Here is a 144,179-nt window from a genome sequence, read left to right as displayed (position 1 = left end):
CAGGCTCTAAGTGGTAGGACCCTTCTTCCCAGTGTTGCCCCCGCCCTGTCGGGGTTACAGTCCAAGCCTGGTCTGCAAAGCCTCTTGGCTGAGGCGTCTCCCTGTGCTGGGCCCGCTGCCCAGGGTCCCCCTCGGTCTCCTGAGCTGCTCCAGCCCCAGCTCCACCACTCTGTCTCAGCACTGCTGCTGCTGTGCCTCCAGCTCCCTGGGCTGCTTCTTTGGCCCCTCTGGCTCTGGTTGCTACAGCTCTGCTCCCAGAACAGGTCTGCTCTGCAGGCTGCTTCTGTGACCCTGCTCCCAGCACTGACCTGATTCCTCAGCTGCTTTTCTGGCCCCTCTGGCTCTGGTTGCTGCAGCTCTCCTCCCAGGCCAAGTCTGCTCTCTTTGGGCTGTGCCTCTGGCTTTGGGGCTGCAGCTCTGCTCCCAGGACAGGGTCTGGTCCGGTCCCTCTGGATCTGGCACAGCTCTGCTCCCCAGCTTAGCTTGGGCCCCTGCTTTCTCCTTAGCTCAGCCCCACTCTGTCTGACCCAGGCAAATCCAGCTCACACGGAGGACGGGACCGCCCTGGCCTCCTGACTCCCTGATTAGCCTGCCCACCCTGTCATTCAGGCTGACCTGGAGCACTGGCCTCTCCCCATTGTTCCTGGGGGGCTGTCAGTCTCAGGGTCCTGATTCTCCATCGACCCTTCCCCCTTTTTAGTACTGGGAGCTAGCAACTAAAACACCCCCACTGAATGTTAGTAAGGGGGCAACAGGCCCCTCACATATATAATCAGGGCCCCATATATGCTGAGGCACAACGGAACCAAATTCCTTAAATTCTGCTGCAACAATCACTAAATTCTGCTGCAAAACCTCCTAAATTTTGTTGCAATATTAATTTATGCCCCGTGAAATACCCTTCATTCCCATGCTCCACACCACCCTTCCCTACAAAATTACACACAACTATAGCTATTATAATCTGCAAATATATATTAAAGTGAAGGAGGAGAGTTTGGAGCATAATTCTGTGGAGAGGGGCAAATTCCATACAAATACTGTGGCTGCAGGATCACGGAATATATAGGGCCTTCTGTACAGTGATTTGAAACTTATATGACTGATATAATGGAACCAAAATCCTTTGTCTGAAGTAGCCTGAAATTGTTGACTGTAAAGGTACTTTGCAAAGACCATCGTCTATCTGTGAGGGCCTCTAAGGGAAACCTGAAGGCAGCATATATCTTGCTGCTTTAAATTACTGGTTGGTTACATTAACTTCATTTATTTTGGCTGTTGTGCTGCTGAATAGTTATTTTTCTGTGGAGTGCAAATCTAACTAATTTTTGGGGCAACAAGGGGGTGGATTGACATCTTTTTCTATTTAATTCTCACTGAGCCATTTTTTAGAAGATGGGAGATGTCCAGGCAGGGATCTCAGATGTATAATAACTTTTTAAGTGATAAGTATCAAGCATTGCCATATTTGCCTGTCCCTCTGTAAGTGAAGTAACTATACCTTTTGGGCTCAATCATGCAACTTCCTGAACTGGAGTAATCTTTATTAGAGCTGGTTGACATTTTTCAGATGAAACTTTTTCAGTCATTGAACCATATTTACACAGCTCTAGTCCTTATTCATATGACTTGTCTCATTGACTTCCCTGGCAATGGTCCCAAACCCTGCAAATGCAGGATCTAGGTCATGATTTTGTCCACAGTTATGTGACTGAGGGCTTGTGTACCTGGTGTGTTAGTTTGTACCAATGTAGTGAAATTCTAGTCCACACCCGTATATCACACACTAACTGGCCTATGTGGACCTTGCTGGTGTGCAGTAATGGTTCCCCAGCACACATTAACGTAGTCCCATTTCAAACAGTACTATGTTAACATGCCCTGGGGACCTTTTAGTGCATGATATGCTAGTATCGACTAGAATTTACACCCCACTGGTGCAGAGTAACACACCATGTAGGCAAGCCCTGACAGGTTAAATTTATTTGTGAGACCTAACAGAAATGGAAACAGACCATTATAGACCCGTACGACTGGATTCTTAAACTAAATATCTTAAGGGCGGTCATCCCAAATTCTATTGGTTTCTCTGATTATGTTTCAACAGAATGTAGCATAAAGATATTATTTATATATATTAACATTTGTACATGGGGTGATAGGTGTGTATGGTGTTTTATAGAGGGAATCAGGACATGGTCCCTGTCCTGAGGAGCTTACAGTTTAGGTTGGATACAACCTGATATGACACAAAAACAGATGACATCAGGCAAGGGGGAGGAAGGAGACCTTCCACAAATTAAGGCTATTCAGTTACTTGTTTTTGCAGGTATTCGCTCCTATTTCTAGGCCATATTCTGATGCCTTTTCTGACATTAAGTGGTACAGTTCTTCAGGAGTAGTCTCATTGACTTCAATAGGACTACTCATAGTGCAAGGTACTGCTCAGGTATGGGTATCAGAAATATAGCTTTTAGTTTGTATTAGGCTAGCTTGAGAGTTTGGTCATTGTTAGAAAGACTATGGAAAGAACTGGGTTTTGAGGAGTGATATGCAGGAGGAGAGGGAGATTGTATGTTACGCAGGATAAATGAAAGCTTTTTAGGCAGAGGGGACATAATGGAAGAAGGCACAAAAGGTGCTTGCAAGAAAAAGATAAAATGAGATATGAAGGGAAGCGGAATTAGCAGAATGGTAGGGTGGGGGGAGATATGAGAAGAGGTGTAAGCAGAAGTGTGTGCAGAACCTCTTAGATGAGGACAAGATGACATTCCAAGTTAGCCTTAGAGCAGCAGTTTTCAAATTTTTTACATAGTGTAGAGAGATTCATAGAGAGATTGTCTCATGTACCCCTTCCCTCCCATTCATGAATACATAAGCCACCTTCTCTCTCCTCCATGACTAAGTAGACCACCTCACCTCTGATTCGCAGTCACATAACATCCCTGTGGTAACTACAGTAATGGCCTATTTGGAGAATCACCATTAGGAAATTATTTGATGTCTTTTTAGCTTCTATTAATGTGATTTAGCTATTAGAAACAAGGACGAGCAGCCAACACCATGTGACCAGCCAGCTCCCTACATACTGCCAGCAAGTGCTCTTTAGACCAGCAGTAGTCTGTGGCCACAGTTTATGAACTGCTGCCTTGGATGATGTGAGCAATAACATATTAACAATAAAATTCCACCTGGGACAGAAATGTTTACGTGAGTCATGACCTCAAAATCAGACTGAGACAATATAATTAGAAAAAGTTGATGAGATCTTCCAGTAACAAATTATGGACTATGGCAAGTAAAATTCAGGTCACACTTCTCCTTTGAAGTTTTAATGGCCACGCCAATTTTCTGATAGTCACTCACTTATGTTTGAAGTAAGTGTGCAAAGCCTTAGCTGTCTCCATTTGTCTCTAACTACTTCAGAAGGCACTGAGCTCATAAAGCTGCAAGCTTCAAAGGGCTTATTCAGACATTCCATTCTGCCGCTGCCATTTATCGCAGGGGCTCTTTTAAATATATTTCTTTATAATAAAAAGTATTTTAAAAAACACAAACCTAACAATGGGCCTGTTGGGCTGGATACAAAACTGGTAATGGTTTCAGTGGGAGCAAAACTGGGCTCTATAGTTTAGTATTTTTATACAGTTTGCAAACAGTGTCTTAAAATATTCATATTTACCCACTTTGCATTTTTGCATTTCCCTCTGTATTTTATGATCAGTCCTTTCTTGTCCTGCAGAAAGGGATTGTCTTTTTTTTTGGCAACAGGTTCTCAGTGCTGCTGCCATTGGGTCAGAACAAACCTGCAGGGCAGGTGGAATTTTAAGTCTGCTGGATTGTTACTAACATATAGGTATAACCCACCTAGGCCTCCAATACAGGGAAAGAACACCTTTATTATTAAGGGACAGGACTGGAGTTCAGTAATTAGAATTCTTTCTCCTCCTGGCTCTTTCATAGACTTACTAGGTGACCTTGGGTGAGTCACATGACCAGTCAGTCACACTGCCTCATTTCCTCCCTCTGCCTAAGGAGGATAATAATACTTACTTATCTCACAGGGTGTTGTGATGCTCTAGGGCCTGATCTTATTCTCATTGGTGCCAATGAGAGTCTTTCCATTTACTCTAATGTATGCTGGTTCAGCCCTTTAATTTACAATCCTTAATTTTGTACAGCAGAGTCATGCTTTCAGGTAGAAGGTGGTATTGGAGGTATTAGAAATACGTATATTAATTAATAATGTGACATATGTATATTTGTGTTTAGTAGGGTTTTTTCCCTCCAACAGTTCAGGTGGTGGTGTTGTTTTGTTTGCTCCTGTAGTAGTCATCATAACATCACAATCTGTTTCCATGGGAAACACTGTGATGTGCAAATTCAACTTTATGCCTTCAGAGTAAGATCAGACAGAAAGCAGAGGTGGACTATAGGGAGAAGACCTTGTTTAAGGATAAAGTACCAACTTCAGTGCCAGATTCAGGCCTCAAACCTGGAGTAACTTCACTGACTTGAGTGGAGTCACTCACAAAACACAAACCTTTGCCATTATGCTCATAATCTACTATTGTGTGTTAGTTTTGCTAGTTAGATTGTAAACTGTTTGGGGGTAGAATTTCCCTTTATATCTGTTTGAACAGCACCTAACATAATGCCTGATTTAGTCCTCTGGATGTTACCATAATATAGTAAAAGTAAATAAAGGTTCTTAATTTGCTCCTTCACTGTGATATTGCAGACGCAGCAAATGGCCTTTGAATATCTTAGAACATCCATACTTGGGGGATTTTTGCTGGCACTGTATAATACTTTCTGTGTTTTGTGCTTTTTCTGTGCTCTGGTGGACCCAGCAACGTACTTGTCTTTAAGCAAGCTGTGTCCCAATCCTTCAATCTGAGATCCTGTGTCTTGGACATGTTCTGTTGATTCATGGCTTGTCTACACAGGGAAATTAACCAGCATACCTATTCCAGAATAAGTGTTCTCCTGTAGCTATTCTGGAATAATTCCCCATATGGACACTGTATTCCAAAATAAAAGTGACTATATTCTGGAATAATTACTCTGTTTTGGAAGTAGAGTACTTATTCCATCATAAAATAATTTTTATTCTGGATGTGTAGATAAATCAATTCCTTGGAGATTATCTTAATTGATATAAACCAGATTTAAGGCTTGGTCTATGCAAAAGTTGCATCAGTTTCGTTTCACTAAGGGTATTTCTTCACTGCAGAGTTAACTAAAATTATCTACACTTCAGTTAACTCCTCTTGAGTTAACCTAGCTCCAGTGATCACAGCCACACTTTTAACATTTGAGCTAAAAAGATTGTGTGTTAGCAGCTAATGAGTTTTCCTAACTGGAGCTGGAGCCTATACTCCCTGATGGGCCAGCCAGTTCAGTTTAAAAGCATCATTGTATTTGAGCCTAAGAGGTCTTCTGTGTGGACAGGACTTGAGTTAAAGGGAACATTTGAGTTAGCTCTGCAATGAAAACAAGTTAAAAGTTTGCCGTTAAACCTATGGGACTTGGGTATATCTACACTAGACATTTTTTACCTCAAGTTAATTGACTGGCAATTAACTTGAGGTGCTTAACGGAGGAGGCTCATGGAGATATTCATGTCAGGTCTTCCACTGTATAAAGGTTTGTCCTTTTCACTGACCTGATTCCTAGGGTAGAAAACAAAGATTTGTAGCCTTGATTAAATGTGTGGGGAGAGTCCACATTAGCCTTTACAAATGCATTAAGTACCTCGAGTTGCCAAAAGTGGTAATGTTTAGTAAAGACAAGCCCTTAATCATGGAAATGTTTATTTCAGTTTAAACCTGATTTATATCAGTTATTTATAAAGAATCTGTAAATTCTAGGTCAGGCTAAACTGCTATAAGTCAAGTTTAAATAAATGTAAGGGTATGTCTATTGGTGTGCTCACTGTGTGGAAAAAGGTAAGGACACATGGTATGGGTTTTAACCAGGCTGCCACTTCATTAGCCATATTACATCCAAGGTTCCTACTGGGGAACAGCCTAGTGCAGTCACTTGCACCATATGGAGAGCCTGTCATCATACCAGAAGAGTCTCTGGGTGCCTCCACTCACCCGCTAGCATCCCTCCCTCTTTCAGGGGTTGAAACAAGAGGAGACCTCGATCCCCAACCATCACCACTGTCAAGTGCATTGGGGGGTGATCTCCCTGGGGTAGTGCTCTGGTCCCTGGTTTGCATTTGCTCCCCAGGGGTTAGACAGGATGCCCCCATCTTGGAAGGAGATGCTCACTATGTTATCTTTTTGGATGTGGAGCCTAAGTCAGCAAGTGCCTATACCAGGCACTTGCCACAAGGAGGCACCAGCATCAACTTGGCTGCCTCCCCCCTCCTCCCCGCCACACACACTGCATGGGCTACCTAGAAGTTTGGCCAACCCAATACCAAGATCATTCAGGAACAAGTCAGCACCTATAGCAGAGAGATGCACTCCATCCTCTTAATAAAACTCAGTCACACTCTGGCCTGATAACCGAGCCACCTCGGGACTCCAGCCATGTCAATGCTTTCCACTGGGCTTGCTCCACCTTTTTCATGGGTGGACTGCAATTTGCCAAACCCTGCAGGCTCGCATCATGCTATCTCATGCCAGGAAACATGTTTACCAGCAGTCCAGTATCCCACTTAGCCTTCTAAAGTAGTTGGAGTCGAGAGCACATTCCCAGGTCATTATCCCCAAAGTGAACAACAGTGATGTCTGGTTTCTCCTTGTGAGTCACCAGCCCATGCTAAAGATGCATGAGCTGGTCCAAGCACATGCCCCATCTGCCGTGTCAAGACAAAATTGCATCTGGCCCAAGAACCAGCTGTGAGCCTCAAGATGAATTACACATTCTCTTGTAAGCCCAGTGCACAGTGCTGTGCCCATAAATCCATATCCCCAGCCATAGGCATACTCCAATGCATTCTAGATAATAGACATGGGGAAGGAAGCAGGCATGGTTAAAACAGGTGGTGCTTACTGTTCACCACCTGTGTTGGCCTCCCCTCAGGCAGCTGCACGTAGAACTTAGAGGCCTTCGATCATTCATGCCCTACATCTTGGACCTCTGACACCCTCAGACCCAACTGGTTAGCCGCTGTTACAGCCCCTATGTGGAATGAGTGGGAGCCTTGCTCTGTTGGTGGCAAGCCCAAGAATGACAGTCCCTTCCTAAACATGCCCAAAAACTAGAATTTGTTGCATACAGGAACAGGGGACCCTCACCGGGTGGCCATTGAGCCACATATGTCTGCAGTGCCCAGTACAGGACACAGGTCCCCCCTCACCAGAGAGATGCAGAGCAACAGCCATGCCAACTCCAGTTTGAGTGGTTTTTGATATTGAGCTGGAGAGAATCACCTTCCTACTGCATGTCCTGTAGTTTGAAAGCCTGCCCCAAAGAGTCTTCCTTGGCTGAAGAGAACAACTCACTGACCCGCAAGACCCCAAAGAAATCCAACAGAACGGCTGCCTTGAAGAATATCGCCCCACCCACCCACCCAAATGGTAGACCCCCAGGAAGAACCTCAACTACTTACCTAAGGACCTGTAAGGTCAGTGGCTTCCTGACACTGCTCCACGTCCTGGCAGCCAGGGTGGATGCATGTGGATCATGAATACCCAATAGAGATCGGGCTAACCCTCAGACTAGAAGTAAAAGGCCACTCCATATAACCAGATAGCTATAGCAAGACCAAGAACTGCCAAAGTTGGAGTTCTGTTATATGCCAGGCCCTGCATAGTCCTTCAGCCCCCCTGAAACTCCTCAAACAGTGTAGTGTAAGATAAAAAGGTGTGGGGTGCAAGTGCTCCCTTGGCCACAGATACTGCCTTTAGCAACGAAGATTCCATAGGGCTGCTGCCATCTTCTGGATGAGAAATCAGTGTGACCTGGCTGGAGGGCTGAGTTATGAAGCAGCTGTAGTGAGACTCAGTGAGTGGGAAGAGTGCTACAACAGTGGAATAGAAGAAAGGAGTGCTAATCCCCAGAATTGCCAGAAGGAGGTGCCATCCAGGAGCGAGTAGAGCATCCCATGACAGTTGTTTCTAGGGTTAGGCTGCAGGCATGGCTAGTGCTCCACAGGCAACTAAGGAGAGACCACAAGCATAGGGGAATGCTCCAATAGAAAGGGTATCTGTACCAGGAATAAGAACCACTCTAGGGAGCATCAGACCTCGTCCCAGATCACGGAGATCAACCGAGCCACTATATTGCCCTGCTGGAGTAGTGATGGGCCCAGGGTAAGGACCAACTAGATTACCACAGCAAGGCAGACTTACCAGGGAAATTCTGCCCTGCAGGCAGGGAAGCAGACTGGGTGCACTCCTGGAGGAGCATTTGGCTGGGGTGAAGCCAGCTAAGTGCACATCCAATAGCTACTACTGCTACCAATTCAAGTCCCACAGGGCAAGCAATTCCTCATGGGCATGGCCCACATCCTGAGGCAGTCAGGATTCCCTGCTAACGCTCTACCTGGACCATGGGGCTCAGGCCTGGCCTCATTGGGGATTCCTAACCTCCACCACCATAGCACCCCAAGTCCTGCATAGCCAATGGGGGAAGGGAGGCAGCTCCTGTCTTAGGCCAAAACCTGGCCCCTGAGCAGCTCCACCTGGGGCACCATGGAAGTGAATTGCTCTGAAGTTAAGCCATCCTGGTATGGATTGCACAGCTGCTGGCCAGCTTGCAGCAGCAGCAGAAGGCAGAGCTTAGGAAGACTGCCCTGCTGTGGCCCACCTGGGCAGGTAGAAGAGGGAAGAGGTTGCCTGCTGGAAACCAGAAAGCAGGAAGTAGCCCTCAGAGCAAGCCTACCCTGTGGGGGCTGAAAAATCTCATGGGACCTAGCCTGTGCTGTCCTTTTGCCTTGTCCCATCAGGGGAGACACCAAAACACATCCCTTGCTAAGCTCGGGGACCTCAACTGGAGCTAGAAGGAATAATTTCCAGCTTGCGCAGACATACCCATACTAACTCTGATCAAAAACGGACGTGTTGGCGAAGAAGTGCCAATGGCATGAGCGGCTAGCTACCCTGACTACGATCCCGTCCAAGACTCTACGTATGCACTTGAGTGGCTAGCCTGTATCAATGCTTACGCCGCCACAGCTACTCTTTGTATTACACTCTTTCAGTCAATTACACTTCTAGCTCCAGTGCAGACATACCCTAAGAGTGGCCATAGAGGGGTTTGCAGTTGTTTGAAAATATCGTATTGCCTGTATATAAATCCATAGTACGCCCACATCTTGGATACTGCGTGCAGATGTGGTTGCCACTGTGATGGGTTTGGGCCCTTTGGGGTATCACCTGATGTGCTCAGGGCTGTCCAAAGGGGGGGCAAGTGGGGCAATTTGCCCCAGGCCCTGGGCCCCACAGGGACCTCCACGAGAGTTTTCAGGGGCCCCCACGAGAGTTTTTGGCGGCACTTCGGTGGCGGGGAGTCCTTCAGTGCCGCCGAATACACCCAGAGTGAAGGACCCATTGCCGCTTCTTCCGCTCCTGGTCTTCAGTGGCAATTCGGCGGTGTGGGGTCCTTCTGCTCCATGTCTTCGGCAAAGTGCCCCGAAGAACTGGAGCAGAAGGACCCCCGCCTCTGAAGACCCCAGGCCCCCTGAATCTCCTGGATGTGCTAGGGTGCCACTGAGTCAGCCTATTCTTCCAGCCTGGGTCCTCTTTACCTGGCCTTGCTGGGTTAGGCTCACAAACCTCTTCCAGCCAAGCTCACAGGCAGGGCCACACCCAGCTGTACAGAGACAGACATCCACTCTGGAAAGATTCAGCCTTAGGGGCTTGCCCCAACACTCTGGTGCCCATTCCCTTTAAGGGGTACAAACCCAAATGTTTTATGAAATTCACCCCCTCCCTCAATGTGGAGGGAGATATGCACAACTTCTTGCCCCCCCTTTAGAAATTACATAAATTGGGTTATATTGTAAATAAGCAATAAGTTTATTAACTACAAAAGGTGAGTTTAAGTGAAAATAAGAGATAACAGGCAGAATAAAGCAGATTACTGACCAAATAAGGAAAAATACGCAAGCTAAGCTCAATATACTTAAGAAACAGGTTACAAAATGTAATTTCTTACCCTAAATGTTATTTTAGGCAGGTTGCAAAGTTTCTGTGGTTCAGAGTTCCAGTTATATTTCTTTTCAGACTGCACCCATCTCAGCCTGGACTCACCCTCTGTCTTCCCTTCAGGTAGCTTTAGCAGTCTTTCTTCTTGGGCAGACTGGCCATGGACAGGAGAAGTCCCATTTGCCTTCCTCACCACCTTTAAATAGGATTTACATGAGGCAGGAATCCTTTGTTTCCCAAACTAGACCCCGCTCTTCCCGTCCAGTGGAAAGTTACAAGAAGTCCCAGATAATGTTTAGTATTAGGTGACAAGACCACCTGACTCTGTAGTATCACAGTGTCCATGAGTCAGTGACAGTATGGAGCATCCTCAGGAAGGCCAAGCCTTTTCACAGTCCATTTTCCTCACTGTTGGGTCATCAATCCTGTCTGGCTTTTCCATTGTTGTACCTGAAGTGTTAGCGGTGGGCATCACCCAAAGTAGTCAATATTCCTAACGTCAGATACAGAAATGATACAGGCATAGACAAATGCAATGGAATAGGTGCAGTGGGTCAGATTTCAGTTGTGATATAGACAACCACAATTCTAAAGGACTTCAATCAGAGCTACACTTGCTTTTGCCAGCTCTGAATTTGGTCCAGTGTTTTTTGAACTGGAAATTACAAAAGAGGTTGGGTATTAATTGTGGGAGCAGTTGAAAACAGCACTTAGGTTACACAGGCAACTCTGACAGAGGAAAGGAGGACTTGTGGCACCTTAGAGACTAACCAATTTATTATTGAAAGAATGTGGCTCTCTAGAGCTGTATACAAGGAGCCAAGGACTGCACTGTGAAAACATAAACCCAAATTTGAGAAGCAGAATGAAGTGGGATGCTAACCAGGACAATGTGATAGTTCTAGCAGACGTATTTTGTGATCTGTGACACAGAGGGATGGGCTACATCTGGGAGAACCCTTCTGAGATAAGGTCATTCCAACTAAGAAGAGAAAAGTGCTGTCTGAAAAAATTGAGGATGACAAAGAAGCGATTAAAGTAAATTGTGGATATCCGTTTGGGGAAAATAAGGCTCTGTGACAAGGCTGGCAGACAGTTTCTAGATCCCTGCACTGATATATGGGACTCTGTAAAGTCACCCTAAGCTTAAGAGCAAGAACTTTGCATAAAGATACAGAGTACTTACTGCTGACTCATGCTAGCAGGTGTAGCATGTTAGCTTCAGGATATAAAGGGGATTGAAATGCCTCTGTGGTGTAGAAGGGGCTGGGATAGAAGGGTCCTTGGGAAAGTCCCTGTGGTAGGAACAGCCAAATCTGGGGAGAAAGCTTAGGCTGAAATTTGTGTTTGCTGTTATTTAAGTTACCAAAAAAGCCAAACTATAGGAAGAGGCGCAGTTGTGTCTTGAAAGCGTCTACTATGTTAGAGCAGTGAGAGCCACTGGAGTTAGTGGTTGTGTTGGCCCCTGTCTTGTGAGAGGGGTGCAGCTTCTTGAAACCTTGACCCATGTCCTCTGACTGTGTTGCACCTCTATTAACTGTGTCAGAAGTAAAGTAAACTGTGGGAAAATGGAGCACATGAAGTGACATGACTCCTTCAGGCTGGAAGGAAATCTACCAGAGAACTAGAGAAGGTGGTTGCAGCACTTCCATGTTTTCTTGGCAGAAAGTGATACTGTAGAAAAACTGGAAAGTGAAATCCTCCATACCTTGCTACCCATGCCAGATCCAGAGGCACTGGAAGATCTACAGTATATTTCAGTCCGAGCATAAAAAGGACCGCAAGATGCTATACAAGTCATTCACAATAATCCACATATGAATGTCACTTAGAAAAGTCACATTTTCTTTACAAGAAATTGACTGCCAGATGAGACCCCTCACCATTATGTTACAGATCTACCTAATAAAGCTAAATCATGTGAACTTCAACAGTGAGGCTGAATTATCTGTGGTATAACTGATAACCTTGCATTGGCCTGGTTGTCAAAGAAAATGTAAATGACATTGGATATTTGCAGAGCTAGTGAAAAACTGTTCTTCCCAAATGAAAGTGTTAGCAAGCAGTGAAATACCTGAATCACATCTAATTGAAAATCCATACTATGGCATAAAGGCTGAATAAAAAGTAAACAAATGGCAGAAGCCAGATTTGTTTTATATAAGTGTGGAGGCAAATGCAACATGATTCAAAATTATCCGCACACAAAGTGTGTGTGTGTGGGATGTGGGGGGAAGGGGATGTATGCAATAAAAGCAAATATTTTGCAAAAAGTGAGACACTCTCAGGAAAAATTGCAAAGAAATACAAAAGCAAAACATTTATAAATATACAGCTTAAGGACAAAGCTCTGATGATACAAAAGCAGTGTTCTTTCGGAGCCTCTTGATAAATTTAAAAGGCAAGATTTTACAATCGGTTTATGATATTGGAAATAAACAGAAAGTGAATCTCAAAATTGATATTGGCACTGAGTGCAACTTAATTACTGTAAGTATATACAAAAAGATGAATGATCATCTAATGTTAAAAAGCAAAAACTATGCTTGTTTAATATAGCAGGCACAAAATGAGCCACTCTGGCATGTCTGTCAAGAAAAGATACCACTCAGTAGAGTTTGAAACAGTACAACAGGAACATGTGGTTTGGGTGAAGAGCAGTTTGCAAATGCAGATGATCAACTGAGTATATAACTTGTTAACTGAACAAGATGCAAAAGATACTCTTCAGGAATTTAATGGAATGTTTAACAGAATAGTATGCTTTAAGGATAATGTATTAAATTAATATAGATCCTAGTGTGCTGACACAATACATGAACCATACAAAGTTCCATTAGCACCAATAGAGAATTACAGTTCGACTTGCCTCAATGGTTAAATTAATTTTTATTGAGTGAGTTCTGACATGTACTGAATTAACAGCAAGGTCACTGTAACAAAACCAAGTAAGATAAGGCTGCAAGTTATAGATCCAAAAAATAGTGGAAGAGATCATGTCTGAACTTGGAAATGCACAAGGATTTCCATTTTGCGTGCAAGCCAGGAGTTCTGGTAGGTCCAACTTGATAAAGGAAGTGAAAAACTCTGTACCATCCTCCTTTGCAGTTGGCAAGTACCCTTTAAAAGTTTTCTCTTCAGAACTGACTCAGTAACTAAGTTGCATGAAAGCATCAGGTTCAATCTTTGAGATTCTGGAAGAGGTATAAGTAATTGTTGCTGATTTGTAATGAAAATGATTGGTGATGCATTAAGAGATTGAGTAATGTTTTGTAGCATGCAAAGAAACAGAACTTTAAACTTAACAGGAACCAAACACCAGATCAGGCCAAATGAGGCTAGTTATACAGGACAGGATATATATTCAGTGACAAAGAAGTTCAGTTCCACCCAAAAAGGTGAAGACAATTGTACAAAATGAAGAGACCCTGTAACAGGTAAGCCTTAGAGAAATACATGGGCATGTTAACATATTTAAGCAAATTCATCCCTAATTTGTCACACTTAAATGTTCCACTCAGAATACAGCTTGATGACAGTATGGCATGACACTGGGAAGGCTGGCAAAATAGTAATTTTTAGAAATTGAAGAAAAAATTGAGACAGAAACATCTCCCCTGAAATATTTTGAGATTAATAAAGAACAAAATAACAGATGATGCAAGCTCGTGTGGGATGCATACTGTTTTTGGCTACAGGTTTCAGAGTGGTAGCTGTGTTAGTCTGTAACAGCAAAAAGAACGAGGAGTCCTTGTGGCACCTTGGAGACTAACACATTTATTTTTTGTACTCCTCATTCTTTTTGTTTTTGGCTAGATGATCACCCAGTGGCATATGCTTCCAAAGCACCGACTAAAACACAACAGAACTATGCTGAGATTGAAACAGAAATGCTTCCTGTTGGTGTGTTTGTGATCAGTTTTATTGTATTTATGGACAGGAATACATAAACCCATGGAACGCTTGGTACAGAAACAATTGTGCAAGGCACTACATCAAATTTAAAAAAATCATGAAACTTTAAAAGTACTCATTACTTGTGAAAAAACAGAACTGGTAAGGAACATTTTATAGCAGATATACCTTGTAGCGTACCTATACATTCTGAAAGGAAAGAGCTGGAGAAAGAAGGACATGAAGTAAATAAGATTCAAATACTATCCATTTCTGAGACAAAATTTGACAAATTCAGATACTAAATGACCCAACCTCTCCAGAAATGTCTTGAGAGAGTAATTCTTGATAGATGATCCGCATAAAAAAAACCCAGGTATCTCAAATCATAAAACTTATGTTGACTCCAGGGATAAGATTGTTACATATGATGGGATTCTGTGCAAACAACATTGTCAGAATAGAACACAGCTTGAGTCAGAGATACTAAGCGTAATACACAGCATACATATGAGTAATGAAAACTGTAAGAAGAGAGCCCCAGATGTTCTATTCTGGCCAGCCCTTACGTTGCCATTTGGAGAGGGGTGGGGCGGAAGGTATCTAAGTGTTAAATCATTAAAATCAGAAAACAATGTAAAAGAACCACTGAAACCAACTAAGATTCATGATTGAGCTAGGTCCAGGATTGATGCAAATATATTTAAATAACCTGACAGATTACTTACCCCTTGTCATTGGATTACTGATCGAACTTGTCTGGAAAACATAGATTTCTTTTTAGACAAAAATTCTATAAGAAAAATCTACTTTAGAAATTTTCCTATTAGGAAATGTTCCTTTGGGAAATGTTAAGTGTGGGAATGTGGCTTTCTTCCTGTCTTTTCACAATTTGTTACTATTTCGCAAACTGGAAAACATTGGGAAACAGTAAGAAAGAGTGTGTGTGTGTGTGTGTGTGAGTGTGAGAGAGAGAGAGAGAGAGGAGAGAGAGAGAGAGAGAGAGAGAGAGACTAGAATTGGAAAAGGTACAGAGAAGGGCAACAAAAATGATTAGGGGTCTGGAACAGCTTGCATATGAAGAGAGACTAAAAAGACTAGGACTTTTCAGCTTGGGAAAGAGACGACTAAGAGAGGATATGATAGAGGTCTGCAAAATCATGAATGGCATGGAGACAGTGAATGAGGAAGTGTTATTTACTCTTTCTCATAGCACAAGAACAAGGGGTCACCCAATAAAATTGATAGGCAGCAGATTTAAAACAAACAAAAGGAAGTACTTCTTCACACAACACTCATCAACCTTTGGAATTTGTTGCCAGGGGATGTTGTGAAGGTCAAAACTATAATGGGATTCAAAAAAAGAATCATGGAAGTTAATGGAGGATAGGTCCATCAATGGATATTAGCCAAGATGGTCAGTGATGTAACCTCATTCTCTGGGTGGCCCTAGCCTCTTTCTTCCAAAGCTGGAAGTGGATGACAAGGGATGGATCACTTGATTATTGATTTCCTATTCCGTTCATTCCCTCTGATTCACCTGGCATTGGCCACTGTCAGAAGACAGGATACTGGGCTAGATGGACCATTAGTTTGACCCAGTATACCTGTTCTTATGAGAGAGAGAGAGAGAGAGAGAGAGAGAGAGATTTCATTTATAAGTGGCAGTGTTGTTCTCACTCTGAGAACTAACACTCTACACTTTGTTCCTGTTTTCCAACTGTAAAGGTCAGGGATAGTGGGTTTTTCCTCATGGTATTCTAACTTTTAATAGTTGGAAAACAGGCTAAGCAGAGACAACATGCGCAATTTCGAAATGAAAAATGTGAATCAATTGAGCATTTTCCCCCTTACATTTTGTTTTGAAAATATTATAGAAAACAAAATTTCACCAAAAATGATTTTATGCAAAATCCTTCTTTTTCAATAACCCTTATTTTTGATGAAAAACATCTTTTTCATCACAAAAATTTTGTCCAGTATTATTGAGTAGTGCGTGTTTAAAACCTGAACTGTTATCGAATCACAGTTTGCCCATGGTGAGAGATTCCAGATCAGATTCCAATAATGGCTCACCAGTCACAACTGCCTCATTTTTTTAATTCTCTTTGAAATATCAATTCAAGCATGGCATAACAAGCCCTTAGTCTCATAGTCAAAAAGGTTAGTTTAAAAAAAAAAAAGCTATTCTGTCTTCACCAAAGTCATTCAACGGTTGTACAGGAAGGACAGATGACACATAAATAAAACTTACAAAGATATCCAAGATGCTACTGACAGTAAAAGGGAAGATGTTACAGTAAGTCTTCAAGTAAGTGGATATTAACCCCTTTCAAGTGAGTGGGGTACAACTTTTTTAGCCCTATCCATGTGTGACAGGGACTGGAATTTGAGCAACAATCTGTTACTAAAATTTCTGTGTGTCAAACCTTTATTACCATGGTTGTTTATAGACTTCTAAATCAAACAGGAGTGGGTTTTTCCATATAGTCTCTTAGAACAAAATCATTATCTTCCTTATACTAAATGCTGCCCACAATAGTCTTCCTACTGTGAAGTATTTGGAAACGATAGGAAGACGCATTTTATTGTCCAATTAATGTTATTCATCCAAGGCCATTGTGATAACAGCTATGTCTGAGTATGGAGAAGCTGGAGAGGAGTTTTGAAAATAACATTACTTTGCAGATATGTCAGTCTTATTTTATAGGAAGGCGGTGGGTAGGTACATCAGATTATGTGATATGAACAACAGAGACCTGTGGGTGGATTCTTGTTGATTTCCAGAAGCCAGTGATAGTCTCCTTGAGAACATCCTGTGGTCAAAATTCAGGTAAAGGATTGGGTTTGTTTGTTTTTTCAATCAAACCTACCATTAGAGGAAGGAATCAAGAAGATCCTTGCATGAAATTCCTGAGATGTGAGGCATTGCAACAGAATTGTCAGGCAAGGGTATGGAATGTGCTAACCTTCACAGTGGACATGACAAGATGAGGAATCGCAGTAAAGTTGCAGAGGGTCACAAGAAAAGTGATTATTATAGTGATTAAGTCAGCAAAAGGCACTGGCTCCAAAGGAGGAAGGAACAATGCAGGTAGTAAACTGGTGGCTGCTCTTTGATATTTGAGGCCTTCTAGCTCAGTCATTCAAAGTTTCTTAGAAATCAAATATGCCAAAAGAACAAGGATAGCTAAAATTACTTCTTATGGTCACCCAGCTATCCTCAAGGCATCAAAGGAGAACTCCTTTACACTTTCAAATACAGCAGTAAGTCACATACATTAGTTGTTGAAGATTCTTTTAATTATCACTCTCATTTAATACTGATGTACTTCTTTTCTTGTTCTAATTGTATTCATTAATCTCTTTACAGTCCCTTAGACATACATACAAGACATACAAGAAAATAACAGAACGCCACTAGCCGTCACCTTCAGCCCCCAACTAAAACCCCTCCAACGCATTATTAAGGATCTACAACCTATCCTAAAGGATGACCCAACACTCTCACAAATCTTGGGAGACAGGCCAGTCCTTGCCTACAGACAGCCCCGCAACCTGAAGCAAATACTCACCAACAACCACATACCACACAACAGAACCACTAACCCAGGAACTTATCCTTGCAACAAAGCCCGTTGCCAACTGTGCCCACATATCTATTCAGGGGACACCATCACAGGGCCTAATAACATCAGCCACACTATCAGAGGCTCGTTCACCTGCACATCCACCAATGTGATATATGCCATCATGTGCCAGCAATGCCCCTCTGCCATGTACATTGGTCAAACTGGACAGTCTCTACGTAAAAGAATAAATGGACACAAATCAGATGTCAAGAATTATAACATTCATAAACCAGTCGGAGAACACTTCAATCTCTCTGGTCACGCGATCACAGACATGAAGGTCGCTATCTTAAAACAAAAAAACTTCAAATCCAGACTCCAGCGAGAAACTGCTGAATTGGAATTCATTTGCAAATTGGATACTATTAATTTAGGCTTAAATAGAGACTTGGAGTGGCTAAGTCATTATGCAAGGTAGCCTGTTTCCTCTTGTTTTTTCCTACCCCCCCCCCCCCCAGATGTTCTGGTTTAACTTGGATTTTAACTTGAAGAGTGGTCAGTTTGGATGAGCTATTACCAGCAGGAGAGTGAGTTTGTGTGTGTATGGGGGTGGGGGGGATGTGAGAACCTGGATTTATGCAGGAAATAGCCCAGCTTAATTGTCATGCACATTGTGTAAAGAGTTATCACTTTGGATGGGCTATCACCAGCAGGAGAGTGAATTTGTGTGGGGGGGTGGAGGGTGAGAAAACCTGGATTTGTGCTGGAAATCACTTTAGATAAGCTATTACCAGCAGGACAGTGGGGTGGGAATAGGTATTGTTTCATATTCTCTGTGTATATATAAAGCCTGCTGCAGTTTCCACGATATGCATCTGAAGAAGTGAGCTGTAGCTCACGAAAGCTTATGCTCTAATAAATTGGTTAGTCTCTAAGGTGCCACAAGTCCTCCTTTTCTTTTTGCGAATACAGACTAACACGGCTGTTACTCTGAAACCTGACATACAATTGTGTGTGCCATAAAAGCATTTTGCAAAGTCATGTTTTTCTATAAGTCTAGTCTTATTTTTTAAATAAAAAAGGCAAATTAAATATTTGACTTAACTGATTTGTTACATTCTTTTAAAGTCAAATTCTGCTCTTCTTACTCAGGTAAAACTGCTACTGAGGACAAAGAAACAGTGCCACAGGTAAAAACATTAGAAAGGTAAGCTATCACCCACAGTTCATACAAATAACCGTTAATTAAATATGTATAGTTGGATGAATACTGTACGACTTCTATATCTCTAGGTGGCAGCAGTGGAATAAAATATTTAAAAAGTAATGAATATTATTATATGTGTTCACTGTTTAATACAAACAGGCATTAATTAAATGTATTTGACAGTTTCTTGGTACTGTACTACTTTTATACTCTAGATGGCAGCAGTGGAACAATATATAGAACAACTCATGATGATATTTCTTCATCCGTGCTCGTGCTGTATTCACATTTTCAGCAAGTTTAAATTATAGAGAAGAATTGCAGAAATGTAAAGGCAGAATTACTAAACAAACAATATTTGCATGGTTCATATTTGCTGATACTGAGTGAACAGTGGAGTTTGGTGCATCATATCATTCATTTGCTATAATGATGGAAATCCTAATGTCCATTAGCATTGGTATTGTTAGGAATTGGTCATTGTTTTCCCATTGTAAACTCTTCCTGCTTTCCCCCTCCCCAAAGATTTATAGCTCAGGATCTAGATCCATCAGATGGATAAGAGTGAGATATTCATTTGGGGGCTGATCCAAAGCCCTTTGCTTTCAATGGCAAGACTCACATTGACATCAGTGGGCATTGGATCAGGCCCTCCTGGAAATGTAAAGGAAAAGGTGATCTTGGCTGTTAGTTTATTTTTCACATACTTAATGCTGAAGATGCACAGAATTGGCTAGCTTGTCCTTTTAAGGCACAATCCCAAGAAGGGGAGCAAAGCTGCTTTGTCCTAGCTGAAGCTTGGGGCGGGGATTGTGCCCACCCCAAGCTTCCCGTGTACACAGCATGGTGCACTTGCCCCATCCCAGTGCATTCAACCTGATGTGTGGACTGCCATGGTGGGGGAGAGACTCTGCCTCCTTCTCTTTCCTTTTGAAATGCCACGTGCGTGGCACAGAAGGAGCAGTGCCTGTGTTCTTCTGAGTGAAGAGACTGCAGTTTTGACTGGTTCTTGTATAAGATCAACAAAGAGGTTGGAAGCTTTTTGCTCCTACTGTCAAAAACACCCATGAAAGGACCAGTCGTAACCTGGCCCCTTGTAAACAATGGATATTTACAGTAAACCTGAGGATTTTATGCATCAACTCACTTTTCAAAATCTTCAACTGCCAATAAAACAGTAGGCAAAAGAGATTGAATTGTTAAATACCAATGTAAAATTAGAGGCAAGTCACTTCAGATAAATCTTAACGCTTACAGGGCTGCTCTTCATCAGAATATCTGAAAGCACTGGACGAAGATGATTAAGTATTATCCATGTTTTATTGATAGGGAAACCGAGGCATGGAGAATATAAATGCCCTACAGCTGGGAACAGGAGAGCTGTATCCTAGACACCCGTAATTGTGCCCTACCCATTGTGGGCCATGCTGCTCCCTGTCTCAAAGATAAATTGAGGTTGTACAAGTGACGGAAATAAGAGTAATTAGAGTATGTACTGATTTGTGAAAATAATGTATTTAAAAATTATTGCATGTTTCCCATCCAGTAAGGGCTCTCGTGCTCTTTTTTTCTGGACTGAATAGTCCCGGGTCAATGAAGAGAAGATATTAGCTTTAGATTTAAAATAATTTAAAAAAAAATTATGTATAAAAATCATTCCAGCTGCCACCTCAGTGACAAGGCTGCTGAGCTCTGAATTTGAGAGTTGGAGATAAAGGTCAAGTGATGTCAGCTCACGTGGTTTCCCTATAATGTTAGAGGATATGTACTGATTGGAGGACATAGGGTTGGCATTTTCAGAACACACCCTTCCAGTAAGTATAGACAGCACTTCCTGCCAGCTAAGGGCACAGTGTCCCATGTAGGGAATTTCACTGTCTGCACACAGTCCCAATCAACAGTGATTTAAGTGTATGCAAGCCGGCTGTGCGTACTGTTGGGGATGTGTACTCAATATTTTTGCTTTATTGTTAGGCATCCAACAAGGATTTTCACATGAGGCAAAGCCAAATGTAGGCACTAAAGAGTTAGGCTTGTCCAGGGCATGCCCAGGTTCTCCTTGGTATGGGGAAAAAAAAAAGATGGGGTTGACTATCAAGATGGAACACAGACATGAAGGGGATGGGATGTGCCCCCATTCTCTTCCTCAGTTACTTGGCCTGTGGCCCTCAGCAGCTGAATACTTACATGTTTCACTACCTTGTGGAGATGAGTGGGTGGCGCAGTACTGCTGGCGGTAAGAGCAATTCTTGTGAAATGACAGATCAGTGGGGCCTGCTATATTGGGGGTGCCCTGCCACCACTGGTACACATGGTGGACTCACAGGACTCTTGGAGGTGCCTTGCCACCATGGAAATTTGTGTGCTGACTGAGCAGCTGACTGTCTGAGTCTATGTTCTTTGTGAAAATCAGCCTAATGAGGGGCGCTGTTCCAGATTTTAGACTCATAGACTGTAAGGTCAGAAGGGACCATCATAATTATCTAGTCTGATCTCCTGCATATCGCAGGCCACAGAACTTCACCACCCACTCCTGTAATAGACCCATAACCTCTGGCTGTGTTACTGAAGCCCTCAAATCATGATTTAAAGACTTCACGTCATAGAGAATCCACCATTTACACTAGTTTAAACCTGTCAGTGACCTGTGCTGCAGAGGAAGGCGACCCCCCCCACCCTAATACCCACCCAGGTTCCTGTGATGGGGTGTAAAAACCCCACACTGGGACAGAAGGAGTTAAAGAGCAGTTCTAGGATCAGATGACACTGCCCTACCACACCTGCAGAGCTGGTCCAGCTGGAGGAGAAGCTCAAAAGGGAGGCAGGCAGCTCAGAAGTGGAGCAAACAGGATAGCAAGACAGAGCTATTGTGGGAGCTCCTGAGTAATGGCACAGCAGAAGTCCTTACTGCAGAAGAGAAGTCTGTAAGTGACAGCTATCAGCTATCCCAGCCCCTAGAGGAGGGATTAGGGAGGCGACCCAAGTGAGAGGTAACTGGGATCTTCCTCCCTTGGTCTGAGGACTGAGAGAAGCCTGAAGGCTGAGCGCTGCAATGGGAGCCTGGCTGGAGAGAGGGGCTTATCAAGGACTGCTGCCTGCCTAAAGTCCTGGGTGGAGGGAATGTGTGACAGCCCCCAGGCAGTGGGAGTGAAATCCAGGAACTTGGGCCAATTTGAAGATGGTTCTAGCCTGCAAGGAAAAGGGCTACCAGCTGGGCTGAAGATTCAGTTGTTTTGGACTATCTTCTGTTGGACTTCAACATGAAGGACTTTAAGGCTATGTGGGGAAGTGAATGGTAGGAAATGGCCCAGGAGGGCAGAGTTGAAGCACTCCAGGATGTTTGATATCACTACCTCTCACAGGGTCCTGGGCCAGAGCCCAGTGGAGAGGGAGGGCCCTGGTGCCCTTATCAACCGCCCTTGTTGCGGAGTGATGAAGGAACAAAATGAGGGCAGTGTTGTCGCATCCTTCACCCAGGTATCATATCCCTCCTCCTTCTCTGCCTCGAATACATCCCCTCCGGGGCTTGGCAGCTCTTGCCACTAGAGATATTAGCTGGTGCCAGCCAATGCTACCTTGAGGGACTGCTGCTGGCTTGGTGGTCCTCTTGTTAAAGGTTTTATTCTCCCAAACCATCTAACTACTCCGATGAACAGTAGCTGTATGCTGCAAGAGTATCACTAACAGTGCTCATTATCTGACTGTCTCCCCTCACATTCCAGTGAATTTGGATTCTGGTGAGCTCATGTATAGCTCCATGGGGGCAGAACTCAAGACATGATCTGGAAAGAGGAAATACAGTGTGGGGAGGTGGGGTGCAGGAGGAAAAGCAGTGGGAAGAAGTTACGCAGTTTACATTTTGCCTGGGTTATAAATATGCGTTAAGACACGAACATTTCTTGCGCACACCCTTGAGGTCTGCAAGCTCAGGAGAGTCGTGTTCATCTTTCTAATGCAATGGATTGCCTTCCATAGGGTAGACTAGAGAACCACAATACTCATAGTGCAACAGGAAATGTGTCCCCTCTCCCAGCTCTGACCAAAACTCCTCTTTCCTGCCGCTGCCTAGTTGGTGCCACCCTCTTGACGTCTTTGCAGTGCCTTCTGCTTTTTTTTTTTTTAAAGACTTTCAGATCTCTCCTGTAGCCTCCCACAGCATTGGGCACTCCCATTCATAGTCTGTCCTTCCGGCAACCCCCATACCAGGTTGCCAGACTAGCCCCTGAAGAAGGCAGTTCATCAGCTCCTTGAAGTCCTCCTCTGTGAAGATGGTCATTGACTGGCCCCAAAACCATCACTACGAGCAAGTGAAGTCACTTTGACAGGAGCAGATACCCATGTAAAAGCATTAAGAAACTGATTACAAGTAATATCTCACCCTCAACGATGTTCCAATAAGCTTCTTTCACAGACTAGACTCCTTCTTAGTCTGGGCCCAATCCTTTCCCCTGGTACAGTCCTTGTTAGTTCCAGCAGACATCTCAGGTGGTAAGCAGAGGTTTTCTCATGGCTGGCCACCCTTTTTATCCTGATCCTCCCCCTTTTATAGCTTTGACACAAGGAGGGACTCTTTTGTCTCTCTGGGTCCCCACCCTTCCTTCTAAATGGAAAAGTACCAGATTTAAGATGGATTTCATTATCAGGTGACATGGTCATATGTCACTGTAAGACCCCTAGTCTCCATTCTTCCTGGGTTGGCCCACACATACACAGGAAGGCTTGCAGGTGTATAAACCATTTACAACCAATTGCCCTAGTCAATGGGAGTCATCAAGATTCTAAACCACCATTAATGGCCCACACTTTGCATAATTACAATAGGACCTCAGAGTTATACTTCATATTTCTAGCTTCAGATACAAGAATGGTACATGCATACTAATAGGAATATATTCAGTAGGTTATAACCTTTGTTATGATACCTTACAAGAGACCTTTTGCATAAAGCATATTCCAGTTACATCGTATTCACGCTCATAAGCATATTTCCATAAAACATCTGGAGTGCAACGTCACACTATGCTAGAGCAAAATTTCTGGTATAGCATCTATGCTCCATCAGAGTAAAGATTTGCTCTAGTGAAGGTTAATATCTCTGCCAGCTTGACATCTTAATCTGATGGCGCCTGTGATCATGTAATTTAAAAACTAAGTGTAATGCAGCCTCTCAAGGGAGTGAAGATAAATGCCTTTTCCAGCTGCAGAGCTCCTATAGCATTCAGGGGCAGGCACCGAGGCAAGGGCTACTACCACCTTGACCTGGGGCATCATGTCTGCGACAGTGATCTTTCTGACCTAAGAAGGTGATCTTTCTGGAGTCCTTGTTTTACCCACAGGGCAGCTTATAGACTCAGCTATAATCAGTCTCATGGAATTTAGTGCACACCTTACTTAGCTTAATTTTAAGCTGAGTATTTAATTTACCTGTGGATACTCCCTAGACACTTGCCTCCCCCAAGATAAGTCTTGTGGCTTTAGTTTTTGTGAAGGAGAGAGCCCCTCTTCTGCAAGGCTCTGCACACTGCATCGCTGATCCTATTTCCTACCGCTTCCCACATTGCCAATTACTCTTACCTCTCCCTTCATCTCCTTTCATTCTCATGCCTTCTTCCACCCTGCTTCCTATGACTGGAACATCCTCTCCATTCCAAAGTCCTCTTCTTTCAAATTCTGTGAAACATACAAATGCTAAGCTGTGTCAGAAAAATGCTGTCACTTCTCCATTATCGCACACAAAACATAGCCCCTCTAAGAGTAACCCATCCAATGCTTTTCATGTCTGATTTGTGCTGTCTATTTAGATTGCAGGGACCATGGTCAATTTTTTCAGATTTCTGCTAATTTCAATCGGTGCTGCAGGTGAAGGGCCCCTTCAAAAATTAGGTTGTTTATTTAGGAGGCTGCATTGAGCACTGTGAACTGAGCTGCCTAACTTTAGATGCCCAAGTTAGAAAAAGAAACAAATCAACGTTTTCTATGTCTTGTACTGAGGGCAACTTTTATCTTTGACTTGTTAATAGGCTGCATTCGTAACCCATCCTCAAACATTCAAAAAGCAACACAGCATAAACCTTAGCATAAGCTTCCTCCCCAGGCTTGGCTCTTTTAGGATTCTCCACAGTATCTCCTCTGTCCAAGCTCCCAAAACTGCATCTACCAGCATGATTCAGCAGTAATTACCTTGTACCATAACACAGGGTTTTAGCATCTGAGCCTAGTGTGACTCAACAAAAGAACTGTACATTCCTACGCATATTCTTAGGGTCAGCCACCCTGTTACAGAAGGGATATTATCAGGTAGTTCTTTCCAAAATTGTTATTCATGGTAGTTTAATATTGTTATAAATCCAGTGGGGATGGGACTTTTCTAATAATTCTAAATTTGAATTATATTTTTATCTACCAATTTGTTGCTTGTAAACTCAAACCAAACCAAAATAAAAACAACGAGGAGTCCTTGTGGCACCTTAGAGACTAACAGATTTATTTGGGCATAAGCTTTTGTGGGCTAAAACCCACTTCATCAGATGCATTCTGTATTTTTCACTCCATGCATCTGATGAAGTAGGTTTTAGCCCACGAAAGCTTATGCCCAAATAAATTTGTTAGTCCCTAAGGTGCCACAAGGACTCCTCATTGGTTTTGCTGATACAGACTACCACTCTGAAACCAAACCAAAATAGACATTATTTTTGAAGCACCTTAAAACCTTTATGCTTTGTTGTTGCAGCATCAGCTGTTCAGCCATCAGAGGGGGCACAAGCTAGCTAATAAATCTTATTCCTAGAGTTGGGTTGCCATCACTGATGGTGCTGATATATAAAAAAGAAAATGACGCTCATCCTCAGTGTCTTGTGTTCATAGGAAACCCTAGAGAAAATATCACAGTTAAACAAAATTGGCAAAAGAATTTTATTTTTAAGTTTCTAAAAGGCTATTTTTAAAACAATGCAGAATAATAAAATAATTCTTAGCATAGACCTTAAAATGCAGACTTGTTCTGAAAAGGGAAAAACAGCACCTTCTTCCTCAACAGCTCTGCGCTCCACTGGTGCTGGAACAATTTTTATAGTGGGGGGTCCTGTAGGCAGAAACTACATATTTGGGTTGTTATTACTTCTTCAAGCCAGGGAGTGCTGAAGCACCCCCAGCACGCCTAGTTTGAGCACCTATGCCGCTCTCTGTGTGTTCAGAGTCTTACCTGCTGACTTTTCTGACAAAAGTATGTTTTTACTGCTTTTTCCACCAGTTAGCCTTGCAGGGGCCAATACAACTCAGAGGGAATGAGTTGGAGTCTATGCCTTTTTTTGCCTCATCATCAGAATTTTTCACTACTGTTTTTCAGTCAGTTACTCCTGCCCAAATGCACTGAGGGGAAAGGCCATTGCTTATGTAGTCCTGAAAGTGATATTTGAATGGGTGTTGCACAAATGGAACTGTGGGCCTAAAATGACATGCAGAACCTCTGTTGCTGGTGATGCTGCATCAGAAGGACATCTGAAGGAAAGAAGGAGTTGCAGATCCCTTGAGTTTGCACAGCCATCAGTTAGAAAAAGAAATCTTTGTACCTGTCAACCAATCAGATTTTGTATAGAAAGCATTGAGACAATAAAAATGGAGCCATAGTGCCAGGTTTTACAGATCACTGTGCAGAGCAGAATCATTCTTTAATAGTTCATGTCAGGTGACTTACAGTTTGTTAAAGAGAAGGCAAAGCTTTGATACCACTAGGCATCCTTGGAGGGACTTAGATGTAGAAATAATTTGTATATTGTTAATTCTTTCTCCTCTGTTTTAGGTTTCATGAATTAGTTTATTTGTAAGTTACAGGTTTCAGAGTAACAGCCGTGTTAGTCTGTATTCGCAAAAAGAAAAGGAGTACTTGTGGCACCTTAGAGACTAACCAATTTATTTGAGCATGAGCTTTCGTGAGCTACAGCTCACTTCATCAGATGCATACCGTGGAAACTGCAGCAGACTTTATATACACACAGAGAATATGAAACAATACCTCCTCCCACCCCACTGTCCTGCTGGTAATAGCTTATCTAAAGTGATCATCAAGTTGGGCCATTTCCAGCACAAATCCAGTTTTCTCACCCTCCACCCCCCCACACACAAACTCACTCTCCTGCTGGTAATAGCCCATCCAAAGTGACAACTCTCTACACAATGTGCATGATAATCAAGCTGGGCCATTTCCTGCAATCTCTCTGGTCACGCAATCACAGACATGAAGGTCGCTATCTTAAAACAAAAAAACTTCAAATCCAGACTCCAGCGAGAAACTGCTGAATTGGAATTCATTTGCAAATTGCCACGATATGCATCTGAGGAAGTGAGCTGTAGCTCACGAAAGCTTATGCTCTAATAAATTGGTTAGTCTCTAAGGTGCCACAAGTACTCCTTTTCTATTTGCAAATTGGATACTATTAATTTAGGCTTAAATAGAGACTGGGAGTGGCTAAGTCATTATGCAAGGTAGCCTATTTCCCCTTGTTTTTTCCTACCCCCCCCCCCAGACGTTCTGGTTAAACTTGGATTTAAACTTGGAGAGTGGTCAGTTTGGATGAGCTATTGCCAGCAGGAGAGTGAGTTCGTGTGTGTGTGTGTGTCCCCGGGAAAAAAAAAAAGGGGGTGGGGGTGGGGTGAGAAAGCCTGGATTTGTGCTGGACATGGCCCACCTTGATTACCATGCACATTGTAGGGAGAGTGGTCACTTTGGATGAGCTATTACCAGCAGGATAGTGAGTTTGTGTGTGTGTTTTTTGGAGGGGGGTGAGGGGGTGAGAGAACCTGGATTTGTGCAGGAAATGGCCCACCTTGATTATCATGCACATTGTGTAGAGAGTTGTCACTTTGGATGGGCTGTTACCAGCAGGAGAGTGAGTTTGTGTGGGGGGGGGGGGTGGAGGGTAAGAAAACCTGGATTTGTGCTGGAAATGGCCCAACTTGATGATCACTTTAGATAAGCTATTACCAGCAGGACAGTGGGGTGGGAGGAGGTATTGTTTTATGATCTCTGTGTGTATATAATGTCTGCTGCAGTTTCCATGGTATGCATCCGATGAAGTGAGCTGTAGCTCACGAAAGCTCATGCTCAAATAAATTGGTTAGTCTCTAAGGTGCCACAAGTCCTCCTTTTCTTTATTTGTAAGTAGATGATAAAGAGATCAAACAGCTTCTAGGTTTCTTTTCTTACTGTACATTTATTTATTGTTTTGGAGGGGGGTTAATTACTAATAAAGGGTGAAATTCTTACCTATCAGAGCGACAGCGCAAGGGCCTACATATCTCTTAAGTGGTATTAGGCCTTGTGCTGGATCACTGCACAGCAGAGAACTTCACCAAAGTCCTTTTTTTTTTGTGCTAGTAGTCTTGGGACAGTCTGGGTAATGATCTAGGATATAGCACTGTGTGTTACCAGACCAATTAAAAAGGGTATTGTTTCTGGCAAAATGGTATTTGGTTGTGTAAATTCTATCACCTGTGCTTGAAATTGGTAGCTGTTATCACCTCTATATACAAAAATGAGTGCTTCAGAAATCCACACACGAGGGATGCCAAGTTTTGAAAATTCTTTCCTCTGCTATATATGTCTCTCCTCCGTACTCTTTCCTGAGAACCCCTTCCAGAATATGTTCCATTAAAGAACACATTGTTCTGATTAATTTGATGTTGTTAACAATAAACTTAGTTCTTGTGCCCTTTACTCAGCACATCAGAATGAGTCTGTTTTCCCTCATCACTCAGAACAGGATGAGTTAGGAAGAACTGAAGCTCTACGGAAGTAAGCGGGGGTGGGAAAGACAGCATTATGTGAAGCTTAAAAACAGTAAAGCAAGAATGACAGGATTTTCGTACAACTAAAAGATTATCTTCTTTAAATTTCTGACTCTCATGTTTGCTCTTTATGGGTAGATTGTTAGAGCATATGTTCAGCTTTCTCAAGAGGCATTTAGGACTTCAAATGCAGTAATAAATTAATTTGCAAGATAGAGGCAATAATGAAGGATTCCATTTCAAATCACTGACGTGCAACTTTTGTGGAATTTTCAAACACTAAAAAATGTAAGTGACAGCCTCATTTATTTATATAAATGAACCCACTGATGAGGGAAGGTACAAGATTGACAGCATTAGAAAGGGAAGCTCTCTTTGTCTCTGTAGAAGAGATATAGTTTACATAGCAGTAGTACAAGCTTTCCTCCATGTCACTTTGCCACCACACTGTCCTAGCAGGCCCACCTCCGCAATGTGAAGGTAGTTCAGCCACCATGTGTATCCAATCCTTTGTTTCTCTTCTGAGATTACCAAAATTAGTTGCAGTGACATGGACACATGTCAGCGAAGAACTGAAACCACCCGTTTATTCACATGGCCAACAATAGAGACAATTTTCTCTCAGTGTCCACTTAAGCTAGATCATAATTAATGAACTGCTCTGTATCCTGTCACATAGTGCCTGAGCTATCCAGTTTTCTGTGACATCAGTTTTATGCCAAGAGCACAGCAGTCTCACAACCACTAAAGAGCCATTTACTTGTAAAGAAGTGTAAAAAACATCTCTCCGGGGCTAAAAGTGTTAAAGAAATGCTTAACAGTATATTGAGTTGGCAGATTCTTAGGCTCAGATTACAGAAAAACATTAGCCGTGAAAGTCCACAAGATTTATCCTAATTTATCAGATTACTTCCTCAGAAAGTCTTCCTTTGAACTGCTCTTCAACTAAAGAACAAATGTATAGACTTCAATGCTTAATAAAGCTAAAAGCTTCTCCCTGGGGTAATTGAAATTTTTCCATCAAAGAGTGGATAGACCTGGTTGCAGCTGCAACAAAGAAGAAACATATAAAGCCAAGTGGAAAGCAGTTAGACAGCATTGGTGGTACAAGACCATTGAACATGGTCTTGCTAATTGGAATCTATAGCACAGGACATTCCACTACATGCTGGGCAAATGACCCTGAAAGTTTCAAGTCTATCTAGTATAAAAAAAAGTTCAGATGTAAAAATAATCATACAAATGATGGATTCTGTATCCTTGAATGGGCATAACCAACCAGAGATCTGGGTAACTGACAAATTTCTTTTTTAAATAAGGCCCTTTGAACCCCATATATGCATCTACTTTCACAAGCATTTCAAAACCTGTCTTCTAATAATTTCACACAGAGCTTTCAGAGAAGCAATGTTCAAAAGAATAAAAGTAATGAAACACAGCAAAGTTTTACATTTTTATTTCTGCACTTTGGGAAAATTCCTATTGAAGACACAAGGCAGTTCAAATTGGAATTTCTTTACTGCCAACAAAAATGAGTAACTCTTGATCTAACAAAAAAATTACAGAGATTGAAAAGCAGAGATGGACTTGGGAAATGTTTCATTTACAGCAGGATGCAGCCCTTATTGCACTTTTAATTCAAATTGTTATATCTGCAGAGACCTAAATTGCTTCTGTGTAGGGGTTTGGGGGGCTTTAGGGCTTTTTGACCCTGAGGAATTCTTATAGGTAGCTAAAATTACAGACTTCATCATTATGAAACTGGATAAATTTTTTTCAGCAATGTCCTTATTTTAACTGGAAATAAAAGAACATTTAATGATAAAACTGCTTATTTCTTGTCTTTTGTCTTACTTAAGACTGTAAGGTTCTAGGGGCAGGGACCATCTTTTGTTCTATGTTTGTACAGTGCCTAACGCAGTGCAGTCCTGGGCCATGACTAGGGCTCCTAGGCACTACAGTAATACTACTACTAATAATTTTCAAAATATTTGGTATACAGTTTAAATGGTACCATCAAATGGGCATGTGCACATCCTTTTAAAGGCCCAGATCCTTGCAATCTGATTCATGCAGGCACACCCTTATGTCCGGTGATGGGGTCTACAAACCATGCACTGGAAGGGAAGGGGTTAAAGAGATACTCTGGACCCAGGCATTCCCATCCCACTGCACCTGCAAAGCTTGCACAGGTTGGAGGAGGAGCTTAAAAAAGTAGCTCAGTGGCAGGCAGGCAGTGGAGATAAACTGACCTACTCTCAGAGCTCCGGAGAAGGAGCACCATAGGAGCTGCTGCTTGAGGCCTGGTGATAGGGACCTTACCAAGGCAACAAAGAAGGGGCCTGAGTTTCTTTGAAGGTTTGAGACTTTATCTTAGTGTTTAATTCTTTACTGTACCCACTACCGTTCCTAGGCTTCAGAGCCCATGCTTCAGCATGTGCCCCAACTTCTGAGCGCTGTGTACAAAGTATTTTCAGAGCACTAGTACTAGCCCCACTATCCAACTCTGTTGACCCAGGCTGGGAGGCTCACCCCTGTGGGCTCCAATACGCTGTGTAGACATACCCTAAGTGTTTCCAGGAGCAGGCCCTGCAATAGACAATGACAGAACAAAAATGTCGCTAGGTCATGGCCATCCACACAAATACCCATCTATTCCTAGAAGCTTCTCTCTTTGTCCCATTAGCAGTCTCTCACGTCCCCTTATCACCTCCATTTTCCCTGTCCTTTTTACTCTGGTCCCATCACTTGCTTTCCCTCCATTCACCATACATTACTTATCTGTGTCTTCTTTCCCTACCTGCCATCTATCTTTTTTATCTTCCTGTCTTTCCCCCTTTCTCATTCTTTCCCACTCACATATTCCCTTCTTTCCTCATCAAAGTTTCCATTCCTTTCTCTGCTATTCTGTTTCTTCCCTTTCCACTTCTATTTTCATCTGCTGTTCCCCATCCTCTCTTTGTTCTCATCTTTGCCCCCTTTCATCTGCTACCTCCTCTCTGCCTTTCCATTTCTCTTCTCCCATGTTTCAGCTCTTCCCACTAATCCCTTCTAGTCTCACTTTTTGATAGTATCTTAATGTATTCGGTCTCTGACACTAGACTTTTCTCCCTCACTGTTTTAACTAACGTTTCACATGCTGAGCACAGGAGCTCCTTTCAGAAGTACCCATTCAGCACAGCAGGGGAAATCCCAGTGCTAGAGGTATTATTCCATTAAGATAGGCTAGAACCAGTAGGTATGGAAAATTATGGACCATAGTGCAAATTTTAGTTTAGAGCACCAGCAATTTTTAGGGCTAAAATAATGTGTCTTGGAGCAATGAGGTGCTTGTGGAATCAGAAAATACAGTTTTTAACATGCCAGACTGATGACCTAGAGCAGTTGGTACCAGTACAAAAAAGTAGTAATAAAAGGAGTGGTTGTATTCTGAAGACATAAGGTTATTAGTACTTGTGTAATAATGTAAAGGGAAGCAAGAGACCAAGCAAAAAAATTAGGTCAATTTTGCAGTTTTCATCAGAATTGCCTTCTTATAACTGAAGTAGCTTGCTTCATTAATCCTCTTTTTAATCTTATCCAATAGATACACAGCAGAAAACACCATTCTGCTAATCTTACAATATGATGAGGAAGACGGAGAAAAGACAAGAAAGTGGTCAGATTCTACCTCATCATCTTCAGCTTGATTACAGTTAATCTGATACCTCTGCAATTCATGCACCCAAATGATTATTCAGAACAAGATTGTCTAAGCTAAGACAGCAAATACTAAAGCCACTGAAGCCGTATTTTAACCTCTTGACTGCTAATTTCACTGAAGGATTATGTATACTATGCACTTTTGTATCTAGCAGTGGTACTGGGTGAGTTGCAGTGTATATCCGTGTCAAGGCAATTGCCTATTGTATTTTTGAAACACCTTGAATATAAAAGTGTTATCTGTAGCCTTTGACTATTAATGGTAACTCTTCTCCCCCAGATATCACTGAAAAAGTTCAGCAGGCAAAGGTAACATCAAATAGCGCCAATCCAACATCCATTAAAGTAATGAAAAGAGTCCTCCTGACTTTAATGGGAATTAAATAAGGCTAATATTGGCAGAACAACTGATACTGAAATTCTTCTTTGAATGATTGCATATGTCCATTACATTAGGACTATGTCTGTGTGTGTCTTGTGCACCAGTGCCAGAGAGTTTTCCCTAGTAGTACTCATAGTGGTGACTACACCTGTGATCTGGTATCCCCCATGCTTTGAGCCAAAGGCATAAGGGCAGAGCCGCCCTGCCAAACCTTCAGTTTCTTCTTACCATTGGTGGTCAGTGTGTGCTGTTAGCTCATTCGTTCTGCAAACAAGCCTTTATAGTTAATTCTTCTTGTTAGTTAGTGGCACTTATTTTGAGTCCTTGGACCTTCTTTCTTCCCCCACCCTCTCATTTAACATATTCTCCACTGTTAGTAGTTACTGGACTGTGGGCTCTGCCTGGTACCAGGAAAGCGTGTGCCAGGGTCCTCTAGCTTCAAGCCCTGCTCTGGGTGTCACAAATCAACACCCATGAGCAGCCCTCACTCTTGCTGTCTGAAGTGCTTGAATAAGCGTTGTGTCAGGAGTAGGTGTGTGATTTGCTGATGCTTCAAGACAAGAAGTAGGATGCAGAGAGAACACCTCAGGTACATCCTTGTGAAAGCCACTCTTTGCCTGGCATCAGTACCACCTCGGTCAGCTAAAGGGAATTCCTTTCCATCCCTGAGGGCCCTCCTGGCCTTAGCTATGGATAGAGACAGGAGGAGATCCCCTTCACTGGAGCAGTCCTCAAAGAGGCACAAGCTCTTGGGGCACTCTTGGCCTCTGAAACCAAAGAAAAGGATGACTTCCACATAGTCAGAGTTCTCTGTGTGGGACTCCTCAACCATAGAGGCTAGTCACTCTTGTACCAAAGGTAGAGTGCACCCTTTGGCCCACCGCTCCCTGGTACCACATCCTGGTGGCTCAACCAGGCCAGAGTTGATTCTGGTTCCTGTTCTGGGACCATTGTGGCTGGTTGCTTCCTCAGCCCAGCCTCTACTCACAGAGGGGTAAAGGCCCTTTTGGTACTAACCACTTTGGAAACCTGTGCAGCTGCAAAGAATCTGCTGAGTTCTCAGATCCGTCACACATAGTGCACACATTGGCTTCCATGCTGGGATCTGCTATGGTGTCTGTGACTTCAGGTCTGGTCCACTTTCAGCAATCTCGATGCCAGCTCTGAGACCACTGCCTCAGCACATGTACTGGCAGCCAGGAAGCCCCCAAAGTTGTTGCCGATACAGACCTGTCATAGATAATGATAACACTCTCCAGCAACAATGCCCGGTTCCTCTTCATCCCGGCCTCTGGAGTATTCACACTCCTCCTGAGAGCCTGAAGAGGGTTCCTACATCTCCCACTTGAGGGACTCCAGGACTTCCTCCAAGGATTGTCCCCATTCCCATAGGAGTCACCCTTACAAGAGCAGATTGAGAGAATGCAGTGCCTGATCTAGACAAAATTGGTCTTTGGTATCGTACCTGCCCATCACTGGACTGGAGGCTATAGGCAGTGTCTCCAGCATCTCGATCCTCATCTCCACTGCCCTACAGAAACTGCTCCTGAAGAAGGGAAGTCCCGCTTCTTGGTACCAAAAGCCTGTCTGAAGTCAGTACCGGGCAACCACTACATTAGGGAAACATATCCCTGATGGGAGGAAGTTTCTTTACATGGCACTGATCGACTTGCTCAATGTTAGTATCAAGCTTCTGCAGAGCACTGAGGATCAGCACCACTTGTTACATGCTTCGGACAGGCCTCCTGCATCGATAGTGCAAGACAAGCCACATGGACTTATTTGCAGCTCATCAGAATAGGAAGTGTTCCCTTTTCTGTTCCACGGCAAGTCACAGCCCTGGGTGCATCTCAGATGTGCTACTGATTCCCAAGATCATTTTGAAGCTGAAGCAAGAGCAAGGCAAAATGATACTTGCTGCACCAGCTGGGGCAAGGCAGCCATGTTTCTGGGATCTGCACAAGTTGTCCGTCAGGAAACCCTTACTCCTTCGTTTAGTCAAGGACTTGATATCCCGGATTCACGGGCAGGTGTTGCAGCCAGACTTTGAGTTGCTATGCCTCATGACCTGGTTCCTCAGTGGCTTAAACCCAGAATAGGACTTTTCAGAAGCAGTCCTACTTAATAGTAGCAAACCATCTACAAGGGCTACTTACCTTAGTAAGTGGAAGCATTTCTGGGAGGCTAGCTATGGTGTATCTTCTACACAATCTATGATTCAAAAAACTTTGGATTATTTGTTAAACTTAAAAAAGTCAGGGTTGGTGGTCAGCTCCATCAAAGTGCACCTGGTGGCAATTTCAGCATTTCGCCCTGACACAGGGTGACCCTGGCCCTTTAAGAGTGAGCAGGGTCAATGCACCTGTGCCTTATCAGTACATTCCAAATTGGCCATTTAATTACACTTAAAACAGGGCACCTGGGCCTTAAGAGAAGAGAGACCTGGTAAGTTATGGCCTGGGTCATTCAGGAGCATGGCCAGACATGAGAGCTGCCAAAGCAAGGAGACTGACTGTGGTTCCTGAGAGAAGGCTCAAGGCAGGAGAGGGGTTGCTGCCTGGCAACCACAAGGCAAAGAACCAGGATGAGAAAGGGCTGAAGGACAGGGTGCAGCAGAGGGAGTTGGAGCCAAGGGCTGGAGAGGGCTAAAGGCAGGGGAACAGTGGAGGAGCTTATCCACTGACATCTCCAGGGCCAGGGAGCTGGAGCCAGAGGAATTCTGAGAGCCAGGGGGAGTGAGGGATGCTCCCTTGGCAACGATGCTCCCAGAAGGGAGGCTGTGGGGGTTCCTGTTGGGAAGAGCACGGTTTCACTCCAGTTGGAAGGGCTGGGGTGGCTGTCCAGCACGACAAAAGAGGACTGAGAGTCTGGGCACGGTCGAAGGCATCAGAATGTGGTATGTGGGGTCTTGTGGGATGAGCTACACTACATTAGGTGATCTTAATGGCTATTTACGTGAGGGTGATGAATGGATGTTATGTTGAGACTTTTATTATGAACTATTTTGCATGAGATTGTAATAGTAAATCAGCCCTAAGGAGAGATATTATTGAGAGAGAAGTGCCTGAAGTGAAGTTAGTTGGTTATCTGATAGGGGAAACTGAGGCAGAGTGCATGTTGTACTGTAGCTTGCCCTAGGGAGCACCCCAAATAGGTCTTTTCTCTGACAAACCCCCACATTATGGGTAGGACTGTTCTTTAACCCTATGGCACTAGGTTTTTAATAGGCCTAGAAAGCTTGTTTCCCCCATCAGACACCCTATTCCACTGTGGGACTTGAACTTAGTGTTATCAACTCTCATGGATCACCCTTTCAAACCATTAGCCTACTGTTCATTGTTACATCTCTCAGTGAAGGTGGACTTTCTAATAGCCGTCACCTCAGCAAGGAGAGTAGGGGAGGTGTAGGCCCTGGTTACAGATCCTCCACACGCTGTTTTTTTAAAAGGAGAAGGTACAGCTTAAGCTACACCCTAATTTTCTTTCCAGAGTAATATCTGATTTCCTTTTCCACAATCAGTATATTTATCAGTCGTCTTTCCAAAGCCACATGCTCATAAAGATGAACAAAAACTCCACACTTTGATGTTTGCTGAGAAAATGCTTAAAGACAAACAAGACCCACCAAGTTCAAGTTTAACATGAGTTAAGTGCTTTGCTTGAATCTAGGCCCTAGAGATGGAGAAGATAGATGAGAGAGAAGAACTTATTCTGCTGAATTGGAGGCACAGTATTGAAAACATTCCTTTACCATAATAATTGTAGGAAAGATAGGTTATAAAACAAACCTTAGTTAAGCAACTGCTTAACTGATTACCCATACCACCTTTTTTGGGTTCTCTTAATTTTGATTGCTTACCTAAAGAAGAGGTTGATTTTAGTTTTAATAACTATCTTTAAAAAAGCAACTAATAGTATAGGATATAAGAAGGCAAAAACAGTATTGGACTATGATTTGCTTAACAAACTAGAAAATTGGTCAATATAACTGTTCAAGTTTTCAGAATTAAATCACACAACTACAACAGAAAATAACACGTACTCAATCACAAGCTTGGGAAGTTGACTATTTAGATTGGTGATTAAGGGTCCCTCAGCACAGGGCTTCACTTGTGCCCGTTGGTTATCAATTCTGGTGTTGCTAATGCAAGAAAGGAAAACCAGTCCGACTTAGATCACAAGACAAGTTGGTCAATTACTTCTATGCCAATTCACCAAGATCTCCTTCCCAATGGATCTAAAGTAGTCAACCATTTTTAAGCTAATTCTCCTCAAAATATATTAGCCCCAGGATCTGACACTATCTAAGAAACTCCTACATTTGACAGACTGTATATACCAGTGGTTCTCAAACTTTTGTATTAGTGACCCCTTTCACACAGCAAGCCTCTGAGCGCGACCCCCTCATAAATTAAAAACACATTTTTTACTATTTAATACTATTATAAATGCTGGAAGCGATGCAGGGCTTGGGGGTGGAGGCTGACAGTTCATGACCCCCCATGTAATAACCTCATGACCCCCTGTTTGAGAACCCCTGGTATATACTCAGTGCAGTTCAAGAGGCTTGTACAGTTGGTTTGGTTTAGTGCCGTATGAACCTAGAACTTGAACGGCACTATGAAACCATTGGTACATGTGGTAGACACACATACAATGTTCTACAATCTTAGTTAACAACAGTAACTTGTTCAGTTTCAAAGCTACTTTACAACAATCTTGATTGGAGCTTGTTACAAAACAAGGACCCACACTGTAACCCTGTGTCAATCTTTAAAGCACATATATAACAACGTACACGTTCTTACTCATTAGGTACTCAGTTTCAGGCATTGGTCAACTGACTGATTTGGGTAGTCACCCAAGGGGAAGCCAGTGTGTTGCTTATCATCAGATTTTTGCTCAGCTATCAGTTACTATTCAAAGCAGGAGTTGACATTGCAAACACAGGTGGAGTGAAGCACTCACATGACTGTCACCTGGCATGCTAGCAGGCAACCTGAATAGTTGGAAAATAGATACAGTTAAAGGTGCTTATCAGAGGTGGACACTTGATATCACCAGGAGTACTCCCAGGTGGCTGGCCCAAGACCTCAGTCTTCTCTCTTCCAAGTGGTGTCAGCTTTTGGGAAGCAATGTGATGAAGGAGACACAGCCCTTTTATCCAATTTCTGCTGGGTGGTCCAACATGGTTCCTCTTCTTGGAGGTGGTGACATGGACCAATCAGATTGTGACTGTTGTGACTGTTGGGCCTACAAAATGTGACCCCTATTGTAAGCTAAGATGTTAAAAGTATGTAAAAGTTCATAAAATGTTTCAATAACCAGGAGAAATAAGTCAAGTTGTTTACTACATTGTAAAAAGTGCAAACAAAAAAGCTAAATTAAACCCCAAAAGCTATGTTACTATAATCCAAGGACTATTAAAATTATGCTTAATAAAAACAAAAAATGTAGAACTAAAAGTTAATAGACTAAAATTAGTGTAACAGCCTAATTAGTAAATAAAAATAATGAGGAGAATATACTTTGCTGCCCACTTTTTCGCTCTCTTGGTTTCTTAAAAACAAAAAATTCAAACCTTTTTCCAAAAACACATTATTAGTTCAGCTCTCTGTCTCATCACCATCCCAGCACCTTCCATCCCAGCTTGTCTTACCACATCTTCATCTCCTCCATCCTAGTTCATTCCCTGACTGATTCATCTAAAGGGCTTTCTTTCTGAGAGGAAGACCAGCTGGCCTTGTTCTTGTTTAAGAAACTGTTTTCACTGGTGAGTGCTAAAAATTCTCACATTATCATGACATCCAGGCCTCAGCCCACAAGTGAAGATATTTAACTGGCAGCACTACAAAGGCACATAAAATCCTATATTGTATATGGCATTCCCTTCTCATGTGTTATTTTCTGCCCCACAATTTCTTTCTTTCTTCCTATACTATTCCTATCTCATTCTCTTGACGTTTCATGAGATCCTGAAATCAATCATACTGCATCCATCCAAACCTGCCTTGTCTTAAAAAAATCCAACAAAATAACTGCCCTAACCAAGTCACAACTACCCAAAGTCCAATCAGGAGGTTTTGTGATTGACTTGCCAGCCAAAGCATCTACTCATAACTATCCAGTGTTCCAAAAACATCAACAAAAGCCATATTTCATCCATCTTTTCTATTCTGACTCTCCTCCACCTTGTGTCTGTTCGTTACAAACAGAATAAGTAAATGCATTTAACATCAAAACTAAAAGTAAAAGTAACCGTTTTTCATCAGAAAAGTTGCTCTAAAAATAAACACTAATATTTTAACTTAAAAAAATAAAATTGAACTGTTTGTTTTGCATAATCACTCAACCACAATTTCAGTATAAATGCTCATCTTAATTGTTCTTTCTTATGTTTAACCAATAAACTTTTAATTTAAATAAATGCTTTTAAGTATTCACCAAATAAAAGCAAAAGCTCTATTTAAAATTAACCTCAAACCTATCTATTTAATATTAAACAATTAAAAAATTATAAACATCCTTAACTGTTTATGTCTTTAAAATCAATATCTGTACAACATGACCCATACTTCTATCGAAGATTTGAAATGTCCAACCAAAATTAGAGTTGTCCTCTTTCACCATCCAATCAGGGAACAAGACATCAGCTTTCCAGTTCTTGCAACTTGCACTGGAATTTTCCTGTTTCTTTACACAACACATTTTGTCACACCAGCCTGTGTAAGACAAATTAGGATGTAAATGTTGGTAGAGCCATCTTGGGACATACTTTGAACACTGGCTGGTTTGCTCCAGTCAGGAACTTACTTCTGCATCGGATGAAGTGAGCTGTAGCTCACGAAAGCTTATGCTCAAATAAATTGGTTAGTCTCTAAGGTGCCACAAGTACTCCTTTTCTTTTTGCGGATACAGACTAACACGGCTGCTACTCTGAAACCTGATCATTACTTCTGCAAGTCACTTTCCACCCTTTTGTGGTGCATCCCATGGCTAACTTTGCAATTATGCTTGTTCAAGTTTCAGTTTCTCCATCAACCTTCGCCAGTTGCTGAAATGTCCAGTTTAAATTTCATACAATATCTCTCTATATTCTTTGATGGTCTTTAAACTTGTTTAATAGTCCATTATACAATGCAAAGACACTTCAAGCACTCTTGTTCTCCAGCAGATTAGAAAGCTGTATAAATCTTCCATTTCTGTTCTCTTTGTTTTAATAACATTGGTGGGACCTTGGTATGAATGGCTGAGTTGAATCTGTGAATTATTAACCAAACAGTTACATTTCTGATTCTTTCACTCTGAGACCAGGTGCCCTTATAAACACAATATTTGATTTCAGTTCTTTTTATTTACTGCTTCTTTCATCACAGGTACATTTCATTAACTTGATAGCATAAGCATGCTTGATTGCGAATATTAGCCTTACTTCTTCACTTTATTACTTAAACTAAATAAATCAATATGAACACAACCCCTTTCTTTCCCAAACAGGATTGCTTATGAGTTAAACCTTGTCATTAAAGTTTACAATATTTTGCCCTAAGCTGTATCACAAATAGTTGACACCCATTTTATACTTATAACTTTATTTAATTGCAATATTAGATTCCATCAAGTCCCCTGTTTTCACTACTGTATCTAGCACATCATAGTATATCTTAATGTTTGATTTTTTAAATTCATTCATTCACAGACAGGGGAAAAAGGAGAAGTCTCTTCTAGCTGCACCAGCGGTACCTTCTTGCAAAAGACTGCAGCAACTGTGAATTTCTTCAGACTGTTGAAGAAATCTAGCCATTAGATCGTGGGTTTTTATTCTGTCAGCCCTCTATTCTGTCTTTTCTAAAAGGCCTTGATGCCTGGGCAATTCTTAAATAATAAAAAGTTACAACTTTGGGGCCATACTTACTACACAATACACCAAGGGCCTGCCTTCTGCAGAAGATTTTCAACTGAAGATTGTGACACAAAGAGGAAGTTAAAAAAAGAAGAATGGTGTTGTACACACTTGTTAGCAATTATTATTGCAGTATCCCTGAGGCTGGTTCTAATTAGATTTCAATGCTTGTATACTTTAGTTATTAATAATTATGATCTTTATTATTTTACTTTAAAATAACATAGTATTGGAAATGGAATCAGAGCTATTCCCGTTCACTGATACACATAGCTTCAAAAGGCTTAAGAATAGAACAATATATTGTAATAATATAAATGTTAAAATGTAATATACATGTTGCATGTTCTAATAGATAGAAATTTCAAGAAAGCCAGCCTAAAGGATTAACAGAATAGTTGGAGCCTGCATCAGCATGCTCACTATGTTAGATTCGAAATTATGTTACGTTGCTTTCTAAAGATCTTTTCGACAGAAGGGTGGGGAAAGCCTGTGGGGCACAAAAGGAATAAATTACATTCATCCCTAGCATAATTTAATATAATTATTGCTATCTTATTTTTAACCGTAAAAGGTTAAATTCCCGGCCCCCCCCCAACTCTCTCTCTCTCTCTCTCTCTCTCTCTTAAGGAAAGCCTTGTTAAGAGTGACAAACAAATTCAGAAAAACTAGGAAGTTCTCTGTTTAGTTAGCATCCACCTCTAAGCTATGCCTCAAGACATTACTGCTACCACTCCATCAAGGCCCTGCTCACAGGCTGGGAAATGACTTAAGGAACTGTGATTAAACTCTGTTTAAAGGTGATTCTAGCTAATCCAGTTCCTAACACATCTTGGGGATCATTATGGATAGGGACACACTGCAGTCATATTTAAAAAGACATGTCTAATCTACAGTATATTTTCAAGCGTAGTTCTAACATGATTTGTCCCATCACATTTACTGGCTAAACTTGTTAGAAACTGGTTTAGCCAGAATTGTATTTAATCTGGATTTAAATATGATTCCTAAACTCTGCTTAAAGCTCCATGTGGACAGAACCAAAAGTATACAAAGATTAAAAAGAGGCTTGCCCACATTCAAATTACAACATATGCACATTCCTGTGTATTTTTATTTATTCCTAATTCATTAAGGACTTTATCTTTAGTGGGGATGAGCACCCAGACCTCCCACTGGCAGTTCAACTAGGTGCTCCACACTGCTCAAGGAAACATAGGTAAGGAAACATTAATGAGGATTATCTACATAAGAAAGGGCTGCAGGGTTGTAACCTAAAAGTCTAGTGCAGACCTGATATTTTAATTTAAGAGTCAGTGATGTTCTATAGGTGTCATATTTTCCATGCACAAAAAGCAAAACACTTTTTTTTTTTTAGTCTATGTGTTTTTCTTTTAGGTTAAAGAAAGAAATAAACCAAGAAAGAACAAATATAAAGGGATAAAATTTTAGGCAGTGCCTTGTATTGGGGGATGCTGCAGAACTATGGGAAGCTGGGGGATTGAGCAAACTTCAGCGTTCCTTCGCTATCAGCCTACTTCTCAATATCCCAAGTCATCTTCATATGTTGGTACAAAGGGGGGCAGAGCTTTTGTATTTATGATGAGTTAGATCCCTAGGGATGTACAGAGGTCCCAGCACTACCCTGGGAATGGAAATTTCCAAAACAACAAAGTTCCTTGCCAACTGTATGCAAGACAGCTTCTGCGAATGGGTGAAATTCACTCCAGTGCACAGGGCCTACAAAAGGCTATCTATACCATTTAAAATAAAGCTGGATTTAAGTGGCAATGGAGGCATTTTACAGCCCCTCTATACTGGGTTAATTTCACCCAATAACAATAGCTTCTTGAAGCTTTCATAAATAGGATAAGGGTTTAAAGATTAGTGTTGTTTCCTGACTTTGTTATCTGGTATAGTATGAGTTTCTCGTACCAGGATTCTTGTCACCATGGCCAAGAGCAGCTTTCATATGATGGTTGCTTTTTGAATGACAGCTGCCATTTCTGTTTTCACAGCATATGAGGTCCAGCTACACAGTGGCAAAGCTGAAGCTCACCCATGTGGCAAAAGCAGGCCAGAAGTTTGTTTCACTGATCATTAAAACTACTTTTCACACAACACCGAGTACTTTGTTGCCTGGAATAAGTCTTTTATTTTGGTGAGCACGCATGTCGCTGAGTGGCTCCTGAGCAAATGGGTGAAAAGTTGAAACTCTTGAAATTCTTACACATCTGAGCTATTTCAGTGTAGATGTGGAGCACAGTCAAGAAATATTTTCTTTTAATGTTGGTACTTCAGGCCTTCATTACATGGTTGACAATGAATTGACTCAATCACTTTCTCTTTTTAGATTCCAGCAACAGCAGCCAGCATCTAATAATATGCCACCTATTGTATTTTGTGAGTTATTCATACCCTCTTCATTTTCTAAATAGAGTGAATTTGAACCCTATATCTGTGAAATATTTAATGTGGGTGAATTTATGTGTGTCCAGACACTAGGAAAATAAATGCCTTATAATATCTCTGACATTCTATACCTTGGGGGAGCATCCTGGAACCCTCATATTCCTCATTTTTATATAATTGTAATCTTATATATAAAGCATGCCTTGTAAGATAACACGGAAAAGGTTATGATTTGCTGAAAGTCATTTCTCTATCCATATACATATAGCATTATAGCATATGAAGTTATGAGAATTGTGTGGTATGGTTGTCACTAAACCATGCTGTAAGTTGGGGAATCAGCCAGAGGCAACACCAAGGAAAGTAACCAACAGCCAGGTGGGGTATCAATCCACCCATCAATAGCCATTGTCCAGCAAGGGAGCTACACTGCAGTGATTCACCTGCATGAGACCACACCAGGAGAATTGTTCAACCTTGCTGGAAACTTAGCAATGCCTCCAGACATGCCTGGACTTGTGTTTTCCAAGTACATGGACTGAGGGTATAAAATAGAGTGGACACAGACTGGGCCCTTCTCCTGCCTCCACCTATGCTGCAAGAAACTAAGTCACTGAGGGTATGTCTACACTGGGAAGTTTCTGTGCCACAAGTTATACCACTTTTATTAAAACACTGGAATTAAACCACTGTTGCGTGTCCACACTGTGCTCCTTGTGATACTGGAGCGCATCCACATTAGCAGCTCTTGCAACGGCAAAGACAGCAGCGCACTGTGGTAGCCATCCCACTGTGCAACTGGCCACAGGGTGCTTTAAGAAGGGTTTGCAATGCCTCATGGGGCAGGCACAGCGTCACATGATGCAAGTTTTCCAATCCCATTGTTCCATGGGTATCCTAATACATTGCCAGCTACTTTTCAACTGAAGTGAGGGGGGGGGAAGAGTGTGTGAAGGGAGTTTGTGTGCGTATGGAGGGTGGGAGAGAGACAGTGTGTTTTGTGGGACAGAGAGTGTGTCAGCATGCTGTCTTGTAAGTTCAGACAGCAACAGGAAGCAACCAGTCCTGAGGCACGGGGAGGGGGAAACCCCATCAGCCCGTCCCTCCCTCCCTCCCTGGGCTCTCTGCACAGCAATCTCTCTTTCTCTCTCTCACACACACACAGATAGCTGCCTCTGTGTTCAGCAGCACGAGCATTCCACATTAATGGTTTGCTTTGTGTCCCAGAGCAGATCAGCACAGCACACAACGGCTGTCAGAAACGGTGCTTTGAAAGGGGAGGGCTGCATGTCTCCAGGGCAGCCGAGTTCAAAATAATGAGTGGAGCCATCACTTGAGGCATTATGGGACAGCTCTGGAGACCAATTACAGTGCAGAAAGCAATCAAGTGTCTACACTGGCAATAGAGTGCTGGAGCCTCTGCGCAAATAGCCTTATGACGCTTGTCAAGATGGTTTTATTGCAGCGCTGCAACTGAGGAGTTTCTGTGCACCAAGAGGCTTGGCAGTGTGTACACATCTGCAGTTTGAGTGCAAAAGGCTGCTTGCCTGCACAGAAACTTGCCAGTGTAGACAAGTTTTGAGAAGAAGACAAGACTCTAACAGAGGAGATTGGCCCAGGTTTAAGAAACAAACCTGTATATTAAGGACTGCAATATCCAGTGGGGTGAGAAAAACTGCTTAATCCAGATGTTGTCCAGTCTAATAGGGTTGAGAGTTTAGACTGCATGCTTATATTTTATTTCTTTTGATAACTAACTCTGATTTTTTGCCTATCACTTAATATCACTTAAAATCTATCTTTTATCATCAATAAATTTGTTTAACTGTTTATCTTTACCAGTGAGTTTGTATGAAGTGTGTTGCAAATCTGCTCAGGTTTCACAAAGGCTAGTATACATCCACTTTCCATTGCTGAAGTGGTGAACCGATTAATAAATCTGCACTACCCATCTTGAGCAGTGCAAGATGGTATATTCCTGAGGTACAGTGCTGGGAGCTGGGGGGATTTGGCTCTGGTGCCTTTCTCGGTGTGATTCATGAGTGGCTCTGGGAGCATTCATGCAATCTAGCTGGGAGTGGAGCTCCACATGCTGGTGTTCTGAGTGATGACAGCATCTGGAGGGGCTTGCTGCTGGTCACTAGCAAGGCATTGTGAGAGACAACCCAGGCTGGAGAGAGTTAAGGGGACACAGTGGTCCCACAGTCCCAGGCTGCACCCCGGGGGGATCCCGTCACAATATCTCTATTAATACACACAAAATAACTTAGCATTACAATCTCAATTTTTATATTGTCCATCCCAAGACAGATGCAAAGGATAATGGCTTGGCAATTATTATTACTTCCTTCACTCATTTCAGTAGCAGACAAGTACTTTTTCTTCAGTGCATTAGTAAACAAAATGGTTTGAAACTGCATTCCATAAAAATTGTTTAGAAATACATCCATTAAATAGCTTAACAGCACCCTTTGTGAACCCTGATTTCAAAAGTGATCTTTGAAATTGCATGTTTCAGAGTAGCAGCCATGTTAGTCTGTAGCTGCAAAAAGAAAAGGAGTACTTGTGGCACCTTAGAGACTAACAAATTTATTTGAACATAAGCTTTCGTGAGCTACAGCTCACTTGATCAGAGCTGTAGCTCACGAAAGCTTATGCTCAAATAAATTTGTTAGTCTCTAAGGTGCCACAAGTCCTTCTTTTCTTTTTGAAATTGCATGTGGACCTTTTTGTGCACTTTTTCAAATATGGCCCTCTGTCTGTAAAACTTTGTTCACAATATCTGCAATTGTATTTGAGGTTTGCATACTCAATATATGTCTGCACTGCAGCTGCAATTTCCAGCTTGGGTAGACATACTGGTGTTAGCTCTGATTGAGCTAGCATGGCGGAACAGGCTAGCCGCCCTGAGTATGAACTTAAAGTTTCAGATGTGATTGTACTTGGGGTGGCTAGCCCATCCCACAGCTCAAGCTGCCATATCTACCCTGCTGTGATTAATGCACTAGTAGTCTGATCAGAGCTAGCACAGGTATGCCAGCCCGAGGAGAAAATTACATCTAAAGCTCCAGTGAATACAAATCTTTTGTTTATCCCATCTACAGACAGAAGCTTATTCACTTGCTAATGTAGAGTGCATTTGTGGATGGCTGCTCAAAATTTGGCTGTAAATATTTTCTTATTAGCTCATAATCAGGATAAATAGTGCAAAACCGTAGGTGAGGATAAAATGGGAGCAAACCTCCACAAGGCTTTCCTCCTGGAGTTTTCTCCTAATTTTTTCTGTTAGGGAACAGGGCTTGCCCTCTGCAGGACAGGCCACAAGGCCTTCCCCCAAACTCTACAGATCCTGTAGGAATCAGTGTGAGGCCTGAACCATCCATATAGAGACTTTGTACTTCCACACTAGTTTTGTGCCTCAGTGATCATCCTGACAGCACAGTTCTAATGGAACTGCTTTGATGGGACTCCCACTGCTGACAGCTGCCTCCAGAACTCACCATGCAGGGGATGTATAAAGGTAATCATAGAAGATTAGGGTTGGAAGAGACGTCAGGAGGTCATGTAGTCCAACCCCCTGCTCAAAGCAGGACCAACCCCAACTATATCATCCCAGCCAGGGCTTTGTCAAGCCAGGTCTTAAAAACCTCTAAGGATGGTGATTCCACCACCTCCCTAGGTAAAGCATTCCAGTGCTTCTCCACCCTCCTAGTGAAATAGTTTTCCCTAATATCTAACCTAGACCTCCCCCACTGCAACTTGAGACCATTGCTCCTTGTTCTGTCATCTGCCACCACTGAGAACAGCCTAGCTCCATCCTCTTTGGAACCTCCCTTCAGGTATTTGAAGGCTGCTATCAAATCCCCCCTCACGCTTCTCTTCTGCAGACTAAATAAGCCCAGTTCCCTCAGCCTCTCCTCATAAGTCACGTGCCCCAGCCTCCTCATCATTTTCATTGCCCTCCACTGGACTCTCTCCTATTTGTCCACATCCTTTCTGTAGTGGGGGGCCCAAAACTGGACACAATACTCCAGATGTGGCCTCAACAGTGCCGAATAGAGGGGAATAATCACTTCCCTCAATCTGCTGGCAGTGCTCCTACTAATGCAGCCCAATATGCTGTTAGCCTTCTTGGCAAGAAGGGCACACTGTTGACTCATATCCAGCTTTTCGTTCACTGTAATCCCCAGGTCTTTTTCTGCAGAACTGCCACTTAGCCAGTCCATCCCCAGCCTGTAGCAGTGCATGGGATTCTTCCGTCCTAAGTGCAGACTCTGCACTTGTCCTTGTTGAACCTCATCAGATTTCTTTTGGCCCAATCCTCCAATTTGTTTAGGTCCCTCTGGACCCTATCCCTACCCTCCAGTGTATCTACCTCTCCCTGCAGCTTAGTGTCATCTGCAAACTTGCTGAGGGTGCAATCCATCCCATCATCCAGATCATTAATGAAGATGTTGAACAAAACCGGCCCCAGGACTGACCCCTGGGTCACTCCGCTTGATACAGGCTGCCAACTAGACATCGAGCTGTTGATCACTACCTGTTGAGCCTGACAATCTAGCCAGCTTTCTATCCACCTTATAGTCCATTCATCCAATCCATACTTTTTTAACTTACTGGCAAGAATACTGTGGAAGAGTGTATCAAAAGCTTTGCTAAAGTCAAGATATATCACGTCCACCACTTTCCCCATATCCACAGAGCTAGTTATCTCATCATAGAAGGCAATCAGGTTGGTCAGGCATGACTTGCCCTTGGTGAATCCATGGTGACTGTTCCTGATCACCTTCCTTTCCTCCAAGTGCTTCAAAATGGATTCCTTGAGGACCTGCTCCATGATTTTTCCAGGGACTGAGGTGAGGCTGACTGGCCTGTAGTTCCTGGATTTTCCTTCTTCCCTTTTTTAAAGATGGGCACTATATTTGCCTTTTTCCAATTGTCTGGGACCTCCCCCGATTGCCACAAGTTTACCTTTCACATCCCTTGCTAGCTGCAACTCCAATTGTACTTTGGCCTTCCTGATTACACCCCTGCATGCTCAAGCAATATTTTTATACTCCTCCCTAGTCATCTGTCCAAGTTTCCACTTCTTGTAAGCTTCCTTTTTGTGTTTAAGCTTGTAGAAGATTTCTCTGTTAAGCCAAGCTGGTCGCCTGCCATATTTGCTATTCTTTCTGCACATCGGGATGGTTTGTTCCTGCACCCTCAATAAGGCTTCTTTAAAATACAGCCAGCTCTCCTGGACTCCTTTCCCCCTTATATTAGTCTCCTGGGGCATCCTGCCCATTAGTTCCCTGAGGGTGTCAAAGTCTGCTTTTCTGAAGTCCAGGGTCCATATTCTGCTGCTCTCCTTTCTTCCTTTTGTCAGGATCCTGAACTCGACCATCTCATGGTCACTGCTGCCCAGGTTGCCACCCACTTCTACTTCCCCTACCAATTCTTCCCTGTTTGTGAGCAGCAGGTCAAAAGGAGCATGGCCCCTAGTTGGTTCCTCCAGCACTTGCACCAGGAAGTTGTCCCAAACACACTCCAAAAACTTCCTGGATCGTCTGTGCATTGCTGTATTGCTTTCCCAGCAGATGTCAAGGTGATTGAAGTCCCCCATAAGAACCAGGGCTTGTGATCTGGAAACTTCTGTTAGTTGTCCGAAGAAAGCCTCGTCTACCTCATCCTCCTGGTCTGGTGGTCTATAGCAGACACCCACCAAGACATCACCCTTGTTGCTCTCACCTCTAAATTTAACCCAAAGACTTTCAACAGGCTTGTCTCCAGTTTCATACACCCAGGATTGTATTATCTTTCCATAGCAAACTCTGTGAGGCCATTGGTAGAAAATGGTGAAGTAACGTACTATTGCCATCTACTAGCAGCTTAAGTGGCCTTTTCCTGAGAAATCCAAAACATCCTCAGCTGTTCACACTGATTAAACTGGGAGCTGAGTATGTTCAGCATGTTACAGAATCAGATTCTACTTGCTGCAGTTGCCCAAGCTCCTGCTGTGGATGGAAGGATCTGGAATTGAGAGTCTAGGGATATCAGCAGTCTGCCAAAGCAGCAGAATAAGTAGGGTGACCAGGTGTCCAGTTTTTGACTGGAACAGCCGGTTGAAAAGGGATCCTGGCGGCTCCGGTCAGTGCTGTTGACTGGGCCATTGACTATCCAGTTGGCAGCGCCACACAGTAGGGCTGGCAGGCTCCCTGCTAGCCTCCGCACCACATGGCTCCCGGGAAGCAGCCGGCATGTCCCCCCTCTGGCTCCTATGCAAAGGGGCAGCCAGGGATCTCTGCACACTGCCCCCGCCCCAAGCGCCACCCCCGCAGCTCCCAGTGGCCGGGAATCCATGGAAGCTGTGGGGCGGTGCCTGCGGACAGGGCAGCGCACAGAGCCACCTGGCTGTGCCTCTGCATAGGAGCCGGAGTGGGGGTACATACCGCTGCTTCCTGGAGCTGCTTGAGGTAACTGCCTCCCGGAGCCTGCGCCCCTGACTCTCCCCCCGCATCCCAACCCCTTGCCCTGGTATCCCTCCCACTCTCCAAGCCCCTCAATCCCAGTCTGGAGCACCCTCCTACACCCCAAACTCCTCATCCACAGCCCCACCCCAGAGTCTGCACCCCCAGCCAGAGCCCTCACACCCCCAACCCCAACCTGCTGCCCCAGTCCAGAGCCCCCTCCCGCACTCTGAACCCCTCAACCCTAGCCCAGAGCCACCATCCCCCACACCCAATCCCTTGCCCAACCCAGAGCCCCCTCCTGCACCCTGAACCCCTCATTTCTGGCCCCATCCCAGAACCCGCACCCCCACCCCAGAGCCTGTACTGCCTCCCACACCACAACCCCCTGCCTCAGCCCAGAGCCCCTCCCATACTCTGAACCCCTCAGCTCCAGTAGTCACTCCTGATTTACAGTAATCTAAATAAAAGCGGAATTTGGTGCAGTCATCTTCCTCAGTCTGATTGCTTCCGAATGGCTGTCCAACCTCCTGAAAACAGCTGCCCTGTGCCCCATTTTTACCCAGCTGCAGCAACCTGCCGCACAAATAGTCTGTAAACAAGCTTGTCCTTTTAAACACCATCAAGTGCATATTTTCAGCAAAACTATTTTAATCAAAGTCACATGCAGATTACATTTGCTCAACCCAATTCTTGTTATCATTATTGACCAGAACTGTGCACAATAATCCAAATATGGTCATGGGGTGCTTCTTACAGTTCTAAAATAACTTCATTTGATACCTATTACATACCTTTTTTAATACACAATGGAATTTTGTTTGCAATTTTTACTGCTGAGGATGATACCTAATATTTAAGGTTTAATTTTTAACCCATGACACAGTTTTTTCCAAATATTTAACACTGAAACAATGAATAGCTTCAGAAATATTTTTAGACTTACCACAGAAAGTCTTTAAGCAATTCAATTTTTTGTCATTGGCTTTTTGGTTGCATAACTGTTTGTTACATAATATTCCTTTTGAACCTCTCATAGCTTGATCCTCCAAGGTGCTGAGTGCTCTCAACTAATGGGAATGAAGGGTACTCAGCACCGTGCATAACTGGGCCCTTATTGCCTCTTTTTATGACACAAAATCATTTAACAACCAGCTGAGATTTGTCCTATAAAGATGTATCCAATATTTGTTGTAGTTAAAGGTTGATATGAAATTAATGTAACCCAGTAAAGAGAAAATATTTATGCATGTGAGAGGACTAAGGAGGATGCAAATCAAACAGCCATTGTATCCCTAGTACTACCAGATCCCCAAACAAAAATGTGAAATATCTGAGTGGGAGAAAAAAAAGAAAACTTTTTTCTAACCTGCTGAAAAAAAATGATGCTCACATGATAGCTAGATACATCAAGGGTAACAAGAAAACAATCTACAAATACATTAGAAGCACCAGGAAGACCAAGGACAAGGTAGACACGTTACTCAGTGAGGGCGGGGGGGGGGGGGAACAATAACAGAAAATGTGGAAATGGCAGAAGTGCTAACTGACTTTTTTTAGTTTTCACCAAAATGGTTAGTAGTGATTGGACGTCAAACATAGTGAATGCCAGTGAAAATTATCTAGGCTCATAGGCTAAAATAGGGAAAGAAAAAGTGTAAAAGGTGTCTGCTGGTGGAATTTCTCAGAAAGCAGGTGGGAGAGCTGCAGGGAGAGGTACCTAGGCTGGGGCGCATCCGTGCCCATGAGGAATTCATTGAGAGTATTCATATGGAGATATCCAAGGCTGAGGAAGCTATCTAGCTATCTAGCTGGAGAAGACTGTTGTCATGCCAGGTAAGAGGATGTGGCTCTGTCACAGGGAGGACACTGGCTGCTGGCTACTTCTGGCAGCACCACAGTTGGCAGTGCTCCAGCCTTACTCCCAACCCATCCACCATAGTGCTGAAGAACTGTTATGTTGTGAATGCCAGTGAAAATGACAAATAGGGAAGAACTGATTGAGAATTTGAAAATGGAAGTCAGCTTGGGTGAAAGTGATCATGAAATGGTAGAGTTCATGACTCTAAGGAATGGTAGGTGGGAAAATAGCACAATAAAGATAATGGATTTCAAGAAGACAGACTTTAGCAAACTTGGGGAGTTGGTAGGTAAGCAAGTCTAAGGGAAAAAACAGCTCAAGAGAGTTGGCAGTTTTTCAAAGAAACATTATTAAGGGCAAAAGAGCAAACTATCCCACAGTGTAGGAAAGATAGGAAGTATGGCAAAAGACCACGCTGGCTTAACCAGAAGATCTTCAATGATCTGACCCTCAAAAAACAGTCCTACAAAAAGTGGAAACTAGGTCAAATTACAAAGGATGAATATAAACAAATAACAAATAACAGAAATCTGATGAGGTTCATTAAGGATAAGTGCAGGGTCCTGCACTTAGGATGGAAGAACCCAATGTACAGCTACAGACTAGGGACCGAATGGCTAGGCAGCAGTTCTGCGGAAAAGGACCTAGGGGTGACAGTGGACGAGAAGCTGGATATGAGTCAGCAGTGTGCCCTTGTTGCCAAGAAGGCCAATGGCATTTTGGGATGTATAAGTAGGGGCATAGCGAGCAGATTGAGGTATGTGATCGTCCCCCTCTATTCGACATTGGTGAGGCCTCATCTGGAGTACTGTGTCCAGTTTTGGGCCCCACACTACAAGAAGGATGTGGATAAATTGGAGAGAGTCCAGCGAAGGGCAACAAAAATGATTAGGGGTCTGGAACACATGACTTATGAGGAGAGGCTGAGGGAACTGGGATTGTTTAGTCTGCGGAAGAGAAGAATGAGGGGGGATTTGATAGCTGCTTTCAACTACCTGAGAGGTGGTTCTAGAGAGGATGGTTCTAGACTATTCTCAGTGGTGGAAGAGGACAGGACAAGGAGTAATGGTCTCAAGTTGCAGTGGGGGAGGTTTAGGTTGGATATTAGGAAAAACTTTTTCACTAGGAGGGTGGTGAAACACTGGAATGCGTTGCCTAGGGAGGTGGTGGAATCTCCTTCCTTAGAAGTTTTTAAGGTCAGGCTTGAAAAAGCCCTGGCTGGGATGATTTAATTGGGGATGGGTCCCGCTTTTGAGCAGGGGGTTGGACTAGATGACCTCCTGAGGTCCCTTCCAACCCTGATATTCTATGATTCTATGAACACAAGTATGTGGGGACAAAATTAGAAAGGCCAAGGCACAAAAGGAGATTAAATTAGGTAGAGACATAAAGGGTAGCAATAAAACTTTCTACAAATACATTACAAGCAAGAGGAAGACCTAGGACAGGATAGGCCAATTACTTAATGGGGTGCGGGGGGGAACAATAACAGAATATGTGGCAATGGCAGAAGTGCTAAATGATTTTTTGTTTCAGTTTTCACCAAAAAGGTTAGTAGCGATTGGACGTCTATCATAGTGAAAGCCAGTGAAAATGAGGTAGGATCAGAGGCTAAAATAGGGAAAGAACAAGTTAAAAATTACTTAGACTAGTTAGATGTCCTCAAGTCACCAGGCCCTGATGAAATACATCCTAGAATACTCAAGGAGCTGACTGAAGAGATATCTGAGCCATTAAAGACATGGAAGACAGGAGAGATTCCAGAGGACTGGAAAAGGGCAAATAGAGTGCCAATCTATAAAAAGGGAAATAAAGACAATCCAGGGAATTACAGACCAGTCAGTTTAACTTCAGTACTCAGAAAGATAATGGAGTAAATAATTAAGCAATCAATTTGCAAACACCTAGAAGATAATAAGGTGATAAGTAACAGCATGGATTTGTCAAGAACAAATCATGTCAAACCAACATAATAGCGTTCTTTAACAGAGTAACAAGCCTTGTGGATGGGGGAAGCTATAGATGTGGTATATCTTGCCTTTAGTAAGGCTTTTGATACTGTCTTGCATGACCTCATAAATAAATTTTGGGAAATACCACCTAGATGGAGCTACTATTAGGTGGGTGCATAACTGGTTGGAAAACCGTTCGCAGAGAGTAGTTATCAGTAGTTCACAGTGAAGCTGGAAGGGATATCAAGTGGGATCCCAGAGGGATCAGTTCTGGGTCTGGTTCTGTTCAAAATCTTTATCGATGATTTCCATGGTGAAGGGTTAAAAATCCATTGCTGATGTAATAACCTGGTATATGGATTTGTGTACAGGCCCGAAGTCCAGAGTTTGATCAAGAGGTCAGAGGCCTAGCAATAGCTAAGAGAAAGCAGAATAACCAAAAATAACCTTGCTTTTGCTAAAATATGCCTGGTCAGCAAAACGCCAGATGTTGGGGGCAATAATTGTGTCTTATTCAAAGTTGCAAATAGAACAAAGAAGCCCTTTGGAGTGTTGTGTTCAGCTCTGGGCACCATATTTCAGGAAATGTGGACAAATTGGAGAAAGTTCAGAGAAGAGCAACAAAAATGATTAAAGGTCTAGAAAACATGATCAATGAGGGAAGATTGAAAAAATTGGGTTTGTTTAGTCTGGAGAAGAGAATACTGAGAGGGAACATGATAACAGTTTTTAAGTACATAAAAGGTTGTTACAAGGAGGAGGGAGAAAATTGTTCTCTTTAACCTCTGAATATAGGGCAAGAAGCAATGGGCTTAAATTGCAACAATGGCAGTTTAGGTTGGTCATTAGGAAAACCTTCCTGTCAGGGTAGTCAAGCACTGGAATAAATTGCCTACAGAGATTGTGTATATTCCAATTAGTTTCCTAATATATGAATGAGAGAACATGATTAATATGAAGTGTTGTAACCATCAGTGGCTATGAAAAACTAATTTTTATATGTTTAACTAGGAGTTTAGATAGTTGTCAGATTAGCAGGCAGTTTCTAAAATTTTAACCTTTCATCTCACAGAATATGTTTACACATTTAAAAAAGAAAGAATAACATCAAACCTTTCCCATTCATTTGACATTTTATAATTGCAAGGAGTTTGTTTTGTTTTAGAGGTTGGGAGAAGTACGCATTTAGGCCCTGATTCCATATTGTGTAGTATACAGAGTCATATGCATTATTTCCCAGACTAAGGATTTTCTGTGCGAATTTGGAGAGCCACCCCTTCAGCCCCTTATGTGACTATTTGGGAAAAGTCCGTGGCAGTTTGCAGAGGCCAGGGCCCCATTGTATGTGTGGGAAAGTCCTGCCCCCTGTGTCTGTGTATATACAGGCAAGCCTTTTTTCTTGGGGAGTCAGGCCCTCCTGTGTGTTTAGAGATTCTCCCTCTCCTGCGGATTCTTGTTTATATTAGTGTCCACAACGTGCTAGGTGCTTTCCGAACACTGAAGACACAGCCCTTACCCCAAAGTACATGTAATCCAAAAGGACAAAGACAGACAAATGGTTGAGAAAGAAGGGAATATAACATACACAGTGAATTGGCTGATAACAGGCGTAAGGCTTATCAAACTTCGAGTGATTTAAACATACTGGATTTGGCTCCGTACATCTTTCCTCCATCATTCACCACCCTCCTCTTTCCCTTCCAGCCACCCACAACTCCGCTTCCAGTGTTATGCCTCCCCCTTCACAACACAGAATCATAGAATATCAGGGTTGGAAGGGACCTCAGGAGGTCATCTAGTCCAACCCCCTGCTCAAAGCAGGACCAATCCCCAATTAAATCATCCCAGCCAGGGCTTTGTCAAGCCTGACCTTAAAAACTTCTAAGGAAGGAGATTCTACCACCTCCCTAGGTAACGCATTCCAGTGTTTCACCACCCTCCTAGTGAAAATATTTTTCCTAATATCCAACCTAAACCTCCCCCACTGCAACTTGAGACCATTACTCCTTGTCCTGTCCTCTTCTACCACTGAGAATAGTCTAGAGCCATCCTCTCTGGAACCACCTCTCAGGTAGTTGAAAGCAGCTATCAAATCCCCCCTCATTCTTCTCTTCTGCAGACTAAACAATCCCAGCTCCCTCAGCCTCTCCTCATAAGTCATGTGTTCCAGACCCCTAATCATTTTTGTTGCCCTTCGCTGGACTCTCTCCAATTTATCCACATCCTTCTTGTAGTGTGGGGCCCAAAACTGGACAAAAAACATTTGATCCAACTCTTTGGCAGGGCACAAACAATCAGTGAGTAAACAATACAGGGTTGTGGGAGTGGTGGAAGAACTGTGTGTGGAATAGAGTGACCAGATGTTCTGATTTTACAGGGACAGTCCTGATATTTGGGGCTTTTTCTTGTATAGAGGCTTATTACCTCCCACCCCCCTCCCGATTTTTCACACTTGCTGTCTGGTCACCCTAGTGTGGGAGGTGGTAAGGAAGGGATGAACAATGTAGCCTGCTGTCCTGTGCCTATGGAAGGCCCCCTCCCCTCTCCAGGGTGGGGAAAGGAAACAGGTTTCCTGGGTCTGATGGTGAAGAGCCCCTCCCAGGGGTAAGGTGTAGTCACCAGACACTCAGTCCTGGGAGGCTTAGCAGCTGTAAACGGAGGAGGGGAGTGAGCCCCCCATAGTGCCACAAGTCCTCCTTTTCTTTTTGCGGATACAGACAAACACCGCTGCTACTCTGAAACATCCCCTGGGATGAGCCAGCTCCCGCCCAGGCTGTGTGAGCGTGTGGGAAGGAAGAGAGCCTTCTCCTGGGGACTAGCCACCCCGCTCCCGCGTCTGGCGCCCTGAGGGAGTTCGCCCGGGGAATGGGCTAGGCGGGGGCTAGCGTTAGGCCTGGGTTGGCGGGGTAACGAGGCCGCTGCTGGGCACTAGCCAGCGCCGCGCTCTGTGAGGGAGCGCTGGGGACAGGCGGCAGCCCGCCCTTTTGCGCGTTCGGAGCCAGCCCGCGCCCTGGGGGAGCCGGTTCTGCTCCGCCCCGGGGCGGGCGAGAGGGGCCCAGGGCGCGAGCGGGACGAGGGGAAGGCCGGAGGCGACCCGAGCAGGAAGAGGGAGCTCGGGGAGGGGACAGACGCCCCGCCCGGCGTGAGAGGGAATTAGCCGCTGCAGTGTGTGGGGAGGGGCCGGGGAGCCGAGCGGGAACACCCCCGCCCCTCCCATGCGAGGGGAGAGGGAGGCGAGCCAGCGCCGCCCCGCGGCGTGTGAGGACTCGGAGAGGGAGCGCGGAGAGCGCCCCCTCCCCCCCAGTGGTGACAGTTTCTAGAAGCCTGTCCCGGCGTCCTTTGCGGTCTCAACATGGAGGAGCTGACCGTGGAAGTGCGCGGCTCCAACGGGGCCTTCTACAAGGTATCGGCCCGCGGCGAGCAGCGGGAGCGGGGCGGGTAACGGTTTCCGTGTCCCGGGCTCGGCCTGTCCCTCTCACCCAAAGAAACCGTTAGGGTAGTTTCGGGCCCGGGGCGGGCAGGTGATAGCGAGGCGGGGCCTACGGGGCAAGGGTGTTCGCGGGCGGGGGGGAGGTTTGCCTGGGTGTGGTGGGGAAGGGTGGGCTGGAGGGAGTGCGAGTGCTTGGGGGCGCTGGGAGAAGGGGGTTGGGTTGTGGAGTGGGCTGGGGGAGGGGCTGCCTGGGGAAGGTGGCTGGGCTGGGAGGAGACATCTGCGTGCGTGGTAGGGTTTGAGCAGGAGTTTGGGGGCGCCTAGATGAGGTTTAGTCTCAATTGATGGGGCTAGTCCCATGTAAAGTGGAAGGGGGAGTCTGCTTTCATTGGGTCTGAGGCAGGTTGTCAGCTGACAAATGGAGAAAGATTTCTTCCTTTTTGGGGGTGAGGGTTTGGATTATTATTTGAAGACTAGAAGCGTTTTGTAGGAGCCTGGGGGGGGGGGGGTGGATTAAATTGCTGAAAATAAAAGCCCATATAATATAATGCTTAGGGACCTGGAGTTTATTTATGTCATCAGAAAGCTTCCTTCACCACCACCCTCCCTGGTATGCCAGGATGTTACAGAATCAATACAAAATACTCTCAGCTGTTGCCTGTCAGTCTTTTTCCCTAAGCCAGGCCTGAGATGTTTGAGAATCCCAGCTCTTTTTATAGAGAGAGCCCTCTGTGTTCCTTCACAGGAGGGCTGATTGCAGCCATCATTGTGAGCACTCACTTTATGCTCTGCTCCCTGTGCACTTAATTTCAGGACTCTCTTAATCACTTACATCTAATCATAGATTTGTAATAGCCCACTATGTCAGACAGTGATTTATTTGCCCTTTGCATGAGTTTCCTGTTGGTTATGTCTGTGGATTTACATTGGATATCATATGGTAATTTTTATAGTATGTAAACCCAGTTGGTGTTTTAAGGATCATAACCAGCTGATTTTACAAGTTTTTGACTTTTAATAGGTAGCTGGTTGATAAACTATTAAGAAGGACTCTGATGGAAAGAACTTACTAGGGAAAATTGTATTTCCACTCTTAATATGTAGTGTTGCATTTTTTATTCAGATCAAGAGTGATGTTTGACTTTGACAAAGAAATTTTAAAAGTCTTATTGAGATTTTGAAAGTCTCATCAGAACACAGATTAAAATCCTTCATCGTAAGAGAAAGATGCTTTTAAAAAAGAGAAGGGAGTCTTTTCTGCTGGTTAGAGTAGTCAGGAATTTTATCTAGATACTATTCCTGGCTCTGCCATTGCCTTGCTTTGTGACCTTGGACAATTTACTTAACTATGCTACAGTTTCCTCATCTGTTGAAGAATACAAGGGTTTACAAGAGTGTTATGAAGTACTTTAGACTCTTTGGATGAAAGGATATGTGTACATTCAAAATTATCATCATAAAAAGCCTGCTTTATAATCTGGAATGATGAAGTGTCCCTCCAAGTAAGTGAGAATTGGAAGGGCTGGATCTGTACTATTGTGTATTTAGCACTATAAAGGGTGGTTAATGGAAGTAATGGGCCATAGGGAGATGACCCTAAGTGGGTTTTACTTAGAAATGACTAGTTTGGCGGTCAGCTCTATTAACTGAGGTCTGGAGTAAGAATGACATTTAATACTGAAGTAGTCCAGTTATTAAGAGTTAGGTTTGTATTCCAATTTCTTTCTGGGGTTGAAATGTATTGAGTTAAGACTATTGGTCGCCTTGTGATCCATACCCACACACCCTTTCAGAAGATCCTGTTTTGTTTTGGTAGATAAATACGGTGAAATAACATCTACTGATGGTCAGGTCTGGTTGACCTAAAAAGCTGTTGCATGTTAAACAAATAAAGGTTGCATGTGTGTCTAGGATCTAAATTGCTTAATTTTTCTGTCTAGGGTTTGGGTGGGAGGGAGGGAGGAATCAGATTGATGCTTTCAGCATCCCTGGGTAGTGATAGAATAGCAAGACTTACAAGGGGATCACTATCTCAGGTAAGATTTGTGTATTCTCAGGTCAGTGTATGGAAGGCATTACCTTGTTCTTCTGAAGGGGAAAAAAAACATATTAGCATGACAGGATGAAACCTGAGGGCTGCGCTCTGTCCTGGATTCAGACTCTCTATTGCGGTATACCTCAATCATGTCATGAGATGTGAAACTTACCCACCATGCCAACAGATACAAAGCCAAGCTGCTAATTGTGTAAAATAATTCTTGTATAAATGACTTAACTGCAGCTAAGCTATAATCATGTGCTTACAAAAATCTTTAATATTAATTCAAAGTTGCCATATGTTTTACTGTATTTAGTTCTTTAGAACTATGAACATGGCATCAATAATAGCTTCTCTTGTCCCTCACTAATTGCACTTCATTTGCTAGAATTATAGAGTTTTTTATGTGTGTATTATAAATGACACAATTTAGTAAGGAAAATGGTTAATGTACTTTTCTAAAAATAGAAAAGATCAAAATCTATTTTTCCACAATATAAATCAATTTAATTAAAAGCGTAACTGGTTATGGTGTATGCTACAAGAGGGATTTCTTGATGGTTAGCTCTTGTAATATAATCTGATTTAACTCTAAACCAGTGATTTTCAAATGAGGGCTGCTGCTAGTTCAGGGAAAGCCCCTGGCGGGCCGGGCTGGTTTGTTTATGTGCCGCAGCCGCAGGTCGGCCGATCGCTGCTCCCACTGGCTGCAGTTCGCTGCTCTAGGGCAATGGGGGCTGTGGGAAGCGGCGCGGGCCGAGGGATGTGCTGGCCGCCCTTCCTGCAGGCCCCATTGGACTGGAGCGGCGAACCGCTGCCAGTGGGAGCCGCGATCGGCCGAACTTGCGGACATGGCAGGTAACCAAACCGGCCAGGCCCGCCAGGGGCTTTCCCTGAACAAGCCGCGGCCCTAGTTTGAAAACCACTGCTCTAAACCATTAACCTCCAAACCAATTTTAAATATTTTTTTAAATAAACATTATCTGACAAGCTTCTGTTAAACATTTTTACTTTATCCAATGGACAGAGAGTACTCTTCTCATCTTACTCCTCTTAGAAGGTTCACAAATTAAAGCCCTCGTCCCTCAAGTTGTTTCATGTGGACTGAGATCTGCCTGCATGGAACAACTTGTAGGATTGGGGCCTAAGGTATGATGAGGCCAAGGCAGATAAGTTGAACACCAGGTAAATTAATCTTTGCAGGATCCTTCAGATGAGCATCTTAAAAAAAACCCAGGTTTTAATAGTGTGGTCAAAAATAAAGAAACTAAGTGGTACAATACTGTTGCAATTGTATATTGCTATATTGCTTGTGTGCATTTATGGCATATACAGCAATGCAGAATACTACTTACGTACTAGGGCGCCACATTGTAGTTACTGCAGACACTATACCTTTGAATTTCCTGATTTATGTGCATTTGTATTCTCAGTTATTATTTAACCGTAGGGTCAAAGTACATTTTGTTGGTAAAATAAAGTTAACATATTTTTGAAGGATTATTTTTATCCAGCACACATTTGTAATAACTAGACTTTCATGCTGAAAAATAACACACAATGAACCAAAAATATCCCTAGCATAAGCAGGTGCAACTCCCTGTTTGTTACCAGTGGAAATAATATACACTTATGCCCAGGCTAAATTTGAGCCAGTATTGACTAATGCTTCAGGTAATCATAGGAAAGTTGTGTATGTACCAGATGTCATTCTGATTCCCCAGAAATTCTGTCTTAAGAAGTGACCATTAATAGTAAACTACCAAGTGGGGCCAGGGTAGGTTGATTTAAATACCAAGTAAAAGCCTTGATTTAAATATCCAGTTTTAATCAACTTTTCCATTTGTGCTTCAGTTCTTCTCTAAAGAGAGATTTATTCACATTGGTTGATATAACCATTAAAACATGCTGATTTTACAATTAATTAGAATGTGTACGCTAGGTTTGGTACATCTTTTTTCTACATAGGAGGGTACACTATAACTATATACATTTGTTTAAGCAATGATGTAGCTTAATATTTTCAGATTCTTATTAATTGTACACTTTTAATATGTTAGAAAATGGTGAATGATTAACTTTTTGCTCATGATTTGTGTCAAGCTGCATTAGGATGGTAGCTGGAATTTAATTTGAGACATTACAGCACATAAAATGTATTTTTATTAAACAAAACAAGGCCTTAAAACAGTACATGATCTATTGTGCCATATTTATAAAGCTTGACCTCAAAAGTTTTTCTCATTACTTTGTTTATATAGAAAAGCAGCTTTCAATTCAGAGTGTTTGATAGAGGCTCATAGATTCAGCATTATAATTTTTTTTATTTAAATGTTTTAAGATATTATAATAAGGTTAGGCCTTAACATATTTTGTATTAAGTTTGGATTTCAATTTAAACAGGTTTATTATTGAAGGGAAAAACTTAGAATTTAAATAACAATAAAAGTCTGATTTAAATAAAAAAATCTGATTTTTATATTAAAAAAAATCATCCATTTTTATCCACCTTGAGGAGGGTTTTTTTATTTATGTATTAAATGAAATAATTCACATATGTGATCGTTATAAAAATACAGTGCTTAGGCATTAAAAGGCTTAAGGATTTGGTAATAGTATTCAGATCTTTTGACCTCAACATCAGAGCTTCAGACACAGCCCACAACACTAGTTATCGAAACCTTTATGATGTGAGGTTCTTTCAATGAATAAGGTGCACGTAGTCAAGTTTGTAATGTGCCAGGTTTTCATGACACAGAAATTGCCACCGTTCCTTGTTAGCAATATCAGCAAACAGACAAATGACTGAATGAGACTGAACTCATTTCTAGAGTTTGTTCCTCCTACTTGTGGTTGAGATACATCTGGGAGGAAACTTGCACTACTGTCTGCTGTGCCTCTTTTGTGGATAAAGGCTCCCCTTCCTACCCTGGAATCATAGGAGGCTGGCATCTGTCCCCACCACTAAATTCACTTACATTTTTAAAAGCTGTAGAACTGCCATTCTGTATCAGAAGACTGATGTCATAAATTACTCATGATTCGCTTCAGGTGGGCCTAATCCTAAACCCATAAGCAAAGCCTCAGGTAAGGGAACTTCTGTTTTTTGGGAACACTTAACATCAGTTTGGAAGTATCACCTATGGGGCTCCGCGCAACCGGGCTGAATCAAACCTGCTCTCGGATGTAGGGAAGATTGACAGATATACACTCCTTGCACTCCTCACCATGTGAGTTTGTGGCCACACCTGAGCTATAGTAGAGCCTTTTCCTGCACCCCTTGATTTCCCCCAATACATCAGTAGCTCTTTTGTGGGGTTTGATACAGAGATCTCCATGGTGTGCGCAGACCCTTTATTTTGAAAAAAGAACAGGAGTACTTGTGGCACCTTAGAGACTAACCAATTTATTTGAGTATGAGCTTCCGTGGGCTTATGCTCAAATAAATTTGTTAGTCTCTAAGGTGCCACAAGTACTCCTGTTCTTTTTGTGGATACAGACTAACGTGGCTGCTACTCTGAAACCTTTATTTTGAGACTCTGGTTCCCAGTCTAGCACAGAAGAAACCTTGCTTGCGCACAAGCATCTCCTCTCTGTCCGTCCCTGTCCCCCCTGATATGTTGTGAGTGTATAAGATACCTCTGGGTTTGCCCTATATTGGATAGTCCTCTTGCTGAAGTTACTTAATTATCACCATTCACTTATTTAAAGCTCACCTGTTCGCCTTTTTCACCATATTGTTTTATTTGCTCCGTCCTATTGCTCCCTTTTTCTGTGACAGTTTCTTTTGTTTATTTCCAAAGTGGTGGTTTGGCATAATTATCTTCACAGTCACCAATGGTTAAATAAAAGTCATTGTGACAGAGTACTTTTCCCAGTTACTCTGAGAAAAAACATGTTAATTTTTTTCATTACCTATTAATTTAGGGAAAACTCTCACTTTCTGTCAAAACATCCAAAGTGGCTACTGTAAACGCAAAGCGATGGCTCATAGTAACAAAACAAATCTATTCATATATTCCAAGGCCAGCAAGGATCACTGTGATCATGTAGTCTGATCTCCTGTATAGCACAGACCATAGAACTTCCCTGAAATAATTCCTGTTTGAACTAGAGCATAGTTTCTAGAAAACCATCCAGTTCTGATTTTAAAATTGCCAGTGCTGCAGAATCCATCACAACCCTTGGTAAGTTGTTCCAGTGTTGTTCTTTTACTTACTGTTAAAATTGTGTACCTGATCTCCACTGTGAATTAGTCTGGCTTCAGTGTCTAACCATTGGACCTTGTTATAACTTTATCTGCTAGACTGAAGATCACATTGTCAAATATTTGTTTCCCATGTAGGTATTTATAGATTGTAATCAAGTTCACAAATTCTCCTTAAAGGTGTATTTCCAGTCCTTTAATCATTCTAATTTATTAAAGCATACATTACTACACTGGTGTAGAATTCCTCTGAAATCAAGGTTTAAGACCTGATTCTCCACTTCCTTGCATTTTTCAAACTAAGGTTACAACACATTACAGGAATTAATATCTCATGTTTAACTAAACAACTATGATGTAGACTACTGTTCTCTTTATTTGTTAGATTTATGAAATGTGTTAGTACTAATATTACCTCAGCACTTGGACAAATCTGTAAATTATATTTTAAAAATTACATATTGCCTCAGTGCCACCAAAAAACTTTCCATCTGCTCTAAAAATGTTACTTATTGAGGAACAGATGTGTCTTGCAGTGTTCTGTGAAGGTTGAAAAATTAATGCTCTTGCAGACCAAGGAGCTCTTTAGGGCAGTGACTGACTTTTTGTTATGTTTGTGTCTAGTGCCTAGCACAATGGAACCTTGGTCTATGTCTGTGGCTCCTAGATGTTACCACAATACAAATAATAAATGATAAAAGGGAGTTGTGGAGCTGAGGATTCCTCAGTGAGAATGTCTTGCTGCTAACTTCATTTAAATCAGAAGACTGCTACTTTAGGTGCTTCAGACAATTGCGTTTGCTGCAGATTCACACAAGGAAATAGGTGGTGTCAAAGATAGGTAAGGTACAAATTAGGACTTAATGGGTCAAAATGAGTCTTATATTTCATCTAGAATCAGATTTTGGAGCATAGCTGTATGAGAAGTCCCTCTTAACTTTGCAGTTTAACTATCTGCAGTTTCCCTGTGGTCTTAAGGCATAGATATATGTAGATTACAATGCAGTGTTCCAATTTAAGGTGACACATCCATGGATAACTATGGAAGTATTGATATTCTAAAGAAAAGGCCCTAGCCTTTTTGCCAAGTTCAGAAGATACACATGGATTTCAAGTCTGTGTAACGAATAGATTTAACCTGACAAATGGGCCCTCAATGTAATCTCTGTTTCTTCTGGTTGCTCGCAGCCCCCTATAATCATCTGTCTTTATCAGTAATATAAAGACTGGTTGCTTTCAAGATGGTTTGAATCAGAGCACTTAGAAAACTCTCAGGACTGGTCAAAAACTGGTCTGAATTTCTTTATCTTCAACTTTCAGCCATTGGATCATGTTATACCTTTCTTTGTTAGACTGAAGAGCCTATTATCAAATATTTGCTCCCCATGTAGATATTTATAAACTGTAATCAAATAATCCCTTAACCTTCTCTTTGTTAAGCTAAGTAGATTGAGCTCCTTGCATCTATCGCTATAAGACAGGTTTTCTAATCATTTATTCATTCTCATGGCTCTTATCTGAACCCTTTCCAATTTATCAATATCCTGTTTTAATTGTGGACACCAGCACTGGATGTAGTATTCCAGCCGTGATCACACAGTGCCGAATACAGAGGTGAAATATATCCTGTACTCTTACTCAGGATTCCCCTGTTTATGCATCTAGGGATCACATGAGCCCTTTTGGCCACAACGTCACACTCGGCGCTCTTGTGCAGCGATTAACCATGACCTCCAAATCTTTTCAGAGTCACTGCTTCACAAAGGAGTCCCCCATCCTAAAAGTATGGCCTACTTTCTTTGTTCCTAGATGTTCACATTTAACTGTATTAAAACACATATTGTGTGCTTGCACCTAGCTTACCAGGTGATCCAGATAGCTCTGTCAGCCTTTCCTGTTCATTGTCTACTACTCCCCTATTTTTTGTGTCATTTGCAAACTATTTTTTGTGTCATTTGCAAACTTTATCAGTGGTGATTTTATGTTCTCCTCTAAGTTATTGCTAAAAATGATCCTTGTGGAGCTGCACCTGCTCAGTGCTCACTTCCTGTTTATAGTTACATTTTGAGACCCGTTGGTTAGCCAGCTTTTAATCCATTTCATGTGTGCCATGTTAAGTTTATATTGTCGTTTTTTTTTTTTTTTTTAATTAAGATGTCATGTCATGTGGTACCAAGTCAAACACCTTACATAAATCAAAGTACATGCAATGGGGGTAGGGGAGAAACCTACATTCATACAGAGTTAAGGTTGCTTGGTGATGTGTTGTCTCCTTACAGAATGTTGAATTGAGCCAAGCTTATTCATACTTGTGAAAATCAGGAAATGCAGCAGTGCCTCAATAAACCCCATTAATATGCATACCTTTACTCTGCCAACCCCGGAGTTGCTGAAATGTACAAACCATTTCCCTCTGTTTACAGCCCATTCACTGTCACCCCCAGGCTTCCATCTACAACATGTTAAAGCACAAAAAGGGCATGGGGGTGGGGGAGGTTGCCCAGAGCACTTTCCCTCTATCCTCTTTGACCAATACCCCAATATTGCACATACCATGATGGCTCTTGGCAGTATAAGATTCAAGTGGTTACAGAATGGCCCTGACCACTGAGCCGCTGTTTCTTGTGTACAGTGGCCTTGGGAGCAGGTGGTAGCTCGTCCTCAGCCATTGGGGTCTGCTCTCGCCTCCTTTTGCCAGTACTGCATACTGGTTCTTTGTCCTGAATGGGAGGGTGGAAACTCATCTCTGAAAAGCAGTGAGGTGTCAGAGCTTGTCGTGTTTCTATGCCTTACAGCACACGTTTTTCGGTCAGTCGTGAACTCTGCAGTTTCCCAATTGATGTTTTTCGAATACTTATTAATAGTTTTTATATTGTCACTATAGCAATTCAAATGCTCTGCCAAAGCAGAGAAAACTGTAACAGCTCCTGGACACAAGTCTCTGATGACCAAATCTGGTCTCATAGATTGGATGAGGTGTACACCTGGAATAAGGCATAGATCGTTCTGACTGAGTGACTCACCACTAGAATTTTCACTAGATCACAACGTCTTAAATAACTGGTTAGACGTTGCAGAGTGTGCAAAACGTGATGCCATTGCAGGTCACTTCACTCCAGCCAAATCAGCCTGTAGTCAGCAATCCCCATGTCATGGTGCACTCGAGTGGTCAGCAACCTATGGCATGCGTGCCAAGGACGGCATGCTTGCCGATTTTTAATGGCACGCTGCTGCCTGCCCGGTCCTAGCCTCCAGCCCCGCTCAGCTCGCTGCCAAACCCAGGCTGGCAGCAGCGTGCCATTAAAAATCCTGCCCGCCCCAGCTCACTCTTCTCTGCCTGCGGGGGCAGGGTGAAGAAGCTTGGTCCTGCCGGTGGCTGCTGCAGGGCAGGCAAGCTCCCCCCAACCCCGCCTCTTCCCCCAGCGTGCTGGGTTCCTGCCTCTCCGCCTCTCCATCCCTGCCGCCGATCAGCTGATGGCCCTTGTGCGGGAGGGGGAGAAGCAGAGCCGCAGCACACTTGCTGCTCTGGGGAGGAGGCGGAGAAGCCGTGGGGACGGGGCCTTGGGGAAGGGGGGTGGAATCAGGGCATATCCCCTCCAGCTCCGTGCCATGAGCTGCTCTGGGCAGGGGGCTGGAAGCACCCCCATGACCCTAGCCCACACCCCCAGCCCTCTGCCCTGACCCCTGCATCCCCCCCACAGCCCCTCCAGGCCCCTGCACCCCTCTCGCCCACACCCCCAGCCCTCAGCCTTGACCCCCACACCCCTCAGCCCCCTGCCGTGACCCCCCGCACCCCCCCACACACTCCCAGCCCTCTGCCCTGACCCCCCACATGACCCCAGCCCTGACTCCAGCACCCTGCACACCCGATACCCTGACTCATACACCCCCCTCACATGCCCCCAGCCCTCTGCCCTGACTCCTGCATACTGTTTACCAATTTTAAACATTGGCACAACTTTAGCTTTCTTCGTGTCTTCTGGAACGTCCCCTGTGTACCAAGACTTATTGAAAATCTACATTAATGATCCAGCAACCTCTTTTAAAACACTTAGAATCATAGAAATATAGGACTGGAAGGGACACTGAGAGATCATGAAGTCCAGCCCCCTGTACTATGGCAGGACTAAGTTAACCTAGACCATCCCTGACACGTGTTTGTCCATCCACTTCTTAAAAACCTCCAGTGATGGGGATTCCACAAACTCTCTTGGAATAGCTTAACTATACTTATAGTTAGTTTTTCCTAGTATCTAACCTGAATCTGTGTTACTGCAGGTTAAGCCCTTTACTTCTTGTCCTACCTTCAGTGGATGTGGGAAACGATTGATCGCCATCCTTTTTATAACAGCCCTTAACATATTTGAAGATTGTTGTCAGGTTCCCCCATAGTCGCCTTTTCTCTAGACTAAACATATATATAATTTTGTTTTTTTAAACCTGTCCTTGTAGGTCAGATTGTTGCTCTCCTCTGGACTCTTTCAAATTTGTTCACATCTTTCCTAAAGTGTGGTGCCCAGAACTGGACACAGTCCTCCAGCTGAGGCCTCACCAGTGCTGAATACGGCAGGACAACTAGAGCCAATGTCTTACATACAATACTCCTGTTAATACACCGCAGAATGATATTAATCTTTTTTTGCAGCTGCATCGTATTGTTGACTCATATCCAGTTTGTGATCCACTGTAACTCCCAGAACCTTTTCAGCAGTACTACCCCCTACACAGTTTTCTCCCATTTTACAGTTGTGCATTTGATTTTTCCTTCCTAAGTGAAGTACTTTTCACTTGTCTTCGTTGAATTTCATCTTGTTGAATTCAGACCAATTCTCTAGTTTGTTGGTGTTCTTTGAATTCTGATCCTCCCTTCCAAAGTGCTTGGTGTCATCTGCAAATTTTATAAGCATACTCTCCAATCCATTATTTAAGTCATTAATGAAAATATTGAATTGTACCAGACCCAGGACAGACTCCTTCGGGATCCCACTAAATATGCCCTTCCAGTTTGATAGTGAACCATTAACTACTCTTTGAATGCGGTAGTTCAACCAGTTATGCACCCACCTTATAGTAGTTTCATCAGGACCACATTTCTCTAGTTTGCTTATGAGAATGTTGTGTAGAACTGTGTCAAAAGCCAAACTAAAATAAAGATATCACATCTACTGCTTTCTTCTTATTGCAGGGATTTATCAAAGATGTCCATGAGGATTCACTCACAGTTGTATTTGAAAACAAGTAAGTATTCTGTAGGAAAACAACCCCATGGTTTAAAAAACTGTATTGATTTTATTCTTCCCTTCACCATTGAGATTGTGAGTAATTGGCTTATACTGGAAAGATCAATTTCTAGAATACCTGATATTTAAGGCTCCTTCTACAGTTATTAGCGTAGTCTCAGATTTTCCCCTTAGTTTAACTGCCTTCCCAACACTAGAAGATTTAGTATACCAAGTTCATTCTGATAATTAACTTTTACTTTCTTGGGACTCTTACCGGGGTTATCTTTAGGAAGGCTTCATTTTCCCTATATGACTTAGCTACTCCCTGACATTTTAGCAGTATTTTTGTCACCCAGAACCCATGTGTTCATCTTTCAGCTGGTTCAACTACAGTTTCCATGTACAGATTGGAGATTTTTGAAGTGTATTAGTACCATATTGTACGTTCATATTGTAAATTTTGAAAGGATTTTATATATTACTGCTTCGAGTATTTGCCTGGGTTGATCCCTGCTTCAGGTGCATCTGTGCCTCTTGCATGCAGAATTGGAATCTTTTTACAGCAGTGTCTGTTGGGACCATGCCTGTGCCTTGCATAGCCTTGTTCCTTCCTCGTGCCACCTAAGGGCACAACCATCCCTCAGTTTCCTCTTACCATCTCTGAAAGTAGGACAGAGCCAGTGATGGGATAAGAGGAAAGGTCATCTCATGGATCAGCAACTGGTTAAAATACTTCTAACAAAGGGTAGGAATACACAGTCCGTTTTCCCAGTGAAGAGAGGTAAATAGCAGGGTCCCCAGGGATCTGTACTGGACCGATGTTGTTCAACTTATTTAAAATAGTCTGGAAAAAGTGGTAAATAGTGAGGTGGCAAAATTTGCAGATGGTACAAAATTACTGAAGATAGTGAAAATCCAAAGGAGACTGCAAAGAATTACAACGGGATCTCACAAAATTGGGTGGGCAACAAAATGGAATATGAAATTATGTTGATCAATGCAAAGTAATGCACATTGGAAAACATAATCCCAAGTACACATTCAAAATGATGGGGTGTGAATTAGCTGTTACCAGTCAAGAAAGAGATCTTGGAGTCATTGTGGATAGTTTCCTGAAAACATCTGCTCAGTATGTAGCATCAGTCAAAAAAGCTAACAGAATGTTAGGAACCATTAGGAAAGGATTAGATAATAAGACAGAAAATATCATAATGACATTATATAAAGCCATAGTATGCCCATACCTTGAATGTTGTGTGCAGTTCTGGTTGCCTCATCTCAAAAAATATTTATTAGATTTGGAAAAGGTACAGAGAAGGGCAACAAAAATGATTAGGAGTATATAACAGCTTCAATATGATGAGATATTAAAAATACAGGGACTGTTCAGCTTGGAAAAGAGATGATGAGGTGGGGGAAGGTACGATAGAAGTTTATAAAATCATGACTAGTGTGGAGAAAGTGAATAAGGAAATGTTGTTATCCTCTTTGCATTACACAAGGACCAAGGGTCACTTATAGTTTCATTGATGGACAACAGATTTAAAACCAACATAAGGAAGTAGTTCTTCAAACAATACGCAGTCAATCTGTGGACCTCGTTGCCCGGGGATGTTGTGAAGGCTAAAAGTACAACAGTGTTCAAAAAAGAAATAGATAAGTTCAGGGGGGATAGGTCCATCAATGGGTATTCGCTACGATGGTCAGGAATACAACCCCGTGCTCTGGGTGTCCCTAAGCCTCTGACTGCCAGATGCTGGGACTGGACAAAAGGATCGATCACTTGATAATTACCCTGTTCTTTTAATTCCCTTGGAAGCATTTGACATTGATCATGTCACAAGACAGGATACTAGGCTAGATGAACCATTTGTCTGACCCACTGTGGCCATTCTTATGTTCTTATGTCTCTCACTTCCTTGTAGAATTTCCTTAGTTTAGCTTAGGTCAGTCAGAATTGATTCCGTACTAAAATTTTCTCCTCTTGTTGTTTTATTTCCAAAAATCTGTTTCTTTATGAATTCTGTTTAGTGCCTCTTTCCACTGCTGCCTGTAATGACAGATCCAAAGTCATCAGGCTTTAAGCTCTGCCCATCTTCTGACTGTGTGATTCCCCTCACAGATGGCCACAGCTGCTGTCTGTCCTGCCTTGTACTTGGTTGTTGCTCAGTCTGGTGATTGTTTTCCAAAAGGATAAGAAAATCTAGGGGTATCTGTCTGAAATCTTCTAGAGCTATCATTGAAGAGCACCTCAGATCCTGAAGATCAAAGTTAGAGCTCCAGGACAGGACTGTCCACAAAGACCCACCCAGTCTATCAGTGCTCCTTTCACCAGGGAAATGACATCCAAGATTGGTACCAGTAAGGGATTGGCAAGAGCCTCTGCTTCCAAAATCTACCTCTGCATCAACAGCATTCCTAGTTCTAACATCTTCCCAAAGATCAGCACCAATTGAGGAGATGTTTTCTTCCTCTTCCAAGCATACCATTTCTGCACCTTCCAGATGGAAACCTTCACCTCCTCTCTCCCCTGGATCTGAAGATGGTTCATCCCTCCAAACCAGAGACATGAATTTCAGCGTGCTGACTTGCCCATTGTAAGCCTAATCAACTATGTACTACCTTGGTTGTGTTGGGCATACTAGGGCTTCTGTCTAGAATCTTTGGACCAGATGTCTCACATAAACACAGACTTTGTTTTTCTGCAACACTGACTTCAAGACCATTTATACAAGCCATACCTGCTGCCATCCTGGATGGAGACAAAGAAGAACAAGAGGAAAAAATAGGTCTGGAACAACTGAACCAATGTTCTGCAGCCTCTCCCAAAGACCAGTCATCTATGTCCCCGATGAGAAGATCTCCGTGCCAATTCCAGCACCTGATGACCTTCAGGCCTTTCAGGAATTACTCTCGGCTAGTATGTAAGAAACTGAGGCATCAGTAATCAGAGAAGAGGCCTGTTAGATATTCAATATTTTGTACTCCTTTCTCTTGGCAGCATAGCATTGCCCATAAATGAGGGCCTCCTAGAGCCAGTTACAGTTCTATGGTAGGCCACTGCTACCATTGCCCTTACAGAAAATGGAGGAGCAAAAACAATACAAGGTGCCATAAAGAGGCTTCTAACAATTTTATAGTCTTCGAATACCAGGGATACTAGTAGTCTCTGCAGCCTGAGAGAAAGCTAGGTAACTGAGCCCAGTGAGAGTGACTCTCAAGGATAAGGATTTCAAAAGGCTTGATTTCTTGGAGAGGAAAGCGTTTTCTCTTTTCTTCCTTACATATAGTTACATATAGTGAATTGCAGAGTGTCATTTGCAGAGTATGAAGTCCTGACATGTTACAAGGTATCTTCCTTTCTTCTTAGAGTGCTGTCCTTGTGGGTGCTCAACTTCAGGTGTCAATGCGTCCTGGAACCATCAATCGGCGATTTATGGTAGCAGTGGCTGCGCGTGTCGTGTGTGCGCAGGAGGTGTCTTGCGATGCCATTGGTGTTGCATCTAGTGCGCGCACGACCCGAGCGCTCCAGGTCCTTCTCAACCGTCCTCGGCTGAAGACGGAGCTCAGGGGCAGTGTTTGTTACTCTTGCCAAACCTTTTAGAAGATAGCAGTTTATATGGTTAGTTAGTCTTTTGTAAGTTATAGTTAGTGTTAGTTAGTCTTAGTGATAGATTTAAGAGAAAAAAAAAGTTTACTTTCCCAACTTACCTCCCCGCACGGGGGTCGGTTAACTATCAGAGATGCCTGGCTCCCCAGGCTTTAAGTGATGCGGTCCTTGTCACGTACCAGTACCCATTTCAGATGGATACTCTTTGTGTGCCCAATGTCTTGGGGAGATGCATGTCCCGCAAAAATTCGGCTGCTGCAGTAATCTGAAAGTGAGAGCTCGGCATGACCGAGATGTCCCCTTAAAAATGATACTGATGGAGAAATCTCTCCAACCAGAGCCAGATCAACAGACCTCCTCTCTGCAGGGATAGGAGACATGCCTTTCTCTAAAAGATGAAGGAAGAGGGCACAGACATCTCCGGCTATTTTTCCGCGTTGCTCTCTGTGGTCTCCTGCCAAGTCGGTAGCCCCAATGCCAACACATGCTTGGATGACCTCCAGCACCGCTGAGTCCCCAGCAAAGGAGACTGGGTTGAGGCACAGACAGCAACATGCCTCCTCCATCGCACCAAATTCACCCGTAATGGACCTGGTGCCAAGTGTCTCCTCAGGCACCATGCCTCCACTCCTGGCTCTGACATTGCAGTCAGCACTGGCTGAAAAAACCAAGTTGGCACTGACCGCGCCAGCTAAATCAACACTACATCTGAGGGCACTGACGAGAGCGCCCCAATTGGCACTGATGGCACCAACATCAGAACTGCCACAGAATTTACTGCAACAAAGAGACTTGGCTGTATCATCGGCACTGCAGTCCCCACTGCTCAGTACTGAGGGCTCTCCTGTAAGTTATGGAAGAGATCCCCATACTTCTCATGGCATGGTACACTGATCCAGTAATGACGATAATGTGCAGGAACCATGCACTTTCTTGCCGCACCACTCATCACCAAAAGACCCACGACCAACCTGAAGCCAAATGGGTCCTAAATACCCTCATAACCAGCTTTTTTACGGGCCACCATGGATGTATCGACCCATGGCCTTCCCAAAGCAATGGGCACGTTGGGAACCCTGGACAACTTTCCGGGACCTCCAATCCAGGCCACCCACGGCTCATAGAGGTGAGCTGAGGTCTAATCTCACGTCTCCCACCCTGCAGCCAACGGAGGCTCAGAATGTTGGGGACAACACAGAAACAGCCACTGATCAGGAAGCAACATCTCCTGCTCACAATTCTTTCTTCTCCCCAGATGAGGCAATCATGCCACCGCCACCTTCCTCAGTGGATGACTTCAAACAGTTTCAGGAACAGTTTAAGCGGATTGCTCAAAGCCAGGACATCCCGTTGGAGGAAGTGCAGACAAACCAACACAAGCTGGTACAAATTTTACAACTTGCATCTACTTCCAGAATCGCTCTGCCCATCAATGATGTGATCTTAGAACGAGCAGAGACAGTCAGTCAGAGACTGGGCTCAATTCCGCTGATGAGCAAAAGGGCGGATAGAAAGTAATATGTCCCCACCAAAGGGGTGGACTTCCTCTTCTTGCACCCGCCCTCTAACTCCTCGGTGATTGATGCCACTAATCAGTGAACAACAACAGTTTAGATTAACCCCACAAGATAAAGAACACAAGAGGCTCGACCTCTTTTTGGATGAAAAATTTACTCCTCTGCAACATTACAATTCCGAGTTGCAAACTATTCAGCCTCGCTGGCTAAATATGATAATTATGGGAAACTCAGCTCGTTCACAGCAGAGCTCCCCAAGGAGAAACAATCACAATTCCAGGTCATTGTAAACAAGAGTCAACTCACAGCTAAAGCAGCTCTCCAAGCTTCTTTGCACGTCGTGGACATGGCAACCAGAACCATGGCTATGGCCGTGGTTATGTGACAGACATCCTGGTTACAATCCTGTGGCATACCTAGAGAGCTCCAAACCAAGTTCAAGGATCTACCTTTCGACCAAGAGAAGCTCTTTTAGAAGAAGAAAGCTGAAGTGCTCCACGCAATGAAGGATTCTCAAGCCACCCTTCACACTTTGGGGAACTACACTCCATCTGCAAAGGAACAGGGATTCCTCTTCCAACCAAAAGCAATAACAGTGACAGTACGAGAACCAAAGGCATCACCAACGGTCACAGCGACGGAGAGCACCTCAAGCTCAACCATTGACTTCTCAATCGGCTCTGCCCAAGCCACGATTTTGAAGTTTTTGTTGAGGGTCTGGATGACCTCCCTCATCAGGCAGTGCTTTCACCCGATCCGTCCTCATCCTTTGGGCATGGTCTTTGCCCATTCTACCGCATCTGGGTGCCAATAATAATGGACCAATGGGTGTTAGAGATTGTACAATAGGGATGTACCCTCCCCTTTAACTCCCAACCACCTACCCTACCTCTATCCCTCTGCAGGGACCCTTCTCATTAGCATTTGTTATGACAAGAAGTTGATCATCTTCTACAACTAGGTGCCATGGAATGAGTATTTTTGCAATACATGGGGAAGGGTTCTACTACTTGAGCCAGAAGAAGAATGGGGAATGGAGACCTATCTCGAATCTCCAGAAACTCAACAAATTCGTACACGCTCAAAAGTTCAAAATTGTGACACTGGGCATGATACTTCCAGCGCTGCAAAAGGGGGACTGGTTTTCAGCCCTTGACCTCCAAGATGCTTATTTTCATGTTGTTATACACCCTGCTCACAGGAAATTCCTGCGTTTCACAGTAGGACACTCATTTCCAGAACAGAGTACTAACTTTCGGCCTATCCACCACACCAAGAGTTTTCTCCAAAACCCTAGGTGTATTAGTGGCACATCTGCGCAAACAGGGAATAACGATTTTCCCTTACCTGGAAGATTACCTTCTCGAAGGCCCAGCTCAACAAGATGCACTGGACTCAGTCCAGATGATGATCACACTATTCAGGGATCTTGGACTACAGATGAACAAACGAAAATCCATTCTAGTCTCTGTCCAACAACTGGACTTCATTGGGGCACATCTTGATACTACAGAAGCCAAAGCATCCCTGCCCCTGAACAGATTCACAACTCTGACAAACCTTATCTCAGAGGTGAGATTCAGTCCCCAAATACTGGCTCGTACTGTCCTGCAACTGCTAGGACACATGGCAGTCACAACATTTGTGGTACGACATGCAAGATTACATATGCGCTGCATTCAGGGCTGGCTGAGCTCGGTATACATACTCAAGCACAGCCTGCACAAACGACTTCCAATACCACCCAGTGTCCTGGACTATCTGCACTGGTGGACAAGACCAGAAAATGTATACATGGGCATCCCGTTCCAACAGGAGCCCCCTTCAATAGTAATCATGACGCCTTGCTCATATGCACCTGCGCACAGTTCAAGGCAAATGATCTCCTGTGGAGACTGTTACATATCAATCTACTAGAATTGCGCCTAGTCCACAGTGCCTGTATACTGCACAGTGCCTACTGCACATAAAGAACGAATCCATTTGCATCATGACTGACAACTTTGCCTGCGTGTTTTGCCGCAGGTCAATTGACAAGGGGCTCTCAATCTCACTTGCTGTGCACCGAAGTCATGAAACTGTGGAACCGGTACATACACCACAAAATAAACATTTCAGCCTCCTACCTTCCCAGCTGTCAGAATGCAACGGCAGACATGCTAAGTAGGTACTTTTCTCAAGACCATGAATGGGAAATGAATAGGAGAGTTTTGCTCTCCATTTTCCACCAGTGGGGCACTCCCCTCATTGACTTGTTCACATCCCCAGTGAAGAGCAAATGCTCAATGTTCTGCTTGAGAGTGGGGATGGGACACTGGTCAATGGGGGATGCCTTTCTCATCACATGATATGCACACCTCATGTATGCTTTCCCACCGATTCCAGTGATATCGCGCGTGATACGCAAGATATGAACAGACAAGGCCAAGGTTTTCCTCATAGTCCCAATATGGCCCAGACAAGCATGGTACAACCTTACCTGATGAGCATGGCGATATGCACTTCTCAAGCTCTCCATGGTTGTCTGGACATGCTGTCTCAGAACAACGGTCACACTCTTCACCCGAATCCGGAGAAACTCCACCTACAAGCGTGGCTCCTACATGGTTCCATCATGGCAAACTAGCCTGCTTGGAAGAAGTTAAACAGGTGTTACTAAACAGCAGGAAAGTGGCCACACACAACACTTACCTTCAAAAATGGAAACTATTCTCCTCCTGGTGTCAAGAAAAATACTCAACAGCCTTCACAGCACTGCTACCATTCATGTTGGAATACCTACTGGAGCTGAAATGCTTAATCAAAGTCCATCTTGCGGCCATTACTGCATTCCATCATGAGATTGATGGGAATTTGATCTTCGCGCTCCCAATTACTAAACGCTTCCTCACAGGACTCCAGAACATTTACTCAGAAGTTCGCTTGCCTACCCCGGCCTGGGACCCCAATCTGGTGTTAAAATGCCTCACCAGACTGCCATTTGAACCCTTAGCCACCTGTTCCCTGCTGCATTTATCCGTGAAAGTGGCCTTTCTGGTCACCATTACTTCCGCCATACAGGTGAATGAGAGCGGGGCACTCATGGCCGATCCTCCTTCCACAGTATTCTTCAAAGATAAGGTCACGCTGTGCTTGCACCCAAAATTTCTACTGAAGGTAACATCATCCTTTCATATGAACCAGCCAATCCATCTTCTTGTGTTCTATCCCAAGCCTCATGAGACTCCAGCAGAGACCATCTTACACACATTGGACATCAGGTATTTTACCCGGAAAGGACCGGTTCCTGGAACTGTTTGAGCAGCATCAGCTTTTGATGTAACAGCCTTTTAAATATAATATCCTGAATTTTAAAAAATCATAAGGCTTTTTCTGCTCCTCTGATGTTTGTAAGAAGTTTTTCAGCAAGGGAAAAACTGACTTGACTACATGTGGGAAGAGTGATTATATGCAAAGTGATATAAAATGCACAAAAGTAAACAGAAAAAAAATGAAGAAATATTTTTCTCTAATTCCTCCTGTGTTGTATTTACTATAGTTACATATAAAAGTTTCATACAGAACTATTTTTTTCCAAGTAGATTGTCAATTCAGATAGTAATTTTATTTCTAAAATTCTTAGAAATTAAACTTTCGTTGATTGTTCCTGCTCCAAAGAGTTTATAATCTTTTGTTCTGTGTTTATATACTGCCTACCACAGTGGAATCCTGGTTCATGGTGAGGGCTTGTAGGCACTGCCAATTAATAAGAAATACAGAACTGAATTTTAAACAGTGAACATATTTTAAGAATGAATTGTGTCAATGAATATTTTTAAGGCTTGCCAGACCAGAATTAGTTCTTGAAATAATCAATGGAATATCTGTTCAACTTTCAGTTGGCAACCAGAGCGCCAGGTTCCTTTTAACGAAGTCAGATTACCACCTCCACCTGATATCAAGAAAGAAATAGGAGAAGGAGATGAAGTGGAGGTGAGTTGATTTGTCATGTTTCCTTCCGAGCTTGCCCTCCTGTGGAAGTGACTGTTCAGACAGGATAATGTTAATACTGATTATAGTCACAAGAAAAAGTAGAGTTAAGCTTTAAAAGTGAACATCTAATATACGTAGTGTCTGTCACTAGTAATGGTTGTACTTTTTGAAAGATAGAATGGTTGAGTAGATGGAATATGGTTATTACGAACTAGAAGTTACAATATAGAAGAAATTGGTTGAAAAGATTTTTTTAAACTGAAAATAATTATAGGAAATAAACCTTTTTCATTAAAAATTTTAATGGAGCTTTTCACGTTTTCTCAAAGACTGCTGACAATCAAAAATGATGATCCCACAATCCCCATAAAAATTCAATAAAACAGAAATTTCCTACTGAAAATTTCCATTTAATTAAAAAGCCATTTTTGGTCAAAAAGAACCAGCTGTGTTAGGAACTTGATTTCTGATCCTGACTGCACCTCTGACTTGCCCTTAGGTTTGAACCTGTGCCTATTGAGGTTGATAACAAAATTCCAATTGAATTCAGTGGTATAGGATCAGGTCCTTAACCCTCTGTTTCCTCACCTGTAAAAAGTGCGTACTGTTTACTAGTTCACTTAGGTAGTATTGAGGTTAATGTGTGTGTTTTGAAAATCTGAAACTGTATATTAGTGCTTTATATGACTATATTGTGCTTGATTAGCTCACATAGTTAAAAATTGAATTCCAGCTTCCATTCTAATTCTGCTTTTTCAGTTGGTTATGACCTCAAATAAATTATTTTGGAGCTGAATTTTTCCATGTTTTATCTCAGCCAAGGGGTGATTTTGTTTTTTGAAAGTTTGAACAACCCCAGCTCATCTGTGCTTGAGTTATGTAAATATGGGAGAAGAAAAAAGTTTTCCCATAAGTTTGAATCTGAAATTTTGCACTTGGATGACTGAACTCATTTATGGTAGATTCAAGGATAAAGCCAAGTTTGAAGGAAGCTCGTGTTGAGTAAATTTAAAGTTAAGAACATTTGAAATTGGTTGATGACTTTTGTTTGTGTGTTTTATAGTTTGATTTTTTTTTTTAAATGTTCATGGAGTCTGCGTGTTGTGAGGTGTGACAAAAAACCCACCACACACACACTCTCTCCCAAATCTCCCCCTCCCCCCCCGGACTTTCACTCTGCTGTAGTAGTTTCCACACAGTGATCTAGTGCACAACAAGCTTGTGTGCTGTAGATTCACACACTGTGTTGCTGCACAGTAATTCGCTGTGTAAACAAGCTTTGTGCATCCTAGAAAGTTGTGAAAATGTTTCAAATTCAAGTTAATTTTATAATGTTTTATTTTGCTCTTTGAATAAATATGTAAAATATTTACGAGAGAAAATGTACTGTGAAACGTGATTGTTTGTCCAAGTTAGGGTTCCTTTTTTTAAAGTTGTCTTTGTATTAAACATATTTGACTAAGGTTCTCTTCTTTGAGTAGATCCAGCCTTGTGTTCCACTTAGGGAGGGGTGTGTGTGTGTGTGTGCGCGCGCCCAGTGCACCAGAGCCAGAGTATTTTGCCTATCAGTACCCGTAGGAGGCAACACTTGTGCCTCCTGCTCATAGCCCCTACCCTGGCTAAATGAGGCAGCACTGCCTTGACGACTCCCTCTCCTCCCCCTCCCCACACTCCAGTTCCTTCTTACTGCCAGTAGCTGGAGTTGGAGCTCTGTGTGGTTCTTAACCTCACAATCTCTATATTCCTTAGTGACTTTTTTCTAGTTGTATATAATTAATTAGTACTCTTAGTATGGTGTTAATTAGATTTAGTGTTAGTTAACTTTCATTTAAATATTCCCCTGGTGATATCCTCATCAGAGTTTAAACTTTGCCCATTATGTGGGGGAGCGATCCCCGGCAATTGATCCTCACACATGGTGCTTTCTGTGCTTAGGCTAAGCCACACGAATGGTGTTTGATTTGCAAATTGTTCACAAAATGGACTCAGGTGGATCTTTGTGTAAAGCAGCCTACTTGGACACGCCACGCGGCCTGCTTCAGCACCGAGATTTAAATCGGATCGGAGGTTGCCCTCGGCTTCCAAGAGTGTTATCATTCCATGCTCTGGATTCAGCACCTCTCTGAAGAGACACAGGAGTCGCTCCCTGTTGAGCGCACTGATAAAAAGGTTATATAAGACTGATCGAGGCCTCTCTAGTTCGCATGGGGACTCATCTGTCTCCTGCAGAAGGAGCGCAGACTACCACGGTGTGAATGCTGGTGTATGGGATGGAGTGGGTCCCATTAACCACTCTCCAGTACCACACAGGGAGGTCAGAGATCTGTACTGTTGACTCCAGTTCCTCTCAGAGAGTTGCTCTCCCTATTAATGATGTGCTCCTAGAGCCTGCTACGGTTATCTGGAGCATGCCGGCTTCACAGCGTTTGGAGAAACGCTGTTTTGTTTCAGTGCAGGGATTTGAGGTTTTTATACGCAGCTGGCCCCAAATTCCCTGGTTGTAAACACAGTGAATGATAGAGCCTGGCAAGGCAGATTTAAGTCCACTTCCAAGGTTAAGCATGTTAAACAGATGGACCTGATGGATAGGAATATTTACACCTCCTCTTCCTTGCATATGTGGATTGCTAACCAGTAGGCATTGCTGTTGAAATACGACTTTGTGAACTGGATGGCTATGTCTAAAGTTTGCAGACCAGCTGACCGAAGCTTCCAGGGAAGTATTCTGGGCATCTATCGCCGAAAGCTGCTGGGTGGCTGAGACTTAATTGCAGTCTGCACTGGACGTCATGGATAGTTGGGCCAGAGTGATGGCCTCGATAGTGACCATGAGAAGTGTGTCCTGGATGCAGAATATGGCGCTTGGTCCTGATGTGCAGCGGACTATAGAGGATTTGCACTTTGATGGCCGAGTGCTTTTTTTTGGACAAGATGGATGAACTCTTAACTCCTTCAAGGACCGTAGAACTATCTTAGGCTCTTGGGGGTGTACACATTGGCAGTGCAGAGACCACCACTGTGGTGATCAACAGCAGCATCATAGGCAGTGCACATTTGGGCAGCTTTCCCTCCCCTGAGATAACAGGACTATCCCAGAAAGGGGCATAGGTTCCAGAGGAGGAGGCGTTCAAGCCTGGGGTTGGCCAATAGACATGCTTTCCCCAGGTGCCCCCCTAGCATCCATTTTGACTCCAGAACAGTGATCTAGTCATTGCACCTTTCCCCCCGTCCCCTCTGTTTGGGGACGGGCTGGCTCACTTTCATAATGCTTGGGGCTCAATCATCACTGACAGCTGGGTCCTAAGCACCGTCAGATTGGGCTATGCCACATGGTTCATTTCAGTCCCTTTTCAGGGCCCCCTCTCACGAGATACTATTCCTTAAGTAGGTCCTCTTTCTCCTGGCTCTTTTGCTTGACTGTCTGGGTCTCATCCTAAGTAATGGGAAGTGAACTTTACTTCACACTCAGAAAATCAAGTTCATTGTGGCCCTAAAAGACTATGTGTTCAAGAGCATTTTTGCCCACCAACCGTTTTAAGGCAATTCGCCACCTTTGCCTCAGTCTGCGGTCTCAGCTTCCAGGACAGTTCAGATGAACCTGGGGCTCTTGAACCACATGTCTGTTCGCATGCAGGTGGTCCAGTTTGCAAGATTGTGTTTTCTCCCCCTTCAAATGTGACTCAGGACAATTTACTTTCTTAACTCTTCACCCCTTGTACAAATTGGTCCATCTCCCTCCACTGGTCCTGGACTCCTTGAGGATAACTTGTAGGATGATTGGTGGTGGACATTTCTGGAGAATGTTTGTCATCCCTTCATCCAATCCTTAACAACCAGGTCTGTTGTCACTTATGCCTCCCTGATGGGCTGGGGAGCACATCTGGGGTTGCTGAAAGTTAAGTGTCTGTGGTTAGAGCAGGAAGCCTCACAGCGTATCAAATTGCTGGAGCTTCTTGCCATCTACAATGCCTGTCACTTTTCTGGACCATATCATGGGCTCAGTGATTCACATACTTACCAACAATACCTCTGTGATTTATTATGTGAACAGGCAAGGGGGAGCACTCTCAAGGATAGTCTGCCAAGAGACAATCGGGTTGTGGCAGTTTTGCATTCAGGAGAGTATCACTCTGATAGCCGACCACTTGCCCGGGGTCCAGAATCATCTTTCAGACCATCTCAGCAGGAAAGTTTTTGTGAGTCACAAGTGGTCCCTGAAGCCAGGTGTCCTCCGGGTCACCTTCGCAGCTTGGGGCATTTTGATGATTGACCTGTTTTCTATGAGAGACAGTAGGAAATGTCTGTTCTGCTTTTGAGGGGGCCTCATTCCGGGCTCCCTAACTGACACTTTTCACCTCAGCTGGCATTCGGCTCTCCTGTATGCTTTTCTTCTGATCTTAATCATCCCACAAGTCATCCTCAAGCTGAAGGTGGATTGGGCCAAGCTCGTTCTCATTGCCCCAGCATAGCTGAGGCAGTGCTGGTTCTCTGACCTTCTCACACTGTCAGTTCAGCCTCCCTTGCTCCTTCCTCTCATGGCATAGCTGTTTCATGGTTGAATGAGGAGAAGGAGCAGTGTTCAGCAGCTATTCAGAAGTTCCTACTCAACAGTAGAAAGCCTTCTACCAGAATGGCTTATTTGGTGAAATAGAAGCAGTTTTTGATGTGCCCATTGGCCCATGGAATTCAGCCTATGCAGGTTTCTATCCAGGACATCTTGGAGTACTTGCTGCACCTTCAGTCGCTGGAGCTTGTGCTTAGCTTATTGAGAGTGCATCTGGCAGTTAATATCAGCATTTCATCCTCTCTCATTCAGGGAGGATCAGTCTTCTCCAATGCCATGGGAACAAGATTCTTAAAAGGGCTTCTTTGTCTCCATCCTTCTCTGGTCTGGGAGCTGATTCTCCTGTGGGACCTTAACATGGTGCTAGTGGTTTGATGGGACCTCTGTTCAAGTCCCATGCATCTTGTCCCTTTCTGCTTTTGTCAGGAGACTGGGTTCCTGATAACAATAACATCTGCAAGGAGAGTCTGAGTTGAAGGCTCTGATGGCAGAGGTCTCCTTATACACCATTCTCAAGGGACAAAGTGACTTTATAACCACACCCAAAAATTTTTTCAAAGGGGGTTTCTCAGTTTCATTTGAACCAGATGGTATATTTACCTGTGTTCTTTTCAAAACCACATTCATCTACAGAGGAGTAGCGTCTCCATATATTAGATGTCAGGCCATGTCTAGCCTTGTACCTGGATAGTAGTAAACTGTTTCATGTTTTGCCTTGTCTGTTTGTGTCATATGTAAATCACATGAAGGGGCAAGCTATCTCTTTCCAGATGATCTCTAATTGGAAGACATCCCGTATCAGGACTGCATATGAAATAGCTTCAGCTACACCTCCTCAGTGGGTGAGAGCTTATTCTATGAGAGTGCAAGCAACATCAGTAGCTTTCCTCAGTGACGTCTTGATATGGGACATTGTCAAGGCTGCTACGTGGTCATTGATACATACATTCACAAACCATTATGCTATTACTACATCATCCAGAGCGGATGCAAGTTTTGGTAGGGCAGGACTGCAGTCTGCAAGCCCCATCTCCTGGGGTGGGTACTGCTCATGAGTCATCTTAAGTAGACTACACAGCTGCATCTACTTGAAGAAGAAGAAACAGTTACTGTAACTGTGGTTGTTCGGGGTGTGATGCAGATGTGTATTCAACGACCTACACTCCATCCCCTTTTCAGCAGAGTCTGGTCTCTGGGCATTCAGTGCAAAGGAACTGAGGGGGATCAAAGCGGTGCAGCCTCATATAGCCAGGGCAGGGGCTGTGAGCCTGAGGTGCTAGTACCAGGTATTGCTAGGCAAAGTTCTCCAGCTCTGGTGCCCTGGGTGTGCACACACTTAGGTGGAATACACGTCTGCATGACCCCTCAAAGAACCACAATTGCTGTAAGTAACCATTTCATTTTGCAATGAGATGTGGGTATTCAGAGACTTGTACCTGTATGGATCTTGGAGCTCCACATGGAGGAGCGGAGTCTATGTTAATGAAAAGTATTGTTCTTTGATAAGTGGTAACCTAGTAATATAGCATGGTATTATATGCTGTGTTTAAGAATAAGAAATTTTCATTTTTGTTATAAATTATAGTAACAGAGATATTTTAATGCCTATATATAAAATAATGTACAATAAGGGTTGAGCTAGAGCATTCAAACTTTTTGAAGTTTCATGATGTGCGAGTGCTTGATTTCTTGGACTTTCCCTGCAGAAAGTCCAAGTGACTAATTTTTTTGTATGCATGGAATTGTGTAATTCAAAGATTTAAAGAAATGCATTTTTTATCTGTATTGCATGCAAGCACAGAGTGGCATTGGTCCTTTAAGAAGAAGGAAGAGGCCTGTGTACTTGTGATTCATCAGTTGACCCTATCAGGGTCTTAAAAGAGGGTACCTGGGCTCTAGAGAGGGAGAGAGACCTGGTGAGTCAGCTGCCTAAGAGCTCTGCCTGAGCAAGTCAGGAAAGGGTAGGTGAGAGCAGAAAGCCGTAGATGGTTCCTGAGGGAAGGCTGAAGGGTGGAGAGCAGCAAGAGGGGTTTGGTATCTGACCTCCCTAAGCCAAAGAGCCGGGGCTGGAGAGGGCTGCAGGAGAACAACATGCGGGGGCTTTCAATCTGGAGAGCGAAAGTCAAGAGCTGGAGCAAGCCGAAGGCAGGGAAGCAGCAGAGGGACTTACCCTCTGACTTCTCCATGGGCCAAGAGCTGGCGCCAGAGGGTTGAAAGACCCCCAGCAGAGAGGCTGGGGATGGGTTCCCACTGGGATGAGCATGGGTGCACTCTAGCTGGAAGGGCTGGGGTGGTTGTCCTGGTAAAAGGACAGGAGAAGAGCGATGAAGTGCCTAGGTGGAAGACACTGGAGTATGCTATGGAAGGACTCTCAGCAGAGAGGAAGAATGGGGTTTTAAGCACTGTATATGCTGGGTGTAAGAAGTTGGCTAGGTTTGGGACTTTTATTGGGGATTATTTGAACTATGTTTTGGTAATAACTGGCCCCAAGAAAGAGTATTATTTAAGCAAGATAACCTCTCATGGGGTTACTGGGGACTCTGAAAGGGAAACTGAGGCTGGTGCATCCGTTGTGCCACAGGATCACACCGAAGGCAGGAGTTGCCCTATAATATGCACTTCTTGTAGAGCAAACCTTTAATATGACTGTAGAATAGTTGGATAATCACATTTCTTTGTACACATGTAAAAACATATGGTAACAGCATAATAAACTCTACTATAGATCAAAAATTACAGTGGAAGTCATATTTTATCTGCTAATATTCTGGAATAGATTGTATAGTGCCAAGAGAGGACTTGGATTTAAGTTGCAATTACCTGGGGAACCATAGTTTTAAATGTTCTTAAACCATAATAAATTTATACTATTTGGGTTTTAATTTGCAGGAAAACCTGAGATGTTGACAGACCCCCTAATTATGCGGCTTACCTAGTGAGTTTTGCTGCAAATAAATAAAACTGTCTTTGTATATAGTAGGTAGGAAACTGAAGAGGTCATGTATAACAGTGTGGCATTCCATTTTGAGTTATGCTATATCCTGTGTTCTCAGCACAGTACATTCAGACAGTTGTGATATTCTGTTTCTCTTTAATCTTTATTTTTTAAAAGAGCACAGCCAGTGTGTATTAAACCAAACCAAGATGAATGATTAAAAGGGCACGTAATAGTAAGATATGGAGTCGTTCATTTCTGACTTGCCAGTTCAAGTAAACCTTTTAAAACAAGAATGACTAAAAGCTTCAGTGGCCTATGGGAAATGAATTTGGCAAGATTCAGAGTTTATTTAATAATGAGTAAGAGTGACCATCAATAAAAATACCTGTTAAAACTAATTGGTGCCCTTAGCAACAGCCTCAGCTGAAGGCTAGTGGTTGACTGAACCATAAAAACTCACCTACCCTCATATTCCCAATGATGGCAACTTCAGATCAGGGAGTAAGCATGTTGCTGGGGTAGTGTAACTGCTGCTGCTTATTCTGCTTGTTCCATCTTTTCCAGAGCAATATATTCACACAAAAATTAAATTAATAGAAAAATGAAACACATGCCAGGTTTTTATCCTGATACACCAAAAGAGAGTGAAATCCCTCTCTCTCCTCCTGTACAGCTAATATAAAAGATTATGCTGGTGCATAAATGGAACTAAAAATTGCTTGCCATGTTGGCTGTAGTAGCAGTAAAAATAAAGCAAAACACCCACCGCGATCAGCCATTCCGTGGTGTGCAGGAAACGGTGTGGGGGAGGAGCGGGGATGGAGGGTGCGAGTGGGAGGAACTGGGTGGAAAGAGGCAGGGCAGAGATGGGGGCAAGGCCTGGGGTGGGAAGAGGTGGGAGAGGCTTGGGGGAAGGAGGTGGGTGGGGGCGGGGCAGGGTTGGGGGAGGGCTCAGAGGAAGCCAGTGCCTGTGCATAAGAACCCCCAATTTGGGTCAGAAATGGGGTTTGGACATTTAGGTCCATATCACAGATCTCTACCACTTCAGCTAATGGGATAACTGATAGCTATTGATAACTACTTGTTGAGTATGGTGTTTCAACCAGATATACACCTACCTTACAGTAAATTAATCTAGTCCACGTTTCCCTACTTGCTTATGAGAATGTCATGTGGGAAGCGCAATAGCATAGCAGAGTTGATACAGTAAATTGATCTAGACTCAATGCAATGGAAAATTTCATCCTGACTGAACACTGTTCGAAGAACATTCACAGGCTTAGACAGTGTGACCTGGAATTTGCTCTGCAAAGTTACACAGCAAGAATCTCTCAACATCTTTATCAGAAATGCACGGTATACCAATGAAGAAGCAAACTAAGTTTTATAAACTGGTAATGGTAAAGTAAGCATTAGTGTAACAATGTCACTATTAGAAAAGGCAAATGTATCTCTGAATAAGTTACGCACTTCTTTTAATGGGTGCTAAAATTAGGGGTAGGAAAGGTCTGTGCCCATGTATTATAAGATACAGCTTTGCAGAGAAGCAGTGTAGTCTAGTAGTTAGCACACTGGTCTGAGGAAAAGCAAATTCTGTATCCAGTTCAGCTTCTGACTCACTGTATTACCTTCACCAATTCCATTAGCTTAGTGCATCAGTTTATCCATCTTTAAAATGGAAATTCTTATCTACTTCCCAGCAACATTAAGAGTACAGAACTGAGTTCCTTGCACGAAAGGTGCTATTGGAGTATGAATTATTAGTTACAGTGGTATGTCTGATTATGGCAGTTACTGTTAGCCGCATTCTAATAAAATTCTATGGGAATATGCAGTAAATCAAGAATGGAAAGCAAGATCAACCTGATGACCTATTGTCAACAAAATGTGCTAGATCAGAGTTCTAGCCGAAAGCCTGGTTCCTTTCTCCAATGACTAACAAACACTGAGAAGGCTGTGCTGGAAATATTCTGATCCTTAGAGAAGAGAGATTGCTTTTCATTGCTCTGCTGTGACCCTTTCTGGATAGATATTTTGTGTGTCTGCTGAGTGCCCAAGTATCCATCATTATATTAAAAGATCTGTTAAGCTGCTGCTTTCCTTTTTGTTTATCAGAGTAGAAATATTTGGCAATCTCTCTTCCCATGGTCTTTTCCTCCCTTGGGCCTGGTGTCATTTTACATTCCATTGAGCAAAGGAGGGCTAGACCTCACTCCTAAATGTGAATGGAACAGTTATGTTTTGGGTTTTTGGTTTTTGGTTTTTTTTTTTTTAAGAGGGATTTTTGCTAAGAATTAAACATGAAAAAGAGAATGTGTGCTAAACTCCAATGTTGTTTGGTCAGTGGTTTACTCTGTTCTCTGCACTTACTTTTTTTTTTTTTTTTTTTTGGCTTGAATATTTTCATTCTCTATCACAAACCTGCTTTTTCCATCTGTTTCATTCTGCAGTAAAATCACAATCTGTTTATAGCACTGGTTTTGCCGTGGGAATGAATATGATGTCACAAGTTCAGCCTTCTGACCTCAGAGTAGGATCAGATAGGGAAAGATGGGCCAGGAAGGTGCAGATCTTTTTCTCCAGAGAGTGCTTGGTTGTAAATGGTGGTGTGAGGGGGAAAAAAAACTTGAAAAAGTATATTTGTGTTTTAGGGATAATATGTGTACCACTCCATCCAGTATGAAACTGCCTTTTTTCATCTTGATTGATCCTTTATTATTGATGGTGATTTAGTTCTCTGTTTTTACTGGCTGACTCTTACATTTTCCATCAAGATTTTTTGAACATAAATGTTCTTGAGGTGACTGAACTAGACTTGCCTTATTGATTATGATACTCGGAGAAGGGTAGTGTATCTCTTCATGAAATTCCTACTATTAAAGGGTGGTACATATATGTACAGGACAAGCTTTGGGGGGTGGAGGGGAAGATGGTGGGTTTTTTTCAAGTTAAAACACCCAGTAAGGAAGGTGGTATTGACAGCAGCATTGTGAGTGATGGATCTTAGACATGTAGTCTTAAGAATTGCCATAGCATGTGCACATTTTTCCATTTGTAGTATCAAGGAAAAAACCTATTTGGCATAGTCAGTGTGGCCAGTGCAGGGTATATTTTTGTCTGTTTTGCCCTGGCTACTTATAAATTTCTTTCTGATGGCTTTAGTGTACTACATTAATGTATACTAAACATGTGGAGCAATTCAAAGTTGTGAATGTCCCCCAATTCATCACTTGCCTGATGTTAAGTAGGTACTGGAGTACGTATAGTGGCACTATCATGAGCTGACCTGAGTCCAGGTCACTGGGTAAACTATAGACAAAATGGCATCCTTAACTGTGAATTTCTTGGTTCTTGTGCACTTTAGCCTCATAGAAAAGTGTTTGAATTTATTGTGGAATTGCAAGAATCCTGTGTCTTCACATGCTATTGAGTAAATTTTTATGCTCTAGTTTTAAACCCCTCAAAAAGCTGCCTTGTGCATTATTAACAGAATCTGCACACCTAATCTGTGTAGTGCAATGTTATGAAAATTTATATGATGAGATGCACATATGACTGGCTAACTGGAATTTTATACAAAAATAGTTTTAAATTGCAGTATCTTATGCTACTGGTGGCTTTTATCTTGGTGATTAGCTGTGTTACTTGAAAAAGATTAATTTCTGCTTCATTGCTAGTTTAACCTGTTAGGTTTTTTAATTGTATATATTTTAAATATGCTCCTCTTGTATTTTTTTCCTTTCAGGTTTACTCAAGAGCAAATGACCAAGAACCTTGTGGCTGGTGGCTGGCAAAAGTTCGAATGATGAAAGGAGAGGTAAGTTACTTTAAAACTTAGGACTATCTGCTCCCATTTGAAGTGCAGCAAGTATGGAAGGTAAATATTGCAAGACTCATTAAATCTGTGTGCAGTATCTTGTGATGGAGAAATGACACTGTGATATAAGGACATGAAAAACAGAGCAGGTGAGAGTGGGTTGTTGCTAATACAGAAACAAAGCATAGCTTGAAAAAAGAAAAAGGAACTCAAAGTTAAGTATTACCAACACAAAACCATGATAGCAGGTTAGGTCATAAATTAAGGCTGCTCTTGGCGATGGTAACTTGTAGCTAGCTGACTGTGCACAGGTGGGAATAACAATAAATATTTTTTCTTGTAAATTGCTCGGTAAATGGGGATGGCTCCTGGATACTTGCCATTTTGTGTGTTCGACACACCTTGAGTCAGTATACCTTGGATCTGGTTGTTTAGGTTCTGTAAGAACTACATTGCATGCCTAACTCTGAGTTATGTGTCCATATATTGGATGAACCATTTCTGGACTACGTGTGGTACCTTGTATATCTGTATGCTTAGTTTCTGACATAATTGAAACAAATCAATCTATTTTGCAAACAGAATTGGTGAGGTTAAAAAAATATGTAAAGCAAAACATCCTGATAAGATTTTAAATTTGATTCAGTTCTAATAATTAAGTTACTTCACATCATTTGTATGGACAATAGAACCTCAGAGTTATGAACACCAGACTTACAAACTGACCAGTCAGCCACACACCTCATTTGGAACCAGAAGTACGCAATCAGGCAGCAGCAGAGACCTCCCTCCAAAAAAGCAAATACAGTACAGTATTGTGTTCAAATGTAAACTACTAAAAAAAAAAAAAAAAAGAGAGAGCAGCATTTTTCTTCCGTGTAGTAAAGTTTCAAAGCTATATTAAGTCAATGTTCAGTTGTAAACTTTTGAAAGAACAACCATAATGTTTTGTTCAGAGTTATGAATGTTTCAGAGTTACGAACAGCCTCCATTCCTGAGGTGTTTGTAACTTTTGAGGTGCTACTATATTTTTCTCTTTACATTTCACTCATCTTAGTGAAAGGAGACTAATCTGTTGTTTCTATTCAAAACATTTTTCAATGCTCTTCTGTTTTCTCTTTCTATGCACTAGGAAAATGCAACCATGTTTTGATTAAAATGCAGCAAGGACATGGTTTTTTTTTTTTTTTTAAATATATATTTCCATGAATAGTTAAAAATACACTGAATTTTGGGCTTAAACTATAAATCCTAACATGATGACATTTCATTAATTTAATTACATATTTCAGTTAAAAGTTTGGGGGTTGGTTTTTTTCCGAGTGGGGATTGGGCGTGGAGTTGCATTTAAATATTGCCCTGCTGAATCAGAAACCCAAATACAACAGCATCATGCATCAACCAAGAGATTTGGAAAGTAAAACTGTTCAATGTCTTATTTCATTTTGAAACTGAATAAAATACAAACAACAAAAAAAATGAAAGTTGGCTGTGGTGGTGAGTGCCCTAGAAATAACCAGAATAGCTAGAACAGCAAGTTAGATTTCTAAAGTTTTCAGTAAATCAGTAATAATTGAAGGTGATAATCTTTAATATGGACAAAGATGCTTTTTGAAAGATGTTTATCTCAGCAGCGCTCCTGTAATAAATAGGAGCCTGATTCTACTAGTCTTCCATGTGTGTTATTCATATAGATAGCCATTACAGTTGCAGGCACAAAAATGATTTGCACACTCAGACACTTAATTTAGGTTTAGTGAATCATGGCTACATATCTGACGCTGTCCCATTAAAATATTATTGCTGTATTGTGAATTGATATGATGGGTACTAGTTGGAGTGACCCTTTCCAACTGAAAAGCTGTATTTTTTTGTCTTTAGTGAGTAGTACGTCTCCAGAAACTCAGTCAGGAAAGAAGGTTGGGAATAAAAAATTTGTTACGTATTTCATGAGCTTTGATCTTTGCTTAGCTTTTTGTTAATACTTCTGCTGCTTCTGTTGAACTCCATTGGGGCAAGGAGTTACTTAAAGCACATCATTCGAAATAAACCATTGTCAAGGACAGTCACCTATCTACGTGTCTTCTCTCTTATTGTGATCTGTGTGGATTAACAAGCTGGCAAGAAAAGACACATTAAACTTGTGACATTGAAAGATACTTATTAGAACATCTGTCAACTCCCCTGCAGTGGAGTTAAATACAAGCCCTAATATATTTCTCTTTGTAAGTCACAGCAGCTTGGGATTTTACTACCAACCAGCTAACTAAAGTTTTTGGTTAGAGGACTTGGATTTAAATAGTGAGAAACAGTACAAATATCCATAGGTGTGCGATCTATGGTTTTTTTTTAATGTAACTCAACAAATATGTTTTTAATTATATACACAAATGAGAAGTTACCTAGCCTTCTGACTCCCCAAACCTTTCGGAGTTATTGACAGTAGAAGTTGTTTTCGTGCTTTGATCTCCTGTATCCTTACTTGTCCTTGCAAAGTACTGATAGAATTACATCTGTTACAAATTATATAATCTTCGAGCTTTTATTCACTTCTGAGTTCATTATAGATGCTTTGGCTGGGTATTCTCAGATTTAAGTTTGCTAAACAAGGGACTAATCTGAAATTTACAAAAGATGTATCTGATGATGAACAACCATATGATTATTTTTGGTAATCTGTTTATATGGCATGTTGCTAAACTGAACTGCTTCTAAATGTGGTAAGAAATATTACTTCTCTAAGAGCATGTGGACTTTTTTTATCTTCAAAATGTAGTTGCAGGTATATGCATTTTAAACATTATTAAAGATAAACTGGAAGAGAACAAAAGTTTATGTAGACAATACATATGGCAAATAGTTGTATGTAATCATTTATTTGTGAATAAAAAAATCGTTCCATGAACCAAATTTAATTTAAAATGTGGTTATAGTCAGAAAAGACCCTATGGAAATTATGGCACCGCCTTACCAAACATATCTGTTCCTTGTGTGTATTTCAGTCAAGTCTGCTTATGTTGACAAAAAACAAGTATCTGTTTTTGTGTAGGAGCAGGGGAAGATTCTGCCTGCTCTTTCGCAGTTGCCCCATGGGATGGAAAAGAGGATTTGATTTGCGAAGGCTATGTAAAAAATGTGTATCCCGGCACAAAGCTGAGCTTTGTGGGCCTTCCTGTGTACTGAAGGGTTGGGCAGTAGGGCCAGAATAGTTGCAGCTTTTACATCTTCCAGACCTTTTGTCTTCTGAAACTGAAATAAATATATGTAAATACAGAGTAGCACCATAGCCTGAGACGGAAGTATACCTCCTCCTCCTTTATGTCCAATAGTTATCTGCTGGTCAGCCTATTTACACAGTGGATTTAACTTTTACTGCTGTTCCTTCAGAGCCCAATACATGAGCGTAAAATTAGCTGGATTCTGTTCTCCCTCAAGCATTTTTGGAAAAATTGTTGGCTAATTTCTTGTTGCATTACCTTTAGTAGTATACGGAATGTACTAAGCAGAATGAAGACAGTTTAAATTTCAGGTTCTGGATTGAATTGGCAGTTAGAAAAAAAACAGTATTTGATTTACAAACTGAGCAAACTTAGTTTCCAGTCGTACAATGCGATGTGCATCTGCATACCCTTCCACCCATATAGAGACCCATTGGCTTCAGTGGGACACTGGGGGAGGAGGTCTGCACAAGCATATAACATTGCAGGAGCACAGCTTTGTCAAAATAGAACTATGTTTTAATGTGTAAACCCATATTTTATATTTCCTTGATGGTGGAGATAGTAGCTGTTATCTTTATGAAATGGTTACTTTTAATTAATGATTTTTTTAAACTTCCCCCCTTAGTTTTATGTCATTGAATATGCTGCTTGTGATGCCACGTACAATGAAATAGTCACATTTGAACGACTTCGACCTGTGAATCAAAATAAAACTGTCAAAAAGAACACGTTCTTTAAGTGCACAGTGGATGTTCCTGAAGATCTGAGAGATGCGTGAGTAGCTCTACATACTGTAACTTCACTATTATTCATTTCAACATGGCATATTCCTTTCTTCATATATGTATCTTAAATTCTTGTCTTAGGTTATTTTTTGGAGAGAATACCCCTGTTGTAGTTTAAAGTTAAATGGCATTAACTGTGATACTTCTATCAAATATGAAAGTGATGCGGTTTCCAATCAGCCTTGCTGGAACCACCGAGTGATGACCTCCCACCCCGAAATGTTCCTCATGTCATACTCTGGGACAGTTGTACCTGCCCCCTCCTTCTTCCCTCCACCAGAAGGCTTGGTGATTTTTCTGGTAGTTGAACCACATACTCTTTTGTGGTTGAGCTGAATGCCGTGGAAGAAGAAATCTTTGATCAAACAGGCTGCTTCCTGAGCCTGCAACCCTGTACACCTGAGCTGCTACTGTAGCCAGCTGCAGTATAGAGTAACAAGTAGAAAAAGAAGACTTTCAAGGAGCTGCAGACAGCTTTACCTCCTCCACATTTGCAGTGTGAAATCAGGTGGATCCCCAGCACATCTCCTTGAATTAGTCTAGCGTTTTCCAGGCTGAGAAACATTCCTTATTATAGACTACTGCCACATTCTCATTTTTGAGTAATAGGGTTGCACAGTTCTTATTGATATGATTCTTCAGCTGAAGTAACCTTTGCAACATTCATTTCTCTAGGTGCGCTAATGAAAATGCACATAAGGATTTTAAGAAAGCTGTAGGAGCTTGTCGAATTTTCTACCATGCTGAAACTACACAGTTAATAATACTGGTAAGAAATCAGTTTATTTTTTGTGCAGACAGTGCATGAATATTCAGGATATTACCTACTACAGATTGTTGTGTGCTGCCTGCAGATCTCTGTGAACTGATTTATTTGTAAGGCTATGCACATTTCAAGCAGTTTAATGTATGTGTGTCTTCTTAATATCATTTTAAAATATGTATTTTGGAGTAGGCTCATTGGATTGGTGTCAGTACTGCATCAAAGGCAGCCTGAGTTTGGGAGTGATCTTTGGTCTCTCTGATTGATGTTTGCTGCGATGCTGCTTTCTGCAGAAGTAACGTGCTTAGTCTCTTTTGAGGGTAAAGGCACTCTTGCACAAATTCCCTTTACTGTATGTAGAAGGGAGATCATAATCATAACCATAGCCATTTAGGGAATTGGGAGCCTTAGGGAGATTTTGTAATATACAGAATGATAGGTTAAGGGTAGTTAGTCGTATCTTTTATCTATTTTTAACTGTCAGTCAAAGCCAGGGAAAAGCTAGTACTCAGTCACCAAATATCATAGGAAAAATATAAAGGCAAGTCTCACAAATTTGTTCAAATGCAATGAGACTGAAATTGGGTTTGGCCTGGGGAGTCCTGTGTCTGCTCCTGTTAAATACTATTTTCCTCAGCAATAATTCGTCTTTGCAGTTCTGTTTCCTTGGGACAAAATTTTCCATATAAGTTTGCCTGTTCAGATTCAGTTTTCCCGTCTTACTTTTTTGGATTTTCCAGTGAATAAGTGGGTGACCTGCACATATATGGTAAAAAGATTAAATAAAATAATCTAGCAATTTATAATAAATCCATAGTGGGATTATCTCAGTGCAACATTTGCTGTATAGGTCCAATAGAAAAACTGTGGCTGTAAACACACTGAGCCAATGGTAATGGATTTGTGGGGTTTTGTTTTGGAAGCTGAATTTTTCTTGGTATGTCTTGTTTTGAGACCTTGAGGAAGGCTAATATCAATAAGTGACTTTATAAATTGGGTTTATATTTACAATTCAGTTTAATTTAAACAGTAATTTGCCCTCTGAGTGTGGATTTTCTTTATCAAAAGGGGATATTGTTTATCTTACCTCTTCTCTTTTTGTAGTCTGCCAGTGAATCAACAGTGAAGAGAGTAAATATATTGAGTGACATGCATTTGCGCAGCATTCGTACCAAGCTAATGCTCATGTCAAGAAATGAAGAAGCTACAAAACACTTAGAAGTAAGCTGTCTTAGAATGGAATTGTTTAAAGCTAGGGTGGGCAAACTTTTAGGCCCGAGGGCCACATCGGAGTGTGAAACTGTATGGAGGGCTGGGTAGGGAGAGCTGTACCTCCCCAAACAGCCAGGCCCCCGCCCCCTATCTGCCCTCTCCCACTTCCCACCCCCTGACTGCCCCCGGGACCCCACCCCTTATCCAAACACCCCCCCAAACAGCCAGGCCCCCGCCCCCTATCTGCCCTCTCCCACTTCCCACCCCCTGACTGCCCCCGTCAGAACCCCCTCCCCAGTCCTTGTCCCCTGACTGCCCCCTCCCACGGGACCGCCCCTTTCCCCCCCGGGACCCCACCCCTTATCCAAACACCCCCCCAAACAGCCAGGCCCCCGCCCCCTATCTGCCCTCTCCCACTTCCCACCCCCTGACTGCCCCCGTCAGAACCCCCTCCCCACTCCTTGTCCCCTGACTGCCCCCTCCCACGGGACCGCCCCTTTCCCCCCCGGGACCCCACCCCTTATCCAAACACCCCCCCAAACAGCCAGGCCCCCGCCCCCTATCTGCCCTCTCCCACTTCCCACCCCCTGGCAAACTTTTAGGCCCGAGGGCCACATCGGAGTGTGAAACTGTATGGAGGGCTGGGTAGGGAGAGCTGTACCTCCCCAAACAGCCAGGCCCCCGCCCCCTATCTGCCCTCTCCCACTTCCCACCCCCTGACTGCCCCCGGGACCCCACCCCTTATCCAAACACCCCCCCAAACAGCCAGGCCCCCGCCCCCTATCTGCCCTCTCCCACTTCCCACCCCCTGACTGCCCCCGTCAGAACCCCCGACCCACTCCTTGTCCCCTGACTGCCCCCTCCCACGGGACCGCCCCTTTCCCCCCCGGGACCCCACCCCTTATCCAAACACCCCCCCAAACAGCCAGGCCCCCGCCCCCTATCTGCCCTCTCCCACTTCCCACCCCCTGGCAAACTTTTAGGCCCGAGGGCCACATCGGAGTGTGAAACTGTATGGAGGGCTGGGTAGGGAGAGCTGTACCTCCCCAAACAGCCAGGCCCCCGCCCCCTATCTGCCCTCTCCCACTTCCCACCCCCTGACTGCCCCCGTCAGAACCCCCGACCCACTCCTTGTCCCCTGACTGCCCCCTCCCACGGGACCGCCCCTTTCCCCCCCGGGACCCCACCCCTTATCCAAACACCCCCCCCCCCTCCCCTGTCCCCTGACCACCCCAACTCCTATCCACACCCCTGCCCCCTGACAGGCCCTCCGGGACTCCCACACCTAGCCAACCGCCCCCTCTTCCCCTGCCAGAATCTCCACCCCATCCAACCGCTCCCTGTCCCCTGACTGCCCCCCGGAACCCCCTGCCCCTTAGCCAACCTCCCTGCTCCCTGCCCCCTTACCATGCAGCTCCAAGCAGCAGGAGCTTGCAGCCTGGCCGGCCGCGCGGTAGCATGGCTGTGGGGGAGGGCAGGATGGTCCCGCAGGTGTAGTTTGCCCACCTCTGGTTTAAAGTTATCATTTAACTGTGTTCAGTTTTGAGTTCCTTCTTATGGTGGACAAATTCTTTCACCTCTCCCTAGTGCACAAAACAACTTGCAGCAGCATTTCATGAGGAATTTGTTGTAAGAGAAGATTTAATGGGACTTGCAATAGGTACACATGGTAGTAACATACAGCAGGCGAGGAAAGTTCCAGGAGTAACTGCAATTGAGCTTGAGGAAGATACTGGTACTTTCAGGATCTATGGAGAGGTAAGGGGAAAATATGTTTTTGTTCGTTATATTTAATAGTTGGTTTACTCTGGTGTTTATTACTACTGCACAGAGATGAGATCTGAGCACAGGAACAAGAGTCAGAGACTGCTGAGTTCTAATTCCAACTCTGACACAGTTTGTGGGGCCAGTCACCTTAACATCTGTGTTTCCTCAGATATGAAGTGGGAATAAAAATACACACTTCACAGGGGGAGTGTTGTAGGTGGTATATTTAACTGTCTCATATTTGTAAAGCATTTTAAAGATGAGAATTACTATAGTATCATGTAATAAATGTTTGTCACTTTAGCTGTTACTTTTTTTGTTTTGAGTGTATGTAGTTTTTTACCAGTAAAGCCCCTGCTCCCCACACACCTTTTTCTTGTTTTCCTTTTTCTTTTTGGGCACTGCCTATTCCATCATTCTGCAACTCCAGTCTTCTGTGTTTCTCTCCCTAGCATCTTGAATGACAACCAAGTTAGAGATTTGTAATTCTGTTTAGATTTCTTCATTCCGGCCATGGAGTTTTTGTAATGTGATTGAAAGCTCCAGAAGTAAAGCTAAAGGAGTACTTGTGGCACCTTAGAGACTAACCAATTTATTAGAGCATAAGCTTTCGTGAGCTACAGCTCACTTCCTCAGATGCATATCATGGAAACTGCAGCAGGCTTTATATATACACAGAGAATATGAAACAATACCTACTCCCACCCCACTGTCCTGCTGGTAATAGCCTATCTAAAGTGATCATCAGGTGGGCCATTTCCAGCACAAATCCAGGTTTTCTCACCCTCCACCCCCCCCCACAAATTCACTCTCCTGCTGGTGATAGCCCATCCAAAGTGACAACTCTTTACACAATGTGCATGACAATCAAGTTGGGCTATTTCCTGCACAAATCCAGGTTTTCTCACATCCCCCCCACCCCCATACACACACAAACTCACTCTCCTGCTGGTAATAGCTCATCCAAACTGACCACTCTTCAAGTTTAAATCCAAGTTAAACCAGAACATCTGGGGGGGGGGGGGTAGGAAAAAACAAGAGGAAACAGGCTACCTTGCATAATGACTTAGCCACTCCCAGTCTCTATTTAAGCCTAAATTAATAGTATCCAATTTGCAAATGAATTCCAATTCAGCAGTTTCTTGCTGGAGTCTGGATTTGAAGTTTTTTTGTTTTAAGATAGCGACCTTCATGTCTGTGATTGCGTGACCAGAGAGATTGAAGTGTTCTCCGACTGGTTTATGAATGTTATAATTCTTGACATCTGATTTGTGTCCATTTATTCTTTTACGTAGAGACTGTCCAGTTTGACCAATGTATATGGCAGAGGGGCATTGCTGGCACATGATGGCATATATCACATTGGTGGATGTGCAGGTGAACGAGCCTCTGATAGTGTGGCTGATGTTATTAGGCCCTGTGATGGTGTCCCCTGAATAGATATGTGGGCACAATTGGCAACGGGCTTTGTTGCAAGGGTAGGTTCCTGGGTTAGTGGTTCTGTTGTGTGGTATGTGGTTGTTGGTGAGTATTTGCTTCAGGTTGCGGGGCTGTGTGTAGGCAAGGACTGGCCTGTCTCCCAAGATTTGTGAGAGTGTTGGGTCATCCTTTAGGATAGGTTGTAGATCCTTAATAATGCGTTGGAGGGGTTTTACTTGGGGGCTGAAGGTGACGGCTAGCGACGTTCTGTTATTTTCTTTGTTAGGCCTGTCCTGTAGTAGGTAACTTCTGGGAACTCTTCTGGCTCTATCAATCTGTTTCTTTACTTCTGCAGGTGGGTATTGTAGTTGTAAGAAAGCTTGACAGAGATCTTGTAGGTGTTTGTCTCTGTCTGAGGGGTTGGAGCAAATGCGGTTGTATCGCAGAGCTTGGCTGTAGACGATGGATCGTGTGGTGTGGTCAGGGTGAAAGCTGGAGGCATGCAGGTAGGAATAGCGGTCAGTAGGTTTCCGGTATAGGGTGGTGTTTATGTGACCATTGTTTATTAGCACTGTAGTGTCCAGGAAGTGGATCTCTTGTGTGGACTGGACCATGCTGAGGTTGATGGTGGGATGGAAATTGTTGAAATCATGGTGGAATTCCTCAAGGGCTTCTTTTCCATGGGTCCAGATGATGAAGATGTCATCAATATAGCGCAAGTAGAGTAGGGGCTTTAGGGGACGAGAGCTGAGGAAGCGTTGTTCTAAATCAGCCATAAAAATGTTGGCATACTGTGGGGCCATGCGGGTACCCATAGCAGTGCCGCTGATCTGAAGGTATACATTGTCCCCAAATGTGAAGTAGTTATGGGTAAGGACAAAGTCACAAAGTTCAGCTACCAGGTTAGCCGTGACAGTATCGGGGATAGTGTTCTTGACGGCTTGTAGTCCATCTTTGTGTGGAATGTTGGTGTAGAGGGCTTCTACATCCATAGTGGCCAGGATGGTGTTATCAGGAAGATCACCGATGGATTGAAGTTTCCTCAGGAAGTCAGTGGTGTCTCGAAGGTAGCTGGGAGTGCTGGTAGCGTAGGGCCTGAGGAGGGAGTCTACATAGCCAGACAATCCTGCTGTCAGGGTGCCAATGCCTGAGATGATGGGGCGCCCAGGATTTCCAGGTTTATGGATCTTGGGTAGTAGATAGAATATCCCAGGTCGGGGTTCCAGGGGTGTGTCTGTGCGGATTTGATCTTGTGCTTTTTCAGGAAGTTTCTTGAGCAAATGCTGTAGTTGCTTTTGGTAACTCTCAGTGGGATCAGAGGGTAATGGTTTGTAGAAACTCGTGTTGGAGAGCTGCCGAGCAGCCTCTTGTTCATATTCCGACCTATTCATGATGACAACAGCACCTCCTTTATCAGCCTTTTTGATTATGATGTCAGAGTTGTTTCTGAGGCTGTGGATGGCATTGAGTTCCGCATGGCTGAGGTTATGGGGCAAGTGATGCTGCTTTTCCACAATTTCAGCCCGTGCACGTCGGCGGAAGCACTCTATGTAGAAGTCCAGTCTGCTGTTTCGACCTTCAGGAGGAGTCCACCTAGAATCCCTCTTTCTGTAGTTCTGGTTTAACTTGGATTTAAACTTGAAGAGTGGTCAGTTTGGATGAGCTATTACCAGCAGGAGAGTGAGTTTGTGTGTGTATGGGGGTGGGGGGATGTGAGACAACCTGGATTTGTGCAGGAAATAGCCCAACTTGATTGTCATGCACATTGTGTAAAGAGTTGTCACTTTGGATGGGCTATCACCAGCAGGAGAGTGAATTTGTGGGGGGGTGGAGGGTGAGAAAACCTGGATTTGTGCTGGAAATGGCCCACCTGATGATCACTTTAGATAAGCTATTACCAGCAGGACAGTGGGGTGGGAGTAGGTATTGTTTCATATTCTCTGTGTATATATAAAGCCTGCTGCAGTTTCCATGATATGCATCTGAGGAAGTGAGCTGTAGCTCACGAAAGCTTATGCTCTAATAAATTGGTTAGTCTCTAAGGTGCCACAAGTACTCCTTTTCTTTTTGCGAATACAGACTAACACGGCTGTTACTCTGAAAGAAGTAAAGCTGATATTTAAGAGGATATAGTATGCACAGTATGTTCTCCTTTAATAGCCTGGAGCACAGTTCACATATAATGTTATTTACAGATCACTACTCATTCATTGCTAACTAATCAATCAGGTAGGACAAGAAGCAGTCATCTTCATCTGCATCACTGGCGATTAGGTTAGATATTAGGAAAAACTTTCTAACTATAAGAATAGTTAAGTATTGGAATAGGCTTCCAAAAAAGGTTGTGGAATCCCTGTCATTGGAGATTTTTAAGAACAGGCTAGACAGACACTTGTCAGGGATGGTCTAGGTTTATGTAGTCCTTCCTCAGTGCAGGGTGCTGTACTAGATGACCTCTTGAGGTTCCTACTAGCCCTATGTTTCTGTGATAACCCCTACCACATGGCCCCACTGTGCCCATCCACCCAGGAAGGTATGAGCCCCCCCCAATGCCAGGTGGGAGAGAGCCAGACTAGGCATACTCCGACCACTCCTCGGACCCAGTATGTAGTGACTGTGTCCAATCATTTCCTCCTTTGGGAGTCGTCTTTATTCTTACTGCCAGTTTATGGAGATAGTTCTGTAGCTCAAGTGGTGTCCATCTTACACTGAACGTTCAGGGTTCAAACCCTGCCGATAAATGCATAATGGGGGGTTGTTACAGTTGCACAGAACAGAATTCGTTTTTACTCTTTAAACAAAAGAATTCCTAGGAAATTACATACAAAAAACTGTGTTAGTTATTTAGGTTGCAAAGTCAAGTACTGAAAAGTTAGGAAATTACAGATTTTTTCATTCCCCATGCATGGTCATGATACCCTTCTCATCCCTTGAAGACCTGGACTTTGCATATGATCTCGCTCTCCTATCACATACCCAACACCATATACAAGGAAAAAAAAACTCGACTAAACTCATTCAGCCAGCAAATTGGACTGAATATCAACCGCAATAAGACAGATATCATGACCTTTAATATTGCTTCACCATCACCAGTACAGGTAGAGGATTATGTTCTCACCAGTGTAGAAAAATTCACATACTTGGGCAACACCATCAGCTAGGACAGTGGAACAAACTAGGACATCCGGAACAAGATCCAAAAAGCCAGGAGCACCTTCAGGAACTTAAATACAGTCTGGAAATCATTAAAACACAAGACCAAAACAAAACTCAAAATTTATCAGAGCTGCATACTTTCAACATTACTTTATAGTACAGAATACTGGGGAATGAGACAGTATGACGTGTCTGAACTGTCTTAATACCATGCAACCTGCTTCAGAAAAATCCTCCTGTGTTTGGTCATATTGTATCCACATGTGCAAGATCCCATCCTTCCTTAAGGTCTAGGTCCTAGTAGAATTGATGAGCCCACCTTTTGAACCCCTTGCAACTTGCTCTCTGATGCACCTCTCTATGAAGGTAGCATTTCTAGTGGCCCCTTTCTTGGCCAGAGGGGTGGCCCCTAGCATCCTCTTCCCTACACCGTTTTCCCTAGGGATAAGGTTCATCTTCGCCCTCATCCAATATTTCTCACTAAGGTAGTCTTCGATTTTTATGTCATCCAGGCAGTCTCTCTGCCAGCTTTCTTTCCAAAATTTCACGCTCATAGAGATGAGGAGAGAGTGCATTTGTTGGATGCCAGAAGGGCTCTAGTTTTCTATCTGGAGCATATTAAGTCCTTTAGGTCTTCTATTCAGTTGTTTGTTGTGGTTACAAACCGAACTAATGGCAGTCCAGTGACTACTCAGATGATTTCATCCTGGATCTCTTCATGGTTTCATTTATGCTACCAGTTGGCTAATCTAACCCCACCAGTTAGGAAACTGGTGCATTCTGCTGCAGCACAGGCGCAGCACACGGCTTTCTTGGTGAAAGTACCTATAATGGACGTTTGTAAAGCGGTGACGTTTTGTCATCAGCCTACGCTTTTGCTTTGTGTTATGCCATTTCCCATCAGTCCAGAGACCATGCCAGTTTCAGACTGGATGTCTTACAGTTACCTCCATGATTGTCTCCTTGTGAGTCATCTACAATGGAATGGACATGTGCAAGCACTGAAGAACAAAAAACAGTACCTACCATTCCGTACCTGTTGTTCTTTGAGTTGTGTTGCATATGTCCATTCCATGACCCCTGTCTGCCTTCCCCTCGTTATCGGAGTCTGTTCAGTATGATGGAACTAAGGGGAGTTGGGAATGGCTCTGCCCTCCTCTACCCGCACACAGTGGCGCGAAGTGGCAGAAGGTGCTCGAACCGTGCCAACGGGTATCACTGAGGGGAAAAAGAAGAGGAATACTTGTGGCACCTTAGAGACTAACAACTGTATTTGAGCATAAGCTTTCCTGAACTACAATTGTGCACAAGATGAAATGAACATATGCAACACACCTCAAAGAACAATAATTACAGAAGGGTAGGTAAACTGTTTTTTCTTTGTGATGTGATGTTAGTTATATAGATATTTCTGTACAAGCATATCGGTTCAGAAATTGCGTGCGCCATTTTGGGGAAAAAAGAATATATAGGCTTCCCAGTTGATGATCTCTCTAAAAGTCAGTGAGCTGTTGCAAGATAACATAAAGGGGATATTTTTGAGAGTTGGTTTTAATTGTGGTAAATTGCAGAATATAAAAACTTTGTTTTAAGTAGCGTGAAAACATTGTTTTTCACTATTTATGCCACTCTCTTGCCCCTGTTTTGTTCCTGAGCTTTTAAAACTCCGTTATTGCTTCAACATTTAGTTCAAAACTAGATGAATTTAATCTCGTTCCTGCTCTTGTCTGGAGGATTTCCAGCTGTTGTAACAGGGCTTTATTTTTACCATATTGCATTCAAAATAAACTTCTATTGTGTTCATTTCTAGAGTGCTGATGCAGTAAAAAAGGCTAGAAGTTACTTGGAATTTGTGGAAGATTTTATTCAGGTGCCCAGAAATCTTGTTGGTATGTAATACTGCTAAAAGTTTAAAACACTTGAAAATTTGGGGAAAGAAAGCCTGTTCAGTATGACTATGCATAGAAGGCTTAGATGCCAGTATTTGACAGTTTCTCCCTTCACTCAGAAACTAAAACCTTTTAAAATAACAATAGGTATAACAGGAGTGTTGAAAACATCTGTGTTGCACATGTGGACATCTTGTTGTCAATTCTATCTTGTAATTAATTTAAAAAATATTAAATAGAATGCTTAGATATTATGGTTGCGCTTTGAGATTCATAACAGATTCAGACTTGTGCAGTCATATGCTTTTAAATTTTCTGCTTGTGTAAAGTTTAAATTGATAAATGAGGAATGGAGCCTAAAAAATCCTCTGTAAAAATTAATGTTGAAAATGATCTTTCAAAATTAAGTTTAAAAGAAAATAATTTCCTTTGAACCCTAAGAATGGCATGGTTATTCAACTAAGATACCATTGTCCAATGCTTGGTCCTATTTGACTGGTTGTGCCTTCTGAATAGTGTGCTGCAGTATACACAAGCAACAGTATGATAGTCACATCCTTTCATGTATGCTAATCATTCTTGAGGTATCATGTGTCCTTTTAGTTGAGTTTTTCAATCTGGGGGCAGAAATACTTCTTTTTTTATGGATGAAATTCCTAAAACAATTAAAATGTATGCTTCAGCTGGTTCTTTAAATACCCTTATGCAATCTCTGAGCTGCTCACAATTATCTTTGAGGACAGGAAAGGTCTCAGAAGACTGGAGAAGGGCAAACATAGCACTACCTATCTTTAAAAAGGGGAACAAGGAGGACCTGGGGAATTATAGACCAGTCAGCCTGACTTCAATACTTGGAAAGATACAGGAGCAAATTATTAAACTATCAGTTTGTAAGCACCTGGATGATGATAAAGTTATAAATAGGGCTGGGCCGGAAATTGCCATTTTTTTTCGGGATTCCCCAATCAGAGGATGGGCAAGGCACACAAGGTCATGCACCCCCAGATTTCTACCTGAAGACACATGACTCATCCCCAGGGCAGAGGCTGGAGCAGAGATGACAAGTGGGTGGAGCGAAGGTTCACGACCCTCCCCAGATTTTTGCCCAGGAAGGGTGACAGGGCCAGGCCATGGCTCCCCGCCCTGGGGAGGGGGGAGAGGCTTGCAGGGAGGCACTGACTGATGGGCTGGCGCTGCATCCTAGGCCTGCACCAGCCACCCTGCCACCATGACAGGGATCGTGACACTGCCCCCAACTTCAAATGTGAGGCCGCAGGTGCTCCCTTCAGCCACTCTCCCCCCCCCCCAAACATTCCCTCCAGCATCCCCCCCAAATACTTCCTCCAGTAAACCTCCCCCCCGGTACCTCCTCCTTGTACAGGCACACCCCTTGAGCAACCCCCACTTTCAGTAAACAGACTGGGCTAATTTTTAAGTGACTTGGGCTATTAATGCAATAGAAATCTGGCAACCCACCTGACTCATTCCCAGGGTGCGGGGCAGAGGCTGGGGACTGGTTGCTGTTGAGACTCACTGCCAACTTCTCCTTGCTTCACACAGGCTTGTGCTCAGCAAAACCGCTGCGGAGCTTCCCCTGGGCAGGCAGGGCTCCTTCACCATGCTGCAAAACAGACGATGCTTGCACCTGCTCTCAGCAGTGTCCACAACACCTCTCCCCCATTCACCTCCCCTGAATACAGCTGGCTCCTTCCCACTCCCCTCAGCACACAGCTTGCAGTAGCCCTCAGTATTACAATATAATACAATATTTTTTGCATTAATGTAATGCATATTCTGAATTTCCAAAATATACGGCTTTGAAAATCTGAAATTACTCTCTTTTCATTGCTGGAAAATGCTGGCCCTAGTTATAAGGAATAGCCAGCATGGATTTGTCAAGAACAAATCATACCCAAACAATTTAATTTCCTTCTTTGATAGGATTGCTCACCTAGTAGATGGGGGAAAGCAATAGACATGATATGCCTGGATTTTAGTAAGGCTTTTGACACAGTTCTGCGTGATTCTTATAAGCATATTAGGGAAATGTGATTGAAATTACAATAAGATGGATGCATAACTAGGTGAAAGACCATAGCCCAAGAGTAGTGATCAGTGGTTTGCTGTCAAATTGGGAGGGCGTATCTAGTGGGGTCCTGCAGGGGTCAGTCCTGGGTCCAGTACCATTCAGTATTTTCATTAATGACTTGGATAATGGAGTAGAGAGTATGCTTAAAAATTTTTCAGATGACACCAAGCTGGAAGGACTTGAAGGCATTTTGGAGGACAGGTTTAAAATTCAAAATGACCTTGACAAATTGGAGAATTGGTTTGAATTCAGCAAGATGAAATTAAATAAAGACAAGTGCAAAGTACTTCACTTAGGAAGGAAAAATCAAATGCACAACTGCAAAATGGGGAATACCTGTCGAGGTGGTAAAGGGATCTGGGTGTTTACAGACTGAATATGAGTCAACAATATAATGCAGCTGCAAAAAAGGCTAATATTCTGGGTGTTTTAACAGGATGTCGTATGTAAGACACAGGAGGTAGTTGTCCTGCTCTACTCAGCACTTGTGAGGCCCCCGCTGGAGCACTGTGTCAGATTCTGAGCACCACAATTTAGGAAAGATGTGGACAAATGGGAAAGATTCCAGAGGAGAGCAAGAAAAATGAGAAAAAGTTTTGAAAACCATGACCTTTAAAAAAACTGGTCATGTTTAGTCTTGAGAAAAGAAGACTTAGGGAGGATCTGATAATAGTCTTCAACTATGTTAAGGGCTGTTATAAAGAGGATCAATTGTTCTGCATGTGCAGTGAAGATAGGACAAGAAGTAATGGTCTTAATCTGCAGCAAGGGAGATTTAGGTTAGATATTAGGAAAAGCTTTTTAACTGTAAGGGTAGTTAAGCCTTGAAATGGGCTTCCAAGGGTGGTCATGGAGTGCCCATCTTTGGAAGCTTTTAAAAACAAGTTGGACAAACACTTGTTAGGGATGGTCTAAGTTTACTTGGTTCTTCCTTAATGCAGGGGACTGGGCTTCATGACTTCTCGAGGTCCCATCCAGCCCTAAATTTCTATGATTCTATGATTAGGATAATTCCTGTCTCTTAAGCTGTTGAAAAATAAAGGTTGGTTCCCACTTCCTCTTCAAGATAAAACACACATTTTCCTAAGGCTCCTTGTCCCAGTGTACTCCTGGACTTCAGTTTTATATATCCTCTGATAGAAGGCATCTCATTAAGCAGAGTGCTTCTAACATCATACTTTGTCATGGGTTCGGTGCTAGGAGAGGAATGCTATCTACTGAATCATCCAGCTACTGAAACACCCCTGAGTTTGGAAGTCAATTATAAAGGAATGACTACTGTATGTCTCAGCACTGTTTATCTCATGAGATTTGACAAGATCACTGTGCAAGGTGGTATGACTGTAGGTCTGAAAGATCTCTGTTTCAGAAGAACTTTTTAAAATTCTGGGTTAGCTCCATTATATAAAGAAAAGGAGTACTTGTGGCACCTTAGAGACTAACCAATTTATTTGAGCATAAGCTTTCGTTAGCTACAGCTCACTTCATCGCTGTAGCTCACGAAAGCTTATGCTCAAATAAATTGGTTAGTCTCTAAGGTGCCACAAGTACTCCTTTTCTTTTTGAGAATACAGACTAACACGGCTGTTACTCTGAAACCTCCATTATATAGGAATCTAATAGTTCCTGGTTCTTGTTCAGATACATTGAAATAAAGCAAGAAGAGCTTGTAAAATTATAGTACCATTGAATCTTAGCCCTGATTCAGCCTCACACTTGAACCTAATCTGGATCCAGCCACCACCATCCATGGCACATATCTGATTTGTACACTGCATTGATTCTCCCATTTGTACCTTGTGTTGTCATATGTACCTATGTAAAATAGATGAAAAATGTGACAGAAAGTCCAAGGTAGTGGATAATTGGGCTCATAAAGCATGACTTTTATTTTATTACTATTACTGTTTTAGTACATGTAACTTGGAAATGACAAGGAAACTATGTTAAAGAAAACTTTTAAGCATTGATTCAAATATAGCTATTTTCCTCCCCTCAAGGAAAAGTTATTGGAAAAAATGGAAAAGTGATTCAGGAGATTGTAGACAAGTCTGGAGTCGTCCGGGTCAGGATTGAAGGGGACAATGAAAACAAACTGCCCAGAGAAGATGTAAGTTATTTAATCTTTCCTTCAACTATTAAACTTGTACTTTTGAAAATTACGCTAATGCAATTTATTAACAAATGGTTTTGGAAGGAGCAAAGGCAATACTGTTTACTTTCTGTGTAATATTAACAAAGTATTTGTAGAAAGTTGACAAGTCTGGGAAGGGGTGGGGTACTGGATCACTCAGTGGGTTAATTTGGGATCTCCATTTCATATATAGCCCAGGTTGTTAGTATCTAATGGCTGTTTGGTTGCCTATGAGACATTATTTTGGTCTCAATTCAGTTGCTGGTCGGCTGGTATCCATATCACAAAAACTACTAGAATTGACACTAGATGGGAGGGACTCTTCTTGGCATTCCCAGGAGAAAGGTCAAAGAACTGGCTCTGGAGACTGAATTATCCTTTCACCCTGAAGGATGATCCTTGTAGGTTTTGGTTGAGGCACCTTTGTGGGTCAGAGTAGAGGAAGATAACACCGCAGCTGCCAGTGCTGTACCTATTGCATGGATGTACAGAGGACTTCACTCATCAGGGCTGTCAAACCAGCACCTTTCACCAACAATAAATTTACATTTAAACTTCAGCAACTCAGGAAAGTTGATTAAATAAACATATATTTCTCAATAACAAATTCTTTGATTTGAAGTATCATTTCTCTCACCTGATCCCGTGCACAACTGTCATGTAGTTGCTACACTCTTTATTCATGACAATACTTATTTGTTTTTTATTTAGAAAACATAGAGCTAGAACTTTGATCCCTTTAAGGTTCATCTGTGCTGAAAAGATGGTTTAACTTGCTAGTGAAGGATTCTCCCTTTTTGGGGAAATTTGGGAATGGCATAAAACCGCCACAGCTACTCCTATGCAGGCAACTAGTGAAGTGGGCATGGCTGGAAAGTGGTATGGACTGAACGTCCCCATGCCCCAGCAGTCTGCAGCTGCTGAAATGGTCTGTTGGGGCCATAGGCAGCCAAGCATAAATTATAACAATCGTGAAGCTTCTCTAACTTACAGTAGCCTGAGATTCAGAGAAGTGCAGAAATGTCTGTCACTGTTGCCTCCTTCCCCGACTGTATCTAGTGTATACAGCCCACGGTCCAGGCTACATTGTTATGCGTGGTGTTTGTAATTTATTTCCAATACTTAGGCAGATAATTTGTTGTTGGTTTTTGTGGGGATTTTGATAATATGTTGCTCTTTTTGAGAATGATTATGTAGTTTTGTTTCTACAGGGAATGGTCCCATTCGTATTTGTTGGCACTAAAGAAAACATTGGAAATGTCCAAGTTCTTTTAGAATACCATATTGCCTACCTGAAGGTATGTTTTTATCTTTGTATTTTGGAAATGCTTATTAGAGGAAATTATCAATTTATACTTACATTCTTGAGCAACACCTTTACGTCAGTGGGAGTAGTAGAAGTTCAGTTTCTCTCAAGATTAGCCCTAAGGTTGCATGTATGGCTTCAACTTTGTTCCCTTGCACATATGCATTACGTTGGCCTTAAATTATGTGATCACAGATTATCTAAAATACAAATAAGGTTAATAAAATAAGGCTGCAGGAGAACATTTTTGATAAATATATATATATTTGATAAAAAGTGTGTGATCTCAAAATTCACCATATTGTCTTGCAGACATGCAAGGGAGCAGAGATAATGTGTTTTAACCTACATTTTTTGCATGTCCTAACTTAACAGTTCAATTTTAATATTTTAACATAGGTTCTCCTTTGAGTGATTCTGCATGAATATAATTCCATATATGTGTGCATTCCCAGTGCCCTCAAATTGGAGACTGCAAGCTAGCATTACTCATCAGAGCAGCACACGTACCCTGTCCTTGTGCTGTGGACAAAGGATATAAAAGAGCAGAGTCATCCTCACCCCTTCTTGGTTCCTTCTTAATGCATGTGGCTACTAATTGGAGCTCCCCATGGTGCCTGGCTCATAGGCTCTGGAGCCCTTTCTTACTTGTTTGCAAAGACAGTGTTCTTAGTAGTGATAACATCAGTTAGGTGGCTTCTGCACAGATGATCTCCAACTGGACAGTAACTGTTTTTCTTCAAGATGTGTTGTGAACATATATATTCCACAACCCGCATTCCTTGCCTGCTACATCAGAGTCTGAAGACATCAGGATTCCTGTCAGAAAGAACTGAGTAGGGGTCAAAGTGGCTCCACCCTTTATACTTTTAGTCCATGGCTTGAGCGAGTGCAACACACATGTGCCAATCTGACAGCTAACTCTAGCTAACATTCTCTAACTCTAGGTGGTGCGTGCCCAGTGTACTGATGGGGAATATATATACGCATAACATGTCGTGAAGAACAACAACAGTTATGGGTCAGTCAACTGTTTTTGCATGTGATGTGCTGACTCCAGCTTAACTAAGCACAAAGTATAAAGAAGGAATTAAGCATTAATGAAGCATAAGCAAAGTAAATACACTGCTACGTAAGGCTTTCTCTGGCCTTCAGACAGCTATCAAATAGATGACGTTGTATTGATTGGTAATGGGAGAGCTGAAAACCTGTTAAACAAACTCTGCTAAAATGACACCTGGGGTTGAGTTCACTTTCTAACAACATATCATAATGCTATAAAACTGGTTATGATTTTATCTCTGTGAAAATAGGAAGTAGAACAGCTAAGGATGGAGAGGCTCCAGATTGATGAACAACTGCGTCAGATTGGTATGGGTTTCAGACCTTCTTCCACCAGAGGTCCTGAAAAGGAAAAGGGCTACACTACTGATGAGAGTACACTCTCCTCAGTACAAGGGTCCAGGTCATATAGTGGAAGAGGGAGAGGTCGCAGAGGCCCCAATTATACATCTGGTTATGGTGAGTATTTTTAAATTACAGAACAGATATGGAAACTTCTGCCTAGGAAAATGATGCTGCGGTTTATTTATAAATATATATTCCATTTTTAGATAAGTTACTTACAGCTAATGCTATTAGTCTGTCACAGAGGTCACGGAAGTCATGAATTCCATGACTTTCCGAGACTTCTGCAGTGGCCAGTGTGACTAGGCCAGGGGCTGCCTGAGCAGCTCGGGCGGCCCCCAGGCCAGCTGCACCGGCTGCTGCTGGGGCAGTCTTGGGCCATTGCGCCCGTGCCCCTCAGCAGCAGGAGTTTGGGTGTGGGAGAGGGCTCAGGGCTGAGGCAGGGGGTTGGGGTGCAGGAGAGGGTGAGGACTCTGGGCGGCACTTACCTGCAGGGGGAGCTCCTTGGAAGCAACTGGCATGTTCAGCTCCTACGCGGAGGCTCAGCCAGGCGGCTCTGTGTGCTGCCTCCGCCTGCAGGCACCATCCCTGCAGCCCTCTTCCTCTCTGCCTCCCACCCCACACACATGCAGTGCCCCTGGCCTTCTCCCCCCCCCCCCCCCCCCCGCCAAGTTTTAGTCAAGGGTATATAGTATAAGTCATGAACAGGTCATGGGGCGTAAATTTTTGTTTACTGTGCATGACTTGTCCATTTTTACTAAAAATACCCGTGACTAAAACGTAGCCTTACTTATAGCGTGGAACACACTTGAGTGACTGCAAAGCTTGGCTAACATAGGAGGTAGAGCACCTTAATTATTAACATAGCATCTCAAATGACCATGAGGCCTTATGAAGATCCTTTTTGTTTGCATTCCTATTGAAAAGATGTTTTAAATTGAAGAAAAATTAAAATGAAATGAAAATCCAGTCACTGAACTTGGTGAGAACATGCCCTTTGACAATAGTATAGTTATATAATATTAAGGTGTGTCAGGGAAATGGTCTGTGCAACTGTACAAAAACTCAGAACAAGACGCAAGTTAAGCAAAGAAAACCATCTATTGAGTGTCAGATTTACATACATGTTTTCGGTTGCAACCAAAACAAATGAGGAGTCTCTGGCTGTGCTTCTTTTATATCACTGCATTGATTTTAAAGACTAAAAATAATTATAAACAGGTAGCACTCTCTTCAGAGTTTCCTGACTAAAACTAGTCAGAAAATTCCTGTGTTCTTTTTTAAGGTTCTGAGACTGAGTTACTCTACGCCCGATTTACCTCTTAAGGTTTCTCCCCAGTTTCCCCCAACTCAGGGTGGCATTCTTAAGAACTCTGAAAATCTAGTGCAGAACCACCGGTTGGTTTTTAACTCCCTGTAAGTCTCCTCGCCTCCTTTTGGCTCAGCAGGGCTCTTTAAGATTTCCCATGTAGTTTTAATTAGAGATCTTACTGAATTCCCCTCATTTACTTAAAAAGAAAAATCACACAGAATCTATTGTGAAGTGCTGCTGACTGAGACTTACTGCCTTTTCCAACCAAGAAGTGGCTGCATTTCAGTGCTGGATAGACATGCCTTATATACATGGTTTTATGGAGCACTTTGATCCTTCAGAACAAAAGACGCTACAAAACCATAAACATACGTCACGTTTGTTTCTGTAGTAATTTGTGGAGTAATTCTAGGTGATATGGAAAAAAATAACATTCAGGAAAGAGAGTGCCTGTAATTATTAAAAAAATTATTTTATGATTGGGCTCAGGTATGCCTCTTTTCTGTTTCTAAACTGGGAAAGAGTTTGTAATGAAGCCTTGTGGATGGGGGGGAAGTGGCAGTTGTGGTATATCTTTACCTTAGTAAGACTTTTGATACTATCTCACATGACCTTCTCATAAACAAACTAGGGAAATACAACCTAGATGGAGCTACTATAAGGTGGGTGCAAAACTAGTTGGAAAACCGTTCCCAGAGAGTAATCATAGAATCATAGAATATCAGGGTTGGAAGGGACCTCAGGAGGTCATCTAGTCCAGCCCCCTGCTCAAAAGCAGGACCCATCCCCAATTAAATCATCCCAGCCAGAGCTTTGTCAGGCCTGACCTTAAAAACTTCTAAGGAAGGAGATTCCACCACCTTCCTAGGCAACGCATTCCAGTGTTTCACCACCCTCCTAGTGAAAAAGTTTTTCCTAATATCCAACCTAAACCTCCCCCACTGCAACTTGAGACCATTACTCCTTGTCCTGTCCTCTTCCACCACTGAGAATAGTCTAGAACCATCCTCTCTGGAACTACCTCTCAGGTAGTTGAAAGCAGCTATCAAATCCCCCCTCATTCTTCTCTTCCGCAGACTAAACAATCCCAGTTCCCTCAGCCTCTCCTCATAAGTCATGTGTTCCAGTCCCCTAATCATTTTTGTTGCCCTTCGCTGGACTCTCTCCAATTTATCCACATCCTTCTTGTAGTGTGGGGCCCAAACCTGGACACAGTACTCCAGATGAGGCCTCACCAATGTCGAATAGAGGGGAACGATCACGTCCTCGATCTGCTCGCTATGCCCCTACTTATACATCCCAAAATGCCATTGGCCTTCTTGGCAACAAGGGCACACTGCTGACTCATATCCAGCTTCTCGTCCACTGTCACCCCTAGGTCCTTTTCCACAGAACTGCTGCCTAGCCATTCGGTCCCTAGTCTGTAGCTGTGCATTGGGTTCTTCCGTCCTAAGTGCAGGACCCTGCACTTATCCTTATTGAACCTCATCAGATTTCTTTTGGCCCAATCCTCCAATTTGTCTAGGTCCCTCTGTATCCTATCCCTGCCCTCCAGCGTATCTACCACTCCTCCCAGTTTAGTATCATCCGGAAATTTGCTGAGAGTGCAATCCACACCATCCTCCAGATCATTTATGAAGATATTGAACAAAACCGGCCCCAGGACCGACCCCTGGGGCACTCCACTTGACACCAGCTGCCAACTAGACATGGAGCCATTGATCAGTACCCGTTGAGCCCGACAATCTAGCCAACTTTCTACCCACCTTATAGTGCATTCATCCAGCCCATACTTCTTTAACTTGCTGACAAGAATACTGTGGGAGACCATGTCAAAAGCTTTGCTAAAGTCAAGATACAATACATCCACTGCTTTCCCTTCATCCACGGAACCAGTAATCTCATCATAGAAGGCGATTAGATTAGTCAGGCATGACCTTCCCTTGGTGAATCCATGCTGACTGTTCCTGATCACTTTCCTCTCATGTAAGTGCTTCAGGATTGATTCTTTGAGGACCTGCTCCATGATTTTTCCGGGGACTGAAGTGAGGCTCACTGGCCTGTAGTTCCCAGGATCCTCCTTCTTCCCTTTTTTAAAGATTGGCACTACATTAGCCTTTTTCCAGTCATCCGGGACTTCCCCCGTTCGCCACAAGTTTTCAAAGATAATGGCCAATGGCTCTGCAATCACAGCCACCAGTTCCTTTAGCACTCTCGGATGCAACTCGTCCGGCCCATGGACTTGTGCACGTCCAGCTTTTCTAAATAGTCCCTAACCACCTCTTTCTCCACAGAGGGCTGGCCATCTATTCCCCATGTTGTGATGCCCAGCGCAGCAGTCTGGGAGCTGATCTTGTTAGTGAAGACAGAGGCAAAAAAAGCATTGAGTACATTAGCTTTTTCCACATCCTCTGTCACTAGGTTGCCTCCCTCATTCATTAAGGGGCCCACACTTTCCTTGGCTTTCTTCTTGTTGCCAACATACCTGAAGAAACCCTTCTTGTTACTCTTAACATCTCTCGCTAGCTGCAGCTCCAGGTGCGATTTGGCCCTCCTAATTTCATTCCTACATGCCCGAGCAATATTTTTATACTCTTCCCTGGTCACATGTTCAACCTTCCACTTCTTGTAAGCTTCTTTTTTATGCTTAAGATCCGCTAGGATTTCACCGTTAAGCCAAGCTGGTCGCCTGCCATATTTACTATTCTTTCGACACATCGGGATGGTTTGTCCCTGTAACCTCACCAGGGATTCCTTGAAATACAGCCAGCTCTCCTGGACTCCTTTCCCCTTCATGTTAGTCCCCCAGGGGATCCTACCCATCCATTCCCTGAGGGAGTCGAAGTCTGCTTTCCTGAAGTCCAGGGTCCGTATCCTGCTGCTTACCTTTCTTCCCTGTGTCAGGATCCTGAACTCATCAGTGGTTCAGTCAAGTTGGAAGGGCATATCAAATGGGGGCCCTCAGGGATCAATTCTGGCTCCCATTCTGTTCAATATCTTCATCAATTATTTAGATAATGGCATAGAGAGTACATTTATAAAGTTTGCGGACAATACCAAACCGGGAGGGGTTGCAAGTACTTCGGAGGATAGGATTAGAATTCAAAATGATCTGGACAAACTGGAGAAATGGTCTGAAGTAAATAGGATGAAATTCAATGAGGAGAAATTCAAAGTACTCCACTTAGGAAGGAACAATCAGTTGTGCACATACAAAATTGGAAATGACTGCCTAGGAAGGAGTACTGTGGAAAGGGGTCTGGGGATCTTAGTGGATTGCAAGCTAAATATAAGTGAACAGTGTAACACTGTTGCAAAAAAAGCAACCATCATTCTGGGATGTATTAGCAGGAGTATTGTAAGCAAGACACGAGAAGTAATTTTTCCGTTCTACTCTGTGCTGATTAGGCCTCAGCTGGAGTATTGTGTCCAGTTCTGGATGCCACATTTCGGGAAAGATGTGGACGAATTGGAGAGATTCCATAGAAGACCAACAAAAATGATTAAAGGTCTACAAAACATGACCTATGAGGGAAGAATGAAAAAATTGGGTTTGTTTAGTCTGAGAAGGAAGACTGACGGGGGACATAGTAACAGTTTTCAAGTACATAGAAGGTTGTTACAAGGAGGAGGGAGAAAAATTGTTATCTTAACCTCTGAGGATAGGCCAAGAAGCAATGGGCTTAAATTGCAGCAAGGGAGATTTAGGTTGGACATTAGGAAAAACTTCCTCTCAGGGTAGTTAAGCACTGGAACAAATTGCTTCGGGAGGTTGTGGAATCTGTGTCATTGGAGATATTTAAAATCAGGTTAGACAAACACCTGCCAGGAATGCTCTAGATAATACTTAGTCCTGCCTTGAGTGCAAGAGACTGGATTAGAAAACCTTCCAGTCCTACAATTCTATGATTTTAATCTTATGATTAAGGTTGTCATTTTAGAATTTTTCAACTACTTTTTGGAATATTGAACCAGCAATTAGCATGATCTTTGTTTAATCCTGATGCCAGTAAGTCCAGAGTTCCCTGTGCTAAGCACTGATGATTTGTGCCTACTGTCCACACCAAAAAATATTGCTTCCATGTGCCAGAGGTTAAACTATTTTGTACTCTTGGTGAATTGTGTACTAAACTGGAATGGGTGCTGTTCAGTTGCCAGTATCTTGATGTACTACATAACAAACTCTTTTATCTCAGGGAGTTCAGTTTTCAAGGTGTACCTTCATGAGATAATCACAAGTGGCCAAAATATTTTTATCCCTGATTACTTCAGTGTCTGAGTGCTTAAAAAGGCAGGAGCTGTGTTTTTAATCCAGTAGAAAATTACGGAGAGTTTGTTACCCAGAGGTATCAGATTGAGATTTATGGATATAATTTAACATAGTAGTAAAGTTGTTCAAACCAGCATTACAGTAGTTGCATGATTGAGTAGTTGCTTAGCAACTCTATAAGGTGGTAACTCTGAGAATTTTCAGAGAAGTTGCCTAGAAACTGGATTCTATAGCCCACATGTGTACATATAGATGGAATTAATCTCTCAGTGCTTGTGTCCATGTATGGAAAGACAAAATAATGTATGTTATGCATGAATTGCACTTGTCAATCACTAAAATTGCATAATAAATCGCTGACCGCACGTTTCTCTTGTTATTCCAAAACAAAACTAAGAGTTTTTTAGAGAGTAGCTAAATATCAGTTAAAACCTAAGAAACTTATTTTTATATCAGATACACATGGATCCCTGTGGTCAGTGGGATTCCTATGTGCATCTGAAGCCAGAAAGTGACCACAAATTTCATGTCTATCTCTTTTTCTTTTTTATACTGTTAAAGGTACAAACTCTGAGCTGTCAAATCCCTCTGAAACTGAATCTGAGAGAAAAGATGAATTGAGCGATTGGTCACTGGCAGGAGAAGATGACCGGGAGAGCCGACATCAGCGGGACAGCAGAAGACGTCCTGGAGGAAGAGGGCGTAGTGTTTCTGGGGGTCGTGGACGTGGTGGACCACGTGGTGGGAAGTCATCCATTAGCTCTGGTAGTGTGTTGAAATATATTTTGGGTTTAATTTTTATTGCAGACAACTGGCTGTATTTTCTCTTCTTAAATTAAGTAAATCACTATTTTAAAGTATGTATATATTTTTTTGAAATATTGCAACTTTTAAAAAAAATAGCAGGCTGTATATTGCAAGCTAACTATCAAAATTGACATATTTACAGTTGGATCATGTAAGTCATGTACAGTCATGTCAGGATTTGCTTGTTTTATGCACCATGTTGTGGAAAGTTTAAGGGCTTTGCTTTTCATCCCGTCTCTCACTAAACCTTTACTCCTAGTCCTCACCCCTTCACCAACCCACACAGATAATTAGACGTGGAAGAATTTGACTGTTACTGATTTTTATATTTAACTATGTATTTATTTTTACAGTTGCTAGAAATTAAGGAGGGTAGGTATAGGGGTAGGGTAAGGTCAGTGCTGACAGTGTGGCTGCAGGGGGCTCCCAGCACTGACACCAGACCTACAGGGGGCTTCCTGCATGGCCAGAGGGCCCAAGACACCAGGGCACAATGTGTAGGGGAGGTTGCAGTCCTGGCCCAGTAGAGCAGAGACCCCCTGCCAGGACTGCAAATAGGACAAGCCCCCGACTGCAGGGCACTGCTGAACAGTTCCTGCCCTTGGTGGCTCCCACTCTCCTGTCTGGTGAGCGAGTGAGCAGGGCTGTGACATTGGAAGCCCCACATGTATGTATCTGCTAACTAGGTGTAGAGGGCCATTCAGCAAATAAATGGATTAAAAACTAATGTTCTAAAAGTTTTTTAAATATTACATTCAGGGTCTCTTGATAATATGCTGACATGTTCTACTGTGCTATGGTGCCCTAGAATACACCCTGTTGGATTATCAGAACTAGTGAAAAAGCCCAAAGTAACTAGCATAAAACCGTAACTGTTTTGTATGGCAATGTGCTGCATGATTTTATACATTTTTGTATTTTAAAATGTATAATGACGTCAGGATGACCCACTATTTGTAACTGAAGTTTGTCTTAGATGGACCTTTTCCGTATGATATTTAGTGCTTAAAGATCCGGACAGCAACCCTTACAGCTTACTTGATAACACAGAGTCAGACCAGACTGTGGACACTGATGCCAGTGAATCTCATCACAGTACTAACCGTCGTAGGCGGTCACGCAGGCGAAGGACTGATGAAGATGCTGTTCTGATGGATGGAATGACAGAATCTGACACTGCTTCTGTTAATGAGAATGGCTTAGGTATGTTATCAATTGGGAAACAGAACCACAGAGTGAGTGAACTCACAAAAGATTGTTCTGAAAAGTGGAAAATCTATTTTTGATTAAAAAATAATTATTAATGTATTATCTAACTTTTTCTCTTTCGGTGAAAAGTCTTCCACATCCATGGAAGTACCATGAGGTTTCCTTCTCTTACTGGTCTCTACTGCTATCCTATACCATGTCCATAATACTTCTGGCTAACAGAGCCTTCGTGGGTCTGCTTTGGTTCCTGTCAGTATTGCTGTTTAAGTTAGTGCTTTCTGAGGCTGATTAGAGAAACAAGGCACTTTTGGTTCTCCTTGGGCCAGAATTCTACTTCCTTAACCCTTGGCAACTTGAACCTCAATTTAAGAAACCACTTAAACACCTGTTTGTCTGACCCCATTCAGCCTATGCTTAAGTGCTTTCCCTGAATAAGCCCCATTCACTTCAGTATTTGCATAAGTGCTTTCCTGAATGGGGTGCTTTCCTGGATCTGGGGGCCTTGAGGAACATGGGGCTAGTATCCAGAATATAATTGTCTCCCACATATCAAAAGTATAAAGATGCCCACTGAAAAGAATCATCTGTTTTGTGGTGACATTGAGGTCAGACAAATCTTACTGCAAACGTAAGGAAAACTTAACTTTCCAGTGATGTGGGGCTGATGATCAGCTTGTTAGTAGTCTAGTAGCAAGTTTATATTTGATTTATTATTTGTTCAGAAACCACATGCAGGCATTGATTCAGCAAAGTAAACTTAAGTGTATGCTTAAAGTGAAGCATGTGCTTGAGTGTTTTACTGAATCTGGACCAAACTGTGAAAGATCCAAGTTTCTAATCAATTTTGAATGTTTCCAATTCAAAATTCCATTTTCTTTCAGTGTATCTTATTTTGTCTTCCATGTTAATAAAAGCAATCTGTGCCCATCCTTAAACTACTGAAGAAAAACAGCTTTATCGTCAGAATAGTTCATGGTAAACTTTGCAATTGCAGATGATAGTGACAAAAAACCCCAGCGACGCAATCGTAGCCGCAGGCGTCGCTTCAGGGGTCAGGCAGAAGATAGACAGCCAGGTAACTCGAGTGGAACTGTGGGTAACCTCAGATCACAAGCATGAAGGAATGTCGTGTCTGCTGTTTATGTATATCTATAAATATATATATATAGCTGCACTACTGTAAATAAAAATTACTTAATAACTAATAAGACTACTGTGTACAAGACAAAAAAACAATTCTCACAACAGAACATATTTAATTCATAACCTGTCTAATGAAACTAACTTTTTTTATCCTTTAAAATTTAATTTTTCATTTGTAAATACAGTTTATGCTTCTGATGCTGTGCTCCCATTGAAGTCAATGGCTAAACTCCCGTTGATTTCAGTGGTTCAGAATCAAGCTCTGTAAGAATACTGGGACACGTTCTGCACTTAAACCTGTGCAACCCCCTGAAAGTGACATGACCAAATATTTTTAAAATTTTCACTATTGGCTTTTTTCATGTGAGAGGAAGATGGCTTGGAACAGCAGTGGTGGCATAGCTTAGTACTGAGGTGCACTGACAGAACAATGTGAGGGCATTTACATGACATCTGCCTGCCCTGTGCGTCTATTAAGCTAGTTCTATCAGTCCCTCACTTTTATGGATGTAGTAAATCATCCATAAATTGAAAAAAGACATTTTAAATGAAATTGCATGTTTCTGGTTTTTTGGTACTGTGGTTTGAGGCATTTCTTTTGTGTACTAACACTTCAAATCTTAAAGGTGAATTCTCTGATTTTAAGTGTTACCTGTTCTAGAAAATGTGTGACTGTAAATTCATAAGACATTTTGGTACATTTAAAGAGATGTTTTCCAGCCAGCTATGCTCGAAATTTGACTGTTTTACTTGCATCTGTTTGCTGAGGGACATGTAATCGTTCATGTGTGTAGGTTTTTCCTGAAACTTCAGTGCTCTTTTAAAAAAAATAAATACAAACAGTCCGGTACGTATGAACATTCTTCAGTCCTATAATAAATAGATGTGTACTTACAAAGAAGGAAATAGATTGGTAAGAAAATCAGCTTCAGCCTTACAAGGGGTTATTGTAAATGAGAAATATAAGATATTAGTCAGCATTTGAAATGCCATGACAGCATTTCCCTTCAAGTGAAACATGCTTTATTAAAAACTCAGACACCCACCCCACCCCCCAAAAAACCCCAAACTATCCCTCAATTTTGCTTTCAATCAATTTAGTTTCTCCCCATATTTCAGAAGTGGAATGAAGGCTGTGCTTTTCTGTTGCCACTGTTGTTCAGCATAAACTTTGATTATATTAGTAAATATTCGTAAATAAAATAAAAGAGCAATAGCATGTTAGGTTGTGAGAGTAATAGTGAAAGATATGTAGTTTTATAATGTCCTCATGGATAATGCTCTCCTGCTAAATGTTTTTATAAATATATAATAGGAATAAATGGAAGGAGATTATAATGATACTGTTACGGCAGTGATGGTACTGAGTCTTTTTTTTTTCCTTTTGTAATGTGATTTTTTTAAATTCCATTAGTTTAAATATGAGAACATGAGAAAAGCTCACTGAATAATCAAATGTTTAAAAATCAATATACAAAACTAGTTTTCATTTGAGACATTTAGTTGTAATGTTTCTTACTGTTGCACAGTTTGGATGAATATTTGTGCACACAAGACTTAAGTACATGCCTAACTATTCATGTGAGTAGTTCTATTGCATGTATGTAAGTCATTACAGAATCTGGGTGTAAAGTAGTATTTTAAATGAGCACCTTCCCTGATAGTGAGAACTGAATTGTTCTCAAAACTAGATAACTCTTGAGCAGTTGCACCCAGTTATGAAGTGTCTAATAGTAATGGAAAAGAAACCAAATTAATATATTTTGCTTTGGACCCTGATATAGGTCTTATCATTTTATCACCATTAAACCCAGAAAAATAGCTAGCTGGAGTTTGTCAAATGCTAAATATAATTATCAATTGTTATACAATAGATTATTTGACAAACTATGTAATTTCTTTCGGTTCATCACCTCTTCGTTTATCCCTTCAAAATGTATATCACAGGTGTGTGTTCTAGAAGTACAGAGTTGCCTTTTGAATTGCAGGAGTGGACAGGAAATAGCAGGAGGGTGTGCTTAGTTCATGAAGAACTTTTCAAGAAAGAAATATATTAATACTATTTACTTTAAAAATTTGTTTTCCCCTAATTCCAGCTATTCCTCCCATGTTTCTAATCTCCCTTCAATCTATTTATGGGATACCTTAGAGTGAAATTTCCTTACTTTTTATATGGTACCATAGCTGTCCACTTCACTTTCCAGTCAATAAAATGTACCAGTATAAATAAATTCCCTTTCTCAAAGTGCTTCTAATCTAAAGTGTTTTATGTCATGATGAGAGCTCAGTGATGGTCCTTCCTTTCAGATTGCTTAACCTACACCTACCTCAAACTAGAATTATTTTTTACCCTAATTTACAACCAAATTCTGCCTGCAGAAGCAGATGTGTGCTGCTTTCAGTGGAAGCCCTGCATGGTTATCCAAGGACAAAATTTGATCTTTACTATGAAATTATTATAAATTAAATGTTGAGTTAATTATAATTTTTAATCACCCAAAGAGTTGCTAGGTGACTCACAAATAAGATTTATTTATTGGCTATAAAATCTATATTTTATGCATAAAGTGCAGAAAATCCTAAACAATGGCACAATAGCAAATTAGCTCACTGTTAAACATGAAATCTGAAAAATATTTTGTAACGGTTCAGCATCTTTAATTTTTCTTCCCTCACACAGTCACAGTAGCTGATTACATATCACGAGCTGAATCTCAGAGTAGACAAAGAAACCTCCCAAGGGAAACATTGGCTAAAAACAAGAACGAAATGGTAAGAAAAAAGGAAGAAAACTCTAAATTTTTAAAAAATGTATGCTGCTTTTTCTCTCTTCTTTAGTGATGGAATGCTCATAGTCTTTCACAGTTTGGGAATGAAAAACCCTATTGATGATATAGTTGATGCTAACTAGCAAGGCAGATATACTTTTACCCTGTGAATGTATATTTGAAATAGGTCTCAAAAGTACTTTGTTTCCATCTTCAAGCCAAATTATGAAATAGTTAATTTTGCAGAATATTTATGAAATCAGGTGGCCTTTCTGAAGATTCTGGTGTTTTAAAACCACTTTATCTTTTGGAAAGAGGCAACTGATTGAGATGACTGTAACATCACAAGAGAAAGTGACTGCGTACACAGCAGTTGATGTTCATCTCTTGCTGAATTATAATGCAGACTTTCTCAGTTGAATTTACTGCATCTAACATAGTACTCTAAAATTAGAAGTTCTTACACCAATTCCTTAGATACTTGCCACCTATAAAGCTTTTAATCTTGAAAGCACTTTATAAATATTAATCCTCATGACTCCTGTGTGATGGGTATTATTTTTTATATTTTACAAATAGGGGAAACTAAGGCAGAGATAGTCAGTGACTTGCATAAGGCTACAGAGGCTAGAATGAATGGTGTGGAGGTGGTAAACTGGGAACCTATTTACCCATCTCGTAATATCAGAACAAGGGAGCATTCAGTAACATTAAAGGGGGCAAAAACGTTTCCACCCACACACAGAATATTGCCATTTATTGAGAGGACAAGCTTAGCAGGATTTGAAAAGGTATTATTCATTTATTGGATAACAAGAACAGCCAATTATACTAGTAAATACTAAAAATGAGTAGGGGAGATTTGAAAAAGATAAAACCTAATCCGATTTAAATCAGACTCTCATTACTGGGGGGTTAGGAGGAAACTTTCTTGGGGGATAGACTATTCCATAACTGCCTACTGCAGGGTTTCTTGCACCTTTCTCTGAAGCAGGGTGTTGCCGCTGTTGGTGACAGGATACTGGAACAGATGGACCACTGGACTGATCCCCTATGGCAGTTCCTGTGAGGGAGTTTGTGTCAGAGCCAAGATTAGAACTCAAGTGACCTTGGCTCCCCTTCTGATGTTTAAAACAACTGGACTATGCCCCCCTCTCTCGTGATTGGGTTTTCCCATGTTGTATCTAGTAAGTTTTTTTAAATCTTTTTTCTTTTAAAGGCAAAAGATGTGATTGAAGAACATGGCCCTTCAGAAAAAGCAATAAATGGCCCTGCTAATGCTTCTGGGGATGAACCTTCTAAGCCACAGCATAGTCCTGAAGAAGAGAAGTCAAGTACTATACAAGAAGAAGAAAATAATCAGGAAGAAGCAGTGCTGAATGGTGTTTCATAAACTGAAGTTCCTAGTTTACAGTTCTTTTACATTACATTTTACAATAGTGCTTGTATAAGCTTGCCAAAGATAGAATATGGATCGCCAGTCTTGACAGCGCACTTTCAGTTCCTCCATTTTGGAATTCAGAAAGGGGAGGGATCCTGAAGAAATCATATGTTAAACATACTTATGACACCTACTGTGTTATAAATATATCATCAGATGTGCCTTGAGATAGTATATGTAACATTTAAATAAACAAAAACTTGCTGGCTATAGGAAATGTTATTTTGTTTTCAAAATATGGCAAAGATGTGGGGGGAATCCCTAATGTAATATTCTTTATGAAAGCATTAGCTGCTTTTGTTACATTTTTAATAATATGCAACCACTTCTTCACCTGAGGAAAACTAGAAAGAAATGCAGTCTAAAATATTTTGCACTGAATTGTAATTTCTCCATTAGTTTAGTCTGGAAACTGGTCTGTTTTAATACATGTTTTTTAAATGCTGTATGTAGAGGAAAAAAACTGCAGACCACTGGAATACATTTATTAAATTCTCATAATCTGCAGGGATATTGGGTGGCATTGGCAGTGACTGTTCTACTTTGAGGCTTTGTTTGGTTTATTTATTAAACTGTACAGTATTTAAAAATCAAACATAGCTTTAGTTAAAACACTAAGCTGAATTAGTCATGTCCATTAAGACATAACCTGAACTACTGAAAAGATCAATTTCCAGAAAGTTTATTCTGTATAAACTACATATGTTAGTCCTTAGTAGAGTATTTTTATTTTGGTTGTTTGATGTGCAATATGTTTTTGTATGCTGGTAGAAAAAAATAAACTTTGATCTTCCATTGGTTACTTAGTGTCCTTTAATCAGAAAGATGACTTAATTAAAGTAACTCAAGATATTTCAGACTGACATTGTAATTTAGTACTAACCTCTTTACTTATTAACTGGTTGAGATAAACCCTAGCTTCTCTCCTAGGGAAGACCTAGATAACACATTAAGCTTAACCGCTCTACACAGGAGTTTATAAACATTAGTTAAGACACTTCAAAAATACCTTTTTTATCCTCTCCTCTAGAAGGGATTTAGAGGAGGTGATAATTTATATATAGATGGGGGTACTGGTAGTGGCACATTCACACATGTTGACATTTGCAGGCTTTTAAAGAGGGACGGACTTAGAGGATGAAAGCCTGGCACAGTAAGAATAGGAGAGGCCATTCCAGGCATGGAAGTAATATTGATATGGACTAGAAAATGCAAAGCAACAAGGTCACTTATTTTGTGATTTGGACCAGAGGGATGCAGAAAGATACCACAGCAGGTGTGGGTGGGGTTGTGCAAAGCCTTGAAAGAGAAGACAGTCTTAAACCTGATTCCGTGAATGCAAGCCAGGCGAAAGATTTGAGAAATGACATGCTCTGAGCAGTGGGTGACATTATTTTAACTGCTGCATTTTATATAGCCAGAGGAGCTGAGATGGGAAACAAGGAGAGGCTGCAGCAGTCAAGGCAAGAGATAACCAAGACATAGGTATGCATTTCAGCTGAAGGGATGGATTGTTTTCAGTATGTTTTAGAGAAAAAAAGTGTCAGAATTTGATGACAGTATAGTTGTCTGGGGAAGAAAGTATGCAGTCAAAATAATTCTAAAGTAAACAACTGGAGTAATTGTGAAGGTGGTGGTGGTCACGATGGCACTATTGAAAAGAAAAAGATGAGCTCATCTGATGTGTGTTTAAGAATGTGGTACACCAGACCCTCGCTAGAACGTGTGTCTGTATAACGCAAATTCAGGTATAACGTGGTCATGGCCATGGATCCCAAATTTAAGTACTGTACAGTACAATTTGAGTATAGATGCGATAAATCAACCGCTGAGCGCTCTCCTGTCAAATCTAGTACTCGACCAGAATGAGGAGCGCAAGCGCAGTCGAGCATCAGCTATTCACGTAGCTGAAGCTGCATATCTTAGATCGACCCCACATGGTAGTGTAGACAAGACCTAAGACTATTGCTGGAGGCCTAGAACGCCATACAAATGTAATGTAATAAAAATGGACAGGTATTTATCTTTATCTAAAGTATTTATCTTTAGAAAGATGTCAAAAATATCGGGCAAAAAGAAAGCTTACTCTGTGCAGGAGAAATTGGACACTATCGAATGACTTTGAAATGGCGAAACCCAGGCAAAGATTAGCCGCAATATGGGTGTTAACGAGTCCACCTTTCTTGGATGGCTAAAGAATGCTGACAAGCTCGGAACTTACATTCATAAACTGGACGAAGAGCATGGCCTTCAAAGAAAACGAGCCCGTTTAGTGAATGATGCCGATCTTGATTCTGCAATGTACATGTGGTTTGTGCAAGAACAGCAGAAAGACATTCCAATCTCTGGTCTGCTTATAGCCATGCAAGGGGAAAAATTCGACCGGGAACTTAATGGCGAATTCAGCAATTTTAAGGTGAGTTCAGGTTGACTATGGCGATTTCAGAAAAGACACAATCTCGCAGATTGCAGTTTCGGGAGAAAAACGCTCTGCTGACAATGCTGCTGCGCAACCGTACACTGCGAATTGGAGGGAAATTTTACAGGCAGAGGGTTACTCGGAGGAACAGGTTTACAATGCAGATGAAACAGGAATTATAAAATGTTGCCTGATAAAACCATGGCTGTCAGAACAGATGAACATAAGAAAAAAGGATATAACAGGCAAAAGATTGCCTTACTTTATTGTTTTGTGTGAATGCAACAGGCAAGCATAAATTAAAACCATTGTGCATTGGAAAGTCTCGCATGCCTCGGTGCTTTCATCACGTAAATGTGAATTGCTTACCATTTTCATACAAGAACTCCAAAAATTCCTGGATGGCAAGAGAGATTTTTGAACAGTGGTTCTTCACCGAATTTGTCCCTTCTGTGTGAAAGGATTTGCGGAAAAAACGCTTAGAAAAAAAGGCCGTTCTTTTGCTAAACAACTGTCCAGTGCATCCTCCGGCCGAAAGACTTGGAACCCATCATGGTAAAATACGAGTTGAATACTTACCTAAAAACACGACTTCCAAAATCCAGCCACTTGATCAAGGTGTTATCGCCATTTTTAAGCAGCACTAATCGACGGAACATGGTATGACACATGATAGAAAGCAAGTTGTCTGTCACAGATTTTCTGAAGAAGTTGACTATAAAAGACTTTTTACATTGGCTGCGATTCCTGGAATTTATTACAAACTGAAACAATAAACCGCTGTTGGATGATGGGACTGAGAGAGTTGTTTGGCCACCTGCTCCTGGAAGAAAATGAAGAAAGCAGATCGCAGTCTGATGAGGAATTTGAGGAATTTACAGAGGAGGAGGTTGAAAGAACAGACATGGAGTGGATGCAGGAGCTGTGCCAGCAACTGTCCAGGCTCGGGGTTCTGGATAAGAGGCGACAATGAAGCAGAAGAATTGTCCCATTGCTGAAAGTCTAACGGCTGACCAAATTCTTCAGGCAGTATGACCAAACATTCCAGAAGCTGAAGAATTGGCCTTCGCCGTAGAAGAAGAAGTGGATGTCGTTCCAACGTCAACTGCGACCATAGCCAGCTTAGAGACTGCTTTGAGATGGTTTGAGACGCAAGATGTTGAGCCTATAAAAATTATGCAGCTACACAGTCTTTTGCAGTTCGCTAAGCAGAAGCAGCACAGCAGCAAGAAGCAAAACCAACTCACCAACTTTTTAAAGAAAAACTAGACTAGTTTATTGTAATGTACTTTAAATCTCTAATAAAGCAACACTTTTTTTCTCGTTTGTTTCCTTCAAGTAGTTTATTTTCTAAGGTTTTCTATACTTTATGGATGTGACACTTACTGTATACAGTAATTTCATTTTAACACGGTCCTCGTTATAATGCAGTAGTTGGCATGGATCCCAGATCCCGCATTCTAGAGAGGGTCTGGTGTACGACACCTGGAAAAATGTGATCCTGGACATAGGGGAGAAGAATTAAGTGTAGAGGTAGATTTGAGAGCCATTAACAAAATTTTTATTTTTTAATACCCTGAGATATATCACAGCTGGACCTACAGATCTGTGTGTTTTTAGTTTGGGAAATGCCTGGACAATCAGAATCATTATATAGATCTTCATGCTCCTCCTTTTCTATATTTTTTGTTATACTCCTTTAAAAACAATTTAGTAGTTCTGGTTTTTCATCTTTGATTTAGTCTTGCTCATTTCTTAATGCACAGAATTTCAGTGGTGATTCACTCATACATAGTGAAACACAGACATACATTTTTGCATACTGGGATCAGAGTGACCCAGGGAGAGGTTGCAGAGACCTCAGTATGGTCACAATACAAGCATATTAGATTTAGAAAAGCTAAAAGTTGTGTGAACTCTGGTCCATGTATAAATAATATAATTTCTATGCTGTAAAGCAATGTTCTCTATCAAGGGAGAATGGATAGTTTGGAGGGAAAACTCCTTTACAATTTCTCATTCAAAACAAAGAAAAAAGTCCTCCTTGTAACTTTGAATTTAAGCCTCTATCTTAAAGGCTCATGCAAGTAAAATTTCCACTTTCCATCTCTTACTAGAAACTTCAGTGTTATCCTAAGAGTACTTACACCTTATTCTTTTAAGATAATCATCATATGCTGTAAGGCTTTAGTATATTATGAAATTTTACTACTTATTAATACAAGTATAAGTGTCATTTTATTTAAATGCTGTGGAATCAGTAAAAATAATGAAAATCAGTGTAGAAATAAGTAAATACATGGAGACAAATCAATAGCACTGACTATGGCCAACTTGTTTTTGAAAGTTAATACACGTTATCTTACAAGAGAATTCAGTACATTCCACTTTCTCCATTTTCCACGTTGCATTAATGTAACAATTTCTAAATGCTTTATTCCTATTGTGCAAATAAATCCCCATGATTTTCCTTAAGTTGTTTCAACCCAGCCTTTTCTCTTATTAGTATCATCTTGCTAACTTTGGGATATTAAGCCACAGCAGCATGAATTTCAAACAGATGTACCTGGTTAAACAGAAATTCAGCATTTTCAGAGTGCTCAAGACTCAGGCTGTTTGTGTGACTATACATTAGCCAGACCAAATCACAATATTTTCCATGTCATCCTAGGAAAAATACTTTGAATTAGAGGTAAACTGTACCACTACTAGAAACAGTACTTCTTCAAAAATTATTCTAAGCCACTATTTATAAGCCCCCACACTCCCCAAAACAAGATACACATGATCCAACCAAGATGGGGGGGGGGGAGGGTTCCCTGCATTAGTTTAATCATTGATCGAGTCAAAAAGATTGGTATCAACTTCCCTTGGGTCAGTTATCAAAACTGATATTAATATACATAAACTAAACCATTAATTTACAACTAAATATCCACATTCACTTCTTAGCTTGGCCTTCCAGTAAATCTTTAGCTTCATTGATTTTGGCTGCCACATAGGGAGAACCACCTAGAAGAAAAAAAGTCTTGTCACAAAAAGAGACAATCTTTTCTATTTCATTACATTATTGCCCAATTCTGGCTTAATGGTACCAGTAGGGAGAAAAAGTGAGCACATCTGTTCAAAGAAATACATGAGTGCCTCTATTTCATAAGTTAATAGACAAATGACATCTGACAAGTTGCAGAATATTTAGGATTTGTCTAAACATGGAGTTCAGGAATAGCTTCTAGTCCAACAAAGTGGATTAAGTTTGACAGGAAGAAAACTGATTCTGGAATATGTCTCCACTCAGATTTCAGGAATAGTGATTCCAGAACAGCTATTCTGGAATAATTTCATGTGCAGACAAACCCTAAATTCTATTAGGTCTCTAGTCTAGTCCTGTGTCACTTGGTGAATTTCATGATAGGGTCACCAAGGATTTAGAGGGGTATGCAGAACTATTTTCCAAGTGTTTTGGATGTTCCCTGCATATTTTATATAAAGCTAATGAGTCCACAGATTAACCAGTGTCTCTAATTCAGCAGGGCCTGACCCAAGCTACTGTACTAGTGGAATAATTTGAGTGAAATGTAAAATACAGGTGATTAACAGATTAAATGTTAGTAATCCCTCCAGTCTGATATACTGTAAATGCACCAAAATTAGATTTGATCACCTACCAAAAGATGCACAGACCCTTTTAGAGTACAAAGGGCAGTGTCTCCTAACATCAGTATTCTTTGCTTTAGTTCCTGGTAAAAACTGGCAATATTATGAGACTCCCATGTTAGTAAACTCTGTATATGCCTAAGAATTCACTTGATGTTGCCTCTGCTGGAAGATTTCTGAAGAAGGCAGGTCCTGATGACCATTTATTTGAGGAGGAGGAAAGAGGCAAAGTAGTAGATAGGAAGTTTCGTGGTCACTTCAAGGAGGCCATTTTACCTTTTAAATCAAGATTAAAGGTCCCAATTTGCCAGGTACCAAAAGACAAAAGTTTAAAACAAACAAAAGGAAGTATTTATTCACACAATGCAGACAACCTGTGGAACTCCTTGCCAGAGGATGTTGTGAAGGCCAAGTCTAACGATTCAAAAAAAAGAACTATATAAGTTCATGGAGGATAGGTCCATCAATGGCTATTAGCCAGGCTGGAGAGGAATGGTGCCCCTTGCCTCTGTTTGCCAGAAGCTGGGAATGGGCGACGGATCACTTGGTGATTACCTGTTCTATGCATTCCCTCTGGGGCACCCGGCATTGGCCACTGTTGGAAGACAGGATACTGGGCGAAATGGACCTTTGGTCTGACCCAGTATGGCCGTTTTTAATGACATGATTTAGATTAATTGAAGTCAATGGGGTTTAAGTGCTATGATGAATAGAGATGGGAGTACTCATATGGTTAAAGTTAGGCATGTGCTGAAGTACTTAACTGAATCTCAGCATTAGCATCACATAAGCAGCAATACTACATATTGAGTTTGTTGCTGTTTCTGAAGACTCACGGCCCAATTCTAACCAAACAGGAGTTCCACACGTTGGAGCAGCTGTACGATCACACTGTAGGCTTTCACCGAAAAGGACCTTTTTTTTCATCTTTATATGATAAGTCAATGCAGAGATGATGTATCGGGTACTGAGAGAGGAGCTAATTTGTTGAATCTATTAGTTTTAATAAAAAAGGAGAACTTGTGGCATCTTCGAGACTAACGTTTATTTGAGCATAAGCTTTTGCGAGCTACAGCTCATTTAATTGGATGCATCTCATCGGATGCTGTAGCTCACGAAAGCTTATGCTCAAATAAATCTGTTAGCCTCTAAGGTGCCACAAGTCCTCCTTTTCTTTTTGCGGATACAGACTAACACGGCTGCTACTCTGAAACCTTAGTTTTAATAGTGTTCAAATGTCTGGGCAGGGGACCTCTGAATATACAAGGATTCAAGCATCTTAAGATGTATTTCCTCCCAGGCAGGTTTTTTATTTTCTTTTGTTAATGTATGAATGATGTACCTATATGCCCTATACATCTCATGATCTTGGTTCCATTAATTTGGGCCAAAAATATACTGGGTTGACAGTAATAATTGATTTATTTCAAATGGGACTTATCCCTACTGATTTTACATACCTTTATCTGGGTGATTCAAAAGCATGATCCGTCTGTGAGCTTCCCTAATTTTACCTTTATTGGCTGTAGGACTAGTTTAAAAGAAGAGAGAGTTAGGTAACCTGACTTAAAGGAATTAAAAATATTATACAATTAGAAGACCTGAAAAATTAGAAAAAAATTAGCAATTACTAAGCATAATTTGTCTCATACTCAAATTGTTCACAACAAGTTAAATTTGAAAAGACATTTTCCCCCCTGAATATTTTTTCTGTTGCTGCTTTGTTCAACATCTTCAGTCCATTATGCCAAAGTTAGTGTGTAGTTTACAGCTTCATTGACAGATGTTGACCAGTTTCTACTGCAGAATTGTCAAAAGGAGCTTGACATTACTTTTCATGGTCTTTTATTTCTTGAAAATTCAGTCATATTTGAAAGAGAAAACACATACCTTCCCTGGACTGTAAAAAGTCCTGTAAACATTTGTGGGTGTATGTGTACAGTCCTTGAGAGCAAGCCATTTAAGACGTAACTATTTAATTATTTGAATCCCTAACCTGTTAGTTATGGCTGCCTGCTTGTGTGATTTTTCTTTACTAAAACTTTTATTCTTAGTATTTTTACTTAGACTTAAGCAATTTGGGGGAGAGAGGGTCTTTTCAAATGGAGCCCCACTGCCTGATGGGGCCTCTAGATACTACCACAATACAAATAATAGGTATTCTTATCAGGCATAATGTCACAGACTTATGCTACTGGGAAGCTCAATGAGATGCAAATCTGGAGCAGTGAAAGAATGAATAAGGGCTACGGGCAAAATTTTCAAAAGCACCTTATGTCCAGATTCTCAAAGGTATGTAGGAGTCCAACTCCCATTGACTTGGGCACCTAAATCTCACAAAGTCAATGGGATTTGTGCTTTTACGAGCCCAAGTTATTTTTGAAAATGGGACATTGGCACTTTTGAAAATCTTACCTCAAATTTATCTCATACAAGTAGTTCTGATCACCACACTGAGGCATTTCTTAAAGCAGTGGCTCCCAAACTTTTTAAGTCACCCCCCCGCCCAGTGTAATTTGCCCACCCCCCTTTCCCCAGAGGCACGGCCCAGAGCCGAAGTAGAGCTGGGCCATGGCTAGGAGCCAGGGGTCAAGGCTGGGAGTGGAGTCATGGTCAAGGCCAGGGGTGGAGCTGGGGGCAGAGCAGGGCTGAGTGGGTCTCCCTCCCTGCCCCCATGGGGGGTGGCCCAGCCCCATCACCCCCCCCCCCCCGAACATTCCTCCACACCCCCTAGGGGGGCACACCCCACAATTTGGGGGTCACTGTTTTAAAATGTCTGTGATGATTGCAGTTATCAGCCTCTCCATGGTCAGTCAGTTACAGAATAGATGGCAGTCAGCTTAAGAGAGGGCCACCAAGTACATTAGCTAATAATGCAGTCAGAGTCTGCCAACTGAAGTCATCACAGTAGCCATTTCCCAAATATAGGAATGAGGATAGCTACAACTTAAGGCTTTGCAGAAGTCTGGGCAAGGGTTCCTAAAATCCAAATACATTTCAAATGAAAGAATTTTCCGAATAAGGCTGTGCCTTCATAGTTGCTAAGCTAAGAAAGCTTGTGGAACTTTTGCAGCCAAAACCAAAGTCAGTCTTCCCAAAATTTGGTGAAGACAACCACCAGTCATTAACTTTATTAGTATGTGTGACTGAAAACAAAAATTCTTTTTGTACTGAACTACTAAATAGACCATAGTCCATGCTTTGATATAAAGGCACAGTGACATTTTTTTATTGCCAGAAAAGTTAGGTTGGGTGTTAAAGCAAATTAAAAATGTAATACAAAAAAAAAACAAAAACACACACCGTGGTTGAATACTGAATCCCCAAGTGGAAATGGCTTTTAAAAAGTAATGTTTCTTTGTACAACATACTGTAATCAACAATCTAATATATGCAACCTTAGAAAGACCTGGTAGCCAGTCTTGCGAACTGAGCTGAGTAAAAGCAGTCTCTGCATTATGATAATCCCTTTTAATTTAACTTGGCACTGAATTTCAGATGCTGAAGTCAATGAGAGCTTTGAGGATTCAGTACCTCTGAAAAAAATCAGACCCCGATCTTAAACTCATTAGTGCTGTATTCTCTCCTGCATCCTACATTTTTAAATTAAAATGATTTTTTACCTCACTCCTAATATTAAAGCTGCTTCTCGTTTGGTCATTTTGGGATCAAATCCACCTCTGTAATAACCACTGAAGGCCTGAAATGGAAGATGCATTAGTAAGAAAACTGACAGGCAAAATAATATGAATTAAACAATATTGGAGGTGAAGAAGAGACCACCATTTCTTCTTTAGTAGCTGCAGAGCATTCCTATAAGAGTACAAGGATGCGTCTTATGAACCGTTATCATGAAATTCAATCAAAGTTGAATTTCATTATTTACTCAACTGTTTGGTGGAGTTGCCAAATCAACCACTATAATTTGGAACTGACCTACAGCAGAATTGTTGAGATGAGTGAAAGTGTTTTATACACTCAATCTGGAGATCTTCTGTCCGAATTTAATAGCACCAATCAGTAATACACTACTGCTGTGATGACAGTTTGGTCTGTCTCTATTTATATTCGAGCATCTTTAACCTTTCGCCTGGCACTGAGTGAAGCTATTTATGTACAGAAAAAAATATTTAACATCAATTGAAAAAAGTACTATGGATAAAACAAAACTTACAGATTTTGGCAGACTCTGAAGGGCTTGTTTTACTTGTGGTTCCATTTGCTTCATAGCTTGTAACGCATAACGACCTTAAAGAAAATGACTAACATTAACAGAACTAAAGGCATAATTTCATGATGATTTAGAAATTCAGTATAATAATTTTCTTTCATATTAGTATGCAGGAAAAAAATGTTTTTGACCTGATTAAGAAGAGAGAAAAAATTTAGATATTTTCTTTGGCTGCAATCAGACCAGCCAGTCCACTCCTCTGTATGTGTCCCTTAAAAGATAATGTACTGCATTGTGCTGAACTGATAGTATATTTTACACTGCACCATTACTAAAACCGGTAATGAAAAGTAGAATCCAGTGTGAGATTCCTCACACCAGATACAAACCTGCAAATCCAGCAGCAGCTATTGTCAGACCAACCGCTATCAGAGTACTAGCCTGGGTGTGGGGGAGAAAAAGTAACATTAATTAACAAAAATGAAAATAATCTTTAGCCAAGTTAATTACATATATACATTAAAACTAAAATGGCTTCAAATATGACAAGAAAACAGTAAATTGTAATATAATTGATAGATACAGTTAACTTGCACACATTGGCTGGCAGCTTTTAAAGCCTTACTTACCGTATTTCAAAACTACAGGTGGACCTGTTGACAGTGACTCTTGGGAATAGAAAAGCTTCACTAGTCCTATATGGATATATTTACTGAAACTTATGTTCCACTAATCACAAGTGCATTTTTTGGCTTAACTGGCATTTATAAAATGCTTTGAGTTCCACAGATTAAAAAAATGCTTCAGCCATATCAAATATTACAGTTTCGTTTCAATTATCCAAACATCATTCAGGACATCCAATACGTCTGAATGCTCAAAATTATAATTACGTTGGTCAATTATTGAAAATCAACAGATATGCGGACGCTATTTTGGATAAGTGATTATCGTGTAACAGTTGGCAAACTGTATTATCTGCACAGCCGTGTACATAAGGTATACCAGTATATTACACTGGCAAAGTGCTCCAAGCTGTGCTTTTACTGGAATAGCTTATTCCACACACACACCCACACCCAGGAGCCAAACAAGCTACACCAGCAAAAGCATGGTTTTGTTGGTATAACTGCATCTACAGCACAGGCTTTTCAGCCAGCACAGCTAGGTCTGTCCTAAATCAAGCCTACATGACCCAGCTGTGCTGGAAGAAGTTTGTAGCATGCCGTTGCTTTGCTCCCCTGCTTAATTTTAAACTGACAAGTAAGGCCCCTGAGGGCAATGGGACAATTAAAGACCAAGAAGGCCTGCACATCTTTCAGCCTGGTCGGCAGGCAGATTTGGCACGGCTATGCCCGTGCTGCTGGGGGCGGGGTGACTTTTCACCAGCCTGGCTACCCTCTTCCAACAACCCTTCGGGCGGCTGCGGTCGCACCTGGAGAGTTTACTCCACTGGCGGGAGTAAGGGCAAGGCCAAACTCCTCCAGGGCGCCCGCGCTTCGGGGGTGAGGCCGCCCCAGAGCGGGACTAACGGCCGTCCCGGCCTCCCCCGCCCGGGGCCGCGTCCCCTCGGGGACCTGCTCGCCCCCGCCTGCCTGGACGGAGGGATCCGGAGCCGCCCTCACCATGACTGACCCGGCGGAGCCCCGCTGCTGCGGGCGGGAAGCGGCCGGACCGGACACGGCTCGGGGCCGCGCCGTCCCCGACTCGCCGTACGGCACCAGAGCTCTGTCGTAAAGCGCGCGAAGGGCCTGAGGGCCTGTCGTAAAGCGCTGCGGAGGGAGGGAGGAAACGCAGAGTGTCTTCCCCGGCGGGTGGGGGCTTGGAGCAGGGTGACCAGATGTCCCGATTTTGGGGTCTTTTTCTTATATAGGCTCCTATATTACCCCGGCCCCTCGTCCCGATTTTTCACACTTGCTGTCTGGTCACCCTAGCCTGGAGCTTCCTGGCACTGATCCCGGAGGGGAAGGGGATGCAGACTGGGGGGCGTGCCAGGCTGGAGCTGGGGGGGGGGAATGCAGACTGGGGGGCGTGCCAAGCTGGAGCTGGGGGCGGGGAATGAAGGTTGGGGGGCGTGCCAGGCTGGAGCTGGGGGGGGGGATGCAGACTGGGGGGCGTGCCAGGCTGGAGCTGGGGGGGGGGAATGCAGACTGGGGGGCGTGCCAAGCTGGAGCTGGGGGCGGGGAATGAAGGTTGGGGGGCGTGCCAGGCTGGAGCTGGGGGGGGAATGAAGGTTGGGGGGCATGCCAGGCTGGAGCTGGAGGGGGGGATGCAGCCTAAGGGGCGTGCCAGGCTGGATGGGGGGGGGAATGCAGACTGGGGGGCGTGCCAAGCTGGAGCTGGGGGCGGGGAATGAAGGTTGGGGGGCATGCCAGGCTGGAGCTGGAGGGGGGGATGCAGCCTAAGGGGCGTGCCAAGCTGGATGGAGGGGGGAATGCAGCCTAAGGGGCGTGCCAAGCTGGATGGGGGGGGGGGGGGAATGCAGCCTAGGGGACGTGCCAAGCTGGAGCTGGGGGCGGGGAATGAAGGTTGGGGGGCATGCCAGGCTGGAGCTGGAGGGGGGGATGCAGCCTAAGGGGCGTGCCAAGCTGGAGCTGGAGGGGGGGATGCAGCCTAAGGGGCGTGCCAAGCTGGATGGGGGGGGAATGCAGACTGGGGGGCGTGCCAGGCTGGAGCTGGGGGGGGAATGAAGGTTGGGGGGCATGCCAGGCTGGAGCTGGAGGGGGGGATGCAGCCTAAGGGGCGTGCCAAGCTGGATGGAGGGGGGAATGCAGCCTAGGGGACGTGCCAGGCTGGAGCTGGTGGGGGGGAGTGGAAGGGGATGCAGACTGGGGGGCACCAAGATGAAGATGGGGGGGATGCAGATGAGGGGGTGCCAGGCTGGAGATGGGGCGGTGCAGACTGGGGGGGATGCAGACTAGGGGGCGCCAGGCTGGAGAGCGGGGGGGAGCGGAAGGGGATGCAGACTGGGGGGCACCAGGCTGAAGATGGGGGGGGATGCAGACTAGGGGGCGTGCCAGGCTGGAGCTGGGGGGTGCAGACTAGGGGGTGCCAGGCTGGAGAGCGCGGGGGGGAGCGGAAGGGGATGCAGACTGGGGGGTGCCAGGCTGGAGATGGGGGCGGGGGAAGGGGACACAGACTGGAGGGCACCAGGCTGGAGATGGGGAAGGGGACACAGACTGGGGGGTGCCAGGCTGGAGACGGGGTCGGAGGGAAGGGGACGTAGACTTGTGGGCACCAGGCAGGAGATGCGAGTGGGGGCAAAGGAATGTAGACAGGGGCCCCCAGGCTGGAGTTAGGGGCGGGGGGGAAAGGGAGTACAGACTGGGTGGTGCCAGGCTGGAGATGGGGGTGGTACTGAGACTAGGGGTTGACAGGTGGGGAAGGAGGGCACAGACTGTGGAAGTAGGCTAGAGATGGGGGCCACACACTAGGGGGGCTCATGCTGGAGGTAAGGAGCCAATCTGCAGAGGGGAGTCACAGTAATGCTGGTCAGAGAGGGTACAGACTGAGGAGGGGTAGCACTGGATGAGGCAGTGCCCCTGACTAGTGAGGTTGGGGAGCAGGAAGCTCACCCTTTCTCCCTTGGTGCTCTCTGGGCTGCTCCTTTCCATCTCCCTTCCCTCATTTTTTGAGAAAAATACGTGTTTTAAATAAGTGTCTTTGTTATTTTAAAGAAAATTGCTTTCCAGAAATATATAAAACAATTAATCTGTATTAGAAATTAATGCCCTGAATTTACATGTCAAGAGAAGTTGGTTTTGAATCATATTTGTTTATTAAAAGAATATTTAGTGAAGGCAGGCAAATACATTTGTTTAAACCTTCATCTAAAGTAGGCTGAAGTTTCCCCCCTTACCCTCCTCCCAAAAAAAAAATAATTTCAAGATGAGACCCATATTCTACAAACACCCAAGTGCTTAAACTTCACACATGTTGAATAGTCCCATTCAGGGCCCAAATATGTGTAAAAGCTCCCATCTGGGTCAGGCTTTAGGAATTTTTACAACAGAATTACAAGCCTCTGGAAATAGGTGTATGTACTGTTAAACCTACAGAAATTACAATATATTGGCCCTATTGTGTGACTACTGAAGTCATGGCAAGTTTTGATATTGACATCAATGGGAATCAGGCCCTATATTGTATTGTCTAGAGAGGCACTATATTTACACACAGGTAGAAAGAGAGTGATAAAAAGTTTATCTTCACTACAAAATATTACCCTTTTTGAACATGTGGAAAAACAAGTTAGCTGACAGTGATTTTCTGGTCAGAAAAGATGAGGGCAAATCTTGCTCAGTATCATGTTGGTTAATCATAATTAAAACCTTCATGGTTAGCTGACATTATGATGAATAGCGTTAGGGTGCTTCACCCACTTACTTCCCCGGTCCTTCTCGCATGAACAGAGAGCAACAATACCCAAAGTCCAAAAGGTGCAAACAATTCGGTGTTTATTGGGGTGAACTTCCAGCAAGCATGATTCCAGTTTTCTTCCTTAGTGTCCCCCTTCCCAGCTCTGACACTACAGAGCCTTACCTGTGTCCCTGTTCCCATTCCCCCCCTTAGCAAAACATGATTCCAATTTCCCCACCCCCATTCCCTGTTCCCATTCCCGCCCTTACTTCCTGATTGACTGCAGACTATATAGTAAAACTTGAGTTCTGCTTAGCTATACCTTAACTATCATTTTACTGAAATTTAACTAACCAATCCTAACATATTGTAACATGGTTATTTAACCAATTATATCCCACCACCTTAATTAGTTTACACCCAGCAAAATTAATTATACAGCAGACAGAAACAATCACAGAACCAGACAGAGATTATACAGACAAACAATAGGGAAATGGGGACTACAGTGATAGAACAACAAAGAAAGGAGGAGTACTTGTGGCACCTTAGAGACTAACAAATTTTTTAGAGCATAAGCTTTCATGAGCTACAGCTCACTTGAAGAGAGCTGTAGCTCACAAAAGCTTATGAAAATAACAGTGACTTCTGTTATACCATGGCTATTAGTATTATGTAATATCAGATTTCACCAATCTGACATCACCAATGTGATCTATGCCATCATGTGCCAGCAATGCCCCTCTGCCATGTACATTGGTCAAACTGGACAGTCTCTACGTAAAAGAATAAATGGACACAAATCAGATGTCAAGAATTATAACATTCATAAACCAGTCGGAGAACACTTCAATCTCTCTGGTCACGCAATCACAGACATGAAGGTCGCTATCTTAAAACAAAAAAACTTCAAATCCAGACTCCAGCGAGAAACTGCTGAATTGGAATTCATTTGCAAATTGGATACTATTAATTTAGGCTTAAATAGAGACTGGGAGTGGCTAAGTCATTATGCAAGGTAGCCTGTTTCCTCTTGTTTTTTCCTACCCCCCCCCCCAGATGTTCTGGTTTAACTTGGATTTAAACCTGGAGAATGGTCAGTTTAGATGAGCTATTACCAGCAGGAGAGTGAGTTTGTGTGTGTATGGGGGTGGGGGGGATGTGAGAAAACCTTGATCTATGCAGGAAATAGCCCGACTTGATTATGTAAAGAGTTGTCACTTTGGATGGGCTAGCACCAGCAGGAGAGTAAATTTGTGGGGGGGGGGTGGAGGGTGAGAAAACCTGGATTTGTGCTGGAAATGGCCCACCTGTTGATCACTTTAGATAAGCTATTACCAGCAGGACAGTGGGGTGGGAGGAGGTATTGTTTCATGATTTCTGTGTGTATATAAAGTCTGCTGCAGTTTCCACGGTAAACATCTGATGAAGTGAGCTGTAGCTCACGAAAGCTCATGCTCAAATAAATTGGTTAGTCTCTAAGGTGCCACAAGTACTCCTTTTCTTTTTGCGAATACAGACTAACACGGCTGTTCCTCTGAAAGATTTCATCTTGACTGTGATTACTCCTATGGCTTCATTTTTCTGATTGTATTGTGAAATGTGCTTAACAATTAGGAAAACAAGTTTGTGCCAGTGTTTTCAAAGAAATTTGAAAGAATCAGACCTTTATTTGAAGTGACAATATATTGTAGTGAGCAATGGTTCTTCAAACTAAGGTCTTAATCCTTAAGGTCCTCCTTCATGTAGATTATTGCAGGACTGAGTCCTAAATCAGTTTTCCAACAGGTAGGTGCAGTGTCCTGTGTATGCTGTAGCTTCAGATTTGCTATGGTATCTGCCCCTAAAGATGACAGGATGACAATTTGAGTGTCAATATTGTTAGCCAGGAAGGAAAGTGTGAGTGGGGCAGAAAACTGGGTGGAAGGGGGAGGAGAAAGGAGGAGGCAGGATCATCACAGGGGTAACTATGGGTTAGGAGAAGGTTGAAAAGGCAACTCCTCTCCCTATCTCTCCTCAGGGTTAGGTAATGATAAGTGAAGTCCTCCTCCAAGCCGCAGATGGGGAGACTCATATTTTTGTTAGTGAATTTAAGGCTACATTTTGAGATGAAATGAAGATACACAAATTGATGGATGGCTTCATCCAAAAGGCTTAAAAATCAGAATAGACAAGGTTCCCTCTCTCCTTGCCCACTTTTCTCCCAAGTTTCAACCCCTAAAAGCTACAGGGGGCAAGGGACCTCTAAACAGTAATCTACCATACCAAACACCACAATAGTGTTGGCAGGGGGTAGTATGTGTAAGGGGGTGTGCAGAAGGGAAGGTTGGGGTAGTCTGGTGTGTGGAGGGGATAGTTTGGTAAAGGAGGTTCTGGAAGGCTATAAGAGAGAGAGGCAGAGTTAAAATTGTGGTCTGTAGTCTATGTGCAGCTTGGAAGGAGAAGCACAGGTTGCAGGAGGGAAGAGTTTGGATGAGCACCAGGAAATCAGTCTGTGTACACATGGCTAGAGTGGTAGCTGCATTTACAGAACCTCTGTAAAGTGTTGTCTTAATGAAAAGCTTGTCTGAAACATGAAGTCCTCTTATATTATTACTTTGCTCATTGTATATGAAACCTTGTGGGTCAATAAGACACAGAGCTTGGAAGAGAATGTGATTAACAGGCAAACAAAACAAAACAACACGTAAAAACAGAAAAAACGGTATCACAGTGGGACTCAGACCACCAGAAATGCTGGATTTCCAGACCAACAAAACTTTCACAAGCATGGAAGCAAAAATTGAGTCTGTTTACAAGAGCTGACCATGGGGGATGAAGATGAGAAAGTGAAGGTAAAGTTTTCTTCCTATCTAATTGAGGAAAAAAGGGCAAAAAGTGAGTGAAACACTGTTGCAGGAATAATGTCCAAAACACTGGAATAGCTGATAAAGTGTTTGGTGAACACTGTGACTTCAGACAGAATGAGACAGTACGGAGAAGTGTGTGTGCCGGGGGGGAGGGGTTGTACCTGAAACCAAGACACAAAAGAGGGGATAGATGCTTATGTTACACAGATGAAAATCATGGCATCTACATGTAACTTTGGAGACATTAAAGATGGCCTAATTAAAGATAGGATTTTTTATGGGACATATGATTCCAGTTTATGTTGAGAGAACAGAACTAACCCTAGAGAAATGCCTCCAAATAGCAAGGGCAGCTAAGCTGTCCAGGGAAAGGATCAGAACACTAACAGCCACTTGTGCAAAACAAGTACACAGACACAATCTAAAGGAACCCAGGAGGCTGTACAAAGACAGATCAAAAATGCAGGCATCATGGTCCACGGTATGTACTGTGGAAAGCATCACAAAAAGCAGAAAGAAAAATGACCAACCTATGACCAATGGTGCAAAGAGTGTGAGAAACAGAACCACTTTATGTCTCAATGCTGTGGCTACTCCAGGAAGAAAAAAACCATGATTTATGCTGTAGCAAAATACAAAGACTCTCAATACATACACAGTGCAGAAGAAGGCTCCCAGCCATTCGTCTGCCACATGTGAAACTATGCTATTAGACAAATGACCAGTTCAACTCCAGCTGGAATACAAAGCCAGCTGCAATGTAATCCTAGCAATGCTGCTAAGCAGCAATGCTAGACTGGAGAAATTTAACCAAGAGCTGGTAATGTACATTAAAAGAATTCTGAGGCCAATGGGCAAATGCAGACTGTTGATAAGAAACCCACAAAACAAAAGATGTTATTGCTTAGTGTTTATAGTAGTCAACACACAGGAGTACCAGCTGTAGCAGGGCAGTGCAAGCGGTGTATTTAATTGCAGCACAACATCAGATGTTCTTAGTGTGAGAGAAGGGCAGTCAACACGGGTCACCTCCAGCATTATAATAGAGTATAAAGACATACTTCAAGGAGATGGGGACTTAGGGTACATCTACACTGCAACAAAACACCTGTGACTGGCCGATGTCAGCGACTCAGGCTCCTGGAGCCTGGTCTGTGGGGCTATAAAATTGCAGTTTAGATGTTTGGGCTTGGGCTGGAGTGTGGTCTCTGGGACCCTCCTCCCTTGTGAGCAATAATCCTAGCAGATTTCAGAATTGACATCTTGAAATGGATACACGCTTCACATCTGAGGATACAGGCACACCTGAGATAAGTCAGGGAGTGTATCTAATGGCCAGGCATGAATGCCCCATTGAAAACATACACGCAAGGTTGGCAGAGAGTATAGTAGCTGACAACAGAAGGAGACTCTACAGCCTATTGAAATCCCAACCCAACCCTGGGAAAAGGTTGGAACAAGACCTGCTTACTTGTAGTGATAGGAACTTCATGGTTGCAGTAAATTACTTTTCCAGTTTATGGGAAATGGACTATCTGGAGGACACTCAGGAAAGAACTGTGATCAGGAAACTGAAGGTGCATTCTGCAAGGTATGGCATACTGGCCATGCGCTGGTCAAAAAATGGACCACAGTACACTGTAGCAGAATTCAAACAATATAACAGGCAATGGGAATTTGAGCACAATACACTTTCCCCTGGGTACTCACTGGGGAAGGCAGAGTTGGAGGTAAGGACATCCAAGAAACTGATGGCAAAGTCAAAACAGACAGGAGGGATCCCTGCCTGGCAATGTTGGACCATTGCAACATATCCCAAGGACTAATCTGTAGCCCAGCCCAGGAACTCTGCTTCCCATGAGGAATAGTTTGCTGCAGTCCAGGGGAGGATTGATAGACAAAACAGAAGTAGTTAAGAAAACACTACGCTGAGCAGGCCGCCTGGTACAAGAAAGGAGCTAAAGACTTAAACTCACTACATATAGGTGAGCAGGTCTGGGTCCAACCATCAAATAACCACACAAAACAATGGCAAAAGGCCACAGTCACAGCTGCAGTGGGACCCAGGTTATATGAGGTAGCTACAGACTCAGGACAGCAGTGGAGATGAAACTGAAGACAACTGCAGAGTAGTGGCAGACAGCCATCACAGTTGGACTGATGGGGCTAAGGTCAGGACCAGGAGGAGTTAGAAAGAGTGTCAGCTGGCCTGATGTAGGAGAGTCAGAAGAAACTAGATATATGAGCAACACAGGGGGCCATCAGGATGCCGTTAAGAGAATGAAGGCAGCAACAGAGTGGAAGCAAATCCTCCTCCAACAGCAATAACACAGCCAAGAAGTGGGAGACTGGTTTGAAGACCAGCACACTTGAAGGACTCTGAGGCCAAAGAGGTCACAATGAGCTGTGCATAGGCAGTGCATAATGGAGGCTGAGGGGATGGGCAATGCGGATTTGGGGCCCCCAGAAAAATCTCCCCCCTCCACGGCCCCGGGGCTAGAGGAGCTCTCACTCCCTGCTGTGGCCCCGTAGCCACAGTAGGGGCACAGAGCTTTTCCAGTCTTGGGGCCACAGCAGGTGGGTGGGAAGGAGCGAGTGGGGTCAGAACAGGAGTGGAGCCATAAGTGGAAGGGGCAGAACTGGGGAAGGGCTCCGAGCTCTGAGCTCCAACCAGGGCTAAGAGTTCCACCATGCTCCCAGCCAAGGCTGAGTGCTCTACCCCGGGTCGGCTGTTAACTAAGGCCCCTCTTGCCCCCCCGTGGCTCTGACTGAGCTCTCAGCACCCCCACTGCCCTGGCCAGGGCCACGGGAGGGCTGAGAGCAGCGAGTGGGGGCATGGCCTCGGCTGAAAGAGGTGGGGCAGCCACCCCAAGGGGAAGCTTCACGTGCCACCCATGAAGCTGTGGATAAAGTCCATGTCCCTATGAAGGCTTGTGTACTCATGGGCCGCTGGTATCAAAGGCCGGGAGAGGTAGTGCCTCCCCACACAGCCCTGTGTGGGCCTGCCCATGCTCCACCCTCCTGCTTCCCAGTGCTCTGCGGCTCTTCCCCCATTGCCGAGGCCCCAGGCTGGGTCTGGGGGTGCTTGGCTAGTCCCGAAGTGGAAATGTTAAAAAGAAAGATGTAGCCACCTGTCTGGAACTTGGAGGAAGGCGCAGGTGTTGCAGGAGGAAGGCATTTGGGAGAGGCACCAGGAAGTCAATCTATGTGCACATAGCTGTAACGTTGGCTGTGGTTGCAGCACCTCTGTAAATAGCTTGCTTAACAAAGACCCGGTTTAGGTTTAGAAATATTGAGTCCTGCTTTGTGTAAAGCCCTGGGGTCTGAAGCCCTAAGGACTAGGGAGCTCACTACTGAAACTTGTGGTGAAGTGGGAGGAGAGTAGCCCAGAGATGTTTGAGAACTCCAAAGGGGAGGAAGCTCTGTGCTGGCATCTGCTTGTGAACAAGGGGAAACGAGTGAATGGGCCAGGCCTCATTAACATTTCAGTTATGTGATTGTTTGGGGTGTTATGGTTAAAATACAGTTAAGTTTTCAGTTTGAGGGCCAATAAAAATGTTAGTAGCCCTGTTTGGAAATGAAAGGACAAGAGGACTGCTCCAAATATGCTGGGGGTAAAATGTCTGCCTGACCGTGACCACAGTCAGGCAGAGCTGGGTAAGGGAACGTGAACCAGGCTAAAGGAGAGGGAAAAGGGGCTCCTGCTGTTTGATGATTAGGGCTGTATTAAGGGTTCTGTATGCTCCTGATCTCCTTCCTAAGACTCAACCTCAAGACAGTGAATGGTTTGGAGGAGGTGGGCAGATCTGAGATGAGGCTGTACTGAGGTGGCTTGGCTTAAAGCTGCAGATAGCAGCAGCAGCAGCTTACTTGATGGACTCTGGTGTGGGCCTCCTGTCCCAGCAATCAAAGCTGAAATCATTTCACATGGTAGAGTTCCAGGAGCAGCCTAGGCAACATTTCCCTTTGGGGCTGGAGAGTTATTTGCCAGAATTCTTGGACTCCACCAACGCTGGACAATACCTGTGAGTGGCAAAGCTGGAGAGGAGGGAAGTGGCTAGAACTCATTAGCCGCTCATTGT

At 42.8% G+C, this 144,179-nt stretch overlaps 2 protein-coding genes across 6 annotated transcripts; one reads left to right on the top strand and one right to left on the bottom strand.

Annotated features, from left to right (window-relative positions):
- The first annotated feature begins 56,520 nt into the window (after positions 1–56,520).
- On the top strand, positions 56,521–124,498 carry FXR1 (FMR1 autosomal homolog 1). Of its 3 annotated transcripts, XM_073359290.2 has the most exons (17): positions 56,521–56,629; positions 68,087–68,139; positions 77,129–77,222; positions 88,470–88,541; positions 92,388–92,536; positions 93,223–93,316; positions 94,415–94,531; positions 96,110–96,280; positions 102,678–102,756; positions 106,846–106,955; positions 108,191–108,277; positions 109,599–109,806; positions 115,836–116,039; positions 117,084–117,284; positions 118,285–118,365; positions 121,114–121,205; positions 122,421–124,498. In XM_073359290.2, the coding sequence occupies exons 1-17, from the start codon at positions 56,579–56,581 to the stop codon at positions 122,592–122,594; spliced, it is 2,037 nt and encodes a 678-aa protein (XP_073215391.1). In that variant the 5' UTR covers positions 56,521–56,578; the 3' UTR covers positions 122,595–124,498. The 3 variants fall into 3 exon arrangements, with proteins under 3 accessions (XP_073215391.1, XP_073215389.1, XP_073215390.1); XM_073359288.1 differs by lacking the exon at positions 118,285–118,365 and having other exon boundaries at positions 56,527–56,629; XM_073359289.2 differs by lacking the exons at positions 68,087–68,139; positions 77,129–77,222; positions 118,285–118,365 and having other exon boundaries at positions 56,535–56,629.
- A 2,101-nt stretch (positions 124,499–126,599) lies between these two features.
- On the bottom strand, positions 126,600–134,632 carry DNAJC19 (DnaJ heat shock protein family (Hsp40) member C19). 3 transcript variants are annotated; one of them, XM_073359294.2, is made up of 6 exons: positions 134,525–134,632; positions 133,279–133,330; positions 132,893–132,966; positions 132,342–132,418; positions 130,179–130,249; positions 126,600–128,073 (listed from the first exon to the last, which is right to left on the bottom strand). In XM_073359294.2, exons 3-6 carry the CDS (start codon positions 132,944–132,946, stop codon positions 128,003–128,005), a joined length of 273 nt encoding a protein of 90 aa, XP_073215395.1. In that variant the 5' UTR covers positions 132,947–132,966; positions 133,279–133,330; positions 134,525–134,632; the 3' UTR covers positions 126,600–128,002. The 3 variants fall into 3 exon arrangements, with proteins under 3 accessions (XP_073215395.1, XP_073215392.1, XP_073215394.1); XM_073359291.2 differs by having other exon boundaries at positions 134,515–134,616; XM_073359293.2 differs by lacking the exon at positions 134,525–134,632 and adding an exon at positions 133,519–134,455.
- Between the last annotated feature and the right edge of the window lie 9,547 nt (positions 134,633–144,179).

Source organism: Lepidochelys kempii, chromosome 9, assembly GCF_965140285.1.
Source record: "Lepidochelys kempii isolate rLepKem1 chromosome 9, rLepKem1.hap1, whole genome shotgun sequence".
NCBI lineage: Eukaryota > Metazoa > Chordata > Testudines > Cheloniidae > Lepidochelys > Lepidochelys kempii.
This window is presented reverse-complemented; position numbering and strand designations above follow the sequence as displayed.

Coding starts and splice junctions, on each gene's coding strand:
- FXR1 (XM_073359290.2), top strand. CDS start 56,579: ATGGAGGAGCTGACCGTGGAAGTGCGCGGCTCCAACGGGGCCTTCTAC. Junction 88,542..92,387: donor TTCGAATGATGAAAGGAGAG/GTAAGTTACTTT, acceptor TTCCCCCCTTAG/TTTTATGTCATTGAATATGC. Junction 121,206..122,420: donor CTAAAAACAAGAACGAAATG/GTAAGAAAAAAG, acceptor TTTCTTTTAAAG/GCAAAAGATGTGATTGAAGA.
- DNAJC19 (XM_073359291.2), bottom strand. Junction 132,967..133,278: donor AGCTGCTGCTGGATTTGCAG/GTTTGTATCTGG, acceptor ATTTTCTTTAAG/GTCGTTATGCGTTACAAGCT. Junction 130,250..132,341: donor GCTTTAATATTAGGAGTGAG/GTAAAAAATCAT, acceptor CTTTTAAACTAG/TCCTACAGCCAATAAAGGTA.